This window comes from Chiloscyllium plagiosum, chromosome 13 (genome assembly GCF_004010195.1).
Source record: "Chiloscyllium plagiosum isolate BGI_BamShark_2017 chromosome 13, ASM401019v2, whole genome shotgun sequence".
NCBI classification, from domain to species: Eukaryota; Metazoa; Chordata; class Chondrichthyes; order Orectolobiformes; family Hemiscylliidae; genus Chiloscyllium; species Chiloscyllium plagiosum.
Window position 1 is genome coordinate 26,840,960 of NC_057722.1, and position 113,372 is coordinate 26,954,331.

The following is a 113,372-nucleotide window of genomic DNA, read 5'->3' on the forward strand; positions in this document are numbered from 1 at the left end:
CAATCATGACTGTCTCACCATTGGTTGCCATGGCTTCAGTTACTTTGTGGTTTCCTTAAAACATACTGCTTTCATTAAACCTTTGGTCATCTGACCTAAGATCTCCCTGTGTGACTGTGTGCCTTTGTTTGATTGTGTTTCTGTGAGGCATCATTTATTCTTGAGAAAGATCTGACTTCATGTTATTTTCCCAGAAGGGTTTTTAGTGAAATTGGAAGTAGAAATCTGATGTACATTTGACATTATTATAAATTAGTATTTGTTATATAACAATTACCTTACATATGCATTATTCTTTATTGTTTTCCTGTTACTTCTTCTGCACTGTTTTCATTTTGTAATGGAATACATATTTCATTTCATTATTTGTTTGCTATGGGCTTATTTTGGTAATTTATTTCCTTTATTCTTTTTGCCCGGCCAACATTTATTGTCCATTCTTTGTTGCCCTCAAACTGATTGTCACTAACTGGATCAGAGGATAGTCTTAACTAGCACATTGCTGCAGATCTGGAGTCACATGTAAGCCACCAAGAAAGGATGGCAGATTTCCTTCCCTCAAGGGCATTAGTGAATGGAATGTGATTTTACAAATGCCAATTGGTACATTGCCAAATTTTAATTCCAGGTTTTATCAAATTCAAATTTCAACTTCTGCAATGATGGGATGCAAACACAGGACTCCAGAACATTAGTCTGGCTTTCTGGATAACTGGTCCACAGACCTTACCATTATCCTATCTCTCCCTACTAAAGGTGTTGCATTATGTTATTTGCACAGACTTCTGTGAAGAGTTATTCAGGACTTTCTCAGAGTTTTAACCATGCTGGAGAAATGTACAGGAACAGAACATTTCTTCAACTTAGGTGAAATTAAGTATAATCAGAGTAAAGCAGAAAAGATTTTCAAGAATATTTTGTGGTGGAGTGGCAACCACTGCACCTTCTAGTGAGAAGAAAACATCTAAAAATATTACTTTTTGTAATTTTGGAAGTGATAGTAAATTCTGGGACAAGTGGTGCAAAACACATAAGTTTAAATTTCCAAGCAGCATGTCACAGATTTAGCCCTCGATGATTTCTTTCAAATTTATCTGCAATCACATTGACCTTCTTCAACTAGGACAGTGTGACCAATCTTAAAGGTCAAAATGTTTCAGCCTAAAGGAAAAAGAAAATGGAAATGACTTTATAAATTTCACAATTTTAGCTAACATCACTTAACATAAAATAAATCAGATGACAATGTAACACCTAGGAAAAATATGAATGGAGAAGAAATGTCAAAGGGAGTTTCAGAAAGATATGTACTTTCCATCATCTAGATATACAGTAGTTTGTGTCAGTAATAATCCCAACTCTTAAATCCTTTATGCAAGCTTGGAAAGAATTGGCTTAACTTTATTACACCTCGATAAAGGTTAGCTGCTTCTGCGTATAGTAACTTTAACTCCCTTTATTGAAACAGCATCCTCTTTGGTGTCCATATCATGGTGAATTGTGCCACGTACAGTCAGGATCTGAAAACATATCAATGAGATCAATAATTCCAATTACTAAATATATCTGTCCTTATGTTAATCTGATTGAGATACAAAGAAGAAATCATAAGAATTTAAGAAATAAGTTTATACTTATACAACAGTTACAATGTCAGAAAGTTTAGAAACTAGCACTGAGGTCCATTTCTCATGGCTAATTCTAAATGTGACATGAAATATATGACATATCTAAATGCCATTTTTCAATGTTTGTGATTAGATGATCATTTAGATGGGACTTCTGAGTAATAATGCTTGTATGCACTGATGCACTTTCAAAATATATTGCACTGACACAAACTGGTAATGAACTCCAGCCAATGTTATTAGATTGCACAGACAATTACTGTCCTTTAAGAATCAATAACTGAGCACCCACACAAAAATTGTATTTCTCATACATACAAGACAAATGTGTTCTTACCTTATAAGGCTGACTCCATGGCCCTTTTCCAGTCACATTCACTGCACGGACCCGGAACAAGTACTCAGAGTTAGTGTTAAGGTTAGTCGCAACAAAGTTTGTGCGTCTGATTCCAGAGAAGACTCCAGCTTGATACTGAGGTATAGCCATTTCCTTGTCAATTGAAATGATCTCTTGGAATTGCAGTTCAAAAAAGAATACAGTGTGTTCTTCTGCTGGAAACAGCCATTTCACCTATTTAAGCAAAATTTAAAACAAAAGTAAACTAGATAGTAAACTTCGAAGTAGTTTTGGTAGTTGACATTCCCTGGTGTACTAAATAGCATAAAAGGATGTAGATAGATGGATCAGTAATTCATTTGTTGAAAAATTCAATGAAATGGCAGATGCTGAATCATGGTTACAATATAATTAAAACAAGGAATCATCATGTAAAGTTATAGACCCTCATTACAATATAAAATAGCATAAAATAATAAAAGAATTGCACAAAAATTAAAATTTAAGTACATAAATAATTACAAAACATTATAAAATTCAGATCGCTTTAATTTACAGAATAAAATGCAAAATCCCCTGTACTCTGCATTTTGTTGAAAGCTCATAAATTATATGTTGTCAGGTTGATTAAATTAACTTCTCAATCAGTTATGTAATGTCTGTCAAATGATTAATTTTATTAATAACAAAAATAAATTACTAGAATAACTATTTGTCATAAACAAGAAATTGTGAATCAAGAATATCTACTGTTTTCTGCATATCCTTGGCATGACAGCCAAATGGGAATTGGAATGCAGTTGAGAGTTTTTAATTATAAATGGTGAATTCCAGGTCTGTGGTCATTTTATGATAGAGTATAGTTTGTCAGCACTCACTGTGAAGATTCCAATTTGTCGAGTAAATACTGGAGCACATTACAAGATTGCAACTATACCCAGCAACAACAAAAAAGTTACATCATGGTTTATACAATGCTAATCTGAAACTTCATCAGGTTCAAAACAGAAGCAATCACTAAGCTACAGACCAGAACTGACATAAACTAATAAAACATGATTCAGTATAATATTAATTTATAGAAATTTGGAGGTGATACACAGGGTCTGCAAGTTAACTAATGAGATGAACAGATTTGCTATGTACATCATCAAGTAAAGAAGAAAAACGATAGCAGACTCATCTCCAGAATATTCTCAGATATCCTGTAAGGTTAACTTTCTAAACTGTACTCACACTTAAAATTTATTATGAAGATTCCTAAATGGAAACAATTGTGAAAAGATCGAGTCTTCCTCCATTCATCTCCCCACGCCTCCCAAAACCAAATGCAGTTACTCACTGTCCACACTCAATACATGATAAAATACTGAGCACATTATTTAGGAAGATCTCAGATTTATCTCTTGTATCAACAACACAGTGGCTTAGTGGTTAGCACTGCTGCCTCACGGCACCAGGGACCTGAGTTTGATTTCAGCCTCGGGCGGCTGACTGTGTGGAGTTTGCACATTCTCCCTGTGTCTGCGTAGGTTCCCTCAGAATGCTCCGGTTTCCTCCCACAATCCAAAGATATGCAGGTTAGGTGAATTGGCCATGCTAAGTTGTCCCATAGTGTTCAGGGATGTGTAGGTTAGGTGTATTAGTCAGGAGGAATGGGTCTGGGTAGTTTACATTTTGGAGGGTCGGTGTGGACTTGTTGGGTATAACATTGTAGGGATTCTATGAGCTGAATCTCAGGTGAGGTGGCTATAGAAGCATATTAATTTTCTTGAGCTAATGAAAGGAAAATTGACTGAAGTTAAGAACTAGAAACTTATCATCTTGTACCCAATTTCTGTGTGGAAGTGGGGAAAACAAATTAATTTCTGAAAAGGACTGGAGGAGAAATTGAGTTCTGTTACATTCTTTTATTGAGAAAGTTGAAACCTAGATGTGCACATACACTTCCACCCAGAAATGCATTCAATGCCATCTCTGTACCAACATAGGTGTAGTGACAGTGAAGAAGGTCACCTCAGATTACAATGGGATCTTGATCAGATGAGGCTGAGGAGATAACTGTGAGGTGTTGCATTTTGGGAAAGCAAATCTTAGCAGGACTTATACACTTAATGGTAAGGTGCTAGGGAGTGTTGCTGAATAAAGAGACCTTGGAGTTCAGGTATATAGCTCCATGAAAGTGGAGTCGCAGGTAGATAGAATAGTGAAGAAAGCATTTGGTATGCTTTCCTTTGTTGGTCAGAGTACTGAGTCCAGGAGTTGGGAGGTCATGTTGCGTACAGGACATTGGTTAGGCCACTGTTGGAATATTGCGTGCAATTCTGGTCATATCAGAAAGATGTTGTGAAACGCGAAAGAGTTCAGAAAAGATTTACAAGGATGTTGCCAGGGTTGGAGGATTTGAGCTATAGGGAGAGGCTGAATAGGCTAGGGCTGTTTTCCCTTGAGTGTCAGAGACTGAGGGGTGACCTTACAGACATTTATAAAATCATGAGGGACATGGATAGGATAAATAGACAAAGTCTTTTCCCTGGGGTGGAGAGGTCCAGAACTAGAGGGTATAGGTTTAGGGTGAGAGGGGAAAGATATAAAAGAGACCTAAGGGGCAACCTTTTCACACAGAGGGTGGTGCATGCATGGAATGAGCTGCCAGAGGAAGTTGTGGAGACTAGTACAATTGCAACATTGAAAAGGCATCTGGATGGGTATATGAATAGGAAGGGTTTGGAGGGATATGGGCCGGGTGCTGTCAGGTGGGACTAGATTGGGTTGGGATAACTGGTCGGCATGGACGAGTTGGACCGAAGGGTCTGTTTTCGTGCTGTACATCTCTATGACTATGATTTCAGCATGTGCACCGAACAACTGCTGATATTTTGCAAATATTAATCAATGTTTGAAGTCAATGTGCAAAGCTGGTTTGATGCCAACTTTGCCCTTTTTAAATGTCATACTACGGTTAATGCCATCATAACTTCACACAACTGAACAAGTGTTCAGCCACATAAAAGAACCCCATTCCCCATCAGCACACTTGAAGGGATCATTACATACTTAGTTTAGTTGGAGGATTATTTCTTCTAGCTGCAGTTGCAATTCTATGCTTTTATTGATGCTTTCTTTCGCTTGCTGAAATTCTTTGGCAGAAGTGTAAAACCATTCAGATCTGATGTTGTATATTTTTAAGAAACTAAATGTTTTAAAAAGAAAATTTTCTGCTTTAAAATCTGTACAGTGGACAATTTCAAAGACGATTATAACTGTGTAATTTCAGCCTGAAATCACACAAAAAAAATTGGAATTTACCTGGGCCTGCACAATACAATGGGTCCTTCTAAAGTACAAACAGTTCTTATTCACTCAACAGATATCAAATTGGGAATCATTCAAAATTGAATGGCAATGATCTGAAAAGCTGATTGGCTCAGCTAAAAAAACAATGGATACCTCTAACTCCTGAACCTGGGTTAATCAGCCTCCCAGTGATCTTGACTGTAGAAATCCCGAGACAATAGATTCAAGAAAATACCCTCAGAGGGAGGTCTTGCCCAAATGAAATAAAGAAATAAATAAATAAAGCATATACTGTTTGTTTGAAGGGAGCTCAAGCAGCATGAAAGCAGTCTGAGACCTAAGGTTCTGTTCCCACATCTGCAACTGGATCCTTGAATTCCTGATATGGATATTGCAATCAGTAAGGATAGATGACAACATCTCCACAATAATCCTCAACATAGTCACAGAGCGTTGTTGATGCAGCTCAGTCCATTTCAAAAACCTGCCTTCCTTCCATTCATTGACTCCGACTTTACACATTCTTCCACCCTCTTCCATCCAACAGAAGATACAAAAATTTGAAAACATGTACAAACAGATTCAAGAACAGCTTCTTCCTTGCTGTTATCAGACTTGTGAATGGACCTCTCATATATTAGACTTGATCTTTTTCTGCATCTTCTCTATAGATGTAACACTATATTCTGCATTCTATTCTATTACTGTGATGTGCTTATGTAAGGTATGATTTGTCTGGTTAGCACCCAAAACAAACTTTTCACTGTATCTCAGTATATCTGACAATAATAAATCAAAGGATTGAGTATAGAAGCAAAGAGGTTCTTCTGCAGCTGTACAGGGCCCTGGTGAGACCGCACCTGGAATATTGTGTGCAGTTCTGGTTTCCAAATTTGAGGAAGGACATTCTGGCTATTGAGGGAGTGCAGCGTAGGTTCACGAGGTCAATTCCTGGAGTGGCGGGACTATCTTATGTTGAAAGGTTGGAGCGACTGGGCTTGTATACCCTTGAGTTTAGAAGGCTGAGAGGGGATCGGATTGAGACGTATAAGATTATTAAAGGATTGGACACTCTGGAGGCAGGAATCATGTTTCCTCTGATGGGTGAGTCCCGAAGCAGAGGACACAGCTTAAAAATAAGGGGTAGGCCATTTAGGACAGAGATGAGGAGAAACGTCTTCGCCCAGAGAGTGGTGGCTGTGTGGAATGTTCTGCCCCAGAAGGCAGTCTCTGGATTCGTTTAAGAAAGAGTTGGATAGAGCTCTCAAGGATAGTGGAATCAAGGGTTATGGAGATAAGGCAGGAACAGGATACTGATTGAGGATGATCAGCCATGATCATAATGAATGGTGGTGCAGTCTCGAAGGGCAGAACGGCCTAATCCTGTACCTATTGTCTATAAATCAAAAAGTGTTGAAAGCACAGAACTAGTGAAGAACAAGGAACTGTCTCTCTCCTCAAAAATGTGCTGTCCCACAGAGACTACCTGTTCAAGAAAACACCACCTATTTATCTACATTAGTCACTGCACCTGCTGGATCAGAGTTCAAATGTTACCCTCTCTCCTTCAGCAACAAGGAACAATATTAAACCCCAGAGATATATTAGTCTTCCTTACTGTCAGCATTCTTGGTCTTATCACTACTTGTTTTGATTTTGCTATTTGTAATTTTTACTTCATAACTTTCTCTCTTTATTTACAAGGAACCTTCAGTAACAGTTTGAGATAAAATAACACCTAACCCAGTTGAACATAACTTTGCTGTGGTCAACTTTAACTGGAATCATTACAAATAAAACAAGGGAGAACCAAGCTTTTATAATGTAGCTATCTGACCACATGGTGGACATGACTGGTGGCCATGACAATTAAATGATGCCGAACTTTTGTGGTTGTCCAAAAGCCTCTGCTGAAATAGGTCGCTTCCAGATGTGAGTGGCCTAGTAGACCATCCTTTTGGAATTTACCCTGATTGGGACAATGAACAGAGGTTACAAAGATCAGGATGAGACTCTATTTGAGGAAGAAGAGGGTGACAAGTGGACATCATGATACCAGATTTGCTCAAGATTTTCAAGCAGTAGTTCTCTTAACTGAAATTCAGTGAAGACAATGCACAAGCTGATTTTGTTTCACTAAAGGGGTTGTGGCTGAAATGTGGCAACTCTTGTTGCAACGGCTACCTCAAACCAGGGCCTAACCACATTGTTTGTAGCTGTCAAGGAGACAATGGTTGAAACTTTTTTATGCAACTGCTGGAGATAAAAGCAAAGTCTCAGAGTTTGCAGTACATTTCTGTCCAAGGGAGGTCACATTGAAGCTCTCTGTACAAAGAGACACAGCTTAATCTCATTCACTCTTACCAGAGAAAATCAGGTAGAGTCAGCATGAGGACCCGCTCAAAATGCAGGCTTCCATTTGGTGAAGGGTTCCTTTGGCAGTGCCTGCATCACTTAGTGCTGTCACAGAGAGATGGTTTGCCCCATGTGAACATTGTAATTTTCCTGAACTGAAAGGGATTCAGTTCTTACAATGAGCAGCTGGTGTGCAGTGATAGGCAGTGCTTCCTGCAGATGAAAGCCTATTATCCCAATAGCAATTGCAATTCATTCATTCTGCAGCAATTCACTTTGCACCTGCATGGACAACGAGTCACTAGGCGACATTAGTTTTCCACTCATGATATGGTTCCTGACTCCAGCCCAGAATTCAAGTACAGCAGGCAACAAAGAGAATATGCAGCTGAAAAGAATTTTATAGGAGAGACCATTTTCACTTTCAATAATGCTTCAGTTGCCTGGACAACTCTGGGGTAGCTCTGCATCGCTTGTGTGTCCAGTTATCATGAATTGTGGAATCCAGCCCGTCAGGGAAGAAGCCGGGGAGCAGCAGCATGAAGAATGGAAAGTTGATGTGGAACAAGAGTACACACAACAGGAAGCAGAGCAGCAGAGGAGATATATGCCAACAGCCACTTTCTGCCTGCTCTGTGCTTGATCAAATAATTCATGAGCAGTTCCAATAACCTCAATAACAATCTCCCATTCACCAATGGCCTCTGAGTGTTTACCTTTCATCATTATATCACCAAATGCAAACATAAAAGTCACCAGAAAATTTATATTCCAATCCAGATTATTAATTATATCATGCCATCTGCATTGCAATGTTGCGGCAAGGAGTTTCCCCAATGGCTCTGGGTAATGGGAAAGCTGCTGAGCTCCATCTGCTAATGCCCTTGAAGCAGCTCTGTGCATTGCTCTGCCTTGAGACTGCACCTTCTCAGCCAGGAGGTAGCAGTCTGCATTGGCTGGCTCACAAGCAACAGGAAGAGTACTGGTGCTGCTTGAGACAGGGCCACAATTCATTGAAGTCATGGCCAGTTACCCAATCACGATTGGACAACCCAGCACTAATTAACAAAAGATTCCAGAAATCTGTTCAAAAACAATTTGATGATTTGTTGTGATACCCTGGAAGCCCTTTGAAATGCTGGCATTCAGAGTCATGAGGTGCTTCCACTGCAGCAGTCACAGCTTTGGGGAAAGCACTGAATGTTGAGATAGGAGCAATGATGTCAGCCATCAGATGCTGCATCAGAGGTCCACAATTGATGGTGATGGAAGTGACTGTTGCGATTACGCATGACAGAGTAGCACAAAATTGCCGACAAAAGCCCCCACAAGCTTTGAAGACCCTGCCTAACAGAAATTAGAGAGTGTGGGAAACATTTGCCTGATGTGATGTCAGTACAAGAGAATAATAACTATCTGTTTTTAAGTAAGATTGGATATGTGGAAGTAACTGTTATCCAACATAAGAACATTTCACATTAATTAGTTGATTTTCTTGAGTTCTTTTAATTAGTTGTAATACTACAAGTAGTTTTTAGTTAAGACTCTTCAAGATAATCATAGAAATAGATTCCGAAATTATTGTAGATACACACACATTATAAACCACTAAAAACGGTAGAAAGAAAGGTTTAAAAACTAATTACAAGTAATGGAAGGGGGTCTCTCTTGTCTTCTAAGAAGGACAGCACTTAGCCAAGTCTCTGTCCATGTTACAGTTTGGTAACAGATGACAGATTAAAACAGACCATATCTGCCGTAGCTGGAAGATAAGTAAGCAAAATAAGTATCTGAAGTTATAACTACTTACGCACTAAAATGGTCCAATCAGAACAACATCCAGCAATTACTAATATAAAAGTGATGTACTAAAAACCCAATCACGATTGGACAACCCAGCACTAATTAACAAAAGTGTACAGGGAGAAGGGAAAGTATCAGGGCTATGAGAAGAAGCATAAAACAAGAAATTGTATTGTATTGAGAAAGAGTGCATTAGACAAAGCCCTGCCTGGTTTATGTTTTGAATTCCTCTCCTTGCAAGCTACTGGTACTAGCTCGAATAAACTATCACGTGTCTGAACTCTGCTGCCTCCTGAAAGTTATTACCATCAGGGTTTCACTCCTTCAGTGTCCACCCAATTTCATGTTGAAAAAGGTGTTCCAAGTTCAATGCACAGCTATTTTTCAAGTTGGTTCTATATTCCCCTACAGTCCTTCAAATAGAATGCACCAAATATTTAGTTATGTACATCTAAAAGTCAGCTTGGCTTATCAAAGCCATAATCTGAATCATCTTCAGCAGAAGTAATGTGTGAGCTCACCCTCTTGTGAGTTGGCAGTTGTGGACTCCTTTATCCCTGCCTTGGCTCCAGCAAACTTGTGCTCAGTGTCTCACCACTTTGCAGAAGTCTCCTCTGTTTGAGGCTCTAAAACAGTGTGTCAATATCGGAACTGATAGCATGAAGAGAAAGATTGAGTAACCACGTCCCTTCATGTTCACTGTCTTTTCCTCCACGTCAACTAATTTAGAAAGCTCCACTTCTTGAGTTTTAGATAAAAATGGGTCAGGTTGGCTTGTGGTGAGGGAGACAAGAAAGTAGGAAGTAAGTTCATAAATCCTGTGCGTTCTCTCAATCAGAAGAGGTTATGATGAGGGAGAAATCAAATGAGAGAATAAGAATTAGGCATGTGAATTCATATCAATGAATGCAAACTGAACTGTGGCCATACAGTCAGCAATTCCTCTTTCCACTGTCTTCTTCATAGGATCCATTTGTCCTCTGGGATAGATACCACCTTCTCCTGAAATGAAGGGCGAAGTGTGTCAGTACATTGTGCTATCTACTGGAGAGTGTTGATTAGCTGCCAGTATGGATGAAGTTGGAATGTACTAAGTATTTGTGAAGATGAGATATCTCATAAATATTAGGGTTGAGTTCTGAATGATGTACATTATTGGTCAGCCAAGTATTGAGGGAAGGTGGTTTGAGTAAAATAAGGAATTGAGAACGATAATGTTGAATTTGGTCAAATATTCCATTTGAACATTAAGCTGCTTCCCCTTCACAACTCACATTAGATCATTCAATATCCATCTACACTGCAAACCTATTTCTTCACCAGCTACTTGTTCCCATTTCCTCCTGCCCTTACAGATATAGGACATTCTCCTCCTCTGCATCCTTCCACCAAGACTTTTAGTGCACTATCTTGATGTACAGTGTTTTGCTCAAAATATTACAATAGTGATAGGTTTTGAAAGAAACTCCATAAGATGTAACAGATGCACTGACACTCTGGGCATTTCAGGACAGCAATCACTTTAAAGCCAACAAATTAGGTACACTGGATGTAGACATAAGTTATTGAAAAAACTGGGCAGCATGAAATTATCATGCATCTATCATGAATTTATCATGCATGCCTACAACAGGCATAGGTTTGTCATGTACTATGATTTCTGTAAATGTTTTCAAGTCTTATCCAAGTTCATTCCCATAAATTTGCAATGGTCTTTAGTCAGAAAAACAGATGACTAAAGAAGTCTAAATGGAGAAGATCTGAGAAGTTGTAAGTAAAGATGTTAGCATCCCGTAAATTGTAATTTAGTAATACCGCATAGCTCTACCTGATTTGTTATTTTATGTTATGCTTGATGTTAAACGTTTCAGTTGAAAAATAAAATGGCTAATAAAATTGATAATTTCAATACGTTTATCTGTACAAGGTAAATATTACCTTTGCAGAAGTTCCATCCACAGTGTGCTTGTATATAGTAGGAGCTTCTGATAGTTCCTGACTTAAGGTATTCATAGGTTCATTAAGAAAATGATGTGATGATATTTGTGCTGTCTCATTATTTTCTGTGTCAAATTGTACACGATTATCAAACAATTGAAGTTTCCCAACATTACATGTTAGTATAACATTATTCATCTGGGAGAGCAATGGATCATTTCTTGTACCTTCGTTTACAGTAATATTGTTTTTTGATGTATATGCATGACATTGTTTCTTGTGATCAGTGCTAATGTGGATGCCACTCTGTGGTCTCAGTTTTGGACAGGTACAGTGGCCATTTCTCAAAGGTTGGGTCCTTGGAAAATCAATACTGTACAAGTGATTTGAAGAATGACTCTTGATTGAATCTTCATTGGGGGTATTTGAATTGATTTCAAAATTAGTTGTCGACTGTGATTGACATTGAGCAGACTGTGCAAATCTTACATTGCATCCAAATTGAGACTTGTGGTTACTTCTTACAAAACTTTTACTTTTAGTTAACAGTTTTGGATTCCTGTAGTAAGATTGACCCCCAAATCTATGCCTTGATCTTGTGTTATGAATGATATTATTTGTATTCCAGAATTGCAAGGGTTTTGAAATATCAGAATTTGTAAAGGAATGGATTTTTGCACTGTCGGATTTGGCCCCAAGCAAATAATGCATTTTTTGTTTTCTGAAGTCCATCTTGCATCCATCTGAACTGTACTGTTGTTGATTCTGGGAATTGTGGGTAGTCTCTACAGAACATTTTCTTTCACATGAAGAATTCAAACTTTTGCAGCAAAGATTATTTCCAAATTCACCATGTGACCTCACACTTGAGAAACTACTGCAAGCATTGTTGGACCCTTGACTCTTGGATGAACCATCACTGACAACACAGTTTGAGGAAATATTTTTCTCATCTTTAGAACAGGTACTCTTGCCGAAGTCTTCTGAACCATTCTGAACATAATCTGCCTGAGGTGGTTCTGCATTAGTAAAAGTACAAGGTGCAATCAATTGGGAAAGTGGTGAAGTGCTTTCACCATTTTCTCTTTCCAATGGTAAACACAAACTATTGTAGGAAGAGTTATTTCCAGTGTCACTGTCTGGCAACACTTCAGAAGGACTGCTAATTGTATGATCCTTCAATAAGTCTAGACTATCATTATCAATTGGATGTTTGCCATCTGCTGTTTTAGGAGAGGATATTCTATTTGAAAAATATATCTCTTTCTGATGTACGTCTACATTGAATCCACTGATAACACTCTCATTGTTGAACTGCTGTTGACACTGCCAAGCAGATATAGTATTTCCAGAAATACACATGAACTTTGTTATTTCAGTTGGGCTTTGGCAGTCACCTGATTCTTGATTTCTGTCAATATGTAGGATTTTTGTTGGCGTAGTTGAAGTATTTTGACAGGGGTCAATTCCACTTGCGTTGCAAAGGGTGTTGTTTGCATCCTTAAATTCAGGGATCTCAATACATTTACAAATACCACCTGGAGAAATACTTGTGTCAGATTGAGAACAACACAAGAGAGGAAAAGTCTGATTTTTAGTGAGTGGAGTCTCACTGTCATATTGGAGGTTATGAAGTTCAAAATTTGGCAGAGATTCACAGCAAATCATATTGGGTGCATTTGAATTCACATCCATCTTAGGAGCAGAATGCTTGCTGGAACACTTAACATAAGTAGATGAGTCTGTAACAGTTTCATTTGAAGTGGCATCAGACTTAGATGTGTATTCAGAGTTGCATATGCTGGAATCTGCCACATGACTACATGAGTCTACATAGGTTGAACTTATGGTAACATTATTCTCAGATGCACATTTAGGTCTACATTCAGAAGAACTTGAAACATTTGTATGAAAATCTGAGTTGTGTTCATCCAAGCTGAAAGCAGCTGTACAAGAACGGGAAATACAAGAGCAAAGATCCAATTTAGGTGAAGTTAAGCTAGCATGAACTTTAGATGTAAATGATGGACAATATAAATTAGGCAAAATCTCATGTATATTGCCAGTAACTTTCAACTTCTTCATTTTGTTTGGAATCTTTTGGAAATCTTCACTACACAAATACTCTGAGGCAGTATCACATATTTGTGAAGAAAGTGCATTAATTGCATCTTTTAAATGATCTATGTTAAATTCAAAGTCTTCAAAAGGAATTACTGCTAATGATTTACTAGGAGTAACATAAAGCATGCTTTCAGTCAGCCGTTTGTTTATCTGTGCAGATGTTTGAAGGAATACAGCTGGACTAGTTTCCTTGAAAGCTTCCATTGCATATAATATCAATCCTTCCAATTGTAGCATTAATTTTGATGCTGATTCAATGAAATTGTCAACTTCATTTTGCTTCTTTGTATTCTCACTTTTCATTATATCTTTAATTGTCTGTTCCTGCAGTTTAAGTGCTTCTTGTAAGAAATTAAACTCCTTTGTCACTTCTGCAGTTCGTTGCATTGCATTTAGCTCAATATTCGTCTTCATTAATTTTAGCTGCTGAAAACATTTTTCATAATTTGCTTTGACTAAAATAAAAGAGCACACATATTAGGGAATTTAATAAAAGACACATTCCAGGTCACATCAATATCAACATTTTGATTTAACTTTTAAAACCTGGTTGTCATATGAACAGAGCATTGCACAACTATAGAAAACTAAAATTACAAGTTATGGTGTAACACAGAAGATACATCGAATCTATATAACAAAAATAAATTGTCTAAAAATGTCTTTAAATTTAAACTTATAATTTCAATTAAAACCGTGTTAGTCTACCATAATTGAATGTGATTTGGAGGTGCCAGTGTTGGACTGGCGTGGACAAAGTTAAAAATCACACAACACCAGGTTATAGCCCAACAGGTTTATTTGGAAACACTAGCTTTCGAGGCGCTGCCTTGTCATCAGGTGTTGTGGAGCAGGACCAGAATAGACAGAATTTATAGCATAAGGGTTACAGTGTCACGGAGTTATAATTATATATTAAACAAACTAAGATTAAGTCTTGCATCTTTTAGGATGGGATATGTTGGTTTAGGGTCTGTAATATGTAAATCCAAGAACTCCTTTTAAGCTACATTCTCAAGGTGGCTTCAGTTTATCTAACAATAAATGTTATCTTAGCTCAGACAATGTATTAAAGGTGTGAACTTAAAGTCTGTCCCAGTGTTGAGTCAGTTTTATTTCTAAAGTGGGATTTACAAAAAAAATTACATGGATAATTGAATGTTTTATTTGTTAAATTAATAAACTGAATGGAAGCAAAGCAATCTTGAGTGAGAATACGAAACAAGCAATCAGGGTATTTGCAGCCTGAGCTTTTTCTTCAATGGCTTCAATGGAACGTTTAGCTGAGATTAATTTTACCCCTAATTACATGCAATAAAGATAGTTACTGTCTTTTAAGTGCAACTTCCTGTATATATCCTAATTAATTTAACATGTACTGCTGATAAATTCAATTAAGTGTTCATATAGCATGTACCTTCAGCAAAACGGGAGATATTCTTCTGCATTTCTGCTACTTCACATTGAAAGGCCAGGTCGAGAGAGTATAAACGATGATTCCTGTGGGTACTTAATTTGCATTCATCACATATTGGCAAATTATCCTGTACACAGTAATGTTTCAGATTTGTAAAAGGATGGTAGAAACACTTAATTTGATCATCAGTGTATGATGAAGGATCTATCAAAACATGAGATAGAAATGCTTTATTCTTGTGAATTTTTCGAAGGCATTTTTCACAGAAGTTCAGATTGCAGTTGACACACTTTTTCATCGCAATATGATTGTCTTTTTCATCACAAAGTTGACAGAGGATCTGTGTTTGCTGGGGGTTTATTCTACCTTTTGCATTTCGTTTTTTCTTCTTGGCATTTTCAGTATTAGCATTAAATGCTTCTTGTCTGTACCTTGTCACTGTATTGTTTAGCAAATAGTTCTCTGGGAACTTAACTTCATCTTCCTGGTTGAAACAGAAACTTTCCTTGCATGAAGGGCACTTAACACATATTTGACCCTTTTTCTCATGCTTAATTTCTTTGCTGAGACAGGTGTCACATAAACTGTGATTGCAAGGCAGCAAATATGGGTTGTTGTAAAGTTTTCCACAGGCTGGACAAGTAAGTTCTTGATACAATGTACCAATTACTTCTTTCTTTTTTTTCATTTTGATCAGTCCTTATTTTCTTGCATGGCATTTATTGGAATGGGTCTACAAGAAATAATTTTGTTAGAAGAACTTATTTGAAACACTCATCATATGAATCTATGCTTAAATCAAACATTTAAAACATTTCCCACAAATTATTCTGATTTCATGATATTACAAAGCATTAGACAAGTTTAAGAAAATCCAAATTCAGGACTGATAAAATACTGCTTACTAACACAATCCTAAAAATATGTTTTAGTAAATGGGAAATTAAAAGCCAACAATGCCTATATAAAGATACGTCACACAAAAATAAAAATATGTGACGTATTTGTCCTTCATAATCGAAGATTACAATGTTATCAACTTGAAGTAATTGACAGACAAAAATGGAAATTGCTGGAAAAGCTCAGCAGGTCTTGGAAGCATCTGTAGGGAGAAATCAAGGTTGACATTTCGGGTTGAGTGAACCTTACTCAGGACTGATGGAAACATGTTGGTTTATATGCAGAAGGTATGGTAGGGGGAGATAGGTTTAGGGAGTAAATAATTGGTGCAGATAGAGCCCAAAGAGAGAGAAGAGCCGTTGAATAGACATAGGAGTGGGTAACGATCTGGCTGGAAAGCTGTTAATGGGGATTGTTAGTGGCTAACAATAGGTGGTGTGTCATAACAGACTATGAGAGAACAAGGTCTGGTTATGGGGGTTGGGGTAAGGACATTGGCAAGCTCAAGCACTAAGGTTATTGAAATCAAAATTGAGTCCAGAAGGCTGCAGAGCTCCACAGGTAGGAAATGAGGTGCTATTCTTCCGATAGAAGTAATTGACTTCGGTTTCAGGTATAATGTTCAAGATGAAGAAGACTGAATGAGGAATAGAGAGACATTTCTAAATAAATTGAAGGGGGCGTAATGTAAGTGGATGATAGACAAGAATAGGAGCATAAAATCCTGATTTCACATATAGCTGCAACAAAAGCATGTAAAAATTTTTCTTCTGTTAAATCTTTGTACTTTTTGAATGAGAATAATATGAATGTGCTAATAATAATCACAACTGATGTCATAATCAACAATGTGACTATTTCCACTTATAAAGTTGACAATAACCCTTTTATGACTTCATCATTTCTGATCCTCATCTATGAATGTTTTGTCACCTCACCTCTGGTCATGACATATCCACTGTTTGTATAAGGCCACTTCTCAGGCAGGTATTAACTCTTTTTCATGGACTAATGTAAAGCTCGTCACTGAATGTCTCACTGAAGATTACGTAATTTAAGTTCAAAGCACTTGGAGCCGCACTTGGAGTACTGCGTACAGTCCTGGTCACCACATTATAGGAAGTATGTGGAATCTTTGGAAAGGGTTCAGAAGAGATTTACTAGGATGTTGCGTGGTATGGAAGAAAGGTCTTACGAGGAAAGGCTGAGAGATCGGAGGCTGTTTTTGGGAGAGAGAAGAAGGTTGAGAGGTGACTTAAGTGAGATATATAAGATAACCAGAGGGTTAGATATGGTGGACAACGAGAGCCTTTTTCCTTGGATGGTGATGGCTAGCACGAGGGGACATAGCTTTAAGTTGAGGGATGATAGATATAGGACAGATGTCAGGGGTAGTTTCTTTACTCAGAGCGTAGTAGGGCTGTGAAACACACTACTTGCAACAGCAGTAGACTCGCCAACTTTAAAAGCATTCAAATTGGATAGGCGTGTGGATGAGAATGGAATAATGTAGGTTAGGTGGGCTTCAGATTGGTTTCACAGGTCAGTGCAGCATTGAGGGCCAAAGGGCCTGTACTAAGCTGTAATGTTCTATGTTCTATGTTCACATTTAAAACAAGACAACTAGCATTCCGTAATTTAGCAAATATTTAGAAAAGCATCTCAAAGAATGAAAATAAACTTAACAAATATATTCATCAGCAACTTTCAAATCCACCAGTCACGGTCTCTAGTATGACAAATTAGCATAATGTGAGCCCTGATTACTTCAGCTTATTGTAACCATACCAACTGCACAACAAAGCAATCAACAGTGCACAAAGTAAGGCAAAGAAGAAAAATATTACACACAAAGGAAGTCCATGAATAAATTTCATTTAACATAAAAATGACAGACTTTCCAAACCTCTTTGGTTGAGCCAATGACTTTTCAGATTAAGATTTGTAAGGATACTAGAAATTTAAAATTCATAAATCCTGTCAGAGATTACCACACAATATAAAACTACACAACAAACAGAACCATCTCGGTCATTACTTTCAACATCAGGCTTTCAGACATTAAACAACTTACTAAATATACAGGACTAATAACTTCCAAAGAAAATGTATGAATACTAAACTACATTCAAGAATTTATGGAACAGTAGAATACCCTATACAACAGAACAATGTTAAAAATCACACAACAGCAGGTTAGAGACCAACAGGTTTATTTGGAAGCACTAGCTTTCAGAGTGCTACTCTTTCATCAGGTAGCTGTGCAGCAGAATCATAAAGAGATAGAATCTATAGCAAAAGCACACAATATTATGCATGCAACTGATACGATATATTGAACAAACCTAGATTGCTGTTCCCCCCAGTTCCAACACTGGCACCTCCTCACCACCAAAACACAAAGCAGCTGGTAGAAAAGGAATCTCAAAATTTTCTTCCTCGTTCTTGCTGCATTTTTAGTCTTTTCAATTCTTCGAATATTAACTATTTACGTAATTGCCAAAATTATTCCTTAATTATAAAAATCCACCCTTAATTTATATTGGCCCTCACAAACTACTGTCTTAACTCCAAAGCCTTGGAATGAAATATCATTAGATGACTGTGTGCTTGTCAATTGCACCACCGTCTCCAGGCACCCTCCAACTGACTCCACTGAACCATAGATTCTGCTATAGAGTTATGCAGCATGGAAACAGACCCTTTGATCCAACCAATCCATGCTGAACATAATCCCAAACTAAACTAATCCCATCTGCCTGCTCCTGGCCCACATCCCTCCAAACCTTTCCTAATAAAGTATCTATCTAAATGTCTTTTAAACGTTATAATTGTACCCACATCCACCACTTCCTCAGGAAGTTCATTCCACTTGCAAACCATCCTCTGTGTAAAACAAAAATTGTCTCATGTCTTTTTTAAAAAATCTCTCTCCTCTCACCTTAAAAATGTGCCCCCTAGTCTTGAAAAAAAAAACCCATCTTAGGAAAAAGATAACTACCATCAACTCTATCTATTCCTCTCATTATTTTATAAACTTGTATCACTTCTCAACCTTCTACCATCCAGTGCAAAATGTCTCAGCTTATCCAGCCTTTCTTTATCAGTCAAACTTTCTGGATCCGGCAACATCCTGGTAAATCTCTTCTGAGCCCTCTCCAGATTAATAATATCCTTCCTTTAACTGGGCAACCAGAACTGGACACAGTATTCCAGAACAGGCTTCACCAATACTCTGTACAGCCTCAATGTAACGTCCCAGTTCCTATACTTCCTTGTTTTATTAATCAACTTTTTTAGGACATGTTACGACATCTTTGGGACAGGTGGGACTTGAATCCAGACCTGCTGTCCTTAGGTAGGAATACTACCTCCACAAAATGTCACAGAATCCCAATCAGAGAAGGAATCTTGAAGGATGTGGTTGGTGCGCCAACCAAGTGGGGCTGCCTTGTCTTGTCCTGGATGGTGTCAAACATCTAAACTGTTGTTGGAGCTGCACCCATCCAGGCAAGTGGAAAGTATTCCATCCGCATTCCTGACTTGTGTCTTGTGGATAATGTAAGAACCGGGTGCAGGGGTAGGCAATTCAGCCCATATGACTGTTCTGCCATATATGATCACTGCCGATCTCATCTTGGCCTTAGTTCCACTCTCCTGACCACTCTCCAGAACCCTTCAACCCATTAGTAATTGGACAGGCTTTGGCGATGCAGATGGTGAATTAGTCACCATAGGATTCTTTGCCTCTGACCTGTTCTTCTGGCCACTATATTGAGATGACTAGCCCAGTGAAATATCTGGCAAATGGAATAATGCAGAACACTGGATGTTGATCTCTGAAGAGTACTTCCTTACTCATGTTCAAAGGTACACATGCAAAGCTAGGATTCTGATAGCCAGAGGTATACAGCACAGTGACAGGCCCTTCAGCCCAACTTGTCCATGCCGACCGGCTTTCCTAAACTGAACTAGTCTCATTTGTCCGGATTTGTCCCATACTCCTCAAACTTTTCTTGAATTTTTAAGTTCCTAGATCATTAAGATTACAACCCATGCATCCAATATCTTCTAAGACCCTAGGATGTAGTATTATAGATTTTTTAGTAAAGCATTATACCCCCGTAAAATTAGTGAAATGATAGCATTTAAACAGTGCTATTTCAATTGCAACTGAGACTTGTATTCCTTAGAACTTCCAGGTAACGCTGCAGATGTCTGGGTGTATTATATTCTGTAGCGATTGGATTAGAAGTATTACAAAATCACCTCCAAAGGGAGGTAATGCAATCCAAGTTTTCCATTTTTAACTGCAATTGTTAGCTTTGGAAAACCACAGCAAAATAAAATATTTACAATAATTTGTTGACTGGCAGCAGTTACTAAACAGATTAATCACAACGTAACAATATTTAATTTTGTTTGAGCTCATAAGTTCAAAGAGAAAATTACATTTTGTGTCCAGCAAAATGTCAGATCATAAAAGTCTTAAACTGATTATTTTACAAAGGAATAGAGAATCCATGAGTGTGTCCGGCTACCAAAGCAAAATATCTTAGATGCTGCAAACATGCATCAAAAAGTGGAAGAAATACTCAGCAAGTCTGGCAGAACCATGAGAGAGTGAAGCATGGTTAATGGGTGGAATCTTGTAGAGACAGCATGGTCTTGGTCATTGACTAGGCAGCTGTTGAGAGGCCCCTGTCTCTCATCTGATTTTGTGCCAATCAGGCAGTTGACAGAACACTGTTACTTCTTCCCCTGACAGAGAACTGGGGGCAGGGGCTGGGGAAGGCAGAAGTACTAGCTATTAAGAATGGCTGACCATCCAAGACTTTAGATCATTGCTGGATTCTAGGCAGAGGTGGCTGAGGGTAAGGGGGGGTGGGGGGGAGTAGTGTTCAGAATTGTGGGAGAAGGGAATCGGTATTGAGGGCAGTAGGCTGGCACTCAGTGGGCCATGCACCCTGATGCTGGACCTCTCATTCAAGCAGAGTGCCTTTGATCAAGGGATTTCCCAACCCTCAGAGTCCACAAGGAATCACCTATGGGTTTGCTCCTTGAATAGTGAAGCCCCAGTTTGCTATCAGCTTAACACCCAGTGGCAGTGTGTGAGGCCCTGAGGGTAGGCACAACTCATCTGTTGAGCAGTGGGACACAAAAGGAACTCTTGAGCCTTTCACAGACTGAATTGGGATCGAGAAGAGGTCAGAGTCTGCCCATGCCTCCATTCCACCTGGTTAAATGACCTACCAAATCTGCCTCTGGTGAGAGCACAAGATTCTGTTTCAGGTCGATGGCTTTTCAGTCAAGAAATCCCTTCTTCACCAAAGTCTATTCCTAAAAACAGGGAATGGTGTTCTTCCGCTCTAGTATTGACTATCCTGGGGTACCAGATCAGATGAATATCGAATCCATGCATGGTGCTAATGGTGGGGCAGGTGGGATGTGATGGAATGGGAATGCCCAGCTTTTATCATGCTCCTTGCACTTCTTGTGCTTGGTCTCCACCTGGACCTGTCTGGGATGCTGAAAATGGTTGGCACCTTCACAGATGTTTCTGCTCCAGTTTAGATGTTAATAGTGTCAGCCCTGACGTGCCAATACAGCTGTTTTTACCGTCACAGTAAGTATGATGGATGGGGATGGGGGAGGGGAAGTTGAACACAACAGCAGAAGAAGCAATCAATGATAGCAACTTCGGGATTTCTGCACAGCTCTGCATGTACAGACTCCAGAAAGCAGCTGTCAGTTTCTGTAGGGTAACAACGGCAATGTTCCCTCTTCTGCGAGGATGTGGAATGAGAGATCACAGTTTTAAGATAAGGGGGAGTAGATTTAAAAGTTAAGGGGAAATTGCATCTCCCAAAGAGTCATGAATGTGTGGAATTTACTATCCCAGACTGCAGTGGATGCCAGGATATTAAGTAAACTTAAGTAGGAGAAAGACTGATATTGAATTAACAATAGATTGAAAGGTAATGGAGAGCAGGCAGAAAAGAGGAGTTGAGGGTGAGATGCGATCAGCCATGATTGTACTGAATGATGGAGCTGGCTTCAGGGGCTAAATTGCCGACTCATGCTTTGAGTTCTTATGCTGTTATGTTCTTCATGTTCTTAGAAGCAATGGTGGAAGTGGCACTTTGCCATCCAGCATGCAGACAAAAACCTATACAGGAATCTCCTACAGATTCTGGTCCAGAGTGTATTCCCTTATCAATGATGTACTTGTCACTTTCTGGTGATGTTCCAGAAGTATGTTTGTCTGCTGAGAAGCTGCCATTATTCCCCACTCCTGTGCTCACCTTCCCAATCAACAAAGGAGCACATACATTTGAAATGTTCTCAAACAAGAGAGACTTATTGAGAGTGTGTGGGATAGTGGGAACAAAAAGTTCCATGTTCACGGTTTAGTGCTGGTACTTATAGAGAGGATCGTAAAAGCCTAGGTAGCACTGCTGTGTCATAGCGCCAATGACCTGGGTTCGATTCCAGTTTTGGGTGACTGTATGTACGGTGTCTATGTACGTTTCAGCGAGGTGCTCTGGGTTCCTCCCACAGTGCAAAGATATGCACGTTAGGTGGATTGACCAAGTTTAATTGTCTGTGACGAATAGGCTAGGTGGATTAGCTATGGTAAATGCGGGACAGTGCAGGGTCTGGGTCGGATGCTTTTCGGAGGGTTGATGCAGAATTATTGGGCCAAATGGTCCCTTCCTGCACTGAAGGGATTCAGTGATACCACACTAGGCAGTGATAACTGTGATCCGTACCTTTACTCTAAGAAAAGCTACTCCGTATGCAGAAGGAGCAATAATTACCTTAACATCTCTATTTTTGCCTGAGTATCAAATTATCAAAGTTTTTGTACCACTCAGAGTCACTAACATCAAATCTATAAATAATTTTGTCCAATATAGTTCCTTCAATTGAATCCAAATATGTATTAAATTTAATGCTGTCATAATGATCCATAATTTCCTAATAAAATAACAGGGAGGCTAATTGAGATGCGGCACTCCACTGCTAGCTTACAAAAAAGGCATTTTTCTGTCTGCCTCACTACTGAAATATATTTTCAGCATTTTACCACGAAAAGAATTTGAAAACTTATATGCATCGGCAGATCTAACTAACACCAGATGTTATTAGATTTTCAACATACAGTAAATTGCATCCAAATGACCCAGTCTTTGAAACAAGTATCACTAAGGCTGGGTCAATTTCCAGTGTTCTCTTGGATTTGCGGGGCAGAAATTAATGTTGATGATGAGAAGTAGCAGGACCTCTGCAGTGCTTCAGAAGGGGGTTGCCTGACAGAATTAAGAGTTCACCACACACTTACTGATCATGTTTCCCCAGGCTTTAAAAACCCGACAGCAGAAATACAGCCTGCCGAGAGCTGCAGTGGCTGCTGCTGGTGATGCACCAACCAGCATCTCCAGAATCCTAGGATCAGTGTGGGATCTGGGATCAGGTAAGTGGATGAGATTGTAATAAGAGTGCTTACTGAGCTGAGGCGGATGGAGAAATTTGAAGAAAGGACAGGAGATTGGTTCTCACCATGCTCGTCGATTCCTGGCGTTGAAAGAGGAACTGTCACTGGAAGCGTGGAAGACACATTGCTATTCAGATGCTCCTGTTTTGGGTATATTTCCAGCCCAGTTGTTTGAATACCAGTGCCAGCAAATGAGGCTTTTATTGCTCATTTAAGGGGCTTCATTAGTACATGATTAGCCATAAATGTTGCCTTTCCATGCCAGACTTAATACGGCAGAAGCTAAAAAGTGGCAGTGTCTCCTCCCAACACCATCCCACCTAATTAAGTGCTCTCCTTCCATGTTTGCTGCTGAGAAGATGGAGGGTGGAGGTGGAGGAGGAAGGGAGCACAACATTGAATGCTTGATGTCAAATGGTGTATAGGCAAGCTTTATCATTTTTTATAAAACAAACCACTTTATTATCATTTTTGTATCATCCTTCTAAATAGATATATAACAAAGTAACAATGCATACAATACAGGACATATAGGAATACTTTATGGGGAAAAGAATGGTCAGGAGCCAAGTGTACCATGAAAAAATAAAATCATTTCCTTTATCAAGTACTTAATATTAACAGTAAAAGTTGAAGCCTTAGTACAGATTCTTCTGACACTCCACTAGTTAGATTTTCCCAACTCAAAAATGACACAATGATCCTACTGAATGGGAGTGGAGGGTCAGTGTGTCAAATGGCCTTCTCCTGATCCTATATTTTAATGATTTTCTAATAATGAAAGGCCTGTTTCTGTGCTATATATCCAGTGCAATCCACTGTAAGATTATACATGAATGCAGAAATTACTGCATATCTCACATTTTCTGTTTATAGTCCAGATATCTGGCATCAGTAGCATTTTACCTTTTGAACTAGATTTGCTTTCAAAAAAATATTTCTTGCAGTGGGGCTTACATATAGTAGTATCAGACATGCCAAAACAATAGTCCTTTGAATGATAAGTTTAGAGTTACAAAGAATGTGTTTAGGAGAGGAGAAAAGTTATTAATTAATAAAGTTTTCCATATAGGGAGCTCAAATTATGATAATAGCATCATTTAATAAAGAGCCATATGCTGTAAAGAAAAATTGAACTCTCAGCTGAGGAGCCACTTTATCCAAAACAATCATGTGATCAGGAACCTATAAATAGACTAGTCAGAAGATCAGAAAGGCAGCACCATTATGAGAACAATCCTTCTTTGTTCAGCTCTGTTTGTAATAACAAAGTAGAAAGAAAAGAAAGTTCAAGTGTTTACAATGTTAGTAAAGATGATTGGTGCAATGAAATTAAGATTGGACATTTATTAAATCAAGCAAATGATTTTATGCCAAAGGAATGTTTGCACAGAACATTCATTTCAAGAGGCAAAAATAGTTTATCAGTCCACTATTACACAGGCATAAAATACATTCATCTGAAATTCTTTAGGATCATAATTGGTTGCTAACATTTCCCCACTCATTTTTGAATGATTGTGTCCTGCAAGCATGAGTAGGATATGAAGGTGTTTGACAAGTGAAGGAACTTCAAAGGAGGAGACGTTAAACTGAGGCCCTCAAAATTATGCAAGAGATTCCATGCTATTATTTTTAACAACAGCATTAGAGTGATCTTCGATGTACTAATAGTTATCCTTCAAATAATACTAAAACAAACACCTCACGCTCAAATAAGAGGAGCAATAGGCCACTCAGCCTGCTCTGCCTTTCAATAAAGTCATAGTTGATCTTATTGTGGCTCAACTCCACTTTCCTGCCAGTTTCCTATAATTTCTACATTGTCATCAATCAAAAATCTGACTTATCCTTGAATAAGTTCAATGATCCAGCCTCCACTGCATTCTGGAAAGAGAATGTGACAGACTAGAAAAGTAAACGTTTTTGGGGCAGCATAGTGGCTCAGTGGTTAGCATTGCTGCCTCAAAGCGCAAGGGACCCAGGTTCAATTCCAGCCTTGGGCAACTATGTGGAGTTTGCACATTCTCCCTGTATCTGCGTGAGTGTCATCTGGGTGCACCAGTTTCCTTCCACAGTCCAAAGATGTGCAGGTCAAGGTGAATTGGCCATGCTAAATTGCCTATTGTGTTCGGTGCATTAGTCAGAGGGAAATGGGTCGGTGTGGACTTGTTGCATCAAAGGGCCTGTTTCCACACTGTAGGGAATCTAATCTAATCTAAATTCCCCTCACCTCAGTATTAAATGGGAGACTCTTAATTTTTAATTCTGACTCCTAGTTCCAGCCTAGTCCACAAGGGGAAACATTCTCCCAGCACCCACCATGTGGCATGCCTTCAGAATCTTATATTTTGCAATGAAATTGCCCCTTATTCTTCTAAACATCAATGGATATAAAAACTCAATCGGTTTAGTCTGTCCTCAAAAGATAATCCCATTCGAGGAATCATTTGAGTGAACCTTCTGTGAACTGCAACATCTCCCTCCTTTTATGCTCAATCCCTCTTGCAGTTTTTTTAAAAAAAATCAAACTCGTTGGGAGATGTTATGACATACCTTCATAGCAGGTGGGTATTGAATCCAGACCTTCAGGCACAGAGGCAGGGGATGCTACACTGTGCAACAAGCCCCTCTTCCCTTGCAATAAATGCTGATGTTTCATTGGCCTTCTTAATAACAAGCCGTATCTGACACATCAACTTTGTGTGATTCATGTGCCATCACACACAGATCTCTCTGTAGAGTTCTGCTTTCTACATCCAAAAATGAAGATATTTATATTTTTCATACCAGAATGGATTAGTTCACATTTTCCCATATTGGCCTGCATCTATTTTTCACAATTCATGTTCCAAAACATTATATATTCTTTATAAAACTGATACCTTTCAAACGGTCTGCGCTGTCTTATTCAGCTGAGTGGGCTGTCTTCATGAAAGGACAAGATCAGGGGAAAGGGTATGGAATTATACCAGTGAAAGAGTAAATTGACTTCAGTTATTATGAAGTTCAAGTGGAAATATTGATTGGTTGTAATTTGCTCAATTTGACAGCCTAGGAGAAAGTGAGGACTGCAGATGCTGGAGATCAGAGCTTAAAAATGTGTTGCTGGAAAAGCACAACAGGTCAGGCAGCATCAAAGGAACAGGAGAATCGGCGTTTCGGGCATAAGCTCTTCTTCAGGAATGAGGAGGGTGTGCCAAGCAGGCTAAGATAAAAGGTAGGGAGGAGGGACTTGGGGGAGGGGCGTAGGGAATACGATAGGTGGAAGGGGGTTGAGGTGAGGGTGATAGGCCAGAGAGGTCGGGAAGAAGATTGCAGGTCAAGAAGGCGGTGCTGAGTCCGAGGGTTGGGACTGAGATAAGGTGAGGTGAGGGGAAATGAGGGAGCTGGAGAAATCTGCATTCATCCCTTGTGGTTGGAGGGTTCCTAGGCGGAAGATGAAGCGCTCTTCCTCCAGGCGACGTGTTGCCATGGTCTGGCCTTTCTTAGCTTTACAACAGTGCCATACTATAGCCAGTTAATAGGTGTGAGGGAGTGGTCCAAGGTGATCAGTATTCAATTTTACTAACTCTTCCTTAAACTCCTTGCTGAGAATCAGATTGCAGAATTGCAGATGTCACTCCTAATCCTGCTATTTCTTGCCATATCCACCACCTTGATTCCAAACATGCTAATCATGTTTTTTTTAAAATACTAAGTTGATTACCTTGAATAGTTCATTTTAATTTTTCTCATTTTAATTGGAACATTCAAATTTTCCTTTCCCACCACAATAAAGATCTATCTTCTATTGTTCATAATATAACATAATAAGTTCCATGAATCTTGAGGGGAAATTGCGGTCTTTGAAGAAGGAGGCCATCTGGGTTGTTCCCATATTCCCAATTCCTTCGCCGCCGCCGCATCTGCTCCCAGGAGGACTAATTCCAATACCAAACAACCCTGTTCCTTTGATGCTGCCTGACCTGCTGTGCTTTTCCAGCAACACATTTTTAAGCTCAATTTGACAGCCTGACAATATAAACCCGATTCTGAAATCAATTGTTAGTTTAATTAGCAAACATCTGGAAAATGACCTCATGCCTGTTTCCCTGAAAGACTGTATGCAAGTGAAGTTAAATGAGATCTCAAAAACTCGTTTTATTTTCTGAATTTATACATCTTCTCTATTTAAAAAGATAGATTCAATTATCCATTGTTTCTTCAGTTGTGATGCCATAATTGCAGATGTTAAAGTTCTCAGAAAATATATTATTTGAACAGTCATTTTAAAGACCATTATATTCAAACATGTTGGCATTTTAATACAGTTTAACAAATAGAATTCAGTTACAGTATGTGAATGATATCATCCCATGCTGCAATTCTCTTGTCTATCTCATTATCTCAATAAAAAATAAGTTCCATTTTAATTCGGTCATTAGCAACATGCAGAATTTCTCATCGTGGAAGGGCTATTACAGCAAGACCACTACAGTTTCACATAGGCACCTTCTCAAAATCAGAAGTCACATGACCAGGTTAGAGTCCAACAGGTTCATTTGAAATCCCAAGCTTTCAGAACATAGTCCCTTCATCAGATGAAGTGGTCACCTGATGAAGGTGCTATGCTCTGGAGCTTGAGATTTCAAATAAACCTATAATCTGGTGTTGGGCAACTTCTGACTTTGTCCACCCTAGTTCAACACCAGTACCTTCCCATCATAACCTTCTCAGATCAATTAGGCATGTAAAGCAAAAACACACTTTTCAGTATCACCCATGTCCCAAAAACAAATTTAACAAACCCAGGAAAGACAAGTGGTGAGTAATTTAACCAATCACAATTTTCAATGTACAGTATTACGAAAGAGTTTCATTCTGTGCTTTAGTTTTGGAATTCCTAGTTCACTCTAATCATTACTGAATGTCATGCACATGTTTGGATTGACTGAAGACTTCAGCTAATTAACACTTGTAACTCTTTAATTTTTCATCTTACTGTGGATCATATCGTGCTTGGATATTTCATTTTGGAGATGATGCTCATTGCAATTAAATGGCATTCATTTAAATCATATACTATTCACAACCATGTAAATGCATGTGCATAAAAATACTGGGAAGAAATTGGCAAATACATGAGAAAGAACTTAGCAACAAAATCAAGATTTTTGAAACAGTTCAGACTCTCATTGTTACATTTGGAATACTATTCAAAAGCTTGAAACATGATGTTTTACTCAAACTATCTGCATTTCTGGGAGAAAGTCAACAATGAGAAACAATTTTATCTGTTTAGTGGAACCTTGGTCCATAGCATTATGTTTGACTGTGCTGTTATACAGGAGCAGAGGGATATATTCCATTACAATTAAATTAATTGTTGTTACTGTATTTGCAATGTTATCAGTTGTCATCGTTGAAAAGAATCCAGTTATAGAATTTACTCAAATACCAATAATTATAGCATGCCTTGGTCGGTTATGTTAGGTAGCAGGTATTTCATTTTCTGTACGTCAGCTATTACTAGTCGTGAATTTGCTTCTGCCATAACTCTCTAGAATACTTTAAAGCAGTTAACAAGATCCATTGCTGTTATTGCAGCTTCTGCTCCACAAAGTCGAGTATAAGCAATAACATCGGGACAAGGAGAATTTATAGAGCGTGCTGGAGTGTGAAACATAGCATTCTGAGTGACTTAATAAGGTGTGAATTGAGTTTTTGATTTTGTGACCATACTTGGATATGCAGAGATGAAGTCAGTGGTATGTGTGTGAATGTCTTCCATTAGGATAATATATTTCATGCCATTAATGTTCATTAGCTTAACATTTTAAATATTACACTTTACCTTCAAGATAAAGTTAGCAGGGCATGGCACTCACAGTACCTGGTTCATGTTAGTTTAAGGATACTGCACATCAATCTATTCTGTGCAGTCATGTCCAAAGTCCAAGCTTGTTCTTTGTGAAAATGGGGTGAGATGAGTGGCAGCCTACATGGAAGCACAGGATGGGCAAAGGGGTGTCAGTGGTTAAGGTAGCGTAGAGAGTTAAGGTGAAAATAAGGCACTTAAGGGATGTGGTCAATAATAACCGTGTGGCTCCAGTTCAGGGAGTCAGCTGAAAGATTCCTTGCAGGGCCTTGGGTTCACCTACAACATTTCAATGATTCCCACTGAGAGTAAACTTGGACAATATCTTTTTATAATGCATAGTTGGGAGGGTGACCTGAGACTGCAAGTTTAGATATATTTCAGAATGGCAAGTATCACACTGGACTCTATAATAAACATTCAATAAAGAGTAAACAAGAAATTACAATGTTGTTTCCTGCACAATAAAAGAAATACCCCTAACTCCACAATAACCAGCAATGTTTGCCAACCGTACAGAATGCTAGTATACTTCTCTCTGACAAAGCTAGTCTCATACAAGTACAGTGAAAGCAATGTAAAATGAAATATCTACAAAAGAAATGCAAATCTGAAAACTGCCCATGCCATCTTTGTGCCCTTAATATGTTTTGTGTTAATGGCAGGAAAATAATGGCTGTGAAGAAGTGCCTTGCTATCTGCTCAGCAGGCTTTATTACTGCCTGCCTGCATCTGCTGCATTGGGAACTGATGGTGGGTTTCACCACAGAAAGGCTTCCCTCACTACATGATCACATGCTGCCCATATTCACCACTGGCACTTTAGAATATCAAACATAATCATATGGGAAGCAGTAAAAAAGCGAGAGTGAGAAGAAGGTGGCACTAATTTCCTGTTCTGCCACTAGGAACAATGTACCACTGTTAAAGTTGCACACAATTTTTTTCAAAAAGATGATAACATACAAGAAATTGTGTCTGACTGGATTGTTCTCTTGATTCATACAATTATTTGATACACGATACATCAATCCTGAAGAAGGGCTTATGCCCGAAACGTCGATTCTCCTGCTCCTCGGTTGCTGCCAGGCATGCTGCGCTTTTCCAGCACCATACTTTTCAACTACATCAATAGTGAATCATGTTCAATTCTGGAACACAGTACAATTCAAGGGCTGTATGGTGGACACAAATGTGTTATAATCCAATGTTTTGCCATTTATTGCAAAATTGTAATTAATTATAGTAAATTGTTATATGAACTGAATTAACAAATTGAAGTCACTTCCAACTGACATTCATGTAATTTTTTGCATCAGTGACTATCTCAAGCAATCCAATCTTCTGCTGTTAAGCTTACCACCACGCTGGACAAAGTAACCCATTTTTGATTGGCACCCCAATCTACACTTTCAGCATTCATTCCTTCCAATTTCAGTGCACAGTGGCTACAGTGTGCATCATCCAAACCTAGGACCACTATGATCTAGCAGTCAACAGCAGCAAATGCAGGGGAACACCACCACCTACAAGATCCCTCCAAGTTACACACTCACAAGGCAGCAATGCCTACATCCATGAAGGAATACAAAATCAAAACAAAAATAAAAATTTAACTAGTACCAACAGAAATCTCAAACAGGTTGCAAATTGATCATAAGTCTTTTTCAAACATGTCCTTATATTGTCGGTAAAGTTCTGAATGATACAGGAACCATGTCTATTACACTACATCATGGAGATTAGTCAAACTGGCAAAGGCTATATTTTGTTTAACTGCTTATTTTAAAAAGGTTAGAGCTACGTGAAAAAATCTTGTGCAGTTTCTGCAACTCTATATTAATTAGATTTAAATTATTCATTAAGAACAATTTACAGTTTAAAGATAAATCAAGAATTCTGCTCATCCACAGCTCAGGGGATTTAGCTACATTTTCAGAAGACAAATTCTTACATTTAGTGCAGGTGAAGTGGTAGCAGAATTAATAAAATGTGAGAGTTACAGACATTTTTCCTCGTTCAATAAAATTACAAAACACCTGCAGTGTTATTCAATAATGTGGCTTCATGCAAGTATTTGCACTTAACATGGTTTGCAGGCAAAAACAGTATTTCACAATTAATTCCTGTGTGTCAACTTAGATGAAAAATTCTTCCTCCACACCACTTGCATAAAACTGTTGGGAGGTTTCAAATGTTTGTTGACAAAAAGGTGTACTTTTCTTGTCAGTTTTGGAAGTTTGCCATTTTTTGCTCAAAACACTGATATTCTCAGAAGACATTTCATCTTTTAGTCCAGCACTTACTGTTGATTTTAATGCAAAAGATTTTGAACTTAAATCAGGAAGACAGTTCTTTAAACCTGTTGAAAATGTGTCTAAAGAACAGAGGCTGTCATCAGACAACAAACTTGTTTTTGTAACTATGACTCCAGTGTCAACATCAGTTTCTGCATTTTGTAGTCCAGTGTTGGTTTCATGTTCAAAGTTTTGGAGCTTTGTAGACGTATTGTAACAATACGCTAGATCACAGCGAGACAACGTTGCTGGACTGCTGCGCTGTGATGAGTAACAGGAACTGCTTTTGGGTGTGCTGCACAAACTCTCCGAGGTGCTGCTTTCAATTCTGTCCAGCATTCCATGTAAACAATTTCTTTGTTTTCCTTTCACATATCTTCTCTCCTGTTCATTTTCTGTCAAAGTGGAGAACATTTTGCTCTTTTCCTGATGCATTTGGTTGTATAGCCACCTTTCTGAAAGTGAAGTTTGATTGCATGGCACTGAATTGCATGAGTAATTGTTCAAACCACCGCCAGCAGAGCAACTTCTGCCCAAGTACTGCATTCCCCCTTTGATCTGTTGCAAGGTTCAAAGTCAGTAGATCAGTATAAAGATATTTAAAGATCACAGCGACATTAGTTAGCAACAAGCACTCCAAACAAAATAAGCTTATTTCATTTTCAATGAACCTTGACATAATACAAGATGTAATTACATAATAAAAGCACCTCTTTAAAATAAACCTTAAATACCTACTTTTAGTATGGTTGAATTATGGTAAGGGAAGTTATTTGAGTAGGTCCAAAACTTGAAAGGTATCAGGTATTAAAATCAATTCTTACCCTGCAAGGGACATGAATCATACTATCTTGGATTGTATTTAAACGAATGTTCAATAGGGCTGCAGAATGGGACTAGCTGCGTGACTCGTCTGGAAGCTGGTACAGACACGATGGGTCAAATGGCCTCCTCCTGTACTTTAAAATTCTATGATTCTATCTACTGAAAAGGAATTTGCTTTGTGAATGTTCCATTTCATTTTCCATAAGTAATTCTAAAGGGATTTGAAGAGTTTCAGATTTAATTATTTTTAAAAATATTCAATAATCATTTCGCAAATACTTTCAAAAACCCGCATTGTACTGAGCATATTTTACATGTTATATATTAGTACTCAAGCCAAGAAACATTTTGGCAACAGACTCACATTATACTTACATTGCATGTACTGTAAAATTAATATTCTCCTTTTACAGTTTACTTCAGACATTGTGAGCCCATTGACTGGTGCCAAACTATTACATGCATATTTAAATTAACATCACAGCTTAATAAACAAGTATTGCCAGGGTAATGTCAGGGCATCACTCTTCCTGCCACTGTTGATTCAGTGACAACAGGAAGTCAATTCCAGGGTGCTGGTATTGAAGACACTGATGGACAGAAGCTACATGAAACTTAAAGGCAAAAATGCTACAACAAATCTGAGTTAGACCAGACTTGAGAGTACTGTGTACTATTCTGGTTTCCATATTTAAAAAAAAAAGAGGCCTTGATGAAGGAAAAAAATAGAGATTTGCAAAGTTCATTCCAGAACTAGCTCTGGATGGCTTGTTGAAGTCTTTAAGATAATGAAAGGGATTGATAGATTAAAAATTTGGGAAAATGTAAGGGAATCCAACACAAGAGGATTTATTTGATTGTCATGAATAAATCCAACAAGGAATTCAGGGGATTTCTTCACCCAAAATAGGTATGTGAAATGCATGACCATAGTAATTAGTTCAGGCAAAGCACATTAGTAACATTGCTGATGTTCAAACACATGGAAGAGAAAGCAATTAAAGATTATGCTTATAAGACTGAATGCAGTAGGCTGAGGGGAAGGAGTAGCGAGGGTCTGAAAAACTGGGATGCCAGCGTGAGCACTGAGGTAGCAGCAAGAGTTCAGAGTTGGATGTGAGGCTGTGGGTTCAGATTCAAATATCTGCCTTCTAAAGAAAATGTAAGTGCCATATAACAGCAAAGAATCCAAAATATTCTTCCCCACTTCTTTCTCTAAACTAACGTATTCATTCAAATTAGAAGCTGGGACATTTTAAAGATGTGTAACCTAATTAGTTAAATAAAATATGGTAAGAGTGGCAGGTATAGGTGATGTGTCGCAGCTGCAGCATGGTGGTGGTGGTGGTGGTGGGTGGGGTGGGGGGAGGAGTTGGTGGACACTTGTGTGCACATAGTAATCACATCTGCAGGAAGAATGTGCTGCTCATAGATCTTCTTGAGATTTGAGCAGGAGTGTGTGCTTCAGGCACTGCAATGCCTAAGGGAGGGGGAGAAGTCACCAGGCCACTTTGTATCAGGAGACAGTCACAATCTCAGTATTCCAGATTTAGTTCACGGTCAAGGACAGCTTGATGTGATTGTGAGTGAAGTAGGCATGGGGATAGAAAAGGTTGAAAAATCCTCAACGTCTGCAATTTTTCAACAAATTCAAGGCACTTGCAGCTTGTATGGACAAGAACAAGAACTGCAGAGTATTTAAGTGAAATGACCATGGCACTCTGTTCCAAAGTGCCATTTAAGTGAGGGCAGTGAGAAAGGTCATAGATCTTATAGGGCACAGTATGCTTAGGAGATAGATAGACTTCTATGTATCTGACACCACAAGTCTTGAAAGCTATGTTGATTGCCCAATGCCAGCATTCAGGCCATATATTCAGAACCACAAAGCATTTTGCATAAGAGGGGAAAGATCCAGATGTTGTGGTCCACATGGGTGCCAACAACACCGACAGGACTAATAACAAAGTTTTGCTTAGGAATTACGAACAGCTAGAAGCCAAATTTAAAAAGCAGAATTACAAAGAACATCATTTGTAAGAACACTGACAAATGGTAAGTTAGATCAGACAGCTGAATGTGTGGGTCAAGAGGAAGCTTTTCTGCTAGGGCTGTCTTCACCTGAACCATTCATCACTATCTACCACTAATCTCCTCCGTGTATTACACATTTTGTTTCGATTTAACACCAATGTTAAAATTCCTTGGCCAATTACAGATGGTACACCTTTCTCAGAGTCTCTCAGCAATATTACCAATGGTGTTAAAGTGACTATAAATTAAATTTCATGGATAATAGACATAGATTTTTTTCAGTTGTAAAATAAAATGGAAACAAACACTGGTTCATGCTGATGAACAACTCTAAACTGAGGCAGTTACAATAAGATACATGGACAATGTTATTGTTGGAAGATGTTCATTCTTATATAAACCAATTTATTATGCTCTGTATAACAGGATCAACTGTTCCCTATTTTATACTCCATTCTCCTTTCAATAAAGATCAAACATTTCATTTGCTTTCTTTATCACTTTCTATACCTGTATTCTAGTTGTTTTTTGTACTCCATGTTCCTCTGTGCCACAGATTTGGGTAATCTCTCTCTCTGTTTAAATATATTGCTTTTCTATTCTTCCTGCCATGGCTTAATTGTGGCCTTCACTTCCCTACCTGTCCTCCAGAAACCTTAAGTCCCTTGCTTATTGACAATCCTGTCTCCACTGGTCTCTGGGCAAGTCTAATGACCCTTAAACATTCACTCCTCTTCTCTGTCTTAAATGGGAGACCACTTATTTTTAAACTATGGCCTCTAGGTGTTGATTACCCAAAAAGGGGGAACATCTTTCCAGTATTTACCCTGTCAAGTCCTCTCAAAACCTTGTATATATTTCAAAATGATTACATCTTATTCTTCCAAAATGTCAGTAAGTAAAGGTCTGAACTGCTCAATGTATCCTCGTAATACACCTTCTTTATTCAAAGAATAAGGCAAGTGAATCTTCTCTAATCTGTTTTCAGTGGAATTGTTTCTCTCCTTAATTAACAAGACTAAAACTGTACACAACCACTCCAGATGTGGTCTCACTAAAGTTCATTTTATTTTTCAATTTAAAATAAGAAGGTGGTGTAATGACTGCAACTTAATTTATAATCGCTTTAAAACTTTCAGTAATACTGTTATATTGTAGGCAGTCTCCCTATCTTATTCAACAAATTGTGCAATTACAGTAATCATTTATAGAAAGTCTGAGTAAGTGCTAAACATTTCTCATAGTCCATGTGCAATACCTACTTGGAAAAGGATCTTGTTTCCATCATAGTCTTCAGTTTGCCATCTTGTGTTGCTGATGGGGATGCATGGATTTGGAAGAAGAGGCACCAGTTCTCCGATTGCATGCACTCTGAATTGAAGCACAGCTGATTCTTTCAGATTTACAGGAACTCCGAGTGGCAACTGTTTTAAAGAGAGCTGGATACAGAAACTCTGGCTCGAGAACACTGTGAAACAGCAGAAGTCAATTTTCTGCACAGCAGCTTTCTTCTGCAAAATTAACTCATAGAGTTTGACGGAATCTTCAAAGTTTTCATTGCTGCAGCATACAGTAACTCGCAAGATCTCATTCCCATAGTGCACCTGTCTTACAGCCCAGATTGGCATGTTGGCATCTAAAGAATAGAAATCCTGACAACAAATCATATAAGGAAGTATTTTCCCACCCACACTTTCACTGTGATGATATTGCCATGGTGGCCCCTGAAAAAAGTCATGAACTTGTAAGATTCGTTCTTCACCAAAGTCTTCATGCAGGAATAGAATAACAGAGAGTGACGGGTAGCCAGATTTTTTTCTGTGCTGTGTTTCACAGCATTTTTTTGGTGTTGCTCGCTCAGAAACATGAAACAACTGGATATCCGGGCTTAGCCAATGTAGCAAGCAGTCTAGTGTTTTCTGTAATCCTCGAGATTCACCAGGATTTGCAAGTAGATGCACAGTCATTTGGAAGGGATCCTGCCCCTCTTCCAACACAAATTCACCTTAAAAACAGAGCAAATGTTATTATTACCAAAATAGAAACAAATAATTAATTCTTCATTTACTTGATCATTTTAAACTCATTAAGGATATCAAATATTTTGTTAATGTTTTATTAACCAGCACCTACAGGACCAGGAGTGTGCCATTTGAACAATTATTCCAGTTTATTAAGAAGTCCACATGATCAGTGTAAAAACACCCACTAAGTAATACAAATGTAATTACAGGTATTCACCTCATTGTTATAATTTATTAAAGCATAGCTACCTAAATAATAATACAGCTTTGCCTTCAATCAAACTTGCCAGCAGAGAGCCTTCTCACTCACACCCTGAGATGACTTACTCAGACATTGCAGAGACTATGCTAAAACAGTAAACTGTCAGTATTTCAGGAATATCATTTCTGCTAGTTTATCAGGTGCTAGTTAAACAAATGTTTGCTGATCGAAGATGGGATACTCTTGAAGCTGGCATAAGCTCCTTACAGAGGATCACTCAGAGGTATCAGTACATCAATATACAAAACATTATTAATTAATCTGTTCAGACAGGTTATAACACACCTTTGTAGCAGAACAGACATGAAATTTCTAGTCTAGAGACAGGGACACTACCCCTGGGCCACAAGGTCTCCTTCAATATATACTCATACTCCTTTGAGTCATAGAGTCATAGAGATGTACAGCATGGAAACAGACCCTTCGGTCCAACTCGTCCATGTCGACTAGATATTCCAACCCAATCTAGTCCCACCTGCCAGCACCCGGCCCATATGCCTCCAAACCCTTCCTATTCATATACCCATCCAGATGCCTCTTAAATGTTGCAATTTTACCAGCCTCTACTACTTCCTCTGGCAGCTCATTCCATACCCGTACCACCCTGTGTGTGAAAAGGTTGCCCCTTAAACCTATGCCCTCTAGTTCTGGACTCCCTGACCCCAGGGAAAGGACTTTGCCTATTTACCCTATCTATGCCCTTCATAATTTTGTAAACCTCTATAAGGTCACCTCTCAGCCTCCGACGCTCCAGGGAAAACAGCCCCAGCCTGTTCAGCCTCTCCCTATTGCTCATATCCTCCAACCCTGTCAACATCCTTGTAAATCTTTTCGGAACCATTTCAAGTTTCACAACATCTTTCAGGTAGGAAGGAGACCAAAATTGCACGCAATATTCCAACAGTGGCCTAACCAATGTCCTGTACAGCCGCAACATGACCTCCCAACGCCTGTACTCTGACCAATAAAGGAAAGCATACCAAACACCTTCTTCATTATTCTGTCTATCTGCAACTCCACTTTCAAGGAGCTATGAACATGCACTCCAACGTCTCTTTGTTCAGCAACACTCCCTAGGACCTTCTCATTAAATGTATAAGTCCTGCGAAGATTTGCTTTCCCAAAATGCAGCACCTCGCATTTATCTGAATTAAACTCCATCTGCCACTTCTTAGCCCATTGGCCCATCTGGCCAAGATCCTGTTGTAATCGGAGGTAACCCTCTTCGCTGTCCACTACACCTCCAATTTTGCTGTCATCTGCAAACTTACTAACTGTACCTCTTATACTTGCATCCAAATCATTTATGTAAATGACAAAAAGTAGAGGACCCAGCACCGATCCTTGTGGCACTCCACTGGTCACAGACCCCCCAGTCTGAAAAACAATCCTCCTCCACCACCCTCTGTCTTCTACCTTTGAGCCAGTTCTGTATCCAAATGGCTAGTTCTCCCTGTATTCCATGAGATCTAACCTTGCTAATCAGTCTCCCATGGGGAATCTTGTCGAACGCCTTACTGAAGTCCATATAGATCACATCTACCGCTCTGTCCTCATCAATCCTCTTTGTTACTTCTTCAAAAAACTCAATCAAGTTTGTGAGACATGATTTCTCACGCACAAAGCCATGTTGACTATCTAATCAGTCCTTGCCTTTCCAAATACATGTACATCCTGTCCCTCCAACAACTTGCCCACCATCGAGGTCAGGCTCACTGGTCTATAGTTCCCTCGCTTGTCCTTACCACCCTTCTTAAACAGTGGCACGTTTGCCAACCACCAGTCTTCCGGCACCTCACCTGTGACTATCAATGATACCAATATCTCAGCATGAGGCCCAGCAAGCACTTCTCTAGCTTCCCACAGAGTTCTCGGGTACACCTGATCAGGTCCTGGGGATGTATCCACTTTTAATCATTTCAAGACATTCAGCAATTCCTCCTCTGTAATCTAGACATTTTGCAAGATGTCACCATTTATTTCCCTGCATATACAACTTTCTAAAAAGCAGACTCTGCTTGACAAATGCGATTGAGCTTTTTTTATGAATTAATGGAGAAGGTTGCTAGAGTGAAATGAAAGTTGACAATGTGGGTTTTTTTTTAAAGAAAGTCTTTGACAAAGCATTACATTACAGATTGCTTAACAAAACTGAAGCTCATGGAATCGGAGGGTCAGTGTAAGCTTGGATAAAAAATAAGTTAGACAACAAAGAACCCTGATATATGGTTGTTTACAAAATTAGAAAACAGTGCAGTTTTCAAGGATCAGCGCTGACGAGGACTACGTTTGTATATATACACAGTTAATTTGTTATATTTTTGTAAGTGCTGTAAACACTGCATTAATTGGGACCTCACAATCGGCTCAGTGGTTAGCACTGTTGCTTCACAGTGCCAGGTACCCGTTTCGATCCCAGCCTCGGGTGACTCTCTGTGTGGAGTTTGCACATTCTCCCCGTGTCTTTGTGGGTTTCCTCTGGGTGCTCCAGTTTTCTCTCACTTTCCAAAGATATGCAGGTTGGGTGGATTGGCCATGCTAAATTGCCCATAGTGTTCAAGATGTGTAGGTTAGATGCATTACTTAGGGGTAAATGTAGAATAATAGGTTTGGGGAATGGGTCAGGGTGGCTTACTCTTTGGAGGGTCGGTGTGGACTTGTTGGGCCGACGGGTCTGTTTCCACATTGTAGTGATTCTATGATTCTGTGAATCCAGAAGCACTGACTTGTAGCTCAGGTGCAGCTCTCCACTAACCACCTCCACTGCCAGCCATATCTCCCGCCACACCCCTCTCCCCCCACCCACCACCCAACCACTGCATTTTCTGTTTACCAAACTTTGGAATACTAACTGGTATCTGCCAGATGACATCACAAAGATGTTTTGATGCTAGGCATGGAAGTTCATTAAAGTGACTGCATTCATAACGCTACATAGAGAGATGTTTTGGTCACTTATGGTGAGTAATAGTGACTACTCAATTTGAGAAGGCACCATACACTGTGCATTTATGATCCTGTTTATTCACCAGCAGATTCAATTTACTGGCACAATCTGATCCTGACATGTGCCGACTAATGTGAATCTTACTGAGTTGGGAAGTGGGGTCAGGTGACCATGTATTGATATCTGCCAGGGACTAGGAGGAGAGGGAGAGCAGCTAGACATGCCAAAAGTCTCTCGTATACTGTGCCTGAATGAGGATGAAACCAATTCTCAAAGTGAAACAATACTTTGGTGTGGAGTTAAAATTATGTATTTAGCTTTCGCTAGAGTGAAGATCTCCAGTAATACTTGCACCGCGAAAGGCAGTTCTGGAGTTTGAAGGTACCAGATCCAGCAAGGAAAAGAACACAAGTAAACTTCTGGGAGCTAAGGATTATTTTGGTGTGAATCTGGAAGAATTGAATATCTACTGAATTGATAAGAAGTGTCATGTACCCCGGTGGAATGTGCATATACAATTGTGCCATTTAACTCCAGAATGATAACTCATGGAGTTTAATTAAAATTCAAGTGAAGCATTTCAAAGTCCCACTCCCCTTGATTCTTGCCATAAACAAAGTTTATTAAAGGTAGACTGCTACCTTGTCCAACGTACTTGTGATTACTCACACAAGTTATTTTAAAATAAAACCTCTGTAATGCTTTTAAAAAAGCAAGTACAGTGAAAACATTGCATGGGCCACCCATTTAGGGGAAGAGGGAAAATATTTATTGGATTTTACTGAAGTTTCAGCAAGAAGCCATTGTTTAACTGCCCAGCAGGACACGGTCGGCATTTCAAGCATATCTACCTTATGAATAGCAATAGATAAATCATCTGCTGCAAAGCTAATCTGGAGGCAATTACATTTCAGAGCTAAATTTGTTTATGTAGCAGGTCAACTTTAAATTTAGACTGCCAAAAGTAATTAAATATTTGAATCAATCTTTTGGACAGATCATTATTGTGTACACACAATAGATTCCAGGAGATCAGTTTTCCTACAGTTGAACAAATAAGCAAGAAAAAAAATCTGCCTTTAAAAAAAAAATCAGATTTAAAATAACATATTTGCACACAGCTGTGCCTGCACATGAGCTGGAAAACGTTGCAGGGGTAATGTAGGAAATAAAGAAGAAAGGGCTTCTGTCCAAACGAAGAATTTTCTAACTTTTACAGATCATTGCAAAAACATGACTGCTTCATTTCATAAAGAAAATATTAGAAACTGAAGTTTGAAAGGTAACACCATCCAGATGTCTATATTGATAAGGGTTGCTGACAAAACTATTTGTTTACACTGCATTAAACTTAAGTCAATAGATGAAGTCTTAAGCAATTTTAATGATTTTTCCCATGTTTAATGGTAATGCAAAAATGCTTGGTGAGTCTGGCAAGAGAGCCATTGTCAGTAACAGGTCCAGTTCAACCACCAATGGTGGTTTCTAAGGGCTGAACACTCTCATCTCCTGAATGATGTGGGTACTGGTGTGTCAGTTGGGGAAATAAGGTGAGCTTAGAAAAATGAGATTTGAAACTTTTGAGGGAAAAAACTCTAATCCTGTAATCAGATTTTGAACATCAAGAAGAGAATTTTAAAAAAGTTCTTTGATGGGATGAGGGTATTGCTTGCTAGATCAGCATTTATTGCCCATCCCTAATTGCCCAGAGGGCAGTAAAGAGTCAACCACATTGCTGTGGGTCCGGAGTCACTTGTCGGCCAGACCAGATAAGGATGGCAGTTTCCTTCCCTAAATGACATTAGTGAACCAGATGAGTTTTTCCAACAATTGACAATGGATTCACGGTCATCACTAGACTCTTAATTCCAGATTTTTTTCAAAAACGTGAAGTCAAATTCCACCATTTCCTGTGGTAGGATTCACCAGTGATTGGTGAATGGCCTATTTGCATGTATTTAAATATAATTAGTACCTAATCATGTGCACGCAATTTTGTATTCTCCCATGCAGTGGAGAGGAACTAGATGATAGTTGCTGACATAAATCCAGAATCAGGCCCCTGATGGCTCCAGCTTGCCACCTGCTCTGCTGGACCTCCATCTTGAACAGCAGTCCCCAGTATTGCAGGGCACACTCCATGGGCAATGACCACTTACAATCCCCATCCATGGAGATTGGCATCAAACACAGATCAGCCTCACCGCATTTTTCCAACTCACTTCACCACTTCATTGCTGCACTTTGAGATGCACCAACACTTCTCCATCACAATGCTGCTGCAAGGACACTTTACACGCAGGGACAAGCATCCAACTTATGGATTGTAAATTGAGTGCACCTCAAAGCTCATTTGCTCTCTTAGTGCTCACTCATTTTGCACCTACTTTGATACTCTCAGAATCTCTACAATGCTTTGCCATTTTTCCCTCAGTTTTCCACCTCATTCAGAAGTTAAAGGCTCACAGTACATCTGTGTCACCTTGTTGCTTAGCATAAGCAGTCTGCCATTGTTGTCAATAGTGATCAGTCAATACCACATCTCCATCATGTACCAGCAGCGCACACAGCCAACACATTGCATGTACTTCAACCAAACAGCCATGTCTCAAACTCTAAGGGGCTTGGACATGGTCAGCTGGTAGAATGAGTCTGGCAAGAGAGCCATTGTCAGTAATACAGGTCCAGTTCAACCAGTCCAGGAACTCATGGCAGGTCAGGTGAGGAGCTGCACAGTGAGCAGAGGCCCAGTCATTAATCAGTCACATCTGTCCATTGTGGGTCAGTGGGATGGGCCACAGTCAGTCAGGGACCTGCTCAATAAAAATGAATGGTGTTTATGAAGAGCCACTACTATGGTAGGGAAGATTATTATGGGGAAGCAGTGGAGGGGGCAGTCATTGTGAAAGGTGGCAACTCAACACACAAGGGCTGGAAATGAAAATGCACAGAGGAAATGGATTATTGCGGGAGTCTATACAAAGATGGGGTGGGGGTGAATGGGAACAGTGCAGCATGATTGTTTCCACGGCTAAGTTGTAGGGCTCAGGGCTAATGTTAGGAGATGACGATCACGGGGAGCAACACTGGGCTCAACAAGCCGGACAGTGTTTAAACGACACCCAGCTCCAATCTGGGTGCAGTAATTGGAGATTGTGTGTTTCTGGAAAGGAAACTAGACACTGTTTGTTCTTAGAAGCAAATGCTGAGAGAGGAAAGACAGCAAAGTGATGCAGATAGCTGAAGTGGGGAAGGCCAGGCAAAAGAAATATTTTGTGACAAATGTTAAGTCATTATGTTTGCTTAGATAATTAGAAAGTACATTTGCTTTAAGTGCTGAAAGGCTGAGAAACATTTGTATTCAGAGGGATCTAGGTGTTCTTGTATCCAGAGGAATACTTGGATGGAGAGGATTGTCTTATGAGAAAGGATTGGACAGACTGGAATATTGTGCGCAGTTCTGGGCCCCATTTCTCAGGAAGGATCAGAGTACTTACAGTGTGGAAACAGGCCCTTTGGCCCAACATGCCCACACTGACCCACCGAAGCGTACCCCACCCAGACCCATTCCCCTACATTTACCCCTTCACCTAACACTACGGGCTATTTAACATGGCCAATTCACCTAACCTGCACATTTTTTGGACTGTGGGAGGAAACCCACACAGACACGGGGAGAATGTGCAAACTCCACACAGAGAGTCGCCTGAGGCGGGAACTGAACCCGGGTCTCTGACGCTGTGAGGCAGCAGTGCTAACCACTGTGCCACCGTGGCCTTCAGAGGAGGGTCACAAGAATGGCCCCAGGAATGAAAAGCTTAACATATGAGGAACTTGATGGAGTTCAGAAGGAGAGGGGGGAATATAATTGAAACATACTGAATAGTTTGGACACAGCAGATTTTGGGAAGATGTTTCCATTGGTAGAAGAGACTAGGACCTCAGGCATAGCCTGAGAGTAAAGGGAAGAGTAAAGGAAGATAAGGAGAAACTTCTTCAGCCAGAGAGTGGTGAATCCATGGAATTCTTTGCCACAGAAGGCTGTGGAGACCAGAGCATTGAGTATGATTAAAACAGAGATAGGCAGGTTCTTGAGTATCAGGGGGATAAAGGATTATGGGAAGAAAGTGGGAGAATGGGGTTGAGGAATTTATCAGCCATAATTGAATGGCAGAACAGACCCGATGGATTAAATGGCCTAATTTCTGCTCCTCTGTCTTAGAGTTTTACTGCTAGGCTTGTATCCACTGGGGTTCAGGTCATCTAATTGAAACATATAAAATCCTGAAGGGTTTTAACAGGATAGATATGGAGAGGATGATTCCTCTTTCTGGGAAATCTAGAAATCTAGAATCTAGAGTTACCTCTTAAAAATAAAGTGAAGTTAGGTATAATATTTCTCTCACTTCTTTGGAACTTCCTTCCAGAAAAGGTGGTGGAAGGAGCTTTAAGGAAAAGGGAGACAAATTCTTGTTAAGCAAGGGGCCCACAGGCCACCAGGATAGGTAACAATGCAGACTTGAGCTTACAATCAGATTAGCCATGATCTATCGAGTGGTGGGGCACGGTCAAAGGGCTGAATGACCAACTCCTACTCCTAATTCATACAGTTGCATGTTTTAAAATTCAGGTGCAGTAAGCAATTGTAAAGGTTAATGGTATGTTAGCTTTCACTACAAAGGAACTGAAACACAAGGATACATGTGTCTTCCTCTAATTACGTAGGGCCTCTGTATGACTACAAATGGGGTAAGGTATACAATCTTTCTACTTAAGGCAGGATATATTTGCTTAATGAAACGAATATTAACTCATGGCATGAGAAGAATGTGCCTGATAGATTGCATGTAACAAACCTATTTTGGCTTGGTAAGAATGTTACAGGACCAAGAGAAACAAATAAGCCCATAAATTTGTAGTTGACTGAATTGGATTAGTACCCAACATGGTTTTATGCCAGGGCATAGTACTGAAGGCAGAAGGATTTGGGGAGGCAAGCATCTGATACCGATCATTAAAGGTTCAGTTATGGTGTTGATCACATTTTGGGATGACTTCCCATCCCTGGCGTAACTACCAACTAAATGGAGGCACATCATGGGCCAGAGGAGGGACTATGGGCAGCAAAGGCAGTACCCATTGCCCCAGTGGCCCTGTTGGAGGGGTGTACCCTCTGACCCTTGGTCTGATGAAAGCTTTTCCCAATTCACCTCTCGGAAAGTTCCAAATCTCCTGCATTCCTCAGCTGTGACCAGCTGTTCCTGTGATTGGGCTGGCAATATCAGAAACCTGCCATTATCCCTAACTGGACACAGACCTAGAGGCAGTCAAGTCAGAGGCTACCTGTAGGAAAATTGCCAAACAGCCAGCAAACCTTTGATCAGAACCAGCTTTTTACTCAGACATTACAGTTCCAATGCTCCTTTTAAAATTCAGCACGCGGGGTTTAGGAGAATGAGAGACGATCACATTGAATCCTTAAAGGCCTGTATAAGACTAATAGTGGGAGCTTGTTTACCCAGACTGGATACCTGAAATTGTAGATCATTGTCTCAGAATAAGAGAGCAGCTATTTTACGATGGTGATGAGAAGAAATTTCTTTATTCAAAGTGCTGTGAATCTTCAAAATTCTCTCAGGCAGGCAGCAGCAAATAATAGTATATTTGAAGGGGAGACTGATCATTGGATTTTTCTGGACTAAGCAAATATGGTGATTAAGCAAGAAGTTGGAGTGGAGGAAAAAAAATCAGTCATGATCATGTTGAAAGGCTGGACCAACTCAATGGATGAATGGCTTATTCCAACCTTTATTTCTGATACAGATCATTTGCTATAAAGGGTGTTTCATTAACATGAGTTAGCTAAAATGTGATTGTTTCTAAAGCGAAGTTTTAAAGTGTGTATTGGTTTTAATGTGATTCCAGCCCCATTAGTTTAAACAGTGTCGCAATTACACAATTTTCTTATAACACAGGATTGCACGAGAACGGAACTAATGTGTTATGGCAGCACTGACTGGATTTATCAAAAATGTGGTGTTCTTTCAAGAGTTTCCTAATAATAGAAATGGTCATGTAAATTATATCCTTATCCAGCCTCAAGTGAAAACTGCCTTAACATGAGCATTTTTATGCAGTGTATTTCCTCAAGAAACAATACTTTATCCAGTGCTTGGCATTACCAATCCCATACATACAAGTGAGGTCAATTATTTCTGATGCCGCGCCAATACCTTCTCAACTGCTACACGCTGATAAGACTCTGGAAATAGTTACTGTATTAGAACAGTAGTATCCAGGAAATCCTGGTTGATTGCAAGTACAAAGCACATTTCCAAAATCATGCATATTTATTTTATGAAACGAAAAGGAACAGTTCACACTGATAAAAATTAGAAAGCTGCTCTAACTAAAATCATGCCCTCTTTGGAAGATCTTCACAATCTTCATTTTCAAATTTGTCCCTTGGTTATTGATCTCATAAAACATAAAAATAAAAACTAATGAAATTTCAACAGTTTGAATCAACTTCTCAATTCATTTTTGCAAATCTAAATTCCTCCTGTAAGAATAAATCTAGTTAGCTTTCAAAGATAACTCCTGACTGAGCTTGGAAAGAAGCTAATACAGTAGTCTAAATGTGAAATCTCAAAGGAATTGCTGGGCTTCATTTTAATTAATTCACAGGATGAGGGTGTCACTGTCTAGGCCTGTATTTATTGCCCAGAGACAAAAAAATACTGCAGATGCTGGAATCCAAAGTAGATAGGCAGGAGGCTGAAAGAACACAGCAAGCCAGGCAACATCAGAAGTCAACGTTTCGGGTGTGATCATTCTTCAGGCAAGGTTACACCGAAACGTCCACTTCTGCACCTCCTGATGCTGCCTGACTTGCTGTGTTCTTCCAGCCTCCTGCCTATTTACTTTATTGCCCGTAGAGCAGTAAAGACTCAACCACATTGCTTAGATCTGGAGTCATGTGTAGGCCAGAACAGGTAAGAATGGCAGTTGCCTTCCCCAAACGACATTAGTCATTCACATGGGTTTTTAAAACAATCAAGAGTGATTTCATTGTCATCATTAGACTTTTAATTCCAGACTTTCACTGAAATCAAACTCCACTATCTGCCATGGCAGGATTCAACTTTCCATCATAGGAATTGTGGGATACTGTTGAAATAATGACTAGATTCAGCATGTGGCGAAAATAGCCTCTTTTATTCAGCAATCACAGCACAAGTTCAAGGCAGCAACAGAATCCCGAAATACAGTTCTTACAAGAGCCCCTTTATACACAATCTTACATATATGAAAATTCCATTACTATGGCGTTACATTTTTTATCTGTAGTTTGAAGGGCTTCTGTCCTGAGAGACAGGAAATGGGATAAAACGTGCTAAGTGCTCGCTGTTACTTCTGGTGGGATTAAGTGTGTCTGTCTGTTTTGCTCATGTTATCAAGGGGTGTTAGTTCTTTTGTTATTTAAATTAATAAATATTTGTTAAAATTCTAGGCCTATATGCTCTGAATAAGTTAGAAATTGTACCCGTACTTAAGAAAAGAATAAAGGATATTAAACCGATTACTTCATCTGGGTTGTGAGATTTATTTATTTGCTGGTGTGAGTTTCATTTATTCATGCAATTTCATGGAAGCATTGTTTTGTCAGTTAGTTTCTTAAAAGGATAACGGTCCAGTTAAAAGGTATTTAACCAGTACTTACTAATTGGGGAATCCATTCAAGTCCAGGAGATGGTTGGTAAAGGGCTGATTAATATTATAATGTTTTGTGGAGACTTGATGGGGATAAGACCATAAGAAATAGGAGTGGAAGTAAGGCCATTTGGCCCATCGAGTCCAGTCCGCCATTCAATTATGGCTGATGGGCATTTCAATGCCACTTACCAACGCTCTCCCCATATCCCTTAGTTCCTTGCAAGATTAAGAATTTATCAATCTCTGCCTTGAAGACATTTAACATGCCGGCCTCCACTGCGCTCCTTGGCAATGAATTCCGCAGGCCCACCACTCTCCAGCTGAATAAATGTCTCCTCATTTCCATTCTAAATTGACCCCCTCTAATTCTAAGGCTGTACCCACGTGTCCTAGTATCGCCACCTGACGGAAACAATTTGTAAGCCATGCATTATCTTGTAAGTTTCTATTAGATCTCCCCTCAACCTTGAAAACTCTAATGAATACAATCCCAGGATCCCTAGCCATTCATCGTTTGTTAGGCCTACCATTCCATAGATCATCCATGTGAATCTCTGCTGGAGTGTCAGTATGTCCTTCCTGAGGTGTGGGGCCTAAAACTGGACACAGTATTCTAAATGGGGCCTAACCAGAGCTTTATAAAGTCTCAGTAGCACATCATTGCTTTTACATTCCAACCCTCTTGAAATAAATGACAACGTTACATTTGCTTTCTTAACCACAGACTCAACCTACAAGTCAACTTTTACAGATTCCTGTTCTAGCACTCCCAGATCCCTTTATACTTTGGCTTTATGAATTTTCTCAGTCCATGCCTGTGATTTATTTTCCCAAAGTGCAACACCTCACATTTGGGATGGTATTGTTCTGTATGCTACACTTATTCAGAGTTAAACACTGCTTGTAGCATGGGCTGATAAGGTGTGAAAATGCAATCAAATATAGTGAGCTGGTGAATGAGTTAATAAAGATAACCTATCGCACAATATCTCACAGAGTCATACAACACTGAAACAGAATCTGCAGTCGAATTTAGTCATGCTGACCAGATATCTCGATCTGACTATTCCCATTTGCCAGCATGTGGCCCACGTCTCTCTAAACCCTTCCTGTTAATATACAGTATTCATCCAGATGCTTTTTAAATGTTGTAATTATACCAGCCTCCACTGCTTCCTGTGGTAGTTCATTCCATACACGCACTACCCTCTTCCCAGAACGTTACCTAAGTTCTTGATTAATAGTCAGGATAATATCATTAAATCATAGACCATAGATCAAGACCATCCATTAACTCTTCTCTACACAAATACTATGGATTCCGTCAAATCAACATTGAAGATTTGTATCCTTGATTTCTTGGGGGAAACAAAACTTAACCATGGTGCATGATCTGCAAAGACCAGAACATCTAAAACAGATTCTTCTACTAATAAAGAGAGGATATGACCACGTTCCAGTGTTGAAAGTGCAGTGCGATGACGTGGGTAGAGTATATGTCCATGTATTTTGGACATAATGCACAGTCTCAACATCCCCTTTTCTAAGCCCTGGGTCATGTCAGTTTTATTATGTGCTCCATCTAAGAGTTATGGCCAGAAAATACGTACAGATATCATTAATGTTTTAAAAGCTGTACTTTCTTATTAATTTTAAAGCAAACTTTATTAGACTAAAACATGCCTACCACATGATGCAAATTGGAAATCTTGCAAAAACTGTAGCCAATCACCACTTATTAGAACAGATCTCAAATATCATTGCCCTGGAATGTCCCACCTTTGCATTGCAGAACTTGAGTCTACAAACAGTTTAAGACCAGAAGACAGGATGTCTCCCCCAGTCACTTTTGAGCAAAGGTGAACTATTGAAACTCACTGTATCTGAAGTGGCAGTGATGGCTCATCATTATTCTCATAAAAAATGTACAATGGTCTTGGCCAGAGAGATAAAAGCCAATCATTGCATAAAAACTAAGTTGAAAGTGAGTCATATTGAAATCCTGTCACAGGACCCAAACTCCTGACATGGTTCAAATCTAAGTTTTCTTCACATTTTAGTGAAGTCCAGTAAGAAGATGATTGCTGATAACACCAAGCCTGTCAGCTAAGAATCTAATGGGTGACACTATAGCTAGACTCCAGGCTTAATTAAGACTGCATCTATTCTGAATTTCTTTCAAAATCTAGTTCTGAAAGAAATACTACATTTGCTGAAAAAGTGGACAAAGTCAGTACACCATCGCCTTGCTGCACTGTCTTGAATCTCAAAGTGAGTCCACCAAGTTCAGCCAACTGCATCGCCCTCAATCCAAGCTCCTCTGAAAAGGAACCATCACTGAATACTGACTCGGGTAAAAATCCTGTGAATTAATCCCAAATCAATGATTTTTAAATTATTTGCGATTGTAACTTTTTCCTTTCTCCCTTGTATATATGTAGACTTGTGTGTGTTGTGACAATCAGTCCCTGGGTTTGAATGCATGAATAAACCGTGTCTTCTATTTTAACTCTAAGGAGTTTTTTTGCAGGTAATTTTTAAACTAGATTTCACAAACTGAAAGATTTGAGGGAAACAACAGCTTGCTTCAAAGAAAGTACAAAATATTTAAAACAAACACTTCTGTTTATGGACAGAACATAGAACATAGAACAATACAGCACAGAACAGGCCCTTCGGCCCACGATGTCGTGCCGAACATTTGTCCTAGCTTAAGCACCTATCCATGTACCTATCCAATTGCCGCTTAAAGGTCACCAATGATTCTGACTCTGCCACTCCCACAGGCAGCGCATTCCGTGCCCCCACCACACTCTGGGTAAAGAACCTACCCCTGACATCCCCCCATACCTTCCACCCTTCACCTTAAATTTATGTCCCCTTGTAACACTCTGTTGTACCCAGGGAAAAAGTCTCCGAGAAGAGGAGAAAAATAAAATTATTAAATTCACCTCTCCCTCTTGTCCAAAAAACAACTGGAAAAGGGGTATTACAAAAACACATGTAAACAAAAGATCCCTACTTCATTAAATTACAGCCTGATATTTATTTCATGTTAATTGGATGATGTTGAAATGAATTACATTCCACTTCTGCATGCTTTGTTTGGATACAACAAACCACTTAATATTGCTAGTATTTTAAAAATAAAAATCAGGAAAACAGAGATGTATACCACCTGTTATTACATCTTAAGCATGTGCTTTCTGAATGTATTTGCAATATGACAAGTATGCAAAAGCAATTCCGATATTCATTGGAGTAACAGAAATAAAGCTTAATAAAAATTCTATGACTCCCAGGTGGCTTATAATAAAAAGGGCAATGAAAAGCAGTACAGAGGACACAAAGTATGTTTAGTCTTCATTAAGATATTAAGCCCTCTTGGTGGCAGTAAAAGATCTCAGGGCACTATCCACAGAAAAGAAATGCTAATCTACCCTGGCCTGCATCTATCATTCAACCAACATCTAAAACAGAAGAGTCCAAAACTGAAACGTCAGCTCTCCTACTCCTCTGAGGCTGTCTCACCTGCTGTGATTTTTCCAGCTTCACACTTTATCAACTCTGGCCCAAACATCTTCAGCACCATACTTGACTCCTCGGACACCAAAACAGTCTGTGTCCAAGTGCAGCAAGACTCAGAAACATCCAGACTTGGATAAGGGACCAGTAACATCCATATCATATAAATGCCAGGCAATGATCATCTCCAACAAGAGAGATTCCAATATTGCCCTCACTGAATGCCCAAAAACAATATCTCTGGGATTACCGTTGATCAGCCCTATAAATAGGATGGCTACAAGAGCAGATCTGAAGTTGGAAATGCTGAGTCAAGTGACTCCCTTCCTGACTCCTTAATTCCCATCCACAATCTACAAAGCACAAGTCAACAATGCAATGAAATACTCTCCACTACACTCAAGAAGCTTTATATTATCCAGGGAAAACCAGCTCACCTTATTGTCACCCTACAATATACTAATACCATTTGGGAAACTGGATTTTTAAAGTAGAGGTAAAACAGATATTTCAGTTCTGGAAAGGTAATTTTCTTTTTACAAAAAGAGGATCATACAGACAGCCAGTCATTTAGAACAAAACAGAAATTGCTAGAAAATCTCAGCAGCTCTGGCAGGGTCTGTGGAGTGAAATCAGTGTTAACATTTCAGATCCAGTGACTGTTCAGAATCTAAAGAGGTTCTGAAGAGGGTTCGCTGGACTTGAAATGTTATCCTGACTTCTCACCACAGATGCTTCCAGATGTCCTTAGATTTTCCAACAATTTGATTTTGTTTCTGATTACCAGCATCCACAGTTATTTTGGTTTTTAATCATTAAGAAGAGTTTCTAGCCCACAGAACCAAAAAGGAATTCAAACCCTCTCAACTCGAAAGACATCTGTCAGCCATTAAAACTGACAACTAAAAGGATAGGACTGATATCACTGTGGGATTGAGGATCTGTACAGGACTTTGCAGAGAATAAGTCTGAATCTTTCTTTTTGCTGATTATACTGCTAAGGTATTTTTAAACTTACATGGGTTTGTGTTTTTTTTTTCAAATGTATAATAAATGTTAGTTACTTTGGTCTTGTGTCATGGCCAGACAAAAAGAAAAATCTCTATAAAATGTAATTACATTCTGTTTATTGAAACAGATGACCTTGCTGACTCATAAAATGGCCAAGGCTAATTACATGACTGTACTTCTGGAAGATTGTACTTTCGGAATGTCCTGCTTCATAATCATTCCAGCTAAAGCTGACAAAAAGGACTTAAAGACTTGCTGTCTGTCTCCAACCAGCTTTGGACAAAGGAAATTATCAAGCCCCATTATGCCAAAACTGAGTACCAATGCTTTGATAGTTACCTTTTCACCTCGCAATGGAAACTCTGATGAGGTAGGTAAAGTTACACTTATTTTAATTATCATAAAATTAGCACATTGAGATGAGCCCACAGTACATGAAACACCTGTCCTTTCTAGAAAAATGAAACCTCAACTTGTCAAATTATTTAAAGATACAGTTCTGGGTGATCTGTGTTTACTGTGCAGAAGGATATGGAAGATATATACCACCGGGAAAGAAATAGTAACATCTTGAAAAATGCCCAAATTACAGAGGTAGTGGTGCTGGACGTCTTAAAAGCATAAAAGTCGATAAATTCCCAGGACCTGATCAGGTGTACCCTAGAACTCTGTGGGAAGCCATGGAAGTGATTGCTGGGCCCCTTACTGAGATATTTGTATCATCCATAGTCACAGTCGAGATGTCGGAAAACATGATGCCACTATTTAAGAAAGATGGTAAGGAAAAGCCAGAGAACTATACATAGGTGAGCCTGACATTGGTGGTGGGTAATTTGTTGAGGGGAACCTTCAGGGACAGGATTTACGTGTATTTGGAAAGGCAAGGACTAATTATGGATCGTCAACATGGCTTTGTGCATGGGAAATCATGTCTCACAAACTTGATTGAGTTTCTTGATGAAGTAACAAAGAGGATTGATGAGGGCAGAGCAGTGAGTGTGATCTATATGGACTTCAGTAAGGCATTTGACAAGTTTCCTCATGGTAGACTTGTTAACAAGGTTAGTTCTCATGGAATATAGAGAGAACCAGCCAGCTGAATACAGAACTGGCTCAAGAAGACAGAGGGTGGTGGTGGAGGGTTGTTTTTCAGACTGAAGGCCTGTGACCAGTGGAGTGCCACAAGGATCGGTGCTGGGTCCACTGCTTTTCATCATTTATATAAATGATTTGGATGTGATCATAGGAGATATAGTTAGTAAGTTTGCAGACGATACCAAAATTGGAGATTTAGTGAGGAGCAAAGAAGGTTAATGCAGATTACAACAGGATCTTGATTAGATGATCCAATGGACTGAGGAGTGGCAGATGGAGTTTAATTTAGATAAATGTGAGGTACTGCATTTTGGGAAAGCAAATCTTAGCAGGACTTATACACTTAATGGTAAGGTCCTGGGGAATGTTGCAGAACAAAGAGACCTTGGAGTGCAGGTTTGTAGCTCCTTGCAAGTGGAGCCATAGATAGATAGAATAGTGAAGGTGGTGTTTGGTATGCTTTCCTTCATTGGTCAGTGCATTGAGTATAGGAGTTGAGAGATCATGTTGCTGCTGTACAGGACTATGGCTAGGCCACTGTTGGAATACCGCGTTATATTCTGGTCTCCCGCCTATAGAAATGATGTTGTGAAACTTGAATGGGTTCAGAAAAGATTTACAAGGATATTGCCAAGGTTAGCGAGCTTGAGCTTTGGGAGAGGCTGTACAGACTGAGGACATTTTCCCTGGAGCGTCGGAGGCTGAGGGGTGACCTTAGAGTGGTTTACAAAATCATGAGGGGCATAGATAGGGTAAATTTTCCCTGGGGTTTGGGAGAGTCCAGAACTAGAGGGCATAGTTTTAAGGTAAGAGGGGAAAAATTTAAAAAGGGACCCAAGGATGGTGAGTGTATGGAATGAGCTGCCAGAGGAAGTGGTGGAGGCTGGTACAATTACAACACTTAAAAGGCATCTGGATAGATACATGAATAGGAAGGGTTTAGAGGGATATGGGCCAAGTGCTGTCAAGTGGGACTCGAATTATTTAGCATATCAGGTCAGCTCAGACAAGTTGGACCAAAGGGTCTGTTTCCTTGCTGTATAACTCTATGAGTCTATGAGTCTAGGTTAGTTGCTGTTTGACCTTAAGGCTGAATTCGTCTCTCATGAACCTGCCACCTCTGTTTCGAAACTGCCAGCTGGCAAGAAGCCAATACATTATCTTCGAGGAGGTAAACTACTGGGCTCTGCTTTACCATCAAGAAAAGAATTATTGAACACTAACTTGGAAACTGTAACTCACTGAACTGATTTTTAATAACTCTGGATTTACCAATATTTGTAATTTATAATCCCCTCTCCTGTCTTCTTTAATTTCCAAAGAGAGAGGCAGCGATTGTGGGTGGTCTATGTACGCGCATACATACACACATGATGTAGCAAAGTAATCACCTCGTGTTCTGATCCTTTCAAATAAACTCTTTGACTTAATCTCAATTTTCTTTCAGCGTGGGTTTATTTCAAAACTGTGAACCTGGAAACCACAGTTTGGGAAACACCCTTCAGACTATCTCAGAGAGAGGGGAGTTACAAGAGCAAGGTGTACATCAAACAATATCTCACTGTCTCAGGCTTAAGAGGCAGAAGACAATCTAATTTAAATTCACCCCCATCCCCGTTTTGCCTGTGAATGAATTGGATGCTCATGTCCAGGACTGATCCACTTGTATGAGTCAAAGCAAAAAAAAAAGAGTTGAACAAAAGGTACAAACATTTGACCATGGTCCAAAATTTTAAAATGAGCCTAAACTGGATTAAAAGAAATGGACAGGAGTCACAGCAAACCCTTTCTGATCTAACATACAATAATGGCAAATTGTGATGCAAAGGTGATTCTAGAAAAAGGAAATCTGACTAGTAAAACACCAACACGAGCATGGACCAGTTACAATCACTATTTAAGGAGCAGTAGTTAAAATTACCCAGAAGGTACCAACAGGACTGAGATACTCCACATCAAAAAAAGGAAAACTTAGACAGGGGGTTAGAACCAGAAAATCCCAACACCCAATTAGAGCAGGAAAAGCTGAATATCCTGCTAGAGATAGAGAAAGAGGGAGAGAGGGTGGAGGGAGACAGGGTAGAGGGGAAGGGAGAGAGAGGGAGTGAAGGAGAGAGAGGGAGCATGGGAGGCAGTGGGAGGGGGGGAGAAGAGAGCAAGAGAGAGCGAGAGAGAGAGCAAGAGAGACCAACTGCTAAACAATAGGGAAAACTCCACATCACGCTCCCTCTCCAAACCCTCTTCCCTCCATACCCTCCCAGTTACAATTTCCTTAGCCTAGAACTGGGCCACAAGGCCATTGCAAAACTACACTTCTTTCTAAATTGAATGATTGTGATTTGGAATCCTTTCCTTAGCAGCTTTGACACACCGCTGAGACAGCTACAACAGCCACAAGAAATGGTGACTCACAAGATTCAGGGTCAGGAAACTGGGAAGGTTCAGGAGGTTTATTTCATGCTGAGCCCTATACATCGCCTGGTTAGGAAGAGACCAAATCTGCCATTCTCAGTGTGGGTGAGCTGGCCCCTGAGGTCTATTGCCAGCAATTCAGGAACACTTGAAAGGGACATGGGTAGAGCCTTCTGGAGATCAAAAGGTGAAAGCAAAATGCTTTCGACCAGTGCGTCTGCTCTGTAAAAATACAAATGATGAATTAGGCAGGGGGCTGTAGTTGAATCAACAGGAATCCCTACTGCAGAGCCCTGACCCCCTCAGCAGAGATTTCCCATGTTTGGCCAGCCCGGGCAAACTGCCAGAAAGTGCTGGAGTTTTTCCCTTGCAGGAACGGTGTCCCCATATCTCTCCACTCCCCGCCCCTCCCCTCTGCAGAAAGCAAGTAAGTCTATTGCCTAACTGGGACTAAACAATTTGTCATGTCAGGGAGGATTCAAATCCTTGCCCCCACTATGGATTTAATTTCTGATCTAGTAACCATAGGGATTATCCGAGAGCTCCCAGTAGCATAGACAGATTTCCTCCTCGAGGATGCCTTGGCCAGTGTTCGCGTTGTAGTAACTCCCAAAAGCAGACGCTGAACAGACATCCCAAGAGAGACGGTGCAACCATAGGGATTTAGCAATTTACCCTTGTAGGATGGTCAGATTGGCCAAAAACTTCTTTCTATAGTTAGATGGGGGCCCCCAAGGAGATTTTCAAATAGTTCTACACTGACGAGGAAATGGTCTTACCCAGATTTGACAGTCACAGGATAGATGCAGTTGTAAATTAAATTCAATGCCATTTCCCCCTTTGTCCATGACAGGCACCTCATGTGAATGTGTTCAATAACTAACACAGTATCCAAACTACAAAAACTAATCATAAGATCCAGCAAGCCAGGGTTTAACCCTGGGGTCTGGCCTGTCCAGCATTATCGTCAGCTGGGATCACTTAAACCCCATCTAACACCTTTATCATTCACTCCCTTCACCATCCACAAGATGCCCAGCAAGAGCTCACTATAGGCTTCTTACAAAAACTCATCCAACCTCATGGCCTCCATTACCTAGAAGGAGATGTGCAACTGATGCATGGGAACACAGCCACCTGAAAATTCCCCTCCAAGACTTGTGGCATCCTTACTTGGAATTATATTGCTGCTCTTCACGATCAATATATTAAAATTCTGCAACTATTTCCTAACAGCATTGTGGGTGTAACTAGGTTTATGGACTGCAGAGGTTCAGGACAGCAGCTCACCATCACCTCCTCCAGAGTAAATGGGGATGAGCAGTAAATGCTCACTTGCCAGCAATGCTCACGTCTCGAGAATCTAAACAAAATCTCTACTGTTTGAGGAAGTCTGCTTTCCTAAAATATAATGGCAACTAAATTTCAAAAATAATTTATTAACTGTAAAGTATCTGGCCATTATAAGCTCATGTCAGTTGCTAAATAACTGCAAATTTTTATTGTCAGAATGTGATGCACTATCTCCTTTTTAAATGCTGAGCCTATATAAACGTTATGCAATCAAAACAAATTAAGATCAAAGCCATTTATTAAACAACATTTGTGTTGGAGCACCTCACGAAGTGACCTTCGAGTATCTACAAATTATTGTTTGCAGTTCAAAGTCTTACTGATGGGATGGTGTCAGTTATTATAGGAAAAAAGTTAAATTATATTTTCATAAGCATCAGCAACATGCTCTTGCTGGTTGTGTGCATGATCTGTGATAATCCAGTGGATTCAGTAATTACAAATGGCTGTGCTTTTTACCAAATAATTCATTTTGCACGTTAAGCTTCTAATGACTATCATTTTTACATTACAAAAGTGAGACAGAAATTGACTTATTTTAAAAGTAAAACTTCTGCAACTGTAACATTTTGGGACAAATGCATATTGTACAAAGTAGACATCAAAGAACATTCATATCATGATTTAATTTCATTTATGCCTCATAAGTTGACAGTTTTTCCTCTGATCTCAATACTAATTAAATGAAGTTTTTAGCATTTATATTGTCAGATGGTGTAGCCAAAATTATAACTAGATGCAGGATGGAAGAGATTATACATTCACCATCTGTGAGGGTCTGTGTGTGTCAGCTTTGAAACTATACACATTGGTTCAAAGCCACAGAAAGCATGCATGATTTTTGACGATTATTTCTGGGATTCCTGCCAGTATCTTTTTAAAAAATAAAGATCCAATGCTCCTACAGTACAATATGTTCATCTAACCTCTGTAGGTGGCTTCATGTAAATCACAATTCTCTTTTATGATAAAAGCACAATTAATTGTATTATCATGTTAGCCAGTCATTCTGAATTCATCTTTTAATTCAGTCTTAGTCAAACCCTAAGGCTAATAGTGGTTGTTTCCATTTTCCAAAATGGCTTTTAGTGGTTGTGCTAAACTGAAGGGGTGGGGAATAAAGTCAGCTACGAAAAAGGAATTGAATTACTGGCATCCTAGCAGCCAAGGCGCAGTGTCCAGAATGTCCCCCAGGGGAAAGCTCAAACTTCTCAGGAATGTGAGAGCCAGCAAGATGAACGAACAGAACAAATTTGCTGGGTGTTTTCTAGGATTACACTCATCTGTGGAAAGGCAAATAATGAACACTGTTGGAGATAAGATCCCAGAGTCACAACATTCAGATATGCACCATTCAATTTTGCAGAACCCTGGGTTCCAGAGTAAGCAGGCACACTACTGGTATTAGCCATAACAGATGCCAGGTTTAACGAGAGTAGTAGCTTCTCTTCCTCCTGGAAGTCCCTTACAGGGATGAGTTGCTTCCACACTTAAACTAATGCTCAGGTAATGACTGAAGTGTCCAATGTACATTTTGCAATCTCTGTCACAGGAAGGACAGAAACTGGCTGCGGAAATGAGGTGGTGGTGGTGGGGGGTTGCCCAGTTTAGCACACACTCCTTCCGCTTACGATCAGTGATGAGACTCAGATGTATCAATCCTTCCCACATGATTACCCTCCATTTTGGGTGGTCTTGGTCCGGGTGTCAATGGTTGACCACCTACTGCATGAGCCTCATACCAGGCGTGTGGATAATGTAGCCTGCCCAGCAGAGCTGATCAAACACTGTTAGTGTTTTGATGCTGAGGGTGTTGGCTTGAGTGAGAGCATTTTTGTTATTGTGCCTATCCTGCCAATGGAGTGTGGGATTTTAGTATAACCACTCCAGGCTTTTGACTGTACACAGCCCATGTATCTAAGCCAAATAGAGGACAAATATCACTGCTGCTCTGTAGACCACGAGCTTGGTACCAGGTTTGAAGTGCTGGTCTTCAAACCCGCAGAGCACAATGGAGTGATGTTGAACCCTGGCAATATCTGCCCTGTTGATAGGAAGGTTCCAAGGCCTAGAACTACACAGTGAGTGCTGAATGCTGTAGAGTGGGTGGATTTTGACAGCAATCTGCATGCAAAACCTGATTAGATGGCAGCACTGTTATAATGGAGTTCAATGGTCCAGCCAACACTTTCTCCTCACCTTACACAGCCAAATATGTGTCAGCATCAGGATGGAGGCACTCACTATTGCTATTTAAGAGGATCATCAATTACTTACAGTTTAGTTGCTGACTGATTTCTACTGGCTTTTGCTCCAAAATGTCTAAGTGTTTGGTGAATCCACAGAGTTGTCCAAAATTACTGAAGACTACAGGGAGTCACGAGGAACAGACTGAAGGACTTGGCCTTGACTTTAAGGAATCTGCACAAGCCATTTACTTGCAGGCATGGGAACATCGTTTCTTTCCCTTGTCTCCACAACATGGCAAGGAGAAAGATCAGTAGAAACAATTCTACCATCACAACCTCAACAAAGAAGCATGTCGCAAATGTTGCAGCTTCACAAAGAAATTCCTCACAGAAATCTACCAAATGTACTGAAGCCAGAGACTTCAGTGCAGACTCTGAGCAAAGCAAAAGATCTTCTTGCCAATGATTATGAAAACCTTTAAGTTTTATGCACCTGACTCATTCCAGGCTAAAGCAGATGTCTCTGCAGCATCTACCAGTTCACCTTGCAGTTACACAAGACATCCAACAGTGTTTCTGTATTCTGAAACAGCTCAAAACAATTTCTGCTCTTTTGTTTGAGAGATGGGTGCAGAGTGAGAAGGCAAGGATTGTAGGTTTCCCATGGAGCAGGGTGGCATTTAATGCATGCACGTTACTTTGCACATGATTGTCTGTGATGTGATCATAAAGAATTATTTTCCTCTAATATCTGATTGATATGCAATCCTACAGAGAAAATTATGGTTGATTGTTGTGATGACTGAATAGTCTGAGGTTAGTAGGATATGACATTGAAGACATATTTCCAGATCGTGGCCAATCATGTCAGGTCACTCAACTTGTTGTGAACACAGATCCTCACAGCTAGAATCCATTGAAAGCTATGGTTAACTGGTTCCACTGCCTTTGCACCATGTCTGCAGATGTCTTCCTTTGGATGGATGATAATTCTCTTGCACGCCATCTCCTGTAAGACCTCCAGCAGAGTATTAGGAAGTGTCGCAGCCTACTCTTTACAACACTAGGCAACTCTTAATTTTCAACTTCCTTTTACACAAATTCTCAATATATGCTCCAGTCAAATTTTACTTCCCCTGTAAGTGGTATGGAGTGATTTTGAGTAAGAATAGGCTAGTTTAAACTCCTGTAAGCCCCTTACAATTTTAGCTGATATTCAGGTGTACAGCCACTCAACAGCAAGCTTAGCACTGGTTGTATTTAACCATTCAAAATGAATGGGCAGGACAAGGTTTGCATAATAGCTACACTGGAAGCAATGGTCATATCACATCGCAATTATCAGACCCATTTTGGCATCTTGCAACTGATAGCTTTTAAATCAAGGAAGCAGCATTTTAATATTATGAACATTGCAGATGTTAACAATACCAAGTCCTTTGTTATTTCATTCCCTTTTGTAAAAGAACAGAGCTCCCTGTGCCCAAAGAGTCATCTGCTTTGATCTACTGCTATATCGCTCCAAGAGACATACTAATGTACATCTCTTTTATGATTCTAGGATTATATTTTATCTTTCTCCCTACAGAAGTTTATTTAGGTCTTATCTACAATGGAAACTGAAACTTCCCCTAAGGAGTTCATGAGTGGTATACTGCACATAGCCCTCAACAGGCTGATGGTAATACCATATTTTTTGGTTTACACCCCATCCCCACAGTTGTTTTTTTTACAAGCGATAACAGCTGCTAAGATTCTTTTACATAATTAAAAAGTGACAAATCCACAAATTACAATTTTTTAAAAAGGCATCTGGAGGTGTACATGAATAGGAAGGGTTAAGCAGGATATGGGCCAAGTGCTGGCAAATAGGACTAGATTAGGTTAGGATATATAGTCGGCATGGACAAGTTGGACCAACAGATCTGTTTCTGTGCTATGACCTTGACAGGGGATCCATTCACACCTAGCTCATGCAAAAAAAGCTACACAACATATCAATTTCCATTAAAAGTGATCATTAGAAAATTTTGTAAGGTAAATTATTACATTATCATTTTCTGTATAGTGGTTTGCAACATTAGGTATTGTTCAAAATTATTGTTTTGAACAATAATTAGCATCCCATTTCTGGCATGCAATAACCTCTCTGTAGTTGTGCATATTGCTTGCAGATCAATCAGTTCTGAGCTCCTGCTTGTCAGTAGAGAGAAACACATTGTCCAAGTTTTTCATCTTACACTCATCAGGACAAACACAAGAATGCCACATGTCCAACGATCACAACAGTTTATACTATGGGAGAAAAGCTGATTGGCTGCTTTGGCAACTGTTCTGATTTTTCAACAATCGCTCTAACTTTCTTAGTGAGCTTGACATGCATGTCAGTTTGCTCAGGCCAGCACTGACCAGAGACGTCCTCAGCGTCAAGACCCTTCATGTAATCATTTTTTCAATATTCTGAAGTCTGGCAAACATTTTTCTTCAAATTGGCACCAAAATCCATAACCATTGTTCAAACTCTTTAGCTTTTGTTAAACACTGTACAGCGTACTACAGATTTGTGAGGAATCAAACAAATCCTGTAAGAATATCATTCCATTGGTCAGCAAAATATATCCTAGATTTCAACTAATTTACTGAGATGAGTTTGAAGCGTTCTACTGCATTACATGGTGAAGCTACAATACAATTGAGTGGTCTGCAGGAAGCATCAGGAATATGATTTAGGAGAGTTCCACTTGCATTAGCATTCAGATTTAGATGGAACTATGGCTTCAAGCCTGTGGAAGAAACAAAGCTCAGAAATAGAAATTGTGAATCCATTTCTTTCCCCATACATGAAGACACTTCAAACAAATGTTGCTTGGTTTGATGATGGAACCAATGCAAGATTTACAATAGAGATCTAAATGTATTAGGGTATCAATATTGTTCTGATAGAGTTTGCCAAGATAAAGTTTATCATCAGCTGGAGATGGTATGCTTTGAATCTCTTTGAGAATTAGTAATGGTTAGATTTTGCACTACTGGGATGCTTTGTATCCACAAAGTGAAATTCATCCATTGCAATTTTGTATAATCAACTTATTAGAAACAATCCACTTTCTAAAAGAAGGGCGTTTTTTTTCTTAATTGACAATTAAATATATACAGAGGAACCTGGATTATCCAGCGTTCGATTACCCCAATTTCGGATTATTTGAACAAGATCGCAAGGTCTTGATGCTTGGCTAAACTGTGTTATCCGGAATTTGATTAACCTATCGAAATACTCCGCACCCATATCCTTCAGATAATCGAAGTTCCTCTGTATTAGAACACAATGCTGCCATGCGATTTTGTAATTGGTTTACATGCAAAGAAGAATGGTTTTGAGAGGCGAGTTGGTTCCCAAAGTTGGCAAACCTTTCTATTTCCACACTGGAATGAATTCACTGAAAATGAAACAACTGCACATGAATTTGTGTGACTCTCATTTTATTCTCAACCATCCTGAACAAATCAACTGTAGGAACAGCTCTGCCCTACTAGTGGGAAAGGAGCTATCTTTTTCATAAGTATCCGTTAAACACTCAAGGTTATTCTATTCTCAAGTTTAACTTAGTATACAAATGATGGCATAATTAACAATATATATAAAAAAAACAACATAAATGAGTAAATAATATAATTAGTTAAAGAAAACTCATTAACGTGATAAGACTACAGTATGTGCGAGCTTGTGGATATTCTTGTGATCCTAGACAGGCCTGACTGTAGCAAGCGTTTTGAATTTTGAGTAGTTTTGGCTCAGAGTTCATGGTCTGAAGGTTGAACTGCTGATACTGCAACACATCAGGGAAGTGAAACTTTACCTGGATTTCTTTTTGGATCAGGAGGCGGTCACAACCCTTAGAACAGGGTCTTCTGATTTGGTCGGTGGCAAAGGATAGGAGTGCAACAATGTTGACTTCTGCAATTGTCAAAAGGTCTGACAGATACTCAGCTTGTTTAGATGAGTGCGAGGGGACGGGGTGAGGGAGAATGACCAAACTGACTATGCAAGCATGGTACTAGGAGCCATTGAAGTGGGGGAGCAACAAGGAATTTTGCAGTAATATGAGATGGTATAGTAAGAGGGATTGACACAATCCACAGCAGGACATCTGCTCAGAACTGGAGAGGGAATTGCAGCAAGAGGGCCAGGATCCATTTATCATGGTCCATGTAAATACCATTGGCACGTAAGAGGTTCTGCAAAGAGATTATGAGCTGTTAGGTTCAGCATTTTCATTTAGAGCCTCAAAAGTTATTATTGGTGGATTACTACCTGACCTGCATGCAAATTGACATCGAATATATAAAGTTTGGGAGCTGACTACATGGCTGAAAGGCTGGTATGAGTACAAAGAGTTCTGGTTCATGGGGCACTGGCAGTCGTATGAAGCCAAGTGGGCAGGATACCACTGGGATAGTCTATACCTGAACTGCACTGGGATCAGTATTCCTGTAACTGCATAATTAGGAAAGTGGAGAGAACTTGAAATTAAAAAATGGAAGAAAGGGATCAAATTTAGAAAGCTGTCGTCCATAAAGGGTAGGGCCAATGTAAGAAAGAAAACTAATAATATGGGTATTTAGGGTCAGAGAATGGCCGGAAGTGTTAGAGAGAGAAAAGATGGTAAGAGTACACCAACAATATATTAGAAAAACTAACAACACAAAAATTTTGTCTCTGAGTTTGTGTATTCATTACAAAGTAAATGAAGTGCTGGCACTCACTGAAGTAAACGATTAGGATCTGATAGCCATTTCAGAGAAGTGACTGCAGAATAACAGTTGGATAATGAATATTGAGAGGTTTATGATGTTCAAGAAGAAATGGAAGGTGGAGTAGCAGCACTATTAGTCAGAATGGCATGGGTGCAATAATTAGAGGGGACTTTAGTTCAGGAGGTCAAGATACAGAATCAGTTGGGGTTGACATAAGAACAACAGGAGAAATGAGTCATTAGTGGGAATGGTTTACAGGCCCCTAACAGCAACCACAATGTAGGATGAGGTATGGGTTACTTCAATCGAGATATAAACTGAAAAAAGTCTGATTGGAGAAGCTACCAGAGGAGAAAGTAGGGACGGCAGATGTTGGAGATCAGAGTCGAGAGTGTGGTGCTGGAAAATCGCAGCAGATCAGGCAGCATCTGAGCAGAAGGAGAATCGACCTTTCAGGCATAAGCCCTGATGATGGGCTAACACCTGAAATGTCGATTTTCCTGCTCCTCAGATGCTGCCTGACCTGCTGTGCTTTTCCAGCATCACACAGACGTCAGTAGAGGAGGTATTCATGTAAAGCTTTCAAAGTAGTTTCTTAGAGCAGCGAATTCTGGAACTAAGCAGATAGCAGGTTACATTACACTTGAACTTGTGTTATGTGACAGGATTAATTCAAGACCTCAAAGTAAAGGCACCATTTGTACAATGAGAACACAATACGAGAGAATTTTATATTCAGTTTGAAAGGGAGGAGACTGGATCAAAGATTCATATGTTAAACCGAAATAAGGACAACTATGTGGGCATTACAGCTGAACTAGCTGAACTGAACTGACATACTAGGCTGGGTGATAGACCAATAGAAACACAGTAACAGATATGTAAGGGTACATTTCAGAATATTCAGAGTAAGTATATTACTACCACAAAGAAAGAGGACCCACTATCCATTGTCAACTAAAGACTTTAGGGAAATGATTAAACTCAGGGAAAAACTCATAACTGCACAAAGATGAGCAGCAGGTCAGATGACTGCTTGGAATATAAAGAGCAGCAGAGAATGGGTAAAAGGTTAATAAGGGTGAAGAAATCAGAGTACAAGAGAAAGGTAGCTATAAATGTAAAAACGGGTAGCAATTTTTAATATAGCTAATGAAAAAAGTTCAATTCAAGTGAATGACAGTCCTCCAGAGAGTGAGATTAGAGAGATAATTGGCGATAATAAGGAAACAGTAGAAGAAACAGTTTTCTTCTGTCTTCACATTAATAGCTGTAAAATCAGGAGGTAGAAAGGCAAGGTGAACTTACCAAAACTGCAGTCACCAAGGAAATTACATTAAGCAAACTAATGGAGCTGCTAACTGATAAGTCTTTGGGTCCAGATGGACTTCAGCCAATGGTCCTCATAGAGATGGTACTGAGTTGTAGATGAACTGGAACAAATTTTCCAAAATTCCATAGGTTCAGGAAAGGTTCCATCAAATTTGCAAATAGCAGATATAAGCCCTTTAACCATGAAGGGGGAAAGACAGAAAACAGGATATTGCAAAATAGCAGTCATCTTGTTTGACATCTATCATGGGGACAGTGTTAGAATCGATCATTACAGAAGTTATAGCAACACACTTAGAAAAACTGAGACAGCAGAGTTTCATTAAAAGGAAATCATGCTTAACCAATTTACAAAAAAAGTGACAATGCAGGACTGAGGTATGAAGACAGGTGAATCATTAGGACCTGACCTGCATTCAAATTGACATTGGATCATTAGGAGTTTAGAAGCGTAAGGGGGGGGGAGGATGAACTTGAGTCTTCATAGATACCTGTAAAATTCTAACTGGATGCGACAGAATAAATACAGGAAGGATGGGTGATCCAAAAATTAGTGTGGTTGTAAATAATGAGGATAGTCTTAGATTATAGGAGGATATAGACAGGCTGGTCAGTGACAAATGAAATGCAATCCAGGTAAGTGTGAGTTGCTGTACTTACGCAGGACAATTAAGGCAAGGGAATACACAATGAAGGGTAAGACCCTTGAAAGTGCAAAGATCAGACAGACCTTGGTGTGGCTGTCCACCTGTCCCTTGAGATAGCAGGACAAGTAGAAAAATTGGTTAAGGCAGCATATGGGATACTTGCCTTTATTAGCCAAGGCTTCGCGTTCAAGAGTAGAGAGATTAAGCTGAAACAGTACAGAGGAGAAAGTGAGGACTGCAGATGCTGGAGATCAGAGTTGAGAGTGTGGTGCTGGAAAAGCACAGCAGGTCAGGCAGCATCCAAGGAGCAGGAGAATCGACGTCTTGGGCATAAGCCCTTCATCAGGGATGGTACAGAGTTGGGCTACAGCTGGAGTATTGTGTGCAGTTCTGGAATTTACATTATTGGAAGGATGTGATTCACTGGTGGGCATGCAAAGGAGATTTAGTTGTCGAGAGAGATTAGATAGATTGCTGTCATTTTCGGAGCAGAGGAGACTAAGGGGGTCATGATTGAAATGAATAAAATTAAATGGACTACAGTTAAGGTAGACAGAAATGAACATTTCTCCTTAGCAGAGAGATCGATGACCAGGAGTATAGTTATAAGGTTAGGAGTAGGAGATTTGGAGGGGGATGTGAGGAAAAATGTTTTCATCTCGAGAGTGGTGGGAATCTGGAACTATTTCCCCAAAGGAATGGTAGAGGCAGAAATCCTGATAACATTGAGGTATTTAGCTGGGCACTTGCAATGCCAAAGAATATAAGGCTATGGGCCAAGTGCTGGAAAATGGGATGAGAATAGTTAATTGCTTGTTTTTCGTCAGCATGGACTTGATGGGCTAAAGGGACCTTTTCTGTGCTGTAGTCCCCAATGGCCAGGAAATCCAGAACCACGGTCACAGTCTAAGAAAACGGGATAGGACATTTAAGACTGAGATGAGGAGAAATATCTTCACCCAGAGTGTGGTAAGCCTGTGGAATTCTCGGCCACTGAAAGCAGTTGAGGCCAAAACATTGAATGTTTTCAAGAAGGAGTCCGATATAGCGTTTGGGGTGAAATATTTCAAAATGGGAAAAAGTGCAAAACGTGTACGGAGTTAGATGATCTACCGTAATCATACTGAATGGTGGAGCAGGCTCGAAGGGCCAAATGACCTACTCCTCCTATTTTCTATGTTTCTTGAATAACATGTGTTATGGATAAAGTGGAGTCTGGAGGCATACTGTACTTGCATTCCCATAAGGGATATGATTAGGTACCACATCAAAGGCTATTGCAGAAATGAAAGCTCATGGTGGGGGGGGGGGGGGGGCATGTTAGCATGAATAGAAGATTGGCTGGCTAGCAGCAAACAGTGTTTGCATAAATGGGTCATTATCTGATTGGCAGGATGCCATGGATGGAGTCCCATAACGGCCTCTCCTTTGGTCTCAACGTTTTATAATTTATATCAATGATTTAGATGAGGGAAGCAAAGGTAGCTAAATTCACAGAGAACCACCAAGATCGGTGAGATTGTATGTTGTGAAGAAGACGTAAGGAGTTTACGGATTACATAAATGGAGTGAATGAGGGGGCAAATATCTGGCAACTAAAGTACAATGTGAGAATGTGAAGTTGTTCACTTTGGCAGAAAGAATGAAAATACAAGTAATACATACATGGAGAATTACTGAAGAAATTTGAGGTGCAGAGAGATTTAGGTGTTTCCAGTGAATGAGTCACAAAACGTGAGCCGGCAGATATGACATGCAAGCAAGAAGGTTAGTTGGATGTTATCCTTCATTATGAAAGGAATTGAACACATATCTTCAGTTATACAGGACACTGGGGCATCCAAAACTGCGTGCGCATTTTGGTCTCCTTTTTAAGGAAATATGATAATACATTGGAGGAAATTAGGAGGAGGAGGAGATGTAATTAGATTGTACCCAAAATTAGCGGCTTGTATTATGAGAAAAGGTTGGGCAGACTGTGTTTTGTTTTTGTCCCTTCTCTGGTGTTTAGAAGAGTGAGGGGTGACTTCATTGAAGTGTATAAGGTCCTGAATAGTCTTGACAAGATGCATTATTTTTCCTTTTCTGGGTGGGTCCAGAACTACAGGGCAGGCTTTTAAAATGAGGGATCAAACGTTGCAAATAGAGATATGTGTTGTGCAACTTTGGAACTTTAAGCCTCACAAGTTGGTGGAAGTAGGGGTCTTTGAATAAGACAGAGGTGGATAGATTATTTTTTTTGGCAGCGAATCAATGCGGGGGGGTAAGACGGAAATGTGGAATTCAAAGTGCAAACATATCCATCAAGATCTTATTGAATGGTGCAGCAGGCTCAAGGGACCAAACACTCTTCCTCCGCTCCAATATCCTGTGTTCATAATCAGTTTGGGACCTGAATTAAAATAAATCAATAAGATGCCAACTGCCACCAGCAGCCATTATATACTTTTGCTGACAATTTCACTTCTTCGTTGGAGAGAATTAGCAAAGCCCTACGTTGACAAGTATTTTAATGTTCACAATAGCAATCATAAGTCTTGAAGCAATTAATGTATATTTGAACACACCAGCAAGACAAAACAAATTTTAAGCCAACTGACAATTGGTGCGCTGAAATGTCACAATATTTCCAGTATAAATATCACACTAATCCTTTTCTCGTTTATTCACAGGATGAGGGTGTCACTGGCTAGGCCAGCATTTCTTGCCCATTCCTAATTGCGCAGAAGGCAGTTAAGAGTCAACCACATTGCGGTTGGTCTGGGGTCACATGTAGGCCAGATCACGTAAGGATGGCAGTTTCCTTCCTGAAAGTACATTAGTGAACCAGGTGTGTTTTTCCGACAATTGACAATGGCTTCATGTTCACCACTGGACTCTTAATTCCAGATTTTATTTTTAATATATTTAATTCAGATTCCACCATCTGCTGCGGCAGGATTTGAACCCAGTTCCCCTGGACATTCCCCCAGTCCAGCAATAATATCATTGGCCTCCCCCTATCTAATCTGAAATCAGTTTGTAATACTCTCAGTTTACAATTTTTAAAACGTTGATTTTAAGTTTGAGAAGATGCATTCTCTTTACTAAAATTTAAGAGAAATAAACAGCAGGAAAGGTAGTTTCCAAGTGCACAAATATGCATCTTTTCACACACTACATTATGCACAATGACAAATTTATACTTCTCTGTTTATGATAGTACATAATATTTCCCCTCCCTTACTTTTAACAGAATGTGTGTGCCTTCTTTCCCCATTAACTTTAGCAAGGATCCAAGAAAGTGTTGAGATGCAATGGTCACAAATGTAATTCGTACTTACTACTTGAAGACATCCTGCTGGAATCAGACCTGTAATAAAATGACAATAATGCAAAATTAAATATGATGTATTGCACAATAAAGAAAAAGATTCTACAAAAAATATGCTATCAATTGGGGGAAAGCAACAAATCTTTAACTTATTTAGTGTACCAAGTTTCAAAATTTTTGCCACATGCATAGCTGAGGTCTGAAATCTTTCATTCCTTACATTCAGTGGCTTGTGGGAAACTCAGAAATATAAAGCAAGTTCCAGAATAATTTCATATATATGTCATTGCCTATTATACAGCCAAGTGCAGTGTCGTTTTTTTGAAAACAGTTGCTGCTGTTACCAATTGCAGCTATGCCTGCCAGGAGTTCTGATGGCACAATCAGCCAGCTTGTGCCATCCTCACAAATCTATTATGTCTCAGAGTTGTTGCAATGAGATGTGCATCACCCAGCTACACCTAAAACGACTCATACTTTCTGCTGCTCTCGGGAACAGACCTTTACAGATTTTTGGCTCCAACCAGAAGGCCAAAACCCTGACATTTTCTTTTCTGAACATACACTTTTGCTCTTGAAATTTCAACTGTGTTTTCACTTGTCTTATGATTGATACATGGAATTTTTAATTTGAAGCAGTGCCTCTACTATTATTGCGGGATATAGAAGTTAACAAAGAACTGTTGAATTTGCCATTTTTCAATTGAAATGTTGAATGCCACATCTTTCTCTTGATGATGGATTTACATGGTTTGATCCTTTTTTCCAGAAAAATTAAAAACGAAGTATAGTACATCAAAATCAGAAAATAAAACTAGCAGTTAACACGAGGCAAAGTTTGGCATAGCTAGAATTATTTTTAGAAGTGTCAGATGAGTAAATGACATTGTGATTTACTTCAATAGTGCCAGTTTTTGTATTGCAGTATGTGAATCTACAACTTGGAAATCCGTGAATTGAAACATTTGTGAAAGAAAACAAGTGATGGATTTATGTACTTAGTATTTTAATAAAAATAACTTTCCCAATTAAATATAGAAACTAATAAGCCACTAATAGTTATCTTTCACATACAACTTTAAGTTAATTATGGCTATAACAGCTTTGCGTGATTGGTCATGTAAATACTATTAAGAATGACAATCCTGTTTCTACTATACGAGTGGTCTGAAAATTCAAGATACTTGTAATGTTGCAGCTGGATGAATGAAAAATTGCTCTAATTGTAAATATCTGATTTGCAACCTCATCATTTCTAAGTTTCAATAAGCTTCAACAAATGATATTTTGATGCTGTATCAAATAAATCCTATTTAACGCAAAACCTACACACTCTACTTAGTCTAAACATTTTCAATATTAACTAGAACACACTGAATGAAAGAAAACAAAGAAAAAGTATATTTATATTGTATCTATCAAACATAAGTAGTTCCAAAGCACTTTACAGAAAACAACTTTTGCTATACAGTTATTGTTGTTGTGAAAGCAGAGTTAGGTGATAAATAGCCAGTTGACTTGCGTACTGACGTGACAGGGTGTAATAATCACTAAGACATAGGGAAAATGGACTTGATCTTTGTCTAATAGTATAACTGAATCTTTTACATCCAGCTGAGTAAGCAGAGCAAGCTACTGAATTTCTCATCTAAAAAGACAGCACCAGAGATACAGCACTCCCTCACTGGTCAAATTTCTAGAGTGGGGCTTCATCTTAAACTTGAATCAAGAGACACCATTGTTATCATTGACCTTTGGCTGATCTCCAAAAATGATAATTCACAATCATTTCCACTCAAGAATTTATAACAGCTGGTCATTTTTTGGCATCCTGTCTTCCACTGAAGATGATGGACATTCAGCAACTCCAGTGGCAATGGGATAGTTTCTTATGACATACTTTTACTGATGACTGGAGAATCCAATTCACAAGGAAGGCATGTACTGCCACAACTGTAACAGGCGGTTAACCGGCTGTCACTGTGGATTTTGTTGGTAGCAAGCTTTGTAACTACTGATCATCACAATGTTACCATTTCTCTCTGTTGTTGGTTAAAGCATCCCATGTGTGAAAATTAATGTTAACAGCCTTCAATTCATGCTTGCAAGCATCTTTGAGAAAAGATTTGGTTGCTCTATTGGTGTTTTGGCTTTGACTGGCTTGTCACATTGAAGATTCTTGGGGATGTGTCTATCTTCCATTCTGTCAGTGTGACAGAGCCAGCAAAGTCACCCTTGCTTAACAAGTGCTATCATACGCAAGAAATTTGCCTTTCAGAGGACTGTCACACTTGTGATCATGACTTCCCATGAAATGTAGGAACTCATTCCACAGACAGTGAAAATAAGAATGGTTGAGTTTCCTTTCTTGTTAGGTAGAAGTTATCTGAGCTTCATAAGCACACGCCAAGGTGTTGAGAACACAGGGCTCAAAGACCTTTGCTTGAAGAGTCATCTCATTGGTTTTCCATGCATATTTCACAAGTCGGGTTTTGCATCACGTCAGATAGTCTGTAAACAATTATGGACCCAAGGTAGCAGAACTTGCTAGCCTCTTCCAGTAGCGTGTTTAGTGACATTGAGAATAGAGATATGACACCGTGAACTTTTATTGGATATGATGTTTACAGTCAGGGAGAGACAATCCATTAGTCTTTGTACCCAAGTTCTATGTGGATAACTAACATGATATAATCAGTGTTCTGGAGTTTATTGATCAAGACATATTGGATTTTTGTCTTCACTTTCATCTGCCCAGGTTATAGCACTAACTGTTTGAACTTATCTGCTGGTACATTCCTGATAGCACAATAAGAGAAAGGTAAATTGGCATAGTCTTAACAGACCAAAGGGCTGCTAAGAGAGATGACTAGTGTTATTTAACCCAAGGGTCACCACACCTCAGACGAGGGAGAGGTCCTTTATTTTATCCTCATTCAATGAGGAAATTTATCACTCACTTTTGGCGTCACTCTGCACCATAAACTTGCTGTCCAGCCAACTGAGCCATAATAAGACATTGTGACAAGCATGAGTAAGTGCTCATGGAGCAAGAGTCAATAGTATTTTAAAATATCTGTTTGCATCGCAATGCAAATGGAAAGGCACAGTGGGACTTTATACAGGAAGACAGGAGATGGCCTGCCAGGGCAATGAGCTAAAACTACACCAGTAAAAGACACTGCAAAACTCTTTGCAATGATTGAAACATCTTTACACGTTTTGGTAAACATCTAGACCTTTAGTTTCATTTTACCGCCCCATAACTTTGTTACTTTCTGTATTTACTGATGTATTTGCAGGAAGGTAGTGTTAAATGGAAAACAGGGGAACAGATTCATTATTATTTTCTGTTTTAGATGTTCCTTGAAAAAAAAACATGGTTTTCTCACTTAGCAAGATAAACCAGAACAAGGAATCCCTCAATTTTTTAATCAACAATTTTACAGTAGCATTTTAAGTCTGTCTTCTCTAACCCTGTGTCAAACCATCACTGTATCTATAGATCCGCTTTTAAATGCTCTTTTTGAACAAAAGGACATTTAAAACTGTTCCCCACCACCCCCACCGCCGAAAAGGAACAAGAAATCTAGCAATATTTAAACATCTTACACAAGGTCTAAGCTGAACATTACATTTATTTCTCCATATCCTTCTGAAGGGATTGAATTAAAGTCATGAAACACAGTAAACAAAATACCAATTTTAATTGTTAACTTTATTTCTGAATCAAATTAATTCCTTATATTCTTAAAAAAAGTCAAAAGATTGTAGTAATACTAAATAGTAATACCATCATGATCCTCCATATAATATGTTTCTAAAGAATTATACAAGGGAGACTCTCAAGTATTTTTCTTTCAAAGGATTATGATTTGATAAAAATGCTTCACAGGAATTGCCAACTGAAGCTCAGCTGATCAGGAAATTTAAGATGAAATTAAATTTAAAAACATTTAAATGATTACTAGGAACGATTAAGTACTTAATTCAATCCCTTCAGAAGGATATGGAGAAATAAATGTAATGTTCAGCTTAGACCTTGTGTAAGATGTTTAAATATTGCTAGATTTCTTGTCATTGGAGTTGAAAGCTTCATTGGGGAACCAGCATTAACAGAGGTAACACAGGTTGAAAGCCAGCTCCAGTACCATGTTTAAGAAACACTTCACCTGGAGTTCTCTGCCTGAGGAAGTTCGAGCCCACAGTGACATCAATTCAGGTGGTGGAAGGGGGCAGGTCCTGAATCTACCACAGCTAAACACAATACTGCGTTAGCGATTTTTGAGAAGATTAGTAGCTTAGGTTGATGATATGTATGTAACCCAGCTCGCTAAGCTTGAAAACATTTGTTTTCAGATGTTTCATCACCATAATAGGTAACATCATCAGTGAGAGTCTCTGGTGAAGTGCTGGTGGATATGTGTGTTGGCCCAGTCAAAGTGGTATCCTGCTTTGTCTATATGTATAGAAACTAGTGATAGTGGGTCATAGTAGACCCAAGACTGTGTTGGATAGAAAGGAGCGCAGCTTTCCCTCGTATTCCATCTGGTGAAGTGCTGGTGGCATGTCCCGCCTCTCTATTTATAAGTCTTGATTTCTTAAGATGGGTGATGTAATTTCCAGTTCTTGTTGTCAAGGGAAGGTAGATCGGGTCTAAATCGATGTGTTTATTGATGGAGTTCTGTTTAGAATGCCATGCCTCTAAGAATTCTTGTGCTTGGCTTTGTTTCACCTGTCCTAGGATGTGTGTTGTCTGTATGTATAGAAACTAGAGCTAGTGGGTCATGTCTCTTGGTAGCCATTTGGTGTTCATGAATCCTGGTGGCAAGTTTCCTGCTAGTTTGCCTAATGTAGCATTTTTTACAGTTCTTACATGGCTTCTTGTAAATGTCATTCATTTTGCTGGTGGTATTTAATGGATGCTTTAGGTTCATTAGTCGCTGTGTCTTGATAGGTTTGTCGGCTACCATGATGCCAAGGGGTCTGAGTGGTCTGGATGTAAGGTAACATGGCTGTAGTTTTTGGTTATGTTGTGTCACGACACTCCAACCCAGAAATCCTGAACACCAATGACACCAAAATAGAAGAGGATGAAATAATGGTCTCCTTTGATGTTACAGTACTTTTCACATCAACTAACATTGACCTGGCCAAAAAAACACTGGCATCAATACGAGGGAAACCAGGACCACAAACACCAGACAGCACCAACCTCATCAGCAAAGCTAATGGACCTGTGCCTCACCACCCACTTCACATTCAATAACAAAACCTACAAACAAGTCAACAGGACACCCATGGGATCACCAACATCAGAGCTCATAGCGGTAGTAGTAATGCAGAGACTTGAACAAGCTGCGCTCCCATCTATCCAACACAAACCTTGGGTCTACTACGACCCACTATCACTAGTTTCTATACATATAGACAAAGCAGGATACCACTTTGACTGGGCCAACACACATATCCTCGGACAGGCGAAACAAAGACACACACGAGAATTCTGAGAGGGATGGCATTCTGATCAGAACTCCATCGATAAACACATTGACTTACATCCCATCTACCTTGCCTTGAAAAATAGAACCGGAAATGACATCACTCACCTTAAGAATCCAAGACCTATAAATAGAGAGGCAGGACATACCGCCAGCACTTCACCAGAGACTCTCACTGATGATGTTACCTAGTATGGTGATAAAACGTCTGAAAATAAACCTTCAAGCTTAGCGAACTAACTTGCATACTTTCAATGCTGAGATCCCCAATCTGATTCACACATGCTGTTTAATCTCCAAGGAATTCAAGTAGCTGTGCAAACATTCATTTTTACATGTATCTTCTAGCCTGGAGCTATGGACAGTGGTGGTGGAGGTTAACATTTTTTTCCCGGTTATGACCGACCAGGAAATCACTTCCTCTCCTATCACATATCATTAGCATACATTGAATTTCAATTTGTAAATCACTCTAACCAGTTTGGCCAGGTGATGAAATAAAGTCCAGAATTGGGGCATGAACCTAGATCCTGTGACTCTGAAACAAGAACTGTATCCACTCGGCCACAAGTCCTCCTTCTATTGAAACATTAATTGATATTAAGTGAATATCTACAGGGAATATTTGTTTTAAGCATCATTGAAATATGTATTATGTTTTGTCACAGGGAATTATTTATTTTTGTACAATCTCCAGTCTCCCAGTAACAGAGATATTTTGAACATGTTTGAAAAACATTTTGTCTTGTAAGACAAACACTGAAGTCTCTTAAATCAACAATAAACTCAGTTTTTCAAATAACCTTAGGAAGAGATCTGTTAATAGATTATGGCTCCAGCACAGATCTTGCTCTGCAATATTGAATGTATTAGGTTCAAGTTCATAGTGGGTTGTAAAAAGGGAACTGCATCAGAACTACTAATTAAATGCAGCGCGTATCCAGCTAAGATTATACTCATCAGAATCTGGCTGTGCAATACATTCACAAAAGAAAGTTGTTTGTTTAATGGTTAATTGGAAGTTTCTTCAGTGGCAAAAATCATTCGGTTTTTCGATAATATAAAACAAAAGAACTGCGAAGTCTGAAAACCTGAAACAAAATAGAAATTGCTAGAGAAACTCAATCTCTTAAAATTGGACTCGAAACGTTAGCTCTGCTTTCTCTCCAGGGCTGCTTTGTTTTTCCAGCATTTTTTGTTTTTGTGTTAGGTTTTTCGGACTTGATATTTGATAAGAAAATACCACAAAGGAATCTGTGGAAAGCGCCAAATCGGTGCAGTGAGATTGAACTTAAAAGGTCTGCGGTTACCAGGACAACTATTTCATCCCTGTTCGGAATTTTGATTCAGGTTTCTATTTAAACTGCACCGCTACACACTGATCGCCAAAACTGTACGAATAGAAGAGCTGGCTGGTTTCCACGGTAAACCAATAACCGAACATTGAATCAATACCGTGGACAGTATCACTTCCTCAGTATTGTCCCGCAGTCAACACCATCCGAGGGGAAATTCCGTGATTATGTCAGACTCCTTCTGACAATATAACTAAATTAGAAACCTGATCTGCTTCAGCACTGCTAAACAGAGAGCTCAGCGAGTGAAACGTATACATTTCAGTTTGGCTCAGACTGTGGTATCTCTCGTCTTATTAACAAGTGGCGTCAAACTACGGTGATCTAATGCATCCACAAAGGAATGAAAAAAAAACTTACATAACGTCCAGGACAAACACGCCTAAGACTTCCCACTAAAGTAGCCGGTTATTCACAATGTTTAACGGTATTGTGTTAGTCATCTTTCGACCAGCAGCCTGCCTACTGTAAAAGGCATTGAAGGAAGAAACCTCAGCCTCGCCCATGAAGTGGATTGTTCCTTTAGTATAAACAGTGATAAATCGACTGAAATGTACCGTAAGTTAGAAGTGGAGCAAACCTGTTTGACAGAGTGAAGTGAATAAGTGGTGTTGTAAAGGGGCGTGCTGCCTGCTACATTTCATTTAATTTCAAGTGGAACATGTAGAGATAACCAGAGTCGGTTAAAAAGTGACCACCAACCCGTGCAGGGATATTGTGCCCACAGTGCAGCAGAAGTCTTTTGTTGTTGCTTCTCCCCTCCCACCCATCCCCCCCATAGCATGGTGCCCCGCCTGGAGACAGTGGAAACAAGCCGTTCTCTTTCCCCTCTCCCTCTGAATCGCAATAGGCCCAGGAAGAGGAGCCGACAATGGCACTCACTCACCCTGCAGTCTCAGCTCCCGAGTCTGCCCACTCCTCCGGCGCCCCGCCGCCGCCGCCGCCGCTGCTACCGGCGCCTCGCATCATGTCCCTGCGCTGCATTCGGCAGCAGCCTGCACTCTGCTGCTCAGGGAGCGCCAGCTTCAGGCGGATCCGCTCCTCATTGTTTTCCCGCAGGTTGATCATAGAAACACAACCCGCCCCTTGACGTCAACAATCCTGACAGAGCAGACATGGGGCGCTCCAATGACAGCCAAGGCTTTTCCCTCTCTCTGCTGTTTTCACCAGGCACTCGAGGGAAACAAAAACAAACTCTCATTCTGACGGCAAATAAAGAGGGGGGAAAGGCGAGGGAGTAACGGGGCGGGGAGTAGAAAGAGCGTGTTCGGTGCAACTATGCTGCAAACAAGACGTATTGGTCGCTGCAATTGGATTATTCGACAAGTAAATACTGGTCGAGAGTGTGGTGCTGGAAAAGCACAGCCAGCCAGGCAGTATCCGAGGGGCAGGAGAATCGACGTTTCGGGCAAAAGCCCTTCATCAGAAATTTGCTCCTCGGATGCTGCCTGACCGGCTGTGCTTTTCCAGCACCACACTTCCGACTCTGATCTGAAAATGTGTTGCTGGAAAAGCGCAGCAGGTCAGGCAGCATCCAGGGAACAGGAGAATCGACGTTTCGGGCATAACGTCGATCCTCCTGTTCCCTGGATGCTGCCTAACCTGCTGCGCTTTTCCAGCAACACATTTTCAGCTCTGATCTCCAGCATCTGCAGACCTCACTTTCTCCTTCAGACTCTGATCTCCAAGCATCTGCAGTCCTCTCATTCTCCTAGGTAAACATTGGTGCCTGGAACTGTATGTACTTAAATACCCGAGATAGCAAAGGTGCACCAATCTGCCACTTGGCACACATCGTTGCAGGTTCCTTGTAGTGCAGAGGTGGCTAGCTGGTTTGTAGAAATCAATACAGGTCTGCCACGGAGGAGGCTAGATTTTTTTCTAGTTATACATAACAATTTTAACACATTCGTAAAGTCAGTCAAGCAAGAGAAACTTCCCAAAAGTGGTTTTGATCCATATTTTTGCTAACATTTGTACACGTTCCCTACCATCCTTAATCCCATCACCACAATACTTCTAGTCCTTTCTTGTCACATTGATCTAGCTTCCTTTTCAATATACTGTATCATGCTACATTATACCTTGTAGTAACAAGGCCAATAGAATAACCGTTAGAAGTAAAGTTTCTTCAGTCCCCAAGACAGCACAAATAAAACTGATAAAAGCAAAATACTGCAGATACTGGAAATCTGAAACAAACAGAATTCTTTCCACTTGACAAACCATATCGATTCCTCCTGATTAGTGATTTTTTTTTCTAATCACATGCCCAAAAGCTCAAATGTTTTATACAATACAATCTACTTGAAAGCACTCTATGGATCTTCTTCAAGGCTACTTCTTGCAATATTTCCACTTTATATGTGGAATCACCCATGATTACAGTTATCCCTTTATTAGAAGTATCCTGTATTGCTTGTACATTTTGTTCCATGTTAGAGTTACTGTAAAGGGGCATGATTAACAGTCCAACACCTCCAGCATGTCTTGTACATATTGTGGGATGTAGGAAAAATAGTGTTACTTCTGCAATTCTAATTACTTTTACAAAGTAAATGAACTCACACCAGTGTGTAATTGTTTTAGCCAAGAGGGGAATCAACAAGAATGGAAACTATGTGGAGGAAATACATAATTGTTTTTGTATTAGCTAAAATTGTATGCAAGAATAAAACGTGACTGCAAAACAATGGTAGATATTACAGGCGAAAAGATAAGATGCTGTGAGGGGAGGAAGTTAAGCTAGATACGCCTGTACAAACAGTAGGTATAAACATCTGTTTCCCAATTTTACAGAAACACAGGAACAAACCCCAATTAAAAGGGTCATAAGGATCAGTATGGTAGGGGAAAGTACAGATGGAGGGAGTAGATAATGGTGAAGAAAGAATATGCCTAACAATGACCTACAGCGGGATTAGATCAAACGGCCTTGTGAGTTTAATTTAGATAAATGTGAGGTGCCGCATTTTGGAAATGCAAATAAGAGCAGGACTTACATGCTTAATGGTAAGGTCCTGGAGAGTGTTGCTGAGCAAAGATATCTTTCTGTCTCCTCCTACCATACTCCAATCATTTGTCATATTACTGTTTTCCTCTTGCTCTACTGTTTGATAAATCACATTCTTTCACATTTATTCACTTGCCCTCACTATTTAGTCTAAAACACTTCCTTTTCCCCTACTTATTCAGTTTGCAAAAACACTGGCCCAACATGGTTCATGTATAAACATGTCAATGGTACAACCCCCACTTTGTCCAGCAGCGATGCCAATGCCCCAAGAACTGGAACCACATGTTCCAAACCATTCTTTGGGCCACGTATTCGTCTCTAAATGCACCCACTCTATGCAAATTGGCATAGAGTTCAAGTAATAATCCAGAGATCACAAAAGTTTAATGTCTGCCTTTTAATTTAATCCCCTAGCTCCTCATACTTGCTGTGCAGAATGTCTTTCCAGCTGTTTGTCATATGTATCTAGGTAGGTCACATCAACTTGAATTGCCTGCTTCTACTGCAATTTTCTCTCTGGCCTCGAGCAGATATCCTGAACCCTGGTACTGGACAGGCAACACAGTTCTCTGGATTCTTGCTTTCCCCTACTTGAATGGCTTCCTATGCCATAGTCAGTTTATTTATACATCGCACAGCCCTGCTCTCTTTGAAAAATCTGAAAATCTCACCTTTGGACAACTGCAGAGGCTGACACCCCTGGGTTCTGGATTCCCTTATCTGCCTCACTCAGTCACACCTTCCCATCTCTGACTACAGACCAAATCAGAAGACCCTGTCCTGAGAGATGTGACTGCTTCTTGCTGCAAAGAATCCAGGTGTCTTTTCTCCTCCCTGATGCATTACAGTGTCTGTAATGCTTTGCTGTGAAGTAATCTACTTCTGGATGCAAATGTTTTCATTTATTCTCTAAATGAGGGAAATTTGGCAAGGCTCACAATTATTGCACCAGCCCTCATTGCCCTGAACAGGCAGGGGACATACTCTCCTGTCCCCTAGAACATACTCTCAGCCAAAGTTGCTCAAAACTCACACAGAAATAAATGATGTAGAGTAACTGAGGAAATGAAAAAAAACAAAAAGGTTTAATAAAATGCCACCATAAATGAGAGGTTAAGTCAGGAAAGATTGAATTAGCTCAAGCTCTTTTCTAGAAAAGAGTGTGACTTACAGGTAACCGGATTGAGGTCTTTAAGATTAAGAAGAGATAGTCATGGAGATGTTGCTTTGTGGTTATAGTTCTCACCTTGTTACCACATTGAGTGGTTGAGTTGACGAGCATGGATACACTTAAGGGAAGCTAAGTAAACATTTGAAGGTCAGAATAGCGCGTTGTTAAGATTCAGTAAAGAAGAATGGAAGGCAAACACAAGCCACTTACTTTTATCAAGCCACTTTGAAGAATAAAAATTGAACTGCAGCAGTTCAATGTGTCCCCTGCCTGTTCAGGGCAACGAGGGGTGGTGCAATAATTGTGAGCCTTGCCAAATTTCCCTCGTTTAGAGAATAAATGAAAACATTTGCATCCAGAAGTAGATTACTTCACAGCAAAGCAATTCAAGCTATGCTAGTCAAAACAATATGTTTATTGTTTGAATCCCTACACCCACCTCTTCACCAACACCTGCATCACAAAGCACTTCACTGCAACTATGCACTTTTGATTTGTAGACACTTGTAATCTAGGGAAACACAGCAGTCTATTTGCAAACAGCTGGCTCGCATAAATGGACAGATTTCCCTTGGGTTGCTACATCCCAGATGTCTTGATTCAGCAAATACTTAATTGTGATCGGAGTAGAATTCTAGATTGTAGCATTGCTGTAAGCTTCGCAATCAATATTACACAAATGTACTTTCTAATACAACTGCATGAGTCACATTGACACTGGGCAAAAGGCAGTCATGTTAAATTGAACCGAAAGACAAATATTTGTTGATAAGTGATGAACCACAGTTTAGATAACCTATTTTTTGATATAGTCCATGTCACCGTATGATTAATTTTACACACCAGTCATTCTTGGTTTGAATGTCTCACTAGCATATTGAACAAAATGATTGCTTTATGTTTATTGGTGGCTGCTCCGTGCATTAGAACTCATTTACAGCTATCATGGGCCACATTCCTGAAGAAGGGCTTATGCCCGAAATGTCGATTCTCCTGTTCCCTGGATGCTGTCTGACCTGCTGCGCTGTTCCAGCAACATATTTTCAGCTCTGACCTCCAGCATCTGCAGACCTCAGTTTCTCCACATAAATGTAACTTTATGTAGACTGAAACTAGAGTTTGTAGATTGAATTGTAGATAGAATAATCATAGAATTTTACAGTACAAAAAGGAGTCCATTTGACCCACAGACTGCCCCCACCCCCCAAAAGAGCTAACTAGCTAGCCCCATTCTCCAGCCCAATCTCCAGAGTCCTCGAAATTCATCATGTTCAGATATACATCCAGCTGTCTTTTGAAATCTCCTAAGAAATCTGTCTCCAAACCTGTCCAGGCAGTGCATTCCAAATCCTAACTACTCTCATAAGCCTATCAATTCTAGATCTCATGCTGACAATATTGAAATGTGACTCTTACTTACTGATAAACCAACTAATGGAAACTGATTATCCTCCTTTACTCTGTCAAAATTGTTCATAATTTTGAATATGTCAATGAGGTCACCCTCTAATCTTCACTGTTCTAGAAGAATAAGCCCAATATCTCTAATCTTTCTTTGCATCTAAAATCCCTCATTATCATTACAGTAAATCTCCTTTGCACTCCCTCCAGGGCTTTAACATCTTATCTTTGATAAGGTGCCCAGAACTGAATACAATATTCCAAATGTGATCTGACCAATGATTTGTGCAAGTGTGGCATCACTTTCTTGCTTTTATATTCGGAGTCTATTTATAAGCCCAAGGATCCTAGAAACCTTAACAACTGTTTCAGCCTTCCCAGCCACCTTCAGAGAATTCTGCACTTGAAGGCCTCAAATCTTGTACTCCCTTCAAAGTTGTACAATTGAGCCAGAATTGGCTCATGTATTTTGGTGGAAGAAACATTACTTCAGATTTCTCTGCATTGAATTTGATCCGCCAGGTGTCTTCCCATTTTGCCAACTTGTCAATGTCACTCAGCGTCACCTTCACAATCCATTATTCTCACTAGCTTAGTATCATCTGCAAATTTTGCCCTCAACACCCATCTCCAAATTATTTGTAAAAAGTCAGAAAAAAAAAAGGATCCCAACACCAATCCCTGGGAGCACCACTTCAACTCATTTTCAGTCTGAGAAACGCCTATCAATACTACCCACCAATTCCTATCTTTTAATCAATTTCTAATCCATGCTGCAAAGGACCCATCAATCCCAACCAACTCTAATTTGCTAACCAGCTCGTATGGAAAATAAAGAACATGAAAGCATGGGAAGGGTTAAAGCATGAAGACCACTGGCAATCTGTGTTCTGTGGAAGGCAGGATGGGATAACCATAGTGGAACATTCTTACACCAATTAGCAGAGTAAGGTTAAGGCTGAAAGGTCACTATGGCGAGATGAGATAACACAAATAATAAAGCTAGTTTCTCTGTAAAATGCTATTATGACAGGATTAGGACAATAAATATTTGGGACATGACATTGAAATATCTAATTAATAGTTAGTAGAGTCAGCTTGAGACAGGAGACTATTGTAACAGATGGAATAGCTAAATATCTATCATGACAGCTTAGTCTGGAATTGAAGATCACTGTAGCACAGTTAGCAATAAATATCTAACCGTGACATTAGAATAATATTAAGTCGAATGTACAACTAAAGAGATAGTGGGAACTAACATCACTGGTTTATTGTGTAGCTAGAGTGAGGTACTTTGATTAATATAGTTGGACATGCTGATAAGCTAACAGAAACATGATTAAAAAAAGATATAAACATCCACGGACCTTGAGAATCAGCTTTCTCAGTGTCATGATTTTTTGTTTGCAAATAAAAGACCTACTTCTTGAAGAACTCTCTGCGTCTCCTGGTGGTTCTCTATATTTTCTCCACAACACTTGCCACATGGTATTGAATCAAATGTTTTCTCAAAGTCCAAATATACAGCATTTCCCTCATCCACTGCCTGTGTTACCTTGTCAAAGAACTCAATTTACCAGGCATGACCTGCCCTTGACAAAGTCATGCTGATTGTCTAATATTAATTTATTTTTTTAAAAGTGTGTATTTATTTTATCCCATATTATGGCCTCCATCAGTTTTCTCACTATTGATATCAAGCTGTGAACATGAAGGCATTGCCATTGCAGAAGTTAACTTCCAAACGTTGTTAAATTCAATTTTAATTACATATTAAAATACAAGAAATATGTAGGATCATTAACTTTGAAAAAGAAATTTGAATACCTAGTAATTAACTGAAAGAAATATGCACAAAATTTAATGTTTTAAACAAAGAATAAATTAACCATTTATAAAATGAAAAAAAGACAAGTTAACACTAGTTTATGAAGATTGAACATCATAGTCTTCTTTTACTACCAAATCTTTACAAAGTTCCCCATAATTTTCAAGATCTTGAGGATTCTTTCATTTCTCCTTCCTGTTCTCTGGAATTCATTTTGATTTCTCCTCAGTCTTCCAGTCAATCCTCAAGTTTCGAGATGTTATGAAGATTCTATTAGCTCTTGGTTAAGCTATGCTCCAGTTTGCTTTCAAAAATCTCATGATTCTGAGTTTCACAGATTAAGCTGGAGACTGATTGCATTTGTATTTGCTGATTTAGAAATCAGGAATACTCTATAATCCTAGGTGTGAATTAGGTTGTACCATTGTCCCACCGATGAGATTCCTCCTTTCAACGAAGGTTTGAATTGCATTTACTTCAGGGTTGTTTACTAGCTTTTCAATACAGTCCCGGATTTCATTATTAGTTTCAATGTTAAACATAATAATGGCTAATCCAGTGAGACTAAAAGTCATCTGCTAAATTAATCACCAGCCTACTTCAGGGACAAAACTAACTAGAATGTCTGTACCAGAGATGTGTTGTATTTTCCAACAATAAATACTTGCAAATATGGAATCTGTTTTGGGGAAATCATATCTTAATTGTAACTTATAAGCACAGCTTCACAACTTTGCAATGCTACAAGATCTAAATAAAACCCTAAATACATGTCGAAATAAAGGATCACTATTCTACAATGGAATTGGTCTACCTCCTTTTAAACCAAACTAGCAGCGAGATAGTAAATCTTTGCAACAGTTTCAGTATAGATTTTAAATTTCAACAAAATCACTATGATTTGATAACATTAAGTAAAGGTATAATCCCAATTGATAGTAACACCAGAACAAGTCAGATCCCAGAATGAAATTTGATTTGATAGATCAGTGTTAATTTTAAAACTTGGTCAGTTACTGAACATATTCACAAGAGGCCGAAAATGTACTTTTAACAAAATAATAACGTTTATTAGGCACAGGGTTGGGATGGCACAGAGAACAACTTACACTATACAAGACCTAGTTGAAAGAGTCTTTTACCTCAGTGATGTTAAAAATACTTAATTTCAGTGAAAAGTCCTTTTGTTGAACTTGAAAGTTCCTTCTTCAGTTGACATTGCTATAATTGGTTTATTTTCAGCAGGTTTTCTTTAATTCATTCATGGGATGTGAGATTTTACTGGCTGACCAGCATGTATTGCCCATCCATATGTTATGAAATTGAAGGTGTGTACTGTACTTTTACGAGAGTGTGAATGCTGTTTTGCACTGAGAACTTACAAGCACCTGTCAGATGACTAGCTCATGGTCTCAGTGTACTGGAAAATTGAACCGATGTAATACTTGGCTGTGAAATAGATACTTGAATTGGTTGGTATTTTGACAATTTTAATCTAACCAGTTTAAATGATGCCTCAGGACAGTAAAACTCAATCAACTTTGAATTTATTGTTTTTGCCAACATTGAACCAATGAGATGATCCGATGTTGGCAGTATTAAAAAAAAGCCCGCATTTTGAAAGTAAGACAGAATAATTGCCATCGACAGAGTAACTGTCATCGAGAGAGACCCAAACACACACTATCGAAGGTACCATTTCATATAAAAAAATTGCAGTAAAAGAAAGATGACACCCTTTCAGACGGAAGAAGAGAGACTCCGACGACTGCTGCAATATGGTTTTGGAATTAAATTGATGTAATTTTAACAAACGTTTTTATTGGAACAGTATGTTGTTATAGAGTTGGAAGCAGATAAGAAACAGTTAAGAGAAAGGGTAGCTTAGAGTTTTGAATAGTTGTTGCTTAATATTCACTTTTAGAGTTAAGGAATAAATTTATATTATTTTCTTTAAATAGTGGAATTTGTGAGTTCTCCATCACTCATAATATAACAGATGAGGCAAGGTGAGTTTACTGGGTGTTTGGATTAGTAACATAGGGGCTCACCTAACTGCACTTAAGGTAGTGATGAGCTTCCTTCTTGAACCGTTGCAGTCTATGTTCTGTGGGTTGACACACAATTCCTTTAAGGAGGGAATTTCAGGAACTTGACCCAGCGACAGTGAAGGAATGATGATTTTAAAAGATTCCCTTCAGTATGGAAACAGGCCCTTCGACCCAACAAACCCACACCAACCCTCCGAAGAGTAACCCACCCAGACCTCTTCCCCTAACCTATATTTACCCCTGACTAATGCACCTAACAGTATGGCAATTTAGCATGGCCAATTCGCCTGACCTGCAAATCTTTGGACTGTGGGAGGAAGCCGGAGCACCCGGAGGAAACCCACGCAGACATGGGGAGAATGTGCAAGCTCCACACAGATAGTCACCAGAAGCTGGGATCAAACCTGGGTCCCTGGTGCTATGAGTCAGCAGTGCTAACCACTGAACCACTGTGCTGCCCACTATTTTCAAGTCAGGATGGGGAGTGGCTTAGAACTTGCAGTTGATGGTCTCAAGTATCTACTGCCTTGTTATTCCATGAGTCTTTGGAAGGTGCTAAGAATATTTGGTGAGTTGCTGCAGTATATTTTGTGTAGATAATACACACTGCTGCTACTGAGCATCAGTGAAGGAGGGTGGATGTTTGCCAATGGTGGATGTTTGCCAATCAAGTGGGCTGCTTTGTCCTGGATGGTGTCAAGCTTCTTGGTGTTGGTAAAGCTGCACAATCCAGGCAAGTATTCCATCACATGCTTAACCTGTGACTTCTAAATGGTGGTCAGGCTTTGGGCAACAAGGACAGGAGTTACCTGTTACAGTATTCCTAGCCACTGTTCTGCTCTTGTAACCACAGTGTTCACATGAGGAGTTTCAGTTGATTTTCTCATTAATGGTAACCCAAAGGATGTTAATAGTGTGAGGTTCAGTCATGGTAACACTATTGAATGTCATGGGGCAATGGTTAGATTGTCTTTTATTGAAGGTGGATTTTGCCTGGCACGTGGGGTGCAAAAGGTCACTTGTCAGCCCAAGCCTGGATATTGTCGAGATCCTGCTCCATATGAATATGGACTGCTTCAGTAACTGAGGAGTCGCAAGGGGTGTGAAACATTGTGCAAGCATTAGCAAACATCCCCACTTCTGACCTTATAAGGAGAGAAAATCATTGATCAAGCAGCTGAAGGTGCTGCTGAGGAATTCATGCAAAGATGTCCTGGAACTGATATGACTCTTGCACACTAATTCCAGTTTTGCCAGGGCCCCTTGATACCACACTGTTAAATGTGGCCTTAATGTCAAGGTCTGTCACTGTCACCACTTCTGGAGTTCAGCATTTTTGTCCATGTTTGAATCAATGCTGTAATGAAGTCAGGGCTGAGTGGCCCTGGCAGAACCCAAACTGGGTGTCACTGAGCAGGTTACTGCTGATCAATTGCTGCTTGATAGCACCGTTGATGACACCTTTCATCACTTTACTGATGACAGAGTAAACTGGTGGGGTGGCAACTGGCCAAGCTGATTTGTCCTGCTTTTTATGTATAGGACATACCTGGGCAATTTTCCACATTGAGTGGATTCCAATCTTGTAACTGTACCTGGCTAGGAGAGTGACAAGTTCTGGAACAAATAGTTAGTTCTATGACTGGAATTTTGTCAAGGCCTATAGCCTTTGCAGTCGGCAATGCCTCCAGTCATTTCTTGATGTCATGCGGAGTGAACAAAATTGGCTGAAGATTGCTCCAAATGCTTTTTTTCAGTATGGTTCTTCTTCCTTGAGATTAGTGTCTGTTCCTGATTATACTATTCCCCATTACAAGTACATTTCCTTTCTCGACCCCCTCCTGAATAGCTCCCTGTACCACTGTGCTAAGGTCAGTTTGCTCATCTTCCCTGTAGTCCTCACCCTCATCCACACAGGGAGCAAGTAACTTAAACCTGTTAGACAAGCTCCTTCAGCATTACCTCCTGGATCCCTTACTTACCTTGCTTCTAGTTACACCCGACTGCCCTGACCAAATTTGGTAAAATGGCAGGGGTAGAGTATCAACATATAGTGTGGGCTCCTCAGCCCAGGAGCCCGTTGCCTATCTACTCAGTTTGCCTTTACTATTTTCTTTTCATCTTTTTCTGTTTTTAAGATCATTCAGTTAGTATATATAGTCAAATTCACTTACCTTCAAAATGAAGGTATCAGCCGTGAGCTTCTCCTGAGTGGCTGTTCCTTCTGGCGGTCTTTCTTGACGTGTTGGTCTCTGCCTGCGGTGCAATCTCTGTTGGAGCAGTTTGAGATCTTGGCGGCCATTCAGCTTGAATCTAGATCTTCGTTGTACTTCTGGCTTGGTTTTCTGATGTCTCACTGTTTCGTTTTGTCCATGGGTGGCAGCCTGGCGATCTGATGACCCAGCGTTTTCTTTTTTGACTGGTATTCTTGGCGGCCATTTTTCTTCAGAGGGTTTCGATTCAGTGATGTGTCGTCCCAGCGTTTCAGTTTTTACCCCGTCATGTCGTTTTCATCATGGATCTGCTATCTTCGAGACCAGGAGCCTTTAAACCGACTTTGTTGAACTTTGTCTTATATTTGCTTTTATTTGTCTTATACTTACTTAATTTGTAACTTGTGATTTTAATGTAATTTCTGTCATTATAGGCAGCACGGTAGGGTGACTTAAAACACTTTTCATTGTATTTTTACTGTTAAAATACATACAATAAATTCTAATTTGAGGTACTAATCTCAGGGCTGTGACCATCTCTTGAACCACAGCATCCAGGTAACTCTCCCTCCCTGATGTGTTGCAGTGTATGAAACTCAGCATCCAGCTCATGCCCTCTGAGCCAGAGTTCCTCAAGCAACCAATACCTGTTGCACACATGATCATTCTGAATGACAATGGGGTACTTCAGCTCACATGTCATGCTGTTATAACGCATTGCTTGTCCCAGCACCTCCATTTTAATAATTTAGTTCTTACTTGGATTTTAAAAAAATTTGTACTGGTGTCAAGTTTTTAGCTGTAATTACTTCCCCTATTTATCTTCAACCTGAAAACAACCCATAATTGATAGTCAAATCAGTACCATTCAGCAACCAAAGAACTTGTAAATTATCTGTGATATTATGTTAGGCCCCTGATCCTGGGCTTCAATTTATCCTGTTAAACAAAACCTTACAAACTATGAGCCAAAAACAAAAAGGAAAGCAAAAACCATCTATTTTTCTCGGCACCAAATATACATCTTGTCTCTAAATTCCTTATATACTTGAGTTGTTTATCATTCTGGATGTGATCACTGCTTCCTGACCATGTGAAACTTACTGATCTTAGGCAATTGATCAATTACTTTACCCCAGAGGAAGTAGGGAATACTCTGGTCTCCATATCTCCAGTCATCTTTCGAGGTGCAGCCTCAGGTCTGTATAACAACACTCACACCGCTTGACCAGCTAAACCTTCTTAAGGTCCCTGTCGTGCTCGCATCCTCTCCAGAGAGTATGCTGAACAATTTTGCCATTGCCTAGACAAGGAGAAACCCCTATTGTATTCAGAGCAATCATTCTCCATGCCAAAGCACTCCCAAGCTCCTCAACATAGATAAGTTATCTATCAGCTGCAATGACAGATGTCAACCCTCAACATTCCAAGGGCTTTCCCAACAAATAGTTTCCCTTTGCTGGCTATTTCCTCTTTGTTCTCAAAGGAAAAGTTCAATTATTCTGCCATGGTTGTTTCTATAAAATAATGATGGCAATACAAAGTGGGTATTGAAACATTTGCTTGGTGTTCAGAACAGTCTGACATATTTGAACAATTGCCCCTTCCCTTTGCCCTTTCTTCCCCCAGGTGCTCATGGTTCACTCCAGAGTCCTCTTTGCTGGCCCCTCTTCAATGCACTTAATTTCAGATCATCAGGATGAGAACGCTCTAAGTACTTGTTACACCTGCTAATGCGCCCAGCTCAAGGTCTCTGTCCATCTGCATCTGATGCTCCAAAGTATGCAGAGAACATAATCAGAAAGACAGGTAGGTATGTGGTCCAGGGAATGATAGTTGCAAAATGTTAAGTGAAAAATTAGTAACTAAACATGAAGGGAAATTGTAAAATAATGCTTTAAAAGAGATACATTGACAATTTTCAGGAAAGATGTAGGAGAACAATGAAGTCCATTATGCTAATTAATGGGATATATCTATGACACTTGCTGGTACAATTGGAATTAGGACTGAGCTTGCATGATTCTACAGCTATTTTATAGCTATTAAAGATTCTTATTCACTGGTACAAAGAACATTACAGAGGAGGAACAGACCCTTCGGCCTTCCAAGCCTGTGCCGATCCATATCCTCTATCTAAACCTACTGTCAATTTTCTCAGGATCTGTATCTCTTTGCTCCCTGTCATTTATGTACCTGTCTAGATACATCTTAAATGACGCTATCGTTCCCACCCCACCACCTCTGCTTGCAACGCGTTCCAGGCACCCACCACCATCTGTGTAAAGAACGTATATCTTCCCTAAACCTTACCCCCCCCTCACTTTGAACTCATGGCCCCTAGTGAGTGAGTCCTCCACTCTGGGGAAATAAAAATTCTTGCTATCCACCCTGTCTACACCTCTCTTGGCTTTGTAGACCACAATCAGCCCCTACTCCTCGAACTGCTTTCTTTCCAATGAAAATAATCCTAATCTACTCAACCTCTCCTCATAGCTAGCACCCTCCAAACTAGACCACATCCTGTGAACATCTCCAAACTTCTCTGCACCTTCTCCAAAGCATCCACATCATTTTGGTAATGTGATGACCAGAACTGTACGTAGTATTCCAAATGTGGCCTTACCAAAGTCTTATATAATTGTAACATGACTTGCCAACTCTTCTACTCAATACCTCGTCTGACGATGGAAAGCATGCTGTTACCTTCTTGACCACTCTATTGTCACCTTCAGGGAACAATGAACCTGAACACCCAGATCTCTCTGTACATGAATTTTTCCCAGGACATTTCTAATTACTGTATAGCTCGCTCTGGAATGGCATCTTCCAAAATGCATCACATCGCATTTGTCCGGATTGAACTCCATCTGCCATTTCTCTGCCCAACTCTCCAATCTATCTATATTCTGTCGAATTCTCTGACAGTTCCCTTCACTATCTTAGTGTCATCTGCAAATTTGCTAATGAGACAACCTATACCTTCTTCCAAATCATCTCTGGTATGAAGGCAGTCTTATCTGTCCAACCTCAGAAAAGAAACTACTTGCTATATATTGGTCTGAAAGGGTTAATAATGAGTTCCATAAGCATCAGCCACTATGTATTATACAGATGTGTACTCAAAATAGCTTAGGATTTCAGAAGAGTGAGATCAAACATCCAGCACTCCTGTGTCTCTGGAACATTTATCATACCGATGTAACCAATAATTAGTTGCTAACATGCAATGAACTGCATCTGGTTAGTTACAACACATTCTTCCAGGTAAACCAGTGAGTTCTGCACCTCCCCAGTCACATTAGACCAAAGCTTTGTTGTTTCTTATGCTTTTAAACAGGATGGTGGCAACAGTCCTCATTATGAGTAGCTGCTCATACTACTTAGTGAGCTGGCAAGTCTATACAACATCAACCTCCATTTAATGTATCTTAAACTGGAATAACCACTGCTTTCACTGCTTGACTTTGCTGTAATTTCAATCCTGAGTTCAATTTACTATTACTGATATCTGCAGATAGTGACAATTCCTATAGACACTCTTTTGTACCGCCTGGTTTAAACAAATGGAGCAGAGTTTTAAAAAAAATTATTTGCTAGAAAATAGAGTCTTGCTGCAAGGGCTGTCCTCATTGGGCAACAGTCTCGTTGACAGTCATCCACTAATAAACACACTAGATTCTTAATGAGCTCAGTAACCATAATAATTGAGCCTTCAGCAAAAAGGGTGTGATCAGAGATAAATTAATTAGATATTCAAAAGTCAATTTCCATTTGAACCTAGAAATGTTGATGAGAGACAAGTCTAGTTGTGTTCCTTCCATGTACAAAGTAACCTTAAAAAAGAAAGTTTTTTAAAAAAAAAAGAAAGGTCTTAAAAAAGGAAAGGACATCTATTGGCCACAATGCCAAAACCCACCAAATTTCCTGGATAAGGCAGGCAGAGACTATCAATGACACTATATACAATTTAAACTTTCAAAGGCAAAACAACACCACATATTTAAATATTCTAAAGCTGCCAGAAAAGCAGACAGGTTGAACATGTTGGGACCAATATCAGGAATACAATTCTTAATTTATAATTCTGTTATCACTACATACCTGGTCCATTACTGGTCAGAGGATGCAGTTAAGCCTGAATCTATTATCAGAGAAACTCTCAAAAAAATTGTATTTAGCTTCAGACCTTTACTGCAACTTCTAAAAGACAATGGTAATGCCATCACTGCAGGGACCATTTACATGAAAATATGGTAACTACTATAAATGAATATTAAAGAGTAAGGCACAAATTTTAAGATCAGTAAAACAAAGTGTTAGCCACTGATGTCCAAGGAAGCTGCTCTTCATAAAGATCCAGCAATTGCTCTGTGGTTCGGATTTCCCCTTTCATGACATCAATTTGAATCTGGCATGGAGACAAAGGGATCTCCAAGCATCCACGAACAATTGTTATCACCTAAACATTCACATCAAACTACTGCCTCAGACAGTAAATCAAATGGCAAAATGCAGTAGATTACTTTTAATTAAAATTTTACAGAACAGAATAAATGGGAATGAAATTAGAGTAGCTGAAGTATCAAAACAAAACCTTAAAATTTTTAAAAATAGGAATAATAATGAAGTCTGACATTGAACAAATACATATCAGTTTTGAATGGAGTGAGACTGCTCAGCAGTAAATACAAACTCAATATATTGTTAAAATCCCTAACACAAAAGACCATTCGCCCTGAGAGTCCTCCTACTAATCACAAGTGATTCTGATTTGCAATTATTCTTCACTATTGCAGGTTAGAAATCTTAGAACTCCCTTTCTAACAGCGCTGGGAGTGCATTCAATCGCAAGCAGCAGTTCACACTGGTGGTTCATTCCCATCTTCACAAGGTCAGTTAGGCTTGGGCAATGAATGCTGGCCTTGCCAGTGACACTGTTATGTCAAGGACAAAGAAAAGTTACACCACATCCAATGTGTTTCTCCAAGTAACTTTACATTGAGATTTGTAATGTAAAAAGGGATTTTTTTTGTCAGTTCAGCGACTTCTACTTGATTGCAATCTTGACGGACTTCAACAGAACACCAGGAGAAAGTGCAGAATCATTAATAATAGCTTCTAGATTTTCATATTTAATTTGTACATGTAGGAACTTCTAAATCTGTCAGCTTCAGAGGTGCCATGACTATAAATCCTGTCAGTTTTGTTATCATTACTGTTTCAAAATCTGGGCTAATAATAGAATCAGACTAATATTCGACAGACAAAAGTCTCCTTCAATTGGGTCCTGCTTGATAATCAGTTGCATAGAATATACACACTTCATGCGTATTTTCTTAAGTGACCTAGGGAGGGTGACAAATACCTGCAAACTGCACTGAAAACCCACTGACGATTATGTAATATTTTGTGATTATAAATGCTTTATATCAAAACTAATTTGCACTGGACAAGATGTATACACAAATATACCTTTTACTGAACCATTGCTTTATTATTTCAAAAAGTTCAGCAACTCAAGGTTGAAAATTGTTTTCTTGATGCAATGTCACATGCAGGCTAATGGTTTTCAGCTACAAATGCTGGAAACTATTTCAACACCCTGAGATTGCACACATTTAAAAAGAATATTACTTACCAAGTGAATCTTTTAAAAAGCTAAAATTTAACTTGAATATCTTCATCTAATTATTGATCCATACTTAATACACAGAGTCCAGTCAATAAATACATTTCTTTTTCGTATTTAAATGTATCTACTACAAAATTGCACATAAAACCCCACAAATATGCTAAATGTCACCCAAATTTAAATGCAAGTGACTTCTTGCTTGAAGTGCACAAAGCAAGCATGCTTAGTTATCTTACAAGGATACTGATTGGTTCAACATCCAGACAAACTTCTGTGTTCATATATTAATTGCTTAAACTCAATGTAATGCTTCAATTATATCATGTAATTAGAAACTCAGAAATAAGTTTATTTTGATTAGAAAACCCATTCAAGTTGAAAGTCAACCTTATAAACTTGAATAAATGTAATGAATACATTTCTCAAAATATCAGGCTAAACTGGTTTATAATATTGTATGCTTTGTGCAACACGTTGCTGTGTAAGCTAAAGATATCAGAAAATATACACAAGACAAAATAATCCAATTTATACTTGGTGCAGCGCAACTTCACATTACACCTGCATGGATTAAACCTGTTACTTGTATCTTAGTATAAGCAAAATGAACCAACTTACATCAACCAGATTAAAGCTTTGTAAGAATTATTTAAAGGCCAACTGAAAAATGTGAATCAATTAAAATGATGCATAGAATTATAACAACTTTTTTTAGAATTATAAAAAATGTCAAGTTAATTTAACCAGATCCTACTGAATAAATTGATAGTTGTCATAGATGTTATTGGTTATGCCTTAACTCAAAGCAACAATTTTCTTTTTAAACAGTACATGAGCCTGCAACGGCTTTTAAAGATTCAGAGATAGCATTGGTGCAATTATCATTGAAGTGCTCAGTAGTACAGAACTTTACAACTGCTAAAAAGAGACAAGTTGAAGCACTTTGTCTTGCACTTATTTCTCACATTTATACAGCAGGAGTGTGCTGTTTAATTGGACTGTGGTTGGCATTAAAACGCAGCAGTAACCAGTAATTAAATCTACTGCATCTCCATGCCAACCAATCAGCACCCTCTTATGTTGCATAAATTGATGCTCCATTTTGAAGTTTAGTTACTTGTTGAAAAGCAAAATGAAAAGCTTCGACTCTCTCTTTTTAGCAACACTTAATGTTGAATTATTAGTTTTTAAACTTACCCTTTCAATTAGGATAAACCTCTGACATTTTATATTTTTAAACAAGTGCACACATTAAACTTATTAATACTTATCCTTGACTGATCATGCTAGGAATATTCAGTATAAATATCTTAAAGTAACATTCTAAAAATGGTCATAATGCAAGAACAATAATCATTACATATTAAGTTTGTCAGTGCTCACGTATAATAGAGAGCCCTTAAGACCCTTGTACATTTTGGCACAACACCATCTGGACAATTACTAGGTACACGTATCTCTAGTTATTTCGGGCAATAAGTACACTTTTGTCCACAGTAAGGATAATTGAAGAAGTACAGATGGAACACAGGCCTGATGTGCAATTGATGGAGCTTCACTGAGTTATATCACTGGACCTAATAAAATAGAAATTCTAAATTCAAATTATGTGAAAAAAGAACGAGAGTACGTCACTCAGCCTTTCAGCCTGCTCCACCATTCAATAAGATCCTGGCTAACAGAATTTAATCTCAACTTTTAATTCCCGCATATCCTGATAATCTTTCAACCCTGAATCTACCTCTGTCTTAAAAAAAATTTGAAAGATTCTGAGTCCACTGCCATTCGAGGAAAAGAATTCCAAAGTCACTCAATCTTCAGAAAAATGTTTCCTCATCTGTCTGAAATAGGCAACCAGTTATTTTTAAACTATGATCCGTAGGTTTAGATTCTAACACAAGGGGAAAATTCTTTTCCTCATCTACCCGGTCAAGTACCCTTCAGGATTTTACCTGTTTTGATTAAGTCATCTCTGGCTCTTCTGAATCCACAGAATGCAGGCCTAACCTTTCCTCAGAACGTACTTCACTCATTCCAGATATTAGACTATTAATAGATAACTATTCTCTCTGCCTATAGAAAGATATAATGAATCTCTCAGATTGTTGTAAACACGTCATTTATATAAATGATTTGGATGCGAGCATAAGAGGTATAGTTAGTAAGTTTGCTGATGACACCAAAGTTGGAGATGGAGTATTCAGCGAAGAGGGTTACCTCAGATTACAATGGGAGCTTGATCAGATGGGCCAATGGGCTGAGAAGTGGCAGATGGAGTTTAATTCAGATAAATGTAAGGTGCTGCATTTTGGGAAAACAAATCTTAGCAAGACTTATACAATTAATGGTAAGGTCCTAGGGAGTATTGCTGAACAAAGAGACCTTGGAGTGCAGGTTCATAGCTCCTTGAAAATAGAGTCGCAGGTAGATAGGATAGTGAAGGCGGCGTTTAGGACACTGTTGCGGCTGTACAGGACACTGGTTAGGCCACTGTTTTAATATGCATGAAATTCTGGTCTCCTTCCTATTGAAAAGATGTTGTGAAACTTGAAACGGTTCAGAAAAGATTGACAAGGATGTTGCCAGGTTTGGAGGATTTGAGCTATAGGGAGAGGCCGAACAGGCTGGGGCTGTTTTCCCTGGAGCGTCAGAGGCTGAGGGGTGACCTTATAGAGGTTTACAAAATCATGAGAGGCATGGATAGGATAAATAGACAAAGTCTTTTCCCTGGAGTGGGGGAGTCCAGAACTAGAGGGCATAGATTTAGGGTGAGAGGGGAAAGATACAAAAGAGACCTAAGGGGCAATTTTTGCACACAGAAGGTGGTACGTGTATGGAATGAGCTGCCAGAGTAAGTGGTGGGTGCTGGTACAATTGCAACATTTAAGAGGCATTTGGATGGGTATATGAATAGGAAGGGTTTGGAGGGACATGGGCCGTGTGCTGGCAGGTGGGACTAGATTGGGTTGGGATATCTGGTCGGCATGGACAGGTTGGACCGAAGGGTCTGTTTCCGTGCTGTACATCTCTATGACCTATTTGCTTCACTAATTTCTTTTAAGAAAGGAAACCTGTAATTCTTACTCAGTCTGGCCTATTTGTGATTCTAACATGGATAATTCTCAATTAACCTCTGAAGTGGCATGGTAAGGCACTCAGCTGCATCAAAACCATTGCAGTAGTTCAAGAAAGCAATCAACAATTATGGGTACCTATTGATGTGTAGAAGTGCCAGTCTTGCCAATGATAGAATGAATAAGAAATATTAGGTGAATTCAAATGAATAAAAACACATCTTAGTATATATAACTTTTCATAAACAAACTAATCTGACAGATTTCCATTTAAAATGGAACGAGTTTCAAGTTCCTTTTACAGCTTGTCTCTAGAGTGAGTTAAAGAAAATGCTTGAGAATTTGAAACAACTGTAGATCCTCCAGGAATCTCATAAGAAAAATGGTCAGGAGTCATATTAAATATTTTGACAATATATATTAGCAGGCATAGAGTATTTCTAGCCAACTGGGATGATCTTATATGAAAAAGGATTTATAAGCAATCTTTTCTAAAATATGAAGTAAAAACATTAAGTGTCTCAAATCAGCATCTCAGGAAACAACAAGCTTATTTTAAAAACCTGTTAAAAGCTACTGCAACAGTCCTTCAAAAGCAACAGCCTTCAAAAATGTAGTAAATGAGAATGAACACAGAAAAGTTTGGCTTTTGAACTAAATTCATTTGCATTTTCTCAACACTGAAATTTACTACTTCCAGGTTTGTTTTCAAGTTAATGAGAATAAAATCTATTCGGAACATCTTTTGTAAAGAAGTGAAATATGTACTTTAAAGCAGAATGGCTTAATTAAAATATGAACTGCAGAAAATAGAAGGTTGACACATCTAAATAGGTGGAATTTATATAAATATTTTCTCCAGTCAGTGATTTTATTGTAAATGGTCTTCATTTCCTTGCAGTATTGTCCTAGAAGGTATATCAAAACATTCAACTTTGTACTTTGTGTAGAACCTTTAATGTGTATTCCATTGGGCGGCACCATAACAAAGACCTTGGCTGAACTGGATTGATCGTAATATGCCCTTTAAAAGCAGTACAGCAAACAATCTGACATTTACCTATAATAACAAACCTCATAACTTAAAAAGAAATCAACCCATTAAGATCAACCTTTTAAACATAAATTATTGTAGGTATACATATATTAAGTGTCCCCAAAATTTTACTAAACTTTTTATTAAAAAAATTAATCCCAGAAGGGATCACTTCCATCCATTCCTGCTCCACTATAGCACTGGATAGGGCTTTAAGAGAACAACTCCAACTTAATTCTGGATACACTGAACAGCCATAATATAAACAGAGAAACTACTGATTATTGAGGTAGCACTTCAGAATATTTCAGTACAGTACCCAGGAAACATATTTCGCTATTTTGTTCGTATACATTAAAAGCACACTAAAATTCACTGAGTCAGAACACCTCAAAGAATCTTCTACCAAATAATTACTTAAATAATTTTCTGGATATATTTCTGATAAACTAGTTTGTGAAATCGGTTGGAACATATACAGATATGGATGGATATCCCTCAGATATGTATGCTGTTTAATGCTTTAAAGAGGAAATAAACCATATCCACTCCCAGTTGAGAAGGTAAACTTGCAATTTTGAGGCAGTCTTGCTTAATTTTATGCAAACGTATCTCAAAAATAAATTACATGCAAGCTTTCAGTTCATCCACAGTTGTAACTAAACAGGAGTTGTTCTTTAAAGGCTCCATCATAAAAACTGATCTATTTCATGCATTTGTCACATGTATCTTAAATTCATTTCAGATGAATACTAAGATAGGCTGATCATCCCAAGAGATATTATGACTGTATACATCTTGTGTACAATGTGGATTTTCTCTAGTTTACTAATTTTTTTTATTTTGAATTCTTCTGTCTACATGTAATGTGATGAAAACAATGCCCTGTACAAGCTACCATCAGCAGTGAGTACAACAGCAAAAACATATTATACATTTTATACACACTGAAATAAAACTTCAACTTTAGAAGTAACTGGGTATGAACTGCACTTGCCACCAACAAAATCAAAAACAATTTTTAATACAATATGGGCAGTTTTACAAGCACCCCATCAATGGATTTTTACTGAACTAACTCCAGTAGTTACTAATATCCAATGATAAAATATAGCAAGATCAAAAAAGCACATTCTTGACATTTGAAAAATGTGCATAATATCTGGGAGATCCCAGTAAAGGCTCTTATCAGCAGAATATTGCAAAAAGCAGGGCAAAAAAAAGTAAGGCAGCTGCAGTTCATTTAACCAGCTCTATATACCCAATCCTTACAAGCACAGAGGTGCCAAACACTTTAAATAAAATGCCATTACATCAACATTGAGAATCGGGGAAGAAGAAATTCGAACAGTTACTTTATTTTTATTGATGGTATTTCATGTTTTCTAGATTTTATTCTTTTTTTTTACAGTACTGAAAACAAAATGAAAACACATTCACGTTTCCCCGAGGAACTGTTAAAGATGATCTCTACATGGGTAAAACGGTGAGCAACCAGACGTTGGGTCCATTTTTGTTCAAAATTATCACAGGGAATGAGGGCTTGATCTGATAATCTAGTACACTTACTGCAATTTATTTGGAGAAGGTCTTCTTAATAATTTTAAAATGAACCTCCCAGTTCATGCGATTATACAGTCCAGAACAGATAAACCTGTTGAATGCATTTTAAAAACAGATAAACCTGTTGAATGCTTCTTACGCTACATAAGTGTATACTTTGCGATCCTCAGGTGTTCGTGCCAAATATTCTCTCTCAATAAGTCCCTCGATTCTTTTTTTAATTACCACGGGGCTTGGTAAGAAGCGAGCCTTCAGCTGCTGAGTCACCTTATGATGAAAAGGGATGCAAAAATGTTAACTATTAAGTACAATAAATCTCAAACTGTTGAAAATTCATTGATTTCTGTAACTAAAAGTGAGATTCTGGGTTTTGACAGTATTGAGGAGGAAAAGGTTCTGGGATTTGACAGGACAACAGTAAGGGCCTTGCAGTATTATAGAACTTGAAAAGCAGTGTGGAGGAAGATTCTGGTTTTAGAAGATACAATGAACTGCAGACTGGGAATGCAAGACTTGATTCACAGGAAAAGGTGGGGAAGGTAAGGGAAGAGTGTGGCACAGTGGCTTAGTGGTTAGCACTGCTGCCTCTCAGCACCAGGGACCCAGGTTCGATTCTGGTCTCGAGCAACTGTCTGTGTGGAGTTTGCACATTCTCCCAGTGTCTGCGTGGGTTTCCTCTGGGTGCTCCGGTTTCCTCCCACAATCCAAAGATGTGCAGGTTAGGTGAATTGGCCATGCTAAATTGCCCATCGTGTTAGGATTATTAGTCAGCGATAAATGTAGGGTCTGGGTGGGTTACTCTTCGGAGGGTTGGTGTGGACTTGTTGGGCTGAAGGACCTGTTTCCATACTGTAGCTAATCTAATCTAATTAGGGGAAGAAGCAGGGTTCTTGGCAACATGGAGTGCCAATTTGCAAACACTGTGGCAGCATTAGGTAGGAAACCAGTAAAACCCAACATCATTGTGGAGGCTCCTGGGGTTTGGCAACATGGGAAGTACAAGCATAAGAGCGATTGATTCAAGGGGATGGGTCAGAAGGAAAAGTCCAGATAAATAATTTCTCACATCGCATGGCCGTAAAATATCTTTGTATATTCATTAATACCTATACTGACATAGCAGAAAAAGAGAGACAGGAAAGGGGATACTGAAGAATAATTTATAGGATATATTTATAGGATATATAATTTATAGGATATGAAAGGGCCCATATTATAAATGTGGATTGGTTATTTGTAATATAATTCCAAAGGGATGATTTTAAGTTATTAAATAATTGTCAGAAAATTGACTGAAATAGTAAGCACAATTAATTTAATCATTCTTGGACTTTAGCAGGAGAAAAACATACTAAAATGAACTATATGCAAATGAACCTGTTTTATTCTTAGATATTTCACAAGTATGTTTTGATGAAATAAATTTTTTTACCTCTGCTACCAGAACATTATGCTGCATCTTCTTCCTTGATTTCATGATGCGGACAATTGCAGCTTCAATTTCATGCTTTCGGTCATCATCTACTTTCTGGCGTGTTTCTTTTCGTTCTGGGTCAGACTCTCCTTGTTTGGCAGCAACTATAAATTCAATCCAATATTTAATGTAAATGTTTACGAATGAAATAATATCAATTTCTAAATTTCTGACATTTCAACTTAAGCTAAATCAGGCTTTCCTTTGATGAAACTGGAAGCAATTAATTAATTTCAAGCAGAGCCACAGCATTTAGTACAACACAGTAAACTAATATGAACTTGGGTCATGGTGTTACAATATTTAAATTTCAGTGAACTAAAAGAACAGCAATGATACATGCTTCTGCAAAATGCCAAAAATTTCCTTCCTGTTCGGTACTTGAGTATTTCAATCATGTGAGCACTTCACTAAACTACCTGAACAGATGGCTTTAGCAAAAGTGTAATATATTGTAATGGTGTACAATTAAGTAGAAACAGTTAAGACTCAATGTTTTAATTTAGATGTCAGATCAAGTATCTCTGTATTTGCTGTTTTCAACAAAGGCTGAGCTTCTACAAACACTGTTATTCCATTTACAGGATAAAAGAAAGAAGAAATATAAGGATAACAAGAAACACCACTTCATTTCTGGTTGGACTTTGGTATTAAAGTTCTTCCATAATAGCAATGATCTCCTTCAACATTTTTACCATCAGTTTATTAATCAAAAATGCTCTGAAATTACAAATATTTTGATGTTTTCCACAAAATATAATTTCCTTTCAAAATATACTGGCCTTAACACTTCCATGATTGTTTCTTCTAATAAAACTGGGAAGGCATGAGAATTTGATATAATATGTTGCAACTCCTAGTAACAAAGTATGATTGCCCAGACAATGAAAGATGTAAGGCAGCAAGTTGCTGAGGGGAAGATAAAGTGGCTGTCATTCTAAGTATGAGCTTGGAGGTGGTCTTCAGGTTAGCAAGAGTCAATACAGAAGATTGAAGAAGAAAAAAAGAGAAAAAATATAAGTGGAGGAGTCATTGTGAATTACAACTATAGAATCCCTACAGTGCAAATAGAGACAATTTGCCCTATCAAGTCTACAATATCTAACCCAACTAGCCAACTTTGTTCTACATTTTTGGATTTCTCTCCACAATGAGAAGTTTCAAGGCTCATCCACTTTGACAAAATATTAGGTGATTTTGCATAGTCTCATCTTTTTATTTTTGCTTATTACTCATTTTCCTTGAGTATATTTGTTAAGGACTTTGGAAAATATTGGTAAATTATTCATTCTTAATTGAACTAGTCAAACATTTGTATGTGGTTACACCTATCTATGGGAAAGATATTAATCTAAGTCTAATGAGTTTCTTTTACTTTTAAAAACAAACCTGTTTGAATCTTGACTCTGTGCAATTTTGATGTGAACTGATCATTCACTATAAAAACGTGACCAGGCTCAATTTCTTTCGATTTGGGCTCTTTGCTAAGGACTCGTTGTGTTGGTTTTCCACATGCTAATGACTGAAGTGCTCTGATCAATTCTCGTTCAGGAATATCTGTTTCCTGCTGAATTTCCTGTAAAGAAGTTACAGCACTTTAGAAAGAGTATATATACAATTATACCTCATTTTCACATGCATTTTGTTCAGCATTAGGCAAGTGATCGGGCTTTTAGGAAAAGTGGAAGTAATTAAATAGAACAATTCTAATTCTGACTCAGTCTACATTGTTGCAAGGTCAAAACGCTTAATGGAAAAGCATATTATAGAAGAGAAAACATTGTGAAGAAGAGATGTATCACAAACATTCTCAGATAAAACCATCTTTGGTAGTGTTGTTTGCAGTCTATGCACTAACAAACAGGAAAATTGAAACACCAACATCTCTCCTATAAACACATTTTTTGCATAACTTGCCAGTATCAGTATAAAGAAAAACAAAAGCAAAATACTGCTGATGCTGAAATGCCAAAAAAACATTAAAATTCTAGTTTCCTGGGTTTTCACCAGAACAAGCAAAAACAAATGTAACCACGTTTACACCTCATATAGGCTATCTTGTTTCTTTGCTTGTTCTCTACCAGCCCCTTTTGCCTTGCACCGTCCCTTCTGTTATCCAAGCTCTCCTGTTTTGCATCCCATACTGATCTCCCCATTGAATCTCCTCTCATTTCCTTAAAACTTATTAGTTTCCAACTCTTTTTCAGTTCTTACATTAACTATTTTTTCCTCTCCAGAGATGCTGCCTGAATTGAGCACATTATTTATTTATGTCACTATAAGGTGCACTGTTATAAACTTAAGTAGCAATTCAACTCTCAAGATAATTTTCCTTAATCTTTTACATAAAAAAACTGAAGTACAAACTGATCTGAAATCAACCGGCCTGTTTATCGACTCAGGTTTTTACAAAATTTAGCTTCTCTCACTGACCAGTAATGCAATTTTCTGTTAATAATAATGTATAACTTTATCAGTCCGTACTGAAACACATTTAATAAAAATGATAAAAATAACCTACATCACACCAGCATCAGAACAGTCATTGGCTCTTTACATGCAATTATCTTGTGGTTAAATAGGCATGAAACAATTTAGTAGGAAGCCAAGTTCATGTCCTGTGAAGCTACTTCAGCAAAAAATTATTTTCCCTAATATGGCAGACTTTAACATGTATCGGATTTATGTCATTCTCACCTCAAATGTGTATTTTTCTCTATTGTTAAACAGCATTAATATAGTCATTTGGAAAGTAGATACTTGTAATATGTGCTTTCTGGTATTCGAGCCAGTTACTTGAGCTCCACCTACTCCAACCTCAGAACCATCTTCCTATTAAGACAAAATGTATAATATAAGTGACCACATGGAACTTATTTCAAAAATGATTGCAACATTAACATGTAAAATATGATTTCACTGTCTTTGACTGATATACACATGTTTACCAGTTTAAAAATGGCACAAGCTTGACTGCATTTTAGCTTAACTGACTAAAATCCAGGGGCCCCAGGTTGTGAAACTTGAAAGGGTTCAGAAAAGATTTACAAGGATGTTACCAGGGTTAGAGGGTTTGAGCTGTAAGGAGAGGCTGAACAGGCTGGAGCATCAGAGGCTGAGGGGTAACCTTACAGGTTTTATAAAATCATGAGGGGCATGAATAGGATAAATAGACAAGGTCTTTTCCCTGAGGTGGGAGAGTCCAGAACTAAAGGGCATAAGTTTAGGGTGAGAGGGTAAAGATATAAAAAAGACCTAAGGGGCAACTATTTCACGCAGAGGTGGTGCATGTATGGAATGAGCTGCCACAGGAAGCTGTGGAGGCTGGTACAATTACAACATTTAAAAAGGACCTGGGTGGTATATGAATAGGAAGGATTTCGAGGGATATGGGCCAACTACTGGCAAATGGGTCTAGACTAGGTTAGGATATCTGGTCAGCATGATGAGTTGGACCGAAGGATCTGTTTCCGTGCTGTGCGTCTCTATGACTCTGAGTGCTTTGTTGTAAAAGTAAATTACATAAAACTAGGTGTTTTCTTTTTACATTAACAGACCTGAAAAGAAATTCTGCATATAGTTTTACATCAAGAATAAGGAGTTGACCGTTTTTCAAATTTCCTTTCAAGCACAAGACAAACAGAATGCTACAACTGAATTTTTGATGGTCTCCAAAACAGCAGTTAATTGAGACTAAATTTCAATTTATGATGCAAATATAATTTCTTCCTACCACCCATTCAAACTGATTAGCAAGCAGTCAGTTACTCAACCTATCAGAAAATTATTATACGCTTAACAAATGCTTCATTTATCAGCACACATAAATGCAAATTTTAAACAAACTAAAGTAATCTGAAAGCAACTCTAAATTGCTTTACTTTCTAAAATCTTGAGTTTTACTATGCTTTTTAAGAAAATAAACACTCAGAAGATATTTAATTCTTGCATGAAGGGAAAAAAGGCAAGAGTACATTTTTGAAGTACTTTTATCAAGGCTTGGATTGTTTAACCACTTGGAGTTTAAACTCTAACTCTTATATTCAGAAAAATGCTGCAGATGCTGGAACTCTAAAATAAAAATAAAACAATGCTGGAAGCATCACAAGTACGTAGGATCTAGGAGAAAATGTTAAAGTTCTCCCACTGGAACTGGTCAGAAGTTTAAAGAATCACCAAAGCTGAAATGTTCCCTTTACTTTCCTGTCTCCATTGATGCAGCTTGACCTGAACGTCATCAACCTTAACCTCCACATTGATGAATTTAGCATTACTACATTACAATTTTTCTGTAAATCGTTAGCATTAGTTCAAGATTTTGCCCAAAAGCTTTACAATTGATTGCCTTTTTGTACAATGTCATAAAGGCATTTTAGCTCAGGTAGATGCAATTAAATTTGATTACTTTTCCTTAAAAGACATTAATACAATTGCTTGTAATCAGCACATGATGCAAACATTTATTCAACTGACTGGGAGGTTCTCATGCACTTAACCCAAATACTTAATACTGAATGAATGAAAATAACGCAAATGGTTTCCTCTGTAAAGCTATTTTTTTGGGCTCAATATACGCAAAATGAACCGATGCTGAAATAAACAGTTCCAACGATTAAAATTTTAGGTAAATTTTGAATTCTTATTTCCATTCTTTGTAAAACTTAATTTGTAATTAAATTCGTGTAAATTAGTGCTTTTACCCTTTCAAAATGTAATGTACTGTATAGACCACAATACCCCCTTTGAAGTGTTTCATAGTTCAATTTAAGGCTAAGAAAAAGCCCTAAATGTACACACAACTTTTGCCGAATAGAACCATACTCAATCAAGATTGCCAGCAAAGTGAGAACAGCTCCCTTTATTTCCAGTTTATTTTAACAATTAGTGCATTTTCCTTCTCTTGCATTTAACCAATTTGTAACAGTTTCTAGGTGTTTATTTCATTAAGGCACTTGCCTTTTTCACAGGTCCATAAAAAGTGGCATTTAAATCTGCTGAACCCATGTGGTGTTGGAGTGTGAGCTGTCGACCACTGTGCTTTGCCAAGTAGAATCTGCAATTAAAACAAAAATTAGCATTTCCAAACATGTCTATAAAAATCTCTATCCTAAAAAGCAAGACAAATACAACATCACTTAATGGTATTTCAGAATGATTATGATCAAAAAGTACTCAATACAAGTGTATCGATCCTTAGTTGTTTTTGAACAGTGTTATAAATTTAGGTCTTTACAAGACTGTGTTAAAAGGTGTCCTTTAATTTAAGCCAAAACAGTGAGCTGAATTTTCCCGAAGTTTGGCCAAGTGTGAACTTTAGGAGAGTTTCTCTGCATGCTCTTGAGAATTGTTTCTCAGTTTTACACTGCTCACCTCTAATTATCCACAGCATTGCTGCTGCAGTCACCACAAGTGCTTGCTGCTGCTGGGACTTAAAAGGTTTCCAGTCACTGACACCAAAATTAAAGTTAAAAATCACACAACACCAGGTTATGGTTCAACAGGTTTAATTGGAAGCTCTAGCTTTCGGAGTCCCGCTCCTTCATCAGGTCGTTGTGTCGATGAAGGAGCGGTGCTCCAAAAGTTAGTGCTTCCAATTAAACCTGTTGGACTACAACCTGGTGTTGTGTGATTTTTAACTTTGTACACCCCAGTCCAACACCGGCATCTCCAAATCATGACCAAAATTAAAGCCCAACTACGCACCTGTTCAAATGCTACAAGCTAGGAAAAGTCTTTCACTGTTTCAGCATGAAAAGGCTTGCACGGGAGATGGTGAACAGAGGTAAGTTGGCACCTGTTTTGCAGACAAGGATCAGGAGGTCCAGGACTGAATGGAGAATCAGATGGCTTAGCACAGTCAGAGGAGATCACAACACCACACTTTCCCAGACTGGTTTGAAGTTGTCACCCAGAATAGTCTTGAGTCCACATCCGGAGGAATGACTAGCAATGCTGTAGAACAGTTAATGAACTTCTAGGCTCCACATAGGTAACTGCTATCCTCCTCTCTGTGATCTCACATTCTCCGACTCTGCCACTGCAGACACCTCTCACCAAGGCTCATTGTCTACTTTCCCATTCTTGTGTGCTGCAGCTTCATTCAATTGCTATCACCCGCCTTATTCATTCAAATGATTAGCTACTGCACTTCCTACTCACTCATGGCACCTCACCACCATTCTCTCACCTGCACCAAAACTAACAGCTTAGCAATCACTTTCATGCAAATCAATCCCTGCCCTTTTCTCATTTCGATAGAAACACACAACAGGGCAAAGGGGGTCAAGTTGCATGGACCAGTGATCAAGACTCAACTGTTCACACCCAATGAATACAGAATTCTTGTCTTAGCAGCAGTGGACCGTGACTGACACCTCTGTGTTTCAACAACCAAGTACAATTCATTGGCAAATGTTGTGCTGCTCTCCCATAACCACCACAGAATATTCTTAACATGTCCAAATTTCTACTCCTTTTTTGCAACTCAAACCCACTTTTGTATTATGCAGGCATAAGCAACACCCAAACAAACTCTGCCCTAAAGAAACCAGCCTGTCCAGACATCAGTGCCTCCTCTTCAGTGGAAAGCAACATAGATCTCGAGGAAGCAGTGACAAGACTGTGTCCTATACTTTCGACCAGCTCAGGTACTGACATCTCGGTGGACTAGATTAGACTTGGGAGCACTGCGGTCAGCACATTACTGGCATGTCTCCGCAGCTGGCCAACAAAGAAACACCCCAAGTCACTTGCAATCAGGGTTACCAGAGACCAGCACTTGCTCAGCGCCAAGCTCATATGGTGGAACCAATATGAAATTACAAGCAGTAGAAAAAAGTCAAAATGATTTGATTATCAAATACTCTTAAAATAAAATTGCTTTTTTGGAAGCTTTACCTTCGAAAGACTTCAAAGGCATGTCGCGGTGCCGGGGGGATGTTACATTTTGGTGTAGCAGACTGAGTAGGCCAATACCCTGTAGTCAAAACTCTTACAGTTAGGTCGACACCTCCTAGAGAAACCTGAAGTGAAAAAAGGAACCAAGTTCATTTTATATATTTCTATATTTACAAGACGCATTGCACTTGGTAAAATATAATGGTTTAGGTTCTACTGTGAGTGGCAAATGATGCCATTTCCAGCTGACCTAAAAGAAAGGTGTCCAAATGATCTTGATGACATTGATTTAATCTTTTATGACATTAGTTTGATCAGACAGGATTCATATACCAGCTATTATCATTAAGCAAATTAAGTAGCCAATCACTTGGAAGAATTTTCAGAGGCAGTAAAACCCTAAAGTAAAATTTTACTGCTTATCTTTCACTTCACTACATAGGAAAAAGTGGTAGAGATAGAAACGTGGAAAACTTTTTTTAAAAAAACCGATTCAATTTAAGGAATGTTGAAATACGATGTTCCACAAAGATATGTTTATAGAGCGAAAAGAGTTGCTCAGGAGTCCTTACGGATCTTGCACACAATTAAAAATCTAACTTACTGCTGACTCAACAAGGTGGAATATTACACCACAAAAGGGGAAGCCTCTGCCAAATGAAGTGATTTCTGAAGACTATTATTGCACGGATATCCAACAGTACACCCCATGGAGGAGCAGGGAATGCTCCTCTGAATTTTCCGTTTAACTGCATTAAGTGCAGGTGGTCATGGTTCCTATTGGTTTCACAGTTATGATCACTGTGGACATTAGTGCTTTTGCCATTAATACAGTTGCAAAATCTGGCTGTTGTCCATTGTACACAAAAATTTAGTTTGTTGGTGATGTTAAAAAAATGGATTCAGTCGTTATAAATCTTAAGTTATTAAAGAGTACAAAACTTTTGGTGACCCTATGCTTACGTTTTGATGCAAAACCAGTTCCACTGGCGATTATGTTTTGCCAGTGGATGGCTGGATAGAAGAAAAACTTGTTGAATAAGGAAAATCTACACTCCTAATAACACAATCCCTATCAATCCTAGTCTACAAACTAAAAACATTTAACAATTAATAGATAATAGTCCAGTATCCAGTGTCAGAAACTTGGATTTTCAAATCACTTAGAATTTTCCATACCCTGTACGATACTAATCACTTTAATGGAAACATCATCTCACCCCAGTAGTTTGTAAGTGTTGTCGAAACTCATCCATCGTTGTATTTGAGATACTCATGTCCCTGAACATTCCTTCCAGTTTAGATGTGAACTGGCAGCCACACTCCGTCTAAAGAAAAAGAAACATTTAACATAATGATTCAAGTCAACAGATGTAATCTTAATGTACGGACAATAATCCAAGTCCCAAAAATGTTGCTTCAAAAAGGGAAGCAACCTTGCTGACGGAATAATACTTATATTTTGCCTATAGCCTCTGAATTCAAAGGATTAAATTGAAACTAAAGCACTATTTGGGCTACATAAGATGCCTTGGTGAAGATTAAAGTAGAGGTAAATTAATTTCAGAGCTGAAAATGTGTTGCTGGAAAAGCGTAGCAGGTCAGGCAGCATCCAAGGAGCAGGAGAATCGACGTTTCAGGCATGAGCCCTTCTTCAGGAATCAGGGTTCATGCCCGAAACGTCGATTCTCCTGCTCCTTGGATGCTGCCTGACCTGCTGCACTTTTCCAGCAACACATTTTCAGCTCTGACCTCCAGCATCTGCAGTCCTCACTTTCTCCTAGTAAATTAATTTCACCCAATTATATTCCAATTGCCCAAACTACATACATTTGTGAATCACAACAGACTGCCTGCTTCCCTTAAAACTACAGAAATACATATTTTGCTAGTTCAATATAAAATTATGCGAAACTGAAACAATGATCACACAATTTTCACACAGCTCGAAAGCCAATTTGCAATGCTATTTTTACCAGAACAAGTCATATTAAAGTTTCAAGCTGCATTCTACTTCTGAATCAGTGCAACTAAGCTTTCTGGCAACCTGGAGCGCTAAACATTTTTGGTAAAAAGGCAAGTATAAACATTTAGGTTAATCAGTGTGAAAACTTAGATAACACATCACATTCCACTTGTGAAGATATCTTATTTTTAAAAACTTATTTTCAACCTCCTTATCCCTAATAATTAGTATGGCATTTATAATTCACTGCATAATTTTTCATGCTGTATCTTCTACTTCTCTCATGCCACTTCCTCTAAGCAGTACATAAACAATTAATTACAATTGCACTTTTACAGTGCAAGATTAGAGTAAGAAGATATTCACCATTATGAATGTAAATGTGATTAGAATGCTTTTTCTTTTAAAATACCAGGCTACCATAACTTAAGATTTACATTTTTACCTTAAGTTTCGAGATCATATTTTTCTCCGAGTCATCAGATACACTTTTGTTAGTGAGAAGCCTTCTGGCCAGATGCTGCTTGTAGTATCGCTCAAACACATCTTTCTCTTGCATAAATCGGAACAGTACCATGGCCTTGTCCAAGATTGTCTCAACTTCTTGTTCTGTCAACTTAATAGAAAAAGAAAACTCACCTAATATGACACCTATAGCTTATGTTTAAAGTAGCATTTAATCTAAGTTCAATTTCAACACAGGACATTTACTTCATAACTGTAAATATGATTAGAGTACAAATCTTAACTACAGTTCACCGTATGTCTTTCCACAGTTAAGAATTCAATCCAAAATTTATATAAAATCATTTATTTGACCAAGTGAACTGTTTTCTCTATCTGTTCTTCACAACACATATATATTAAAAAGTGACTGAAATTTCTGCAAAATTTTCATCAAATAAAACAATAAATGGTATGGAAGCAAATGTAATATGGTGCTGATAGTATGTGAAGCCATTTTGTGGTGGAGAACTTTGAATTTGCATAAAGATCCATCACATGAAGGATCTAGCGCTCGCAAAATTATCCATGCACATGGACAGAATGCCTAGTGTCAGATGACTGCAGTACTTCATTGGCACCCATGGTCATGTCAAAGTAGTGTCATGTCACTTGTACCCATAGTCGCTCATATCTAAAATCTGATCCAGGTTCAATTTTCCTGCAACCACATTCTACATTCAGCTATCAGCAGTGAAACAACTGACCACAAGTCCATCAGGAAGTGGTCAGCATGTTGCATCCTTGAGACTCTGCAGTAAAAGAGAGGGTGGATCCTGTCGCATGGTTCCTTTAGCAGACTGTCAAAATCATTTGGCAGAATGCCTCATGACCAGAACTCTTTAACAGCACCAAGACCTCGCTTGGCTAGTGGTGAAAAGAGTATTACCTGTGAGATTCTTCTTGTATGCCTGTTAAGTCTGCGCCACCAAATGCTGCCCTCAAAGCAGCTGCAGGGGGATTGAAACAGTCACACATCTCCTTTTGGATTGTGCCTTTTGAAATGAAGTCTGGAGAAAGATACATTATTTTGTGTCGAGGCTCATACTGAGCAGTTCTGTGATGCAGGACTCTGCTCTACAGACTATTATCCAGGACGCATACCAAGATAAATATCAACTGTGCCTGGAGGACCATCAACTTGGTGAAAGATGCTCTTGTCAGTCTTCCAGAATAGGGCGTTGACCTCAACCAAGTGTTGCACATTGGCACATTCCAAGATCCAGGACTACATGCTGAAGGACACACTAAAATTTGGGGTAGCTGCTGTCGAGGTGCAGTGGGGAAAGACCACTGTCTGGCATCTTCCTGCTGAAGCACAATGGGAGTCCATTCAGTTATCAGACACTCTTGGTGCCTCAAGAAATGTAAAAATAGTCTGGTTCAAGAAAGATAGATGTGTCTTTGGATTGTTTGATAGAGTCAAACTCCAACATTTGCATGTTTGTTTCCTTCATACGTTACTATACAGAACCAAACTGTGCCTGTGATATGTATTATGAATAAAGTGTGTTTTGAAATTAAAAAAAAACAGGGCTCACTGCTGACTTCAAACTTCTATCAGAAAGATCTAACAAATCTCTATAGCAGAGATTTCCTTTTACCAAGATTAGTTTGAGTTTGCTTCAAATCAAGGGAATATCCACGAGTCCAGCAGCAGCAATGATGTTAAGCAAGGAAGGCAGCCATACAAATTTAAAAATCCTCAAACAGCAAAACAGGAAGTAAAATACTCTGAACTTGTTAATTTTCATTCAACATTTTAGAAAGTGAAATAAATTATTAGGACATATATATGAAATTAAGTTAAGTGAATTATCAAATGTAAATAAAACTTAAATGTAGGAACTTGACATTTGACAAATGTAGGACAACAGCAATTATTAACTCAGCAATCCACATTCAACAAAATGCAGCCCATAGAGGCAAGGTTTCCCACAGCGATTCTGCAGTAGGCTCTGGACCGCTGTCACTCAGGAATTAAGCGAGATCAAGGTTCACTGGCACTCAGACAGCCCCAGCACAAGGGTTTTTTTTAAGCAGGTAGCTGCTGCTCAGTGTGGTGTGGGTGGGGCCGCCATTAGTAAGTGTTCCTAATCGAGACACCAATAACCACAATCCCAACCATACAATTCGCAAGAAGGCAGCCAAAGCAGCTTCTGCAGGTAAAGTTCCCACCCATCATTTGTAAAATACTGACACATGTAGCTACTAATCAGTCACTAATGGACTTAATTAGTCAAAGGGCAGGCAGGTCATCTACCAGGTCACGAACTGAACACCAGAAAAGGAGACAGGACAATTAACTTATTTTATGTTTCCCTACCTCCCAGCCTGCAAGTTGGGAAATCTAGAAGTCTGGCCACAGGATCACTGACAGCAACTTCTGTATTTCCATGCTCAACTGCACACCTGCAGACTCCAAAAACTGCAGTCAGTTTCAGGGAAGTGATAAGTGAATACCGACGGTTTCACTATAATTAGGATCTCAAAATCTTGGTCAATTACATTCAATTTCGGTTTGATTAGTTTAAATTCAATTACATAAAATCAGTACACAAATCCATATGTTTTCAATTACTGGTCACACTATCTAATCAAAACAAATAACTGAAGCCAGTTAACCAATTAAAGCAGACCAAGAGCATTAAAACAGCCAACTGAAAAATGTCAGATTTCAGAACAATCTGACACAGAAACATTTCTGTGTTTCAATCACAAACTAAAGACTTTTTGATTTTATTAGGAGATTGCATTGTTGAGTTTATCCTTAATAAATTATTGTGGGTACCTGTGTTTGATGTCACCTCAGCAAATGTGCACACTGCGATGATTTGACAGATTTTTTTTGAGAGATAGGAAAGGACTTTGATATTTGAAAGATTAAAAATACACAGTTAACATGAATTCAGCAAAGACAAAATTAGCAGTTTAACTGTGGAAAATATCAAAGACTTAATAGAATTGTGAAATGTACCAACTTTATGAAGGATTGAAAGGTCAGACAGCAGCAACCTTAGGCTACAGTAGAACAGCCAGAAAGTAATTGAGAATCTTGGATATTATCTAACCAGTTGCATCAGCAGAAAATAAAGATACTATTTGCTTAAGCTCAGCAGTTTCATTACAGTTCTTAAGTATGCAAAATGCTGGCATGCGTTTAGGAAAGATTGGAGCATACAATATGTAACTTAAATAGCATCAGCAAAACATCTGGTAGAATGGCTGTCAAAATGTGAGAGGTAATTTCGGTTTAAACTTTAAGATGTGCCTGGACCACAGACTGATCTATAATAAAAGACAAAACTTTTGTTTCTTTTCTAACAACCATTTTATATACTCAAAAGTAGAATAGTTTAAATTGTGCAGAATGCTGACAATTTGTGAGCGATAGTAAAAACAAGCAGGCTCTTGATTGATGAAGCCATTCACACAGCAGGGAAGGATAAGTCCTTGACTGATAAGACTCCAGGATGGGAGAACGACTTGAGACATCTGTTTCAGATTAAAGCCTTTGACTGATAAAAACAACAAACTTTGGAGACTCTAGAGCCTTTTGTTGCAGACTTTGTGATAAAAATAATGATGTTTTTAAGAATGTGAACCTCATGGCTTGTTAGAGCCAAGGAGGGGAGGGACTTGTACTGTATATAATGGGAGACTTTGTAAGCCTCAGCGCGCCTTTTCTTTAAGGGTGCCCGACTCTGCAGACTTGACTTGTTAATAAAACTTTGTTTTCCTGAATTTGTCTAGAGCGATTATTGAGAAGCGATTTTCGTTTCTAACACCA

General features: G+C 39.0%; 2 protein-coding genes across 4 annotated transcripts in view; both read right to left on the minus strand.

Moving 5' to 3' along the window:
* Positions 1–1,003: 1,003 nt before the first annotated feature.
* LOC122555860 (protein FAM124B) lies at positions 1,004–76,896 on the minus strand. Of its 3 annotated transcripts, XM_043702082.1 has the most exons (5): positions 76,637–76,896; positions 68,905–68,933; positions 35,576–36,318; positions 1,966–2,199; positions 1,004–1,520 (listed from the first exon to the last, which is right to left on the minus strand). In XM_043702082.1, exons 1-5 carry the CDS (start codon positions 76,816–76,818, stop codon positions 1,422–1,424), a joined length of 1,287 nt encoding a protein of 428 aa, XP_043558017.1. In that variant the 5' UTR covers positions 76,819–76,896; the 3' UTR covers positions 1,004–1,421. The 3 variants fall into 3 exon arrangements, with proteins under 3 accessions (XP_043558017.1, XP_043558015.1, XP_043558016.1); XM_043702080.1 differs by lacking the exons at positions 1,004–1,520; positions 1,966–2,199 and adding an exon at positions 27,910–32,012 and having other exon boundaries at positions 76,637–76,889; XM_043702081.1 differs by lacking the exons at positions 1,004–1,520; positions 1,966–2,199 and adding an exon at positions 27,910–32,012 and having other exon boundaries at positions 76,633–76,684.
* A 20,184-nt stretch (positions 76,897–97,080) lies between these two features.
* Positions 97,081–113,372, minus strand: part of cul3b (cullin 3b) — a 63,909-nt gene continuing 47,617 nt past the window's right edge. Inside the window, exons 9-16 of the mRNA XM_043702096.1 lie at positions 109,524–109,694; positions 108,333–108,440; positions 107,113–107,237; positions 105,172–105,268; positions 102,913–103,047; positions 101,605–101,791; positions 100,174–100,319; positions 97,081–99,008 (exon numbers count right to left, since the gene is read on the minus strand). Of these exons, the coding sequence (XP_043558031.1) occupies positions 98,877–99,008; positions 100,174–100,319; positions 101,605–101,791; positions 102,913–103,047; positions 105,172–105,268; positions 107,113–107,237; positions 108,333–108,440; positions 109,524–109,694 (1,101 nt within the window). The 3' untranslated portion in view covers positions 97,081–98,876. The remainder of the gene's footprint in view (positions 99,009–100,173; positions 100,320–101,604; positions 101,792–102,912; positions 103,048–105,171; positions 105,269–107,112; positions 107,238–108,332; positions 108,441–109,523; positions 109,695–113,372) is intronic.

Bases quoted from the DNA above. Each gene is read 5' to 3' on its own strand.
- LOC122555860 (XM_043702080.1), bottom strand. From the start codon at position 76,818: ATGATCAACCTGCGGGAAAACAATGAGGAGCGGATCCGCCTGAAGCTG. The intron at 68,934-76,636 runs GTGAGTGAGTGC...ATTTTATTACAG, and splicing joins TCGGGAGCTGAGACTGCAGG to GTCTGATTCCAGCAGGATGT. The intron at 36,319-68,904 runs GTAAGTACGAAT...TCTGTTTTTAAG, and splicing joins CAGCAGGATGTCTTCAAGTA to GTGAATTTGTGTTGGAAGAG.